This window comes from Pezoporus occidentalis, unplaced genomic scaffold (assembly GCF_034315485.1).
Source record: "Pezoporus occidentalis ecotype Australia unplaced genomic scaffold, CSIRO_AGI_Poc_V1 ctg402, whole genome shotgun sequence".
NCBI lineage: Eukaryota > Metazoa > Chordata > Aves > Psittaciformes > Psittacidae > Pezoporus > Pezoporus occidentalis.
The window spans coordinates 1-137,200 of NW_026915728.1; the positions used below are offsets into that span (position 1 = coordinate 1).

The 137,200-nt window shown below is 62.6% G+C and overlaps 7 protein-coding genes and 1 long non-coding RNA gene across 11 annotated transcripts in view; 4 read left to right on the forward strand and 4 right to left on the reverse strand.

Annotated features, from left to right (window-relative positions):
* The first annotated feature begins 1,066 nt into the window (after positions 1-1,066).
* Positions 1,067-9,643, forward strand: TEX261 (testis expressed 261). The gene is made up of 6 exons (XM_062633773.1): positions 1,067-1,228; positions 2,451-2,530; positions 3,627-3,780; positions 7,080-7,147; positions 8,089-8,191; positions 9,255-9,643. Exons 1-6 carry the CDS (start codon positions 1,159-1,161, stop codon positions 9,368-9,370), a joined length of 591 nt encoding a protein of 196 aa, XP_062489757.1. The 5' UTR covers positions 1,067-1,158; the 3' UTR covers positions 9,371-9,643.
* Positions 9,644-12,621: 2,978 nt separating this feature from the next.
* LOC134171501 (shootin-1-like) lies at positions 12,622-24,329 on the forward strand. 2 transcript variants are annotated; one of them, XM_062633774.1, is made up of 17 exons: positions 12,622-12,746; positions 14,313-14,383; positions 15,625-15,685; positions 15,834-15,928; positions 16,472-16,598; positions 17,396-17,493; positions 17,679-17,760; positions 17,886-17,980; positions 18,507-18,653; positions 20,494-20,647; positions 21,553-21,673; positions 21,894-21,943; positions 22,245-22,354; positions 22,473-22,532; positions 22,624-22,783; positions 23,205-23,362; positions 24,308-24,329. In XM_062633774.1, exons 1-16 carry the CDS (start codon positions 12,710-12,712, stop codon positions 23,324-23,326), a joined length of 1,590 nt encoding a protein of 529 aa, XP_062489758.1. In that variant the 5' UTR covers positions 12,622-12,709; the 3' UTR covers positions 23,327-23,362; positions 24,308-24,329. The 2 variants fall into 2 exon arrangements, with proteins under 2 accessions (XP_062489758.1, XP_062489759.1); XM_062633775.1 differs by having other exon boundaries at positions 24,311-24,329.
* A 1,108-nt stretch (positions 24,330-25,437) lies between these two features.
* Positions 25,438-43,805, reverse strand: ATP6V1B1 (ATPase H+ transporting V1 subunit B1). The gene is made up of 14 exons (XM_062633776.1): positions 43,643-43,805; positions 35,865-35,920; positions 34,781-34,879; positions 33,278-33,371; positions 31,702-31,779; positions 31,459-31,598; positions 30,972-31,073; positions 30,743-30,840; positions 29,701-29,824; positions 27,373-27,523; positions 26,914-26,996; positions 26,648-26,752; positions 25,869-25,998; positions 25,438-25,780 (listed from the first exon to the last, which is right to left on the reverse strand). Exons 1-14 carry the CDS (start codon positions 43,731-43,733, stop codon positions 25,614-25,616), a joined length of 1,518 nt encoding a protein of 505 aa, XP_062489760.1. The 5' UTR covers positions 43,734-43,805; the 3' UTR covers positions 25,438-25,613.
* Positions 43,806-47,104: 3,299 nt separating this feature from the next.
* On the forward strand, positions 47,105-47,801 carry LOC134171497 (uncharacterized). 2 transcript variants are annotated; one of them, XR_009967655.1, is made up of 4 exons: positions 47,105-47,400; positions 47,459-47,487; positions 47,573-47,617; positions 47,674-47,801. It is a non-coding gene; the product is annotated as an uncharacterized LOC134171497 (long non-coding RNA). The 2 variants fall into 2 exon arrangements; XR_009967654.1 differs by having other exon boundaries at positions 47,105-47,487.
* Positions 47,802-51,249: 3,448 nt separating this feature from the next.
* VAX2 (ventral anterior homeobox 2) lies at positions 51,250-69,442 on the reverse strand. The gene is made up of 4 exons (XM_062633772.1): positions 69,280-69,442; positions 68,610-68,864; positions 64,239-64,426; positions 51,250-51,747 (listed from the first exon to the last, which is right to left on the reverse strand). The coding sequence occupies exons 2-4, from the start codon at positions 68,860-68,862 to the stop codon at positions 51,250-51,252; spliced, it is 939 nt and encodes a 312-aa protein (XP_062489756.1). The 5' UTR covers positions 68,863-68,864; positions 69,280-69,442.
* A 9,881-nt stretch (positions 69,443-79,323) lies between these two features.
* SIGLEC1 (sialic acid binding Ig like lectin 1) lies at positions 79,324-98,563 on the reverse strand. Of its 2 annotated transcripts, none has more exons than XM_062633779.1 (21): positions 98,050-98,563; positions 97,268-97,624; positions 96,879-97,175; positions 96,002-96,265; positions 94,863-95,117; positions 94,125-94,424; positions 92,911-93,165; positions 92,032-92,334; positions 91,247-91,501; positions 89,450-89,746; positions 87,825-88,079; positions 86,443-86,745; positions 85,585-85,839; positions 84,846-85,151; positions 84,154-84,405; positions 83,566-83,865; positions 83,203-83,457; positions 81,624-81,920; positions 80,059-80,158; positions 79,696-79,768; positions 79,324-79,555 (listed from the first exon to the last, which is right to left on the reverse strand). In XM_062633779.1, exons 1-21 carry the CDS (start codon positions 98,096-98,098, stop codon positions 79,541-79,543), a joined length of 5,043 nt encoding a protein of 1,680 aa, XP_062489763.1. In that variant the 5' UTR covers positions 98,099-98,563; the 3' UTR covers positions 79,324-79,540. The 2 variants fall into 2 exon arrangements, with proteins under 2 accessions (XP_062489763.1, XP_062489762.1); XM_062633778.1 differs by having other exon boundaries at positions 79,324-79,470; positions 98,050-98,562.
* A 13,746-nt stretch (positions 98,564-112,309) lies between these two features.
* Positions 112,310-128,714, forward strand: HSPA12B (heat shock protein family A (Hsp70) member 12B). The gene is made up of 13 exons (XM_062633780.1): positions 112,310-112,413; positions 114,734-114,798; positions 116,970-117,070; positions 118,094-118,218; positions 118,441-118,627; positions 120,263-120,367; positions 120,459-120,575; positions 121,457-121,628; positions 122,788-122,874; positions 123,891-123,995; positions 125,963-126,221; positions 126,335-126,438; positions 128,062-128,714. The coding sequence occupies exons 1-13, from the start codon at positions 112,406-112,408 to the stop codon at positions 128,694-128,696; spliced, it is 2,070 nt and encodes a 689-aa protein (XP_062489764.1). The 5' UTR covers positions 112,310-112,405; the 3' UTR covers positions 128,697-128,714.
* A 2,347-nt stretch (positions 128,715-131,061) lies between these two features.
* ADISSP (adipose secreted signaling protein) overlaps positions 131,062-137,200 on the reverse strand; it is a 10,126-nt gene continuing 3,987 nt past the window's right edge. Inside the window, exons 3-5 of the mRNA XM_062633781.1 lie at positions 134,511-134,649; positions 132,796-132,918; positions 131,062-131,574 (exon numbers count right to left, since the gene is read on the reverse strand). Of these exons, the coding sequence (XP_062489765.1) occupies positions 131,474-131,574; positions 132,796-132,918; positions 134,511-134,649 (363 nt within the window). The 3' untranslated portion in view covers positions 131,062-131,473. The remainder of the gene's footprint in view (positions 131,575-132,795; positions 132,919-134,510; positions 134,650-137,200) is intronic.

The following is a 137,200-nucleotide window of genomic DNA, read 5'->3' on the forward strand; positions in this document are numbered from 1 at the left end:
CAGCGCAGTGCAGTGTATCCCAGTACAGCCCAGTGTACCCCAGTGCAGCCCAGTGTACCCCAGTGCAGCCCAGTGTACCCCAGTACAGTGCAGTGTATCCCAGTACAGCCCAGTGTACCCCAGTGTACCCCAGTGCAGCCCAGTGACACCCAGCGTCTCCCAGTCCCTAGGGAGCAGGGGATCCCTGCACGTGTACCATGTCTCCCTAGGGGCGCAGGGGTCCCCACACGGGTGCTGGGGTCCCCAGGGCCCCCCTGTGTCTCCTGAATCCCTGTAGGGGTTGTGGGGCCCTATAGGGGTAAAGGGGGTCTCTATAGGAGCCCAGGGGTCCCTTTACCGCCTCAGGGGGTGCACGGGTGCAGAAGGGGTCCCTATGGATGGGGGAGCTGCGTGGCTGGACAAAGGGATCCTATTGCGGCGCCGAGGACCCCATAGAGCTGTATGAGGTGTCCCCATACACATGGAGGGGTCCCTATATGGGTGCAGGGGGTCCCTACACGGGTTAGGGGGGGGTCATTACAGAGATTTGGGGGTCCCCGTAAGGTTTGGGCCGTCTTTTTATGGTTTTGGGTCCCTGAATAGTTTTGAGGTGTCCCTGTACGGTACGGGAGGGGGGTCCCTATGTAGTTGGGGTCCCTGTAAGGTTTGGGGGGGTGTGTGTCTTTGTATGGCTTCAGGGGCTCTCTGAACTGTTTCATCGGGGTCCCCATGTGTGTTTGGGGGTCGGTGTGCAGTCGGGGTGTCCCTGTGTGATTTGGGAGGTTCCTGTATGGCATTTGGGGGGGGTCCCCGCGCGGTTTGGGGGTCCGTGCGCCGTTTGCGGCTGTCCCATAACGTTTGTGGGTCCCATACGATTTCGGGGGTCCCACACTGCTCGCGGGTGTTTCCATCCCCCCCCATTCCAGGATCCCTCTGCCCTTTTAGGGGTCTCGGGGTCGGGTCCGTGCCCCCCCACTCCCCGCAGGATCCCTCCGCGCCAGCAGGGGGCGCTGTGGCGCCGTGCAGCGGCCGGGCCGCGCAGGCCCGGGTGATCTCGTTTGTTCCGGCGCCGCGTGGTCAGCGCCGGAGCGGGAGCAGGAGCGGGCCCGGAGCGGGAGCGGCGGCTCCGGTCCCGGCCGAGGCCCAGGCCCCGGCCCAGGCCCAGGCCCAGGCCCCGCCATGTGGTTCATGTACGCGCTGAGCTGGCTCTCCCTGCTCATACAGGTGGCCTTCGTCACCCTGGCTATCGGTGAGGCCGCAGCCTCCTCCCGCGGGTTATCGCGATATGACGGGGGGATGAGGGGGTCCCATGGGTGCCCCCGGGGCCTCAGAGAGGGCCTGAGGTTGGGGGTCTCGTGGTTGCCCCCCCCAGGCCTCAGCTCCTGACTTTGGGGTCCCCTGGGTGCCCCCAGCACCCTCTGGGTGCTCCGGGGGTTGGGGGGGGCTCTGGGTGCTCCGGGGGTTGGGGGGCCTCTGGGGGTTGTGGGGGCCTCTGGGTGCTCCGGGGTTGGGGGAGCCTCTGGGTGCTCCGGGGGTTGTGGGGGCCTCTGGGTGCTCCGGGGGTTCGGGGCGCCTCTGGGTGCTCAGGGGTTGGGGGCTCCGGGGGTTGGGGGGGCCTCTGGGTGCTCCGGGGGTTCGGGGCGCCCTGGGTGCTGGGGTTGCTCCTCCGGGGGTTTTGGGGGGGCCTCTGGGTGCTCCGGGGTTGGGGGGCCTCTGGGTGCTCCGGGGTTGGGGGGCCTCTGGGTGCTCCGGGGGGGGGCCTCTGGGTGCTGCTCCGGGGTGCTTGGGGGGGCCTCTGGGTGCTCCTCTGGGTGCTCCGGGGGTTGTGGGGGCCTCTGGGTGCTCCGGGGTTGGGGGAGCCTCTGGGTGCTCCGGGGGTGTTGGGGGGGCCTCTGGGTGCTCCGGGGGTTGGGGGGGCCTCTGGGTGCTCCGGGGGTTGGGGGGGCCTCTGGGTGCTCCGGGGGTTGGGGGAGCCTCTGGGTGCTCCGGGGGTTGGGAGGGCCTCTGGGGGTTGGGGGGGCCTCTGGGTGCTCCGGGGGTTGGGGGGGCCTCTGGGGGTTGGGGGGGCCTCTGGGTGCTCCGGGGTTGGGGGGCCTGTGGGTGCCCCCAGGAGCTCAGAGGGTGCCTGAGACTGGGGATCCCTTGGGTGGTTTGGAGGTTGGGGGTGCCCTGAAGGCCTCTGCCAGTGGGGGTCCTGTTGGTGCTGTTGATGTCCCGAGAGTGCCCCCGACATTGGGGTCCTCTGGGTGCCTCTGTTACCCCTTGGGGACCCCAGAAACTGGGGGCTCCTTGAGTGCCCCTGAGACCTCCGAGAGCCCCTGAGTTTGGGGGTCCCATCGGTGCCTCCGATGTCCTGCGGCTGCCCCAGAGATTGGGGTCCCCCCTGCCCTCAGGCTCTTACGGCTGAAGGCAGCAGCAGCGTGTGCCGCGCTCCCTCCTGTGTCCCCGCTCATCCCCACCTCCCTCCGCAGCGGCCGGGCTCTACTACCTGGCGGAGCTGATCGAGGAGTACACGGTTGTCACCAAGAGGATCATCAAGTACATGATCTGGGTAAGTCCCTGCGTGCACACACACACACACACGTGGTCACCGCCGTCACCCCGGGGAGCTGGCACAGCACCCACAGCATGGGGAGCACTCGGGAAGCGCTTCCCTGTCCCAGCGCGGCTCGGGGGTTCCATTCGGATCCTTCCCGAGGGGCTGGTGCTGAGCGGGAGGTGCATGGCTTGGTGTGGTGCTGTCAGCACTAAAGCCACCTTGACCATGGCAGGGTTCCTGCCTGTGCTGCTGCCTTCACCCTGTGGTCACCTCCGTGGTCACCCCCGTGGTCACCCCCATGTTCATCCTCATGTTCACCCCAGTGTTCACCCCTGTGTTCACTGTGTTCACCCCTGTGTTCACCCCCATGTTTACCCCTGTTCACCCCCATGTTCATCCTCATGGTCACCCCTATGTTCACCTCATGTTCACCCCATGTTCATCCTCATGTTCACCCCCATGTTCACTGTGTTCACCCCCGTGGTCCCCCCCGTGGTCCCCCCCGTGTTCACCCCCGTGTTCACCCCCGTGTTCACCCCCGTGTTCACCCCCGTGTTCACTGTGTTCACCCCTGTGTTCACCCCCATGTTTACCCCTGTTCACCCCCATGTTCATCCTCATGTTCACCCCCGTGGTTACCCCTATGTTCACCCCATGTTCATCCTCATGTTCACCCCTGTGTTCACTGTGTTCACCCCCGTGGTCCCCCCCGTGGTCCCCCCCGTGTTCACCCCCGTGTTCACCCCCGTGTTCACCCCTGTGTTCACTGTGTTCACCCCCATGTTCACCCCATGTTCCACCCCGGGTTCCCCCTCCCCCGGGTTCCCTTCCATGTTTACCCCCATGGTCACCCCCATGGTCACCCTATGTCCACCCCCATGTCCACCGATGTCCACCCCCATGGTCACCCTATGTTAACCCCTATGTTCACCCCATGTCCACCCATGTCCACCCCCATGTTAAGCCCCCAGTTCACCCCATGTTAATCCCCATGTTCACCCCATGTTAATCCCCCTGTTCACCCCATGTTAACCCCCCTGTTCACCCCATGTTAATCCCCATGTTCACCCCATGTTAACCCCCGTGTTTACCCCACTTTCTCCCCCAGTTCTCCTCGGCCGTGCTGGTGGGGCTCTACCTCTTCGAACAGTTCCCTGGCTTCATGGTTGGAGTGGGGCTCTTCACCAACCTCGTCTACTTTGGGCTGCTGCAGACCTTCCCCTTCATCGTGCTCACCTCCTCCAACTTCATCCTGTCCTGTGGTGAGTGGGGCTGTCACCTCCCCATGGCTGACACTGTCACCTCCCTGTGGGTGCCACTGTCATCTCCCCATGGGTGCCACTGTCATCTCCCCATGGCTGACACTGTCACCTCCCCATGGGTGCCACTGTCACCTCCCCATGGGTGCCACTGTCACCTCCCCGTGGCTGACACTGTCACCTCCCCGTGGGTGCCACTGTCACCTCCCCATGGCTGACACTGTCACCTTCCCATGGCTGACACTGTCATCTCCCCATGGCTGACACTGTCATCTCCCCATGGGTGCCACTGTCATCTCCCCATGGGTAGCACTGTCACCTCCCCATGGGTGCCACTGTCACCTCCCCATGGGTAGCACTGTCACCTCCCCATGGGTGCCACTGTCACTTCCCCATGGGTGCCACTGTCATCTCCCCATGGATGCCACTGTCATCTCCCCATGGGTGCCACTGTCACCTCCCCGTGGGTGCCACTGTCACCTCCCCGTGGGTGCCACTGTCACCTCCCCATGGCTGACACTGTCATCTCCCCATGGATGCCACTGTCATCTCCCCGTGGGTGCCACTGTCACCTCCCCGTGGGTGCCACTGTCACCTCCCCGTGGGTGCCACTGTCACCTCCCCATGGCTGACACTGTCACCTCCCCATGGATGACACTGTCACCTCCCCGTGGGTGCCACTGTCACCTCCCCATGGGTATCACTGTCACCTCCCCGTGGCTGACACTGTCACCTCCCCGTGGGTGCCACTGTCATCTCCCCATGGGTGCCACTGTCACCTCCCCATGGGTGACACTGTCACCTCCCCATGGATGACACTGTCACCTCCCCGTGGGTGCCACTGTCACCTCCCCATGGGTAGCACTGTCACCTCCCCATGGGTGCCACTGTCACCTCCCCATGGGTAGCACTGTCACCTCTCCATGGGTGCCACTGTCACCTCCCCATGGGTAGCACTGTCACCTCCCCATGGGTGCCACTGTCACCTCCCCATGGGTGCCACTGTCACCTCCCCATGGGTGCCACTGTCACCCCCCATGGGTGACCCTCACCTCCCCATGGGTGCCACTGTCACCTCCCCATGGGTAGCACTGTCATCTCCCTATGGGTGCCACTGTCACCCCCCCATGGGTGACCCTCACCTCCCCATGGGTGCCACTCTCACCTCCCCATGGGTGCCACTCTCACCCCCCCATGGGTGACCCTCACCTCCCCATGGGTGATCCTCACCTCCCCATGGGTGCCACTCTCACCTCCCCATGGGTGCCACTCTCACCTCCCCATGGGTGCCACTCTCACCTCCCCATGGGTGCCACTGTCACCTCCCCATGGGTGCCACTGTCACCTCCCCATGGGTGCCACTGTCACCTCCCCATGGGTGCCACTGTGACCCCATCCCCGGGTGGGCTCTGGGTGGCAGCACAGGTTTGCCTTTTGCTCCTGCAGCCTCCGTGCCTTCCCAAAGGACTTTGAGCTTTGTCCAGGGCTTTGTCCTTGCGGTTTATGGTGGGGCTGTGATAAGTGGGGCTGGGCGGGGGGGTGGAAACTGGAGTTTCCCAGCTCTGGTTGTGCTCCAGACTCCTGGAGCAGCGCTGTGGGAATGAGAGCCCCGTGTGCTCCCTGCAGAGCTGCTCTGGGTGCTCAGTGGCCAAAGGGCAGGAGAGGTTGGAGCCCCCCGAAAGTCCTTACCCGTGTTGTGAGCACAGGCTGGGGGCACGGAGGGCTGGGAGGGTTCTGCCGTCAGGGGGAGCTGCTGGTTGGAGCAGGAAAAGCTCTGACACAAAAGCCCATCATTCCTGAGGAAAATCGCTTTCTGACACGTCCATGGGTTCACGTGGGAGCCTCACGGAGCTCAGCCAGGCCAAGGGCAAGGTCCTGCCCCAGCACTAACCCAGGCTGGGGTGGAGCAGCCCTGAGGAGCCCTTAGAGCAGCTCCAGGGCCTAAAGGGGCTGCAGGAAAGCTGGAGAGGGGCTTGGGACAAGGGATGCAGGGATGGGATGAGGAGTTTGGGCTTCCAAATGGAAGAGGGAAGAGCTGGGTGGGATACAAGGAAGTTCTTCCCTATGAGGGCGGTGGGACATCGGAAGGGGTTGAAGCTGTGGCTGCCCCATCCCTGGCAGTATTCAAGGGCAGGTTGGACACAGGGGCTTGGAGCAAGCTGCTCCAGTGGAAGGGGTCCCCATGGCAGGGCTTGGGGCTGGAGGAGCTTTAAGGCCCCTTTGACACAAACCATTCCTTGGTTGCCTGCTGCGCTGAGCTGATGAGCAGGCAGAGCCGTGTCCCAGCCTCACCCCAAAGCAGATGTGGGCCGCAGCACCAGCAGCTCTGCCACTGAACCTGCTTTGGAGCTGCCCCTGCGAGCTGCGGAGCCTCCTGCGTGTTCTGTGCTGGGCATGGATGTGCCCTCAGCCCCTGCTCCGGGTGCTGGGCGGTGACACCTCAGGTGGCATCCAGGCAGTGACTCCCAAGAGCCCTAATGCAGGTTTCAGAGCGTGTCTGCGTGCAGCTCGAGCGCCTTTGCTGCTCAGAGCACTCGTGTAGGCAGGATCAGCATGGAGCCAGGGAATGGTTTGGGTTGGAAGGGAGCTTAATGCCCCTCCAAGGGAGGCAGGGACCCCTTCCACTAGAGCAGCTTGCTCCAAGCCCCTGTATCCCCCTGGACACTTTGTTCTCCCATGGGGTAGAGAGCAGGGCTGTGTTTTCTGGAGCCAGAGTGGGTCTGGATCTGGTGGGGGATGAAGAGAGGATAAATCCATGTGGGACACTGCCTCCTGCCTGCCCTGGGGCTCCTGGGCTGGAGCTGGGGTCTTCTTGGCTTGGCTGAAAGGCAAAAGCAGCTCCAGTCCCTGCCTCTTAAGAGCTCAGTGGTGTTTCCAGTGCTGGGGCCAGCGCTAACCCTCGTGTCCTGCCCGCGTTTCAGCTTCACTTGCTTTACACATGGCAGAGGCAGAGGAGCTGCTCCCTGCAGCAGCTGCTGGGCCCCCCCCCGGGGTGTGAGCGTGGGCTCTGTGCTTCTCTCAGCTCTGGGCAGCATTAGCAAGTGTGAGGCTGGGCTCCCCTGGGCCAGGGCGAGCAAAGCACCACGGGGACGAGGGATCTGGGGCTGAGCTGAGGGATGGGGCTCGTGCTGCTCACAGCCAGAGCTGTGAAAGTCTTTTAGCAGCAGCAGCAGCAGCAGGATGCGGGTGCGAGGGGCTGGGGAAGGGGCTGAACAGCACCGAGGGGCTGAGCTCCCAGCAGGAGCTGCTCCCTCCTCCTGCAGCACCTTTGGGCTGAGCTGTTTCTGCTCTCTCCTTTGCAGGGCTGGTTATATTCAATCACTACCTGGCCTTCCAGTACTTCGCTGAGGAGTATTACCTGTTCTCTGAGGTGAGAGGCCTTTGGGAAGGAGTCAGTCCCTGCTCTCCCTGCCCACGCGGAGCTGCTGGAGGCTGGGACATGCCCTTGTGCTCAGGATGCTTCTCACAGCCCTTCCCTCGGGGCTCCTGTGCCCTCAGCATGGGAGCTGCAGCTTCTGCTCCAGGATGGGGCTTGGGGCTTCCTCAGCCACTCAAAGGCATGAAAAGCACTGGGTGCAAAGCACAGACTGCGCTCTTCTGATGTGCTAAACCCCAGGCCAGCGGAAAACGAGATCATTTTAAATGTCCTGACCACAAATCCCTTCCCTTCTGGAATTGCCACTCGCTATTTTTATCTCCCTGATGCGCTAACTCTCTGTCACCATCTTCATGTGAAGGTCCAGGCTCACCAAAGGGGCTTGTCTGGCCCCAAAACAGCTGCCACTTAGTGCAGATTCTAAGAACCAAAGAGAAAATCTCCACCAAAGTGAGGAACCCCCCAGGTTTTTATGCAGTTTAACCAGCGTTTGGGGGCACAGAGAGGCTGATGCAGCAGCTCTGCTCTCCCCAAACCCCAGTGGCCCTTCCTGGGCCAGGAGGAGCAATCCCAGGTCTTGCCTCTTCCTTTTACCCCCTGGGAGCGTGAAGGGGATTTCCTGGCTCAGAGCAGCCCAACCAACATCCTGCTTCCTTCGTTCTCGTTGGGAATTGTTGGGAGCAGTGGAGGCTTCTCCTGCGTCCTTCCATGGATGCTCCTGGGTGCTGTTTCTCCCCGTCCCAGCTCCACTGTGGGACACTGTCTCAGCACCTCAGGCTTGGGAGAGGTTGAGCTGCAGTTCTGCCCCTTCAGAACCCTTTATCTCCTGGGGGGGGTTAGGGAGACACTTGGGGTACCCCATGGGCTGGGGCAGCAGCTGGGATGTGCTGCCTGCGCTGTGGCTCTGCTCTCACTGCCTGTGTCTCTGCCTGCAGGTTCTTGCCTACTTCACCTTCTGCCTCTGGTTAATCCCTTTTGCTTTCTTCGTCTCCTTGTCGGCTGGGGAGAACGTCCTGCCCTCCACAGTGCAGCCTGGAGGTGAGTGATGGCCTTCCTCAGGGCTCTGGGCTCAGCACAGCCCAGTGCACACCCCATTCCTGCAGTGTGGAGCAGGGGCAGGCTGCAGCAGGTGGGGTAAACCCTTCCAAAGCCAAGGCAGGGAAAAGGGTGAGGGCTGAGTGAGCAGAATGAGGGGTTCTTCCTGCTCCCCATCCTGCATCTCTCCTGTTGCTTTCTGTGGACTCTCCCTGCAGCTCAAAACAGGGAGCTCAGGATTTGGGCTCCCTGTCAGTGGCGTATGGGAGCATCAGGTAGGGTAGGTGGAGGCAAACCAACAACTTCCATGCTTTAAATGCAGCCAGATGGCAGCAAACCAGCAACTTCCATGCTTTAAATGCAGCTAGATGGGATCAAACCAGCAACTTCCATGCTTTAAATGCAGCTAGATGGGACCAAACCAGCAACTTCCATGCTTTAAGGCAGCCAAATGGGATCAAACCAGTAACTTCCATACTTTAAGGGCAGCCAAATGGGATCAAACCAGTAACTTCCATGCTTTAAGGCAGCCAAATGGGATCAAACCGGTAACTTCCATGCTTTAAGGCAGCCAAATGGGATCAAACCAGTAACTTCCATGATTTAAGGCAGCCAAATGGGATCAAACCAGTAACTTCCATGCTTTAAGGCAGCCAAATGGGATCAAACCAGTAACTTCCATGCTTTAAGGCAGCCAAATGGGATCAAACCAGTAACTTCCATGCTTTAAGGCAGCCAAATGGGATCAAACCAGTAACTTCCATGCTTTAAGGGCAGCCAAATGGGATCAAACCAGTAACTTCCATGCTTTAAGGGCAGCCAAATGGGATCAAACCAGTAACTTCCATGCTTTAAGGGCAGCTGGATGGGAACAAACCAGTAACTTGCATGCTTTAAGGCAGCCAAATGGGATCAAACCAGTAACTTCCATGCTTTAAGGCAGCCAAATGGGATCAAAGGAGCAGCTCCCGTACTTCGAAGGCAGATCATGCATTTCAGGCCCTGAAACCACCCCCATCCCAGGGTGCTGTTCGGTGGTTGATTTTGCTCCCCTTTGTCTCCACAGACGACGTGGTCTCCAACTACTTCACCAAGGGGAAGAGGGGGAAGCGCTCTGGGATCCTCCTCATCTTCTCTTTCATCAAGGAGGCCATCCTGCCCAGCCGACAGAAGATCTACTGAGCAGGGATGCTGCCCTGAGGGAGCGGGGCAGCCCCAGACTGTGCAGGGGGCTGTGGGGCAGCAGCACTGACCCCAGGCCTCTCACTCCATCCCTCCTTAATGTATCCCAGCGGGATTTTCCTGGGAAGTGCTGCTGGGAACGCTGGCACTGGGCACTGACTGCAGGGACCGGATGCAGAGGGAGGGTTCCATCCAGCTCCAGGACTGCGTGCAAGGAGGATGCTTGGTTCCAGCTGAGCACAAGGAGGGTCCAAGCTCCCCTCCCTGGCACTGCCCACCTCCCAGGGCTCTACAAGCAGGAGCTGGCACGTGGGGTGGTTTGGCAGCAGGACGTGCTCGCCGTTGAACTGAGGTTTACACAGAGCCATTCATTAAAGAGAGAATAAAGCGAGCCAAGTGTCCAGCTCCCCACGGATTCCCATTGGGAATGAGGATGCTGGTGTGTCCTGTCCCCCCCAGAGCTCTGTGGCTGTGGGGGGGTGACCTGAAGCTCTCAACCTGGTGCCTTGGGTGATTGTGGTGCTGGAAACGGCCGCTTCTCTCCTCTCTCTGGCCCTGGGAGTGTGTTTCATGGAGGGTGATGCTCTCCATGGGGAGCAAGACACGGAGTGAGTTCCTGCAGCTTCCCGTGGGTGTCATCCCTTGGCATTCCCGGTGCTGCTGCACATCCCAGGCCTCCCCCTTTCCAAAAGGGGGGAAGATCCGGATGATCACAGTGAGAAGGAGGTGAAGCTTTGCTCTTTGTTCCCATGGTTTCACCTCCAGGCTGTGCCAGGCTTGATGTCCCCGTGGTACCCAGCAGGCAGGGCTCGGTGCTGCTCCTCTTTCATGGCTTGGGAAGGCTTCTTGGGGAATTCCTTAGGACCACGGCTCATTGTGGCCAGTTTTGGCTGATGGCAAAGGTGAGGCAGAGCCCCCCTGCCCCCGGCTGGGTGTGCTCATGGTGAGCTGAGAGGATGGGGTTTGTTTGAGAGCTGCTCCTCTAATAACGGCTACGGCTGAAGTTCTTCCCAGCGGCTGCTGCGGCAGCATCCCTGCAGCTCACAGGGGCTGGGCTCCATCACACAAGGACATCACCCTCTGCATTCATTCCTCCTGGGGTTTATGGGGTTAGAGAACCCCAGAGAGGAGAGGAGAGGTGTTGAGGGGTGCCCCTGGGGGATGCAGGCGGGCGGGATGCAGGTAGCTTCCCCACAGAGCTCTTGTTGTTGGGGGCTCAGAGAAGGGAAGGCAGAAGCACTGGAAGCAAAGCAGAGCTGAGGAGCAGCTCCTGGGCCAGCTGCTCCCAGCGCTGGGGCTGTACTTTTGCTCCCAGGGCACACATGGGGGATGCAGGGAATGTTCCCTGCCCCGGCTCCCCGCTGCCTGGGCCAGCAGTGGGGTGAGCCCGATGCTTTTGTCCCTTCCCTGGGGGACAGGGTTGAGCGTTCCTCGATCTTGGGGGTGCCTTTCCTGCAAGGGTGCTGAGGTTGGGAATGCTCCATCCCTGGCAGTGCTCAAGGCCAGGTTGGACACGGGCTTGGAGCAAGCTGCTCCAGTGGAAGGGGTCCCTGCCCGTGGCAGGGGTTGGGGCTGGAGGAGCTTTAAGGTCCCTTCCTTATCCATGCCCTGATTCCCGGATCCTATTGAAGCTGTAAGGTGATGTTTCCAGGCCGGAGGAGGGGATGGCTGCAGGGATGCTCCTGGCTGTGTGTTCACAGCTCCCCTCCAAGCTGCGCTTCACAGTTTCCATCGCCTCGGGCGCAGGCAGATGGAGCAGGGCTGGGGAGAGCCCAGAGCCACTGCTGGGAGCGGAGGAGGAGCCTTGGGCTGGGGATGAAGCTTGGTTCCTGCTCCGAGCATCCTGCAGGAGCGATGGCAAACTCCGGGAGCAGGGCGCTTCCTGCGGGATGCAGAGCTCCAGGGCTGCTCAGGCAGTGCTGAGCATGCACGGGGGGGGGAAGATGAGCGGCTTTAACGCCCCTCTGATGGAGTCTCTTTGATCCCTGTTGCCACGGCCTTAGCCAGCACGGCTCGCTGTGCTTTTCCAGCTGCCAAATCCCGTTTTCCATGGCTGCGGCTTGTGGCCACGGGGTGTGGGAGCTGTTACGGACACCCGTTTCCTGGAGCGGAGCCGCATCCAGGTAAATCCCGTTCCCTGCGTGATGGGAGGGAAACCCAAGGGACAGCTGAAGCTGGAACCCTGTGAGTATTCAAAGGAGGGGATGAGGAAAGCCCCCGCTGTGGTTGCAGGGGGAGAAGGTGAGGCCGTGAGGACCATGCTCGTCTCCTGCCTTAAGATGGGAGGTTTGGGGCTGGATTTGCTCAAAGCACCCCATTCCCCACCCTAAACCCCGGGAATCCCGGGAGATGTGGTGGATAACATTGAAATCTCTCGTTATTCCCAGGGCTGGGCCAAGGATGCTCCAGAGCCCGCCTGCGAAGGGTGTGCGAGGAGCTCTGCCTTATACAGGAGCTGGGATTACTCCTTTGATGGAGCGCTTACAAGGTGAGCGTTAATGCAGAGCTGCCCCCCAAGCATCTCTGCCTGCAGAGGCTCCGGAGCAGCCTCATCCCCATCCCACGGGAACGGAGCCCATTGATTTTCCTGGGTGTTTGGAGGCTGCAGCCCCATGAGTGACAGAGCTGGGGGGTGACATTTCCAATGGCGCCAGGCGGGGCTGTGGAATCATGGAATGGGTTGGGTTAAAGGGACCTTAAATCCCATCCAGCCCCAACCCCTGCCACGGGCAGGGACCCCTTCCACTGGAGCAGCTTGCTCCAAGCCCCTGTGTCCAACCTGGCCTTGAGCACTGCCAGGGATGGGGCAGCCACAGCTTCAACCCCTTCCCATGTCCCACCACCCTCATAGGGGAGAACTTCCTTGTATCCCATCCAGCTCTTCCCTCTTCCACTTGGAAGCCCAAACTCCTCATCCCATCCCTGCATCCCTTGTCCCAAGCCCCTCTCCAGCTTTCCTGCAGCCCCTTCAGGCACTGGAGCTGCTCTCAGGTCTCCCCTTCAGGAGCCTTCTCTTGTCCAGGCTGCCCCAGCCCAGCTCTCTCAGCCTGGCTCAGAGCAGAGCTGCTCCAGCCCTCGCAGCAGCTCCTCCAACCCCAGCTCTCGTCGATGGTGACCGGGGGGGTGCTTGCTGCTGAGTTCCTGCAGCAGCAGCCTCAGCATCCTCATGCTCAAAGCAGCTCATAGCTGGAGCACGAGGGGTTTCACTTCCCCCTGAGCCTGCCTTGCGGCTGGAGCTGGGTGCTCAGCCCCCATCGTCACTGGTGACATCGGGGTTTCACTTCCCTGCCCCAGGTCCCAGCTGAGCTCCAGGGTGCTGGCTCCCACCGGCCCCACGCCATGGCCTGGGCTGCAGAAGGCACGGGGCAGCTCACAGGTGAGGTCCCTTCCCTGCGCTGAAGGATGCGATGGGCTCACGCACGGGTCGGGCAGCCCATGGTGGGGTGGTTCTGGCTGCGACCATCACCGTGGCCTCTGGGCTCACAGATCCTTTGCAAGGGGTGAAACCAGCCCCGAACTGGGCTTGGGGGAAGGGGGGGGGGGGGGTGTTCCTCTGCTCAGCTCCATTGCAGGGGGGTGAAGGACCAGGGGGGTGTATTTAGGTGGACTGGCAGCTCCCATGTGTGATGTGCCTTTGTCCATCCCCTCATGCATGTATCCATCCCGCCATCCATCCCTCCATCCACCCCTCCATCCCCCCATCCATCCCTCCATCCACCCATCTATCCATCCATCCATGCATGCATCCATCCATCCATCCATCCATCCATCCATCCATCCATCCATCCATCCCGCCATCCATCCCTCCATCCATCCCTCCATCCACCCATCTATCCATCCATCCATCCATCCATCCATCCATCCCTCCATCCACCCATCTATCCATCCATCCATCCATCCATCCATCCATCCATCCATCCATCCATCCATCCATCCATCCATCCATCCATCCATCCATCCATCCCTCCCTCCCTCCCACCCTCCCTCCCTCCCTCCATCCCTCCATCCACCCATCTGTCCATCATGCATCCATCCCTCCATCCATCCATCCATCCATCCATCCCTCCATCCATCCCTCCATCCACCCATCTATCCATCCCTCCATCCATGCATCCATTCATCCATCCCTCCATCCATGCATGCATCCCTCCATCCCTCCCTGTGCTGCTCAGTGCCCATCCCAGCTCCTCTTTAGGGTGTTTCCATGCCCAAACAACTTCATCTCACAAGAGCCAAGGCCCTGGGGAGCAGCGTTTGCACATCCGAGCCCCACAGTTGGCACTGGGGTCCCTGTGCAGCTCCCAGTGGGGGCTCCTGGTGCCCGGTGGGTGCCATGGGGACCCCCAGGCCATGCCAGCATTGCAAGGTCCCAGCAGCCGGTGCCTGGGTTACAAACTGGGGGGGGGATTTAGATTCCAGAGGGAATTCCCTGCCAGATTCCAGCTGTTATGGGAAGGGTCGGTGGCAGGGGCTGGATTCCTGCCTCACCAAGGGGGATGCCGGAGCACTAGGGGACAAGGGACCCCCATGCAGCCATGGAGCATCCCAGTCCCCACCCCTGGGCACCACCCAGCGATGGTCCCATGGGGATGTGCTCCTCAGTGGGGTCTCCCCCCCCCCAAACCATTCACCCCAGTGCCATGGGGCTGCTTCAGTGAGGGGAAGCTCGGTGATGCTGGGGGCTGTCCCAGTGTCCCCCCGTGTCCCCCATCAGCCAAGCCCATCCAGGCGCCTCTTGGCCTCACCAGCAGCAGGATGCTCAGGGATGGCTTTCCCAGCACCTGGCAGGGATGTTGGCAGCGGGGGCATCACCAGCTCATGGTGCAGGGGGGGCTCAGCCCCTCTGCTCATAGAGCAGGGTGAGGAGAGCAAAGGGCTCAGGCACCTCCCGGGGTTCCTCCTATGCTGGGGACCTCCTGGTGCACCTCTGGTTCCTCTGCAGCCATCCTGGAGTCGGGCAGCAGCGAGGAGGAGGAGGAAGAGGAGGAGGAGGAAGAGGCAGCCGTGGTGCAGGTACCGCTCCCAGCTCCCCATAGGGACACAGTGGGGGTCCAGCCCCGGCTCTGTGCCGGGCACCGGTGCCGTCACCGGTGTCGCGGTCCCAGCGGTGCCAGCGCGGCAGCATCCGGTGGCTCAGGGCTGGGTGAGAGCCGGGAGCCCGGAGCCAATGGAATGCCAGGGGGACGCTGTGCCAGTGCAGTGCCAAGGCGATGCGGTGCTAATGGGATGCCAGTGCAATGCCATGCTAATGGGATGCCATGCTAATGGGATGCCATGCTAATGGGATGCCAGTGCAATGCCATGCTAACACAATGCCATGCTAATGGCATGCCATGCTAATGGGATGCCATCCCAGCGGAATGCCAACACAACACCAATGCAACACCCCACCAACACAGTGCTCTGCTAATGCAATTCCATGCCAAAGCAATTCCACACCAAGACAATGCTGTGCCAAAGCAATGCCAGGCCGACATAATGCCATGCCATTGGAATACCATCCCAAGCCAATGCCATGCAACAGGATGTTGGCCCAACCCAATGCCATCCCAACACAGTGCTGTGCCAATGCAATGCCATGCCAATGGAATGCTGAGCCAATGCAATGCCATGCCAATGGAATGCCTTCCACAGTGCTGTGCCAATGCAATGCCATGGCAATGGAATGCTGAGCCAATGCAATGCCATGGCAATGGAATGCCATCCACAATGCCATGCCAATGCAATGCCATGCCAATGGAATGCCATCCCAGCACAGTGCTGTGCCAATGCAATGCCATGGCAATGGAATGCTGAGCCAATGCAATGCCATGCCAATGGAATGCCATCCCAGCACAGTGCTGTGCCAATGCAGTGCCATCCCAAGCTGGTGCTGTTCCACTGCAATGCCAGTGCAATGCCATCCCAACACAAAGCCGTGCCAAGGCAGTGCCATGCCAATGGATTACTGAGCCAATGCAATGCCATGCCAATGGAATGCCATCCCAGCACAATGCTGTGCCAATGCAATGCCATGCCAATGGAATGCCATCCCAGCACAATGCTGTGCCAATGCAATGCTGTGCCAATGGATTACTGAGCCAATGCAATGCCATGCCAATGGAATGCCATCCCAGCACAGTGCTGTGCCAATGCAATGCCATCCCAAGCTGGTGCTGTTCCACTGCAATGCCAGTGCAATGCCATCCCAACACAAAGCCATGCCAAGGCAGTGCCATGCCAATGGAATTCCAGGTGTGTTTTCCCCCCCTCAGCATCCCCGCCATGGCCAGGAGCTGGGTGAAGCTGAGCAGCGCCTGGCTGAGCTGGAGCGAGGTGAGCCCCGTGCCATCAGCGCCGCATCCTGCCCCGGTCCTGTGCCTGGGGGCGACCTCAGCCCTCCCTGGAGCCGGTGCTGATGGAGCCGGTGGGAGGTGCAGTGGGGAGCTGAGCCGGTGCCTGCACCCATCCCGCGCCCCTGCAGCATCCCAGGCGCTGCTGGCCGAGCTCTCGGCGCTGGAGACCGGGTTTGGGATCGAGCGGACGTGCCGGGAGCGAGCCGAGGCGTACGCGGCGCAGGTGGGGCTGGGCTCCAGCACCCTGCCAGGGTCACCCTGCAGCAGCCTGGGGGTGCGAGGCTGCGGCTGCATCCCCACAGCACCCAGGGCAGCACCCACCTGGATGCTGCTGCGAGGGCTGGAGCAGCTCTGCTCTGGAGCCAGGCTGAGAGAGCTGGGCTGGGGCAGCCTGGACAAGAGAAGGCTCCTGAAGGGGAGACCTGAGAGCAGCTCCAGTGCCTGAAGGGGCTGCAGGAAAGCTGGAGAGGGGCTTGGGACAAGGGGATGCAGGGATGGGATGAGGAGTTTGGGCTTCCAAGTGGAAGAGGGAAGAGCTGGGTGGGATACAGGGAAGTTCTCCCCTATGAGGGCGGTGGGACATGGGAAGTGGTTGAAGCTGTGGCCGCCCCATCCCTGGCAGTGCTCAAGGCCAGGTTGGACACAGGGGCTTGGAGCAAGCTGCTCCAGTGGAAGGGGTCCCTGCCCGTGGCAGGGGTTGGAGCTGGATGGGATTTAAGGCCCCTTCCAACCCAAAGCCTTCCATGGCTCCATGATCCCACCCCAGGTGAAGCAGGAGAACAAGCAGCTGAAGAGGCTCAGCCTGGCCCAAGCAGCCCCTGAAGTTCTGCTCGAGGAGGGGCCCCCTGAGGAGGACCCTGACCCTGCCCATTCCTATGAGCAGCAGCTTGAGGGTGAGCCAGGGTGATCCCATCCCACCCCATCCCCATCCCATCCCCATCCCATCCCCATCCCATCCCCATCCCATCCCCATCCCACCCCATCCCCAGCCCCATCCCATCCCCATCCCCATCCCATCCCCATCCCCATCCCATCCCCATCCCATCCCCATCCCCCCCATCGCCCCCATCCCCCCATCCCCATCCCATATCCCCATCCCCATCCCATCCCCATGTCCTTGTGCCATCATCCCCCCATCCCCATCCCCATCCCCATCCCATCCCCATCCCATCCCATCCCATCCCCACCTAGAAGCAGCACAGCACCAGCCCCATCCCGGGGTTGCCTAAGCTCTGCTCAGCCTGGCCCTGGCGTTTGGGTTGTTCCTGGTCCTTGTTCCGGATAAACAGGAGAAAGTGAATGTGAAGCCAGAGGGAAAAGCTGAACTGAAAGTGCTGCTGCCCAGCTTCCCTCTTTCCCATCCTGGTTTCCCACCCTGCTTCCCTCTTCTGCCTGGGTTTGTGTCCGCACCTGGAGATGCGCCCTCAGGGACCCCCCTTCCAGCCAAACCCTCCCTTGGGATCATCCAAGCTCTTTTCCCATGGGTTGAGGATGCTCAGGGCAGCTTTGGGCAGGAGAAGGGTGCTGAGCACAGCCCCGGTGCCCTGGGCTTGCTCTTCCCCCCCATTGTCCCCGCCTCAGCTCCCAGCAGGATGGGGGTGAGCTGGGGAGGTCCCTGTGGCATCCCAGCGCCAGGGATGGGCTCTGCGCTCCCCATTCCCACCCCGCATTCCCTGCGCTCTGCTCCCAGCCCTGCAGAACAAGGTCTCGTGGCTGCTGGAGCAGCGCAAGGACCTCAGCAGCCAGATCCAGGAGCTGCAGCGGCAGAAGCAGGACCTGCAGGACCAGGTACCCAAAGGGACCCCCCCAGTGGCACCTCCCAGCCCTTCCCCTCCATCCTCACCCCCTGCTCATCCCCGCAGCTCCTCACTGAGCTCAGGGGTTGGATCCAACCCTTCATCACCTCCCTGATGTCCCGGGGGTGATCCCATGGGGGGACCCCCTGGGTGATCCCGGCTCCTGTCCCGCTGCAGCTGGAGCTGGAGCAGGAGGAGCAGCAGCGCCTGCGGGCGGCCCTGGGCACCAGCCAGCGGGCGCTGAGGTCCTTCAAGAGAGGTGAGATGGGTGCTGGGTGCCCCAGTGCCACCCAGTGCGGGGGAGCCGGTGATGGCCTGGGTGTCCCCACATGGTGCCGAGGTGCTGGGGTGCCGCGGACCCCCTGAGACCTCGCTGTCCTGCAGTGTCCCACATCATCACCCAGGACTACTGCGAGGCCGTGCAGCAGCTCGAGCTGGAGCAGGACCTGCGCCTGCACGCCGAAGCCTTCGCCCATGAGGTGCAGGCAGGGCCCGGGGCACCCTGGCCATGGGTGCTGGGGGGCGGAAAGGCACCCATGAGGTGGGAGAGCAGCGGGGTGCTGCTGCTGCCGGCGTCCCTCAATGAGAGCTGGAGATGGATATTGGGAAGCTCTTCCCTGGGAGGGTGCTGAGGCGCTGGCACAGGGTGCCCAGAGAAGCTGTGGCTGCCCCATCCCTGGCAGTGCTCAAGGCCAGGTTGGACACAGGGGCTTGGAGCAAGCTGCTCCAGTGGAAGGGGTCCCTGCCCGTGGCAGGGGTTGGGGGTGGATGGGATTTAAGGTCCCTTCACCCCAAACCTCTCTGATTCAATGATGGAGACACCCCGATATTCCGGCACCAAGGGGATGGGGATGGGGATGCTCGGGGTCACCCATCGCAGCTCCCTGTGCTGGGATCCCATGGGGTTCACTCCCAGCCTCCGGGGCAAGGGCAGCGAAGCCCATTGCCCACGGCAAAGGGAGCTCCTCCTGCTCCGGGCCCGCTGAGCCCCCGTCCCCATGGCAGATGCTGGTGCAGAAGAAGGAGGCGAAGCGGCAGAGCTCCATCCTGCTGCAGGGCACGGGGCCCAGCGCCCAGCTGCTGGCGGCACTGCAGGACGTGGGGAGCCTCACCCGGGAGCTGGAGGAGGCCAGGAGGGAGCAGCGCCAGAGGGTCAGGGCTGTCCCCAAGGGGTGACAATGGCGGGGACACGGGGGTGGCAATGGGGGTGACAATGGGGGTGACAATGGGGGTTACATGGGGGTTACACATAGGGGTGGCAATGGGGGTGACATAGGGGTGACAATGGGGGTTACACATAGGGGTGACAATGGGGGTGACACGGGGTGACATAAGGCTGGCAATGGGGGTGACACAGGGGGTTACATAGGGGTGACAAAGGGGGTGACATAGGGGTGGCAATGGGGGTGAGAGTGGGGGTGGCAATGGGGGTGAGAGTGGGAGTGGCAATGAGGGTGACATAGGGGTGACAATGGGGGTGACACAGGGGGTTACACAGGGGGTTACATAGGGTTGACAATGGGTGTGACACAAGGGTGACATAGGGGTGGCAATGGGGGTGACAATGGGGGTGACCCGGGGGGTTGCACAGGGGTGACAATGGGGGTGACATAGGGGTGGCAATGGGGATGACATGGAGGTGACACAGGGGGTTACATAAGGGTGACATGGGGGTGACACAAGGGTGACATAGGGGTGGCAATGGGGATGACATGGGGGTGACACAGGGGGTTACATAAGGGTGACATGGGGGTGACATAGGGGTTATACAGGGGTGACACAGGGATGACACAGAGGGTGACATAGGGATGGGTCACAGCACCGCTCTGGTGCTGGTGGAGGTTCCTGTGGGTGCAGGAACTGAATGTGACCAGGATCAGCCCCCCCACATCATGCCCATCCCACTCTGGTGCCCAACATGGGGAGGTTCTTCCAGACCCCCATCACCCTCCCCGTGCCCATCCCATGCTGGTACCCAACCGTGAGGGGTTGTTCTCCAGACCCCCATCACCCCCTCCGTGCCCATCCCATGCTGGTACCCAGCCATGAGGGGTTGTTCTCCAGACCCCCATCACCATCTCCATGCCCATCCCATGCTGGTACCCAACCATGAGGGGTTGTTCTCCAGACCCCCATCACCCCCTCCGTGCCCATCCCATGCTGGTACCCAGCCATGAGGGGTTGTTCTCCAGACCCTTCCATAACCCTCTCCATGCCCATCCCATGCTGGTACCCAGCCATGAGGGGTTGTTCTCCAGACCCCCATCACCCTCTCCATGCCCATCCCATGCTGGTACCCAGCCATGAGGGGTTGTTCTCCAGACCCCCATCACCCTCTCCGTGCCCATCCCATGCTGGTACCCAACCGTGAGGGGTTGTTCTCCTGACCCCTCCATCACCAATCCATGCCCATCCCATGCTGGTACCCAGCCATGAGGGGTTGTTCTCCAGACCCTTCCATAACCCTCTCCATGCCCATCCCATGCTGGTACCCAACCATGAGGGGTTGTTCTCCAGACCCCCATCACCCCCTCCGTGCCCATCCCATGCTGGTACCCAACCATGAGGGGTTGTTCTCCAGACCCCCATCACCCCCTCCGTGCCCATCCCATGCTGGTACCCAGCCATGAGGGGTTGTTCTCCAGACCCTTCCATAACCCTCTCCATGCCCATCCCATGCTGGTACCCAGCCATGAGGGGTTGTTCTCCAGACCCCCATCACCCTCTCCGTGCCCATCCCATGCCTGGTTCCCAAACAGGCCGTTCTTCCATGGGTTTCCACCAGCACTGTCGGGTCCCATGGCTGGGGTACCACACAGTGGGGGTAGCCCCCACCCTGGGTTAGCACCCCCCAAGCTGCCACCACCCAGCCCACAGTCGCCCTCACCATAGCTTGAAGCTCCTTGCAAGTGGCCAATGTGGGTCGTGGAGCCCCCACGGCCCCAACAGGGCCAGCACCGTGGTCCCAGCTCCAGCACCCCCATTCCCGTAGGTGCAGGAGCTGGAGGAGGAGCTGGGGAAGCGCCCGGGCCCGGAGGAGCTGGATGAGGCCCGGGCAGCCCTGGCTGCGGCTGAGGAGGAGAAGCTGCAGCTGAGGATGCGGCTGCAGGAGGCTGAGCAGCGCCTGCGGGAGCTCCAGGAGGAAGGTGGGAGCAGGAGCCCCAGGGATGCCCATAGGGATCCCCATGGGGTGCCCATAGGGACATCTATAGGGATACCCATAGGGGTGCCCAGAGGGATGCCCAGAGGGATGTCCAAGGGATGCCCATAGGGATCCCCATGGGGTGCCATAGGGACATCTATAGGGATATCCATAGGGGTGCCCAGAGGGATGCCCAGAGGGATGTCCAAGGGATGCCCATAGGGATCCTCATGGGGTGCCATAGGGACATCTATAGGGATACCCAGAGGGGTGCCCAGAGGGATGTCCATAGGAGTGCCCATAGGGACATCTATAGGGGTACCCATAGGGGTGCCCAGAGGGATGTCCATCAGGATGTCCAAGGGATGCCCATAGGGATGCCCATAGGAGTGCCCATAGGGATACCCATAGGAATGTCCATCAGGATGCCCATAGGGATGTCCAAGGGATGCCCATAGGGATACCCATAGGAATGTCCATCAGGATGCCCATGGGGCTGTCCAAGGGAAGCCCATAGGGGTGCCCATAGGGATACCCATAGGAATGTGCATCAGGATGCCCATAGGGATGTCCAAGGGATGCCCATAGGGATGCCCATAGGAGTGCCCATAGGGATACCCATAGGAATGTCCATCAGGATGCCCATAGGGATGTCCAAGGGATGCCCGTAGGGATGCTCATAGGGATGTCCATAGGGGTGTCCATAGGGATGTCCAAGTGATGCCCACAGGGGTGTCCATAGGGATGTTCAAGGGGTGCCCCTAGGGGTGTCCATAGGGGTGTCCATAGGGATGTCCAAGGGCTGCCCATAGGGGTGCCCATAGAGCTGCCCATAGAGCTGCCCATAGGGATGCCCAAGGGGTGTCTCAGTCTCCGAGGGGCAGCAGCCCTCACTTCACCCCATTGCAGTGGGGCTGCTGCAGGAGAAGCTGGCCCAGGACCCACTGGTGCAGAGCCAGGCCCCAGCGATGGCTGCGCCACCACCACCACCACCACCGCTGCCACCACCTGCACCCACTGTGCCTGTGGAGTAAGTGACCCCAAAGGACACCCCATGGGTGCCGTGGGGCTTCCGGGCTGTCCCTGCCATAGCAGATGAGTTGGGCCGGGAAACCTTCACCCCACGGCGCTGGGAATTGTCCCTGGGCATTGTCCCCATGGGATACAGATGGGGGTCACTGGGCACCGTGTCTGGTGTTGGGGGTCCTGGTGCAGCTCGGATGGGCTCTGACCTCCCCTCTCCCTTCCAGCCCGCTCGTGGCCATCAGACAGAGGAAGGGGCTGGTGAAGCTGCAGCGCTGTAAGTCCCCACCATGGGCCCCATTGCATCCGTACTGGGGGGTCCTGGTGCCATTGAAGGGACACCCTGTGAGCCCCTCATTCCCTAAAGGAAGGTGCTCAGGAGGCAGCACCCCCGCTCCTGCCCAGTGCGTGATGGGGATGAGCAGGGTGCTACCAGCCCCGGGTCATGGTTGGGGTTGGCAGCAAGGGATGGACCCCGGGCATGGGGACACCGCAGGGAGGTGCCATCTCCTGACCCGCAGCAGGGACTGAGCCTTGCCACGGGCGTGCAGGGTCTCAGTGTGGTGCTCCCTGCCCAGGCAAGCCAGGAGCTGAGGATGCCAAAGCTCGAGCCGTGCAGGAGATGATGGAGCGGATAAAGAACGGCGTGGTCCTGAGGCCCGCAAAGGACCGGGCCCCCCTGGGACGGGTAGGGAGGGACCACGGGCTCCCCATCCCATGCGGTGATGTTCTCGGGGAGGACCCAAGGGCTTGGGATGGGTTTGGGCAGCACCAGCAGCAGGATGAGGCCGCATCTCCTCCCGCAGGGTGCATCGGTGACGGGCAGCAAGCGGAGGAGCGCGGCGCTGGAGCTGCAGAGCATCCTGGTGAGCATCCAGCCCCTGTCCCTTGTCATCCCTGTGTCCCAGTGCCGGGATGCTGCCCCTCAGCACCCCCGCTGTGTGCCCTGGTCCCCAGGGTGCCATGAGGAGGGCGAGCAGGAGGGCTGGAGCGCGGCAGAGCAGCCTCAAGGGCAGGGACCAGCAGCTTGAGACCATCCTGCAGCGCCGGCGCCGCGCCCTGGATGCGGCCCCGGAGGAGCACAGCGATGCTGAGGCTGAGGAATGGCCGGATCCTGGTACGGAGAAGGGCTTGGGAGGGGGATAATGGGGCTGGATGAGCTCCGCATGGAGGGAGCATCCCAAGGGAGCGGGGTCGGTCTGTGGGGTCAGCGCTGTGAGCGTGGTGGGACATGGGAAGGGGTTGAATGGAGGAGGTGGGGCTGCCCCATCGCTGGCAGTGTTCAAGGCCAGGTTGGACACAGGGGCTTGGAGCAAGCTGCTCCGGTGGAAGGGGTCCCTGCCCGTGGCAGGGCTTGGAGCCTCAAGGTCCCTTCCACCCAACCCATCCCATGGTTCCATGACTGCAGAGGTGACAGCACCCCCGTCCCTCGCTGTCCCCTTACCCCACCTGATGCTCTGTGGTCCCTGCTGGTGACAAGCACCGGGTCCCCATGGGCTCTGCCTTTGCCCTCACCCACATCTCCCATCTCTCCGCAGGGGACGAGGGCCTCGGGGCGGCTCCATCCGGGTGCTCCCCCTTCAGGCCCCGGCTTTCCAGCGGCCTCCCCAGGACCCGGCCGCTCGCCCGCCCGGCCAGGGGCAGCGGGGAGCCAGGGTAGGGGAGGTGGCATCACCCTGACTGGAGCCAGGGCTGGGTGAGGAGGAGGTGGGTGAGGAGGTGATGGGTGATGGGTGAGGAGGAGATGGGTGAGGAGGTGATGGGTGATGGGTGAGGAGGTGATGGGTGAGGAGGAGGTGGGTGAGGAGGTGATGGGTGAGGAGGTGATGGGTGAGGAGGTGATGGGTGAGGAGGAGATGGGTGAGGAGGAGATGGGTGAGGAGGAGATGGGTGAGGAGGAGATGGGTGAGGAGGAGATGGGTGAGGAGGTGATGGGTGAGGAGGTGATGGGTGAGGAGGTGATGGGTGAGGAGGAGATGGGTGAGGAGGTGATGGGTGATGGTGAGGAGGTGATGGGTGATGGGTGAGGAGGTGATGGGTGAGGAGGAGATGGGTGAGGAGGAGATGGGTGAGGAGGAGATGGGTGAGGAGGTGATGGGTGAGGAGGTGATGGGTGAGGAGGAGATGGGTGAGGAGGTGATGGGTGAGGAGGAGATGGGTGAGGAGGTGATGGGTGAGGAGGTGATGGGTGAGGAGGTGATGGGTGAGGAGGAGATGGGTGAGGAGGAGATGGGTGAGGAGGAGATGGGTGAGGAGGAGATGGGTGAGGAGGAGATGGGTGAGGTGAGATGGGTGAGGAGGAGATGGGTGAGGAGGAGGTGGGTGAGGAGGAGATGGGTGAGGAGGTGATGGGTGAGGAGGAGATGGGTGAGGAGGAGATGGGTGATGGGTGAGGAGGAGATGGGTGAGGAGGTGATGGGTGAGGAGGAGATGGGTGAGGAGGAGATTGGTGAGGAGGTGATGGGTGATGGGTGAGGAGGAGATGGGTGAGGAGGTGATGGGTGAGGAGGAGATGGGTGAGGAGGAGATTGGTGAGGAGGTGATGGGTGATGGGTGAGGAGGAGATGGGTGAGGAGGAGGTGGGTGATGGGTGAGGAGGAGATGGGTGAGGAGGTGATGGGCTCCCATCCTTCTCTTCCAGCAGCTTCCATCCTCCTGGGCTTCACCAGGTCCCACGTGTGTCTACTGAGGGGACACGGGCAGGGGTGGGACTGGAGCTGCTGCAGATGGGGTTTGGCACTAGACCCTATGGGACCGGAGCGGGCAGCCGCGCTCTGCCACCCCAGGGTGCCTGCTGGCTGTTGTGCTCCCCTTTGCAGACTCAAATCTCCCTATTTAAGGAGGTAAATGGCACCCGGACCCCCAAATAAAGGGACTTGGATCACATCGGAGCTGTGATGTCCCATGTCCCCTCCGTGTCGCCAGCCTGGTCCCACTGTGCATGGGTACCCATCCACAGCACGGGCAGCCCCTGCACACGGCCGGTGCTGGATGGGGATGTGATCTTCCTCTTGGTGCCCACGGGAGCTGAGCCCCAGCTGGGGGCACGAAGGGCCTGGGATGCAGATGGGGACCCCCACAGTGACCCTGTTCTTGTGGGGGACCCTTGGGAGCGAGACCTGAGCTCCTGCTTCAACCCCAAAGTCCTGGGGTTCCCTTTGGGGGTCCAGGGGAGGGCGAGGGGGGGATCCTGCCCCTCTGCAGTGCTCTGGGGTGACCCCACTGCAGCCCTGATCCAGGCACAAGAGGGATGTGGGAGCTGATGGAGCGAGGCCAGAGGAGGCCATGGAGATGCTGCGAGGGCTGGAGCAGCTCTGCTCTGGAGCCAGGCTGAGAGAGCTGGGCTGGGGCAGCCTGGAGAAGAGAAGGCTCCTGAAGGGGAGACCTGAGAGCAGCTCCAGTGCCTGAAGGGGCTGCAGGAAAGCTGGAGAGGGGCTTGGGACAAGGGATGCAGGGATGGGATGAGGAGTTTGGGCTTCCAAGTGGAAGAGGGAAGAGCTGGATGGGATACAAGGAAGTTCTTCCCTATGAGGGTGGTGGGACATGGGAAGGGGTTGAAGCTGTGGCTGCCCCATCCCTGGCAGTGCTCAAGGCCAGGTTGGACACAGGGGCTTGGAGCAAGCTGCTCCAGTGGAAGGGGTCCCTGCCCGTGGCAGGGCTTGGAGCTGGAGGAGCTTTAAGGTCCCTCCAACCCAAACCACTCTGGAATTCTATGACCAGAAGCACCCAAGAATGGGGAGGAAATGGCCCCAATGGGAAGCACAAATGGGGTTGGCGACCACACTGGTTTCATTAAGCAAGAGATGAAGTTCCTCCCCACAGTGCGATGCCACTGCCAAGAACCCACCCTCCCGGTACCCAACCCCGTCGGCAGCCCCACCACAGGGACCTTTGGCAGGTCCGGGTGGGTTTTGGGGTACATGAGGCTGCTCCCCGGGAGGGGGGGGTCACAGGGCCGTGGTGGCCGGGTCCTGCGCCGGTGCTTTGGTGTCCCGGGGGTAGTACTCAGCCAGGATGCTCTCGGGGATGCGCTTCAGGAGCTGCCTGGGGAAGATGCGCAGGAGCTGCCAGCCGATGTCCAGGGACTCGAAGATGCTCCGGTTCTCATAGGGGCCTGGATGGAGGAGGAGGCAAAGGGGACGGGGAGATGCTACGGGGGTGCCCCTGCGGAGCCGATCCCCGGCTCGGGCGCCGTGCCCTACCCTGGCTGATGAAGTGCTTCTCGAACTTGTGCAGGAACTCCAGGTAGAGCAGGTCATCGGGAGACAGCGCTTCCTCCCCCACCACCGCCTTCATGGCCTGCACGTCCTTCCCGATGGCGTAGCAGGCGTACTGCAGGAGAGCCACGGGTGCAGCGAGGAGGGAGCAGGGGGTGGCTTGGGTTAACGGGAGCTTAAATCCATCCAGCTGCAAGCCCTGCCACGGGCAGGGACCCCTTCCACTGGAGCAGCTTGCTCCAAGCCCCTGTGTCCAACCTGGCCTTGAGCACTGCCAGGGATGGGGCAGCCACAGCTTCAACCCCTTCCCATGTCCCACTGCCCTCACAGGGGAGAACTTCCTTGTATCCCACCCAGCTCTTCCCTCTTCCACTTGGAAGCCCAAACTCCTCATCCCATCCCTGCATCCCTTGTCCCAAGCCCCTCTCCAGCTTTCCTGCAGCCCCTTCAGGCACTGGAGCTGCTCTCAGGTCTCCCCTTCAGGAGCCTTCTCTTGTCCAGGCTGCCCCAGCCCAGCTCTCTCAGCCTGGCTCCAGAGCAGAGCTGCTCCAGCCCTCGCAGCAGCTCTATGGCCTCCTCTGGCCTCGCTCCATCAGCTCCAGGTCCCTCTTGTGCTGCTGCCCCAGAGCTGGACCTTCCATCTCTCCCCAGAGCTCCCCTTCAAGCCATGGAGGTGCCAAAAGCAAATGCTTGAAGCCACCAGGCCCAAGAGCACCGAGATCCCATCCCCATGCAGGGGCTCGTTGATCCCGGCCACCCCTTACCAGCTGGTTGGAGACATCCCCATGGTCCTTCCTGGTCATTCCCTCCCCAATGGCCGACTTCATCAGCCGGGACAGGGAGGGCAGCACGTTGATGGGGGGGTAGATCTGCAGGGCGAGAGGACCCCAACACATCCTCCTGCTGCTCCCCCATGCAGGCACGGGCTCCGCTGCCCCACGTTGGGCTCCAGATGCCCTCAGCATCCCCATCCCGGTGCTCTCGGGTGATTCCCGGCCCCACGTGAGCCGGGAACGGGTTGGGAACGAACCTGCCTGTTGTGGAGCTGCCGGTCCACGTAGATCTGCCCCTCGGTGATGAAGCCCGTCAGGTCGGGGATGGGGTGGGTGATGTCTGGGGGACGATGAGGAGGGGGTGAGCCCCCAAACCGGGTCTGGCTGCATGGGCAGGCATGGGACACGGCCGTGCCCCGTGCTGGGGGTCACCAGAGCAGCGTGGCCATGGGGAATGGGCACTGCCCTGAGGCTGAGCAGGAGGCAGCTCCCCCATCACCGGGCTGAACAACACTGCCTGGTTTAGGCTTCCATGGGCACCCCAAACCCAGGTCTGCACCCCCCAGTGACTGCCCCAATGCATCCTTTAGGTGAACCCCAGCGCTCTGCTCCAGCTGGGACCAGAGGGATGATTTGGGGGGGGGGAATAACCCTAAAGCATCCCAGCGAGCTTTGTTCTCCCAGTGGCTGCCCCCAGCTCCCCGGGCGCCGCTGACCGTCGTTGGGCATGGTGAGGATGGGGATCTGGGTGATGGAGCCGCTCCTGCCCTCCACGCGCCCGGCCCGCTCGTAGATGGTGGCCAGGTCCGTGTACATGTAACCGGGAAAGCCGCGGCGGCCCGGAACCTCCTCCCGGGCGGCCGATACCTGCGGGATGCGGCTGGAGCGAGGGCTGCACCACAGAGCATATCCCCCCCCCTCCCCAGCATCACAAAGCACCCCGAGCACCCACGGCATCCGGGCACCCCAAGCATCCCAAGCACCCTGAGCCACCCCGGGTACCTCAAACACCCTAAGCATCCCCGGTACCCCAGGTGCCTCAGGCACCCCAGCCATCCCAAGCACCCTGAGCACCCCAAGTATCCTTGGTACTCCAAGCGCCCCAAGCACCATGGGCACCCCGAACATCCCAAGCATCCCCAGTACCCCAGGCGCCTCAGGCACCCCAGCCATCCCAAGCACCCTGAGCACCCCAAGGCACCCCAAGTATCCTTGGTACTCCAAGTGCCCCAAGCACCATGGGCACCCCGAACATCCCAAGCATCCCCGGTACCCCAGGCACCTCGGGCACCCCAGCCATCCCAAGCACCCTGAGCACCCCAAGTATCCTTGGTACTCTAAGCACCCCCAGCACCATAGGCACCCCAGGTACCTCAAACACCCCAAGCACCCCCAGTACCCCAGGCACCTTGGGCACCCCGGGCATCCCAAGCACCCTGAGCACCCCAAGTGCTCCATGTATCCTGGGCACCCTGAGTACCCCAAGCACCCCCAGTGCTCGCAGCACCCTGAGCATCCCAATGCGCCAGGTATCCTGCGCACCCCGAGCACCCCAATAACCCCCAGCACCCTGGGCACCCCTAGCATCCCAAGCACCCCAGGTACCCCAAGCACCCTAAGTGCCCCAAGTGCTCGCAGCACCCTGGGCACCCCAAGGACCCTGGGAATCACGAGCACCCCAAGCACTCCTCAAGCACCCTGAACACCCCAAGTGCCCCAAGTATCCTGGGAGCCCCTGGCACCCCCAGCACCGTGGGCACCTCAACATCCCAAATGCCCCAGTTCATAGGGGAAACATAGAATGATTTGGGTTGGAAGGGACCTTAAAGCTCATGCAGTTCTTCTGGGCATCCCAAGCATCCTGGGTACCCCAGGTAACCTGGGCATCCCAAGCACCCCAAGTATTCTGGGAACCCCAAAACACCCCAGACACCCTGAGTATCCCAGGCACCCCAAGTATCCTGGGCACCCCAAGCACCCACAGCATCATGGGCACCCCAGGTACCTTGAGCACCCCACATACCCTGGGAGACCCGGGGTCCTGGGTACTCCAAGCACCCCAAGTACCCCAAGTGCTTACAGCACCCTGAGCACCCCAAGCACCCTGTGAACCCTAAGCACCCTAAGCACCCCAAGTGCTCCAAGGATTCCAGGCACCCCAAGCACCCCCAGCACCCAGAGCATCCTGGGAATCCCAGGCATCCTGGGCACCCCGAGCACCCCAAGCACCCTGAGCATCCCAGGCATCCCAAATGCCCCAGGTATCCTCAGCACCCCAGGAACCCCAGACACCCCAAGGACCATGGGAACCCCAGGGTTATTGGAGGCCCCAAGCATCCCAAGTGCCCCAAATACCCTGGGCACCCCGAGCACCCCAAGCACCCTGAGCATCCCAGGCATCCCAAATGCCCCAGGTATCCTCAGCACCCCAGGAACCCCAGACACCCCAAGGACCATGGGAACCCCAGTGTTATTGGAGGCCCCAAGCATCCCAAGTGCCCCAAACGCCCTGGGCACCCCGAGCACCCCAAGCACCCTGAGCATCCCAGGCATCCCAAATGCCCCAGGTATCCTCAGCACCCCAGGAATCCCAGACACCCCAAGGACCATGGGAACCCCAGGGTTATTGGAGGCCCCAAGCATCCCAAGTGCCCCAAATACCCTGGGCACCCCGAGCACCCCAAGCACCCTGAGCATCCCAGGCATCCCAAATGCCCCAGGTATCCTCAGCACCCCAGGAACCCCAGACACGCCAAGGACCATGGGAACCCCAGTGTTATTGGAGGACCCAAGCATCCCTAGTGCCCCAAATACCCTGGGCACCCTGAGCACCCCAAGCACCTTGAGCATCCCAGGCATCCCAAATGCCCCAGGTATCCTCAGCACCCCAGGAACCCCAGACACCCCAAGGACCATGGGAACCCCAGTGTTATTGGAGGCCCCAAGCATCCCAAGTGCCCCAAACGCCCTGGGCACCCCGAGCACCCGCAGGCGCACAGGGAGGACCCAGAGGACGCGGATGGGTGGCGGGGGCAGGCCCGGACCTCCCGCAGCGCCTCGGCGTAGGAGCTCATGTCGGTCAGGATGACCAGGACGTGCTTCTCGCACTGGTAGGCCAGGAACTCGGCGGTGGTGAGGGCCAGGCGGGGGGTGATGATCCGCTCGATGCTGCCGTGGGTGGGACACGGTGAGAATCCCGCATCCCCGCTCCCCTTCCCGAGCCCCCCCCCCAGGGCACCCATGGGCACCTCCTGGGGTCCCTGAGGTGGGACTGGGTGATGGCTCGCCCGGGGCTCCCAGTGCTGCAGGATGGGATGGGGACCCACAAGGTGTGGGGCTGGGGGATGAGTCCCCTGCTGGTCACTGCCAACAGGCCCAGGGGGTCCTTCAGTGAGGAGGAGGAGGACACGATGATGAGGAGGATAAGGAGGAAGAAGGAAGGAGGGAGGAAGGAAGAAGGAGGAGGAGAAGGAGGAGGAAGGAAGGAGGAAGGAAGGAAGAAGGAGGAGGAGAAGGAGGAAGGAAGAAGAAGGAGGAGGAGAAGGAGGAGGAGAAGGAGGAGGAAAGAAGGAGAAGGAGGAGGAGAAGGAGGAAGGAAGAAGGAGGAGGAGAAGGAGGAGGAAGGAAGGAAGGAAGAAGGAGGAGGAGAAGGAGGAAGGAAGAAGGAGGGGGAAAGAAGGAGAAGGAGGAGGAGAAGGAGGAAGGAAGAAGGAGGAGGAGAAGGAGGAGGAAGGAAGGAGGAAGGAAGGAAGAAGGAGGAGGAGAAGGACGAGGAAGGAAGGAGGAAGGAAGGAAGAAGGAGGAGGAGAAGGAGGAAGGAAGAAGGAGGAGGAAAGAAGGAGAAGGAGGAGGAGAAGGAGGAAGGAAGAAGAAGGAGGAGGAAAGAAGGAGGAGGAGAAGGAGGAGGAGAAGGAGGAGGAAAGAAGGAGAAGGAGGAGGAGAAGGAGGAAGGAGGAGGAGGAGGAGGAAGGAAGGAGGAAGGAAGGAGGAGGAGGAGGAGAAGGAGGAGGAAAGAAGGAGAAGGAGGAGGAGAAGGAGGAAGGAGGAGGAGGAGCAGCAGGTGCTGGAGCCGCGGCACTGGCTCACGTGGGGTCATTGGCCAGGTTGAGGAACAGGCACACGTTCTCCATGGAGCCGTTCTCCTCGAAGTCGGACTTGAAGAAGCGAGCGGTCTCCATGTTCACCTGCCCGGGGGGGGACCCGTGGTCAGCAGGAGCGGGCTGGCGCCGGGGGCAGGCAGGGACGAGGCGATGCAGGGAGCGCGGCTGCCCGCGCATCCCATAGGGGCACTGGGGGCTGCCCTGCCCCAGCTCACCCCCATGGCCGCGAAGACGATGGCGAAGTTGTCCTCATGGAAATCCATCACGTCCTTGGACTTCTTGACCAGCCCGGCCTGGCGGCAGATCTGTGCTGCGATCTGCAGGGCATGGGACAGCACATGGACCCCCCCCCCGATGGCTCACAGCACCCCCGGGACCAGGATCCGGCCCCCCCGAGGGCAGGGGATGGAGATGGGGGGAACCAGTGGAAGAGAGCCAGGGTGGGCTTTGCTTTATCCCTTGCTGTGATGGGGAAACTGAGGCACGGGGTAGCGATGCCCCAGCCCATCACACTGCATGGATGGGGGACCACAGCAGTGTGGGTCTGGCCCATCATGGTGAGCAGAGCTGAGCATGGAGCCAAAGCACAGCAGGGAGGGGAGGGATGCAGAAGAGTCTCCAACCGCCCCAAATGCTTCCTCTTCCACCCTCATCCTCCTCTTCTGCCTCGTACTGGGGGCTCAGCACCCCACGGGGACCCACCTCGTTGTGGGGGAGACCAGCAGCGGAGAAGATGGGGATCTTCTGCCCGCGGGCGATGCTGTTCATCACATCGATGGGCGAGATCCCGGTCTGGATCATCTCCTCGGGGTAGATGCGGCCGTGGGGGTTGATGGGCTGGCCTGGAGCAGCACAGGGAAATGAGGCATCCAGGGCACCCCAATGGGGAGGGGTTGGACTCCCCTATGGGGCTGGGTCCCCTCCCACAGCACCCAGGGCCATCACCATTGATGTCCAGGAAGTCCTCAGCCATCACCGGGGGACCGCTGTCGATGGGCTTTGCAGAGCCGTTGAAGACCCGACCTGCAAGGAGAGAGCTGCTGGTCCCTGGGAACACCCTGCCCATGATGTGGGGTTCCCATCCTGCTCCTATGGGTGACACCACAGCCCCTGGAGCAGGAAGATGCCAGCACATGGGGCCAAGTACCCAGAGACCCCCCTAAGCCACCGTCCATCACCTCCCCTCGGGTTCCACAGCTCCTGTACAGGTGGGGTGATACCAAGACCCCCCCCCAAAAGCGGTGCTCAGGAGGGGTACAATGCTCCCAGAGAGCATCTGCATCCCTATTCCTGCTCAGCCACATCGACCGGCTCCGAGCCGTGGGATCGATGCCGATCACGCTGCATCCCGCAGCATCCCACCCGCTGCCCCATGGGACCTTCCTCTGGTCCCCAGCCGAGCAGGAGCCATCGTCCTTGTCAGAGCAGATCAGGCTGATGCAGGGCTGGAGCACGCAGCATGAAAGGTCAATGGCGCTGGTGCTCAACGGCACGAAGAGACAAAGCTCTGGGGGACCCCAGCGCGGGGGCAAAAAGAGGGGGAGCCCCGCTTTGATACGGGGCAGGGAGGATCGGGATGGCTCCCATCCCATCCTGGGCACTCACAGCCGGAGCCTGCTCAGGGGTAGGGAGGGATCTGCTTGGGAAAGGAGCGGGCGGGGGGGGGCATGGACCTGTCTGCGCATCACCGCACGCAGGCAGCCTGCCCTTTGCGCTGCCCTTTGCAGCGGGGCCCTGCCCGCTCCCCGCTGCCGGCACCGGGGGAAGGAGGCGGCCGGAGATGCTCAAGGAGCGAGGCCGAGTGGCAGCCGGGTCCCTGCGCCGGGGACCGCAGCGACCGGAGCGACCCCTGCGAGCCCCGGCGCTGCTCCGGGGCTGCTGCGCCCTCTGATGGGGCTGCGGAAGGGAGGGGGGGGCTTTAACAGCCCTAGGGGGGGCTCCAGCACCCGGCTCTGCCCGGGCGGGGGGGGGGTCCCATGGGGATGGGGGAGCAGCCCCCTTTGGTGCTTATGCTTGCCCGCACCTCGGGGCTCAGCGGGGATGGGGAGGATCGTAGCATCATGGAATGCATTGGGTTGAAGGGAACTTAAAGCTCCTCCAGCTCCAACCCCTGCCACGGACAGGGACCCCTTCCACTGGAGCAGCTTGCTCCAAGCCCCTGTGTCCAACCCGGCCTTGAGCACTGCCAGGGATGGGGCAGCCACAGCTTCTCTGGGCACCCTGTGCCAGCGCCTCAGCACCCTCACTGCCCTCACCCAAAAACCTTCTCCCAGTCCAGCCCAAGACATTCCTCCAGGGATAACAGGGCAGAGAGCACCCCGGGGGATGCTTCCATCCCGTATGAAGGCGACCATCACCATCTCACCGTGCTGCGTGTGCCCCTCCATCCCTCTCACTCACCGGACGGGACTGGAGAGCATCCCCAGGGATGTGCTCACCGCCCCCCATACTACTTGTGCTATGTCCCCCCAGTGTGGCTGTGCCTGGGGTGTCCCCCCCCCTCAGCACCCCGCAGGCTCACCCAGCATGTCCTCGGACACCGGGGTGCGCAGGATGTCCCCGGTGAACTCGCAGGAGGTTTTCTTGGCATCGATTCCAGATGTTCCCTCAAACACCTGCGGAGACCCCGGGGGCAGGGGCCCGGCGGGGGGCAATTACAGGGGATTAGAGAATGGGGGGGGGGGGGTCCATCCATCGGGATGGGACGGGATCCGCTCACCCGAAAACCCATCGGGAAGAGGTGAGAAAAGAGCGGGGAGCCCCTGGGGTTAAGAAAACCCCCTTCTGAGGGGGGCTCCCCGGTGGGGGGAGCAGGGGAAGGGGGGGAGCACGCTCAATGCATCGAGGCCAGGGGCCTCGGCCCTGGTGCGTTAACCCAGAGCGGTTTGATCCGTATAATATTTGACACCATTTATGTGAATTAACCTCCAGATCGCTGCTTTAATTAGAGCTGTGCTGCTCCCGGGATAAAGGGCAGCTTGGGAATGCCGGGAGCATCCCAGGAATGCCGGAGGCACGAGGGCTGGTGAGGGGCGCAGCACTGACATGGGTGCAGGTCCCTGCAGGTCACCCCCCCATGAAGATGCTGCTGCAAAAAACACCTTTTTTTCCCCCCTTTATTCGTTTTTTTTCCCCCCCCCTTTTTCCCCCTTTTATCCCTATTTTTCCCCTCCCGAGGCTGATTCCCTAATAGGATTAAAAGGGCACTGCAGATGACCGGGTGGCATTAGAGGAGCAAGGTTTGGTGCTCACTCACCGCGTTGGCCATGCAGACACCGCGATGGGTGGCTGATGAAGGGACATCCAGGCAGGAGAGGACCTGGATAATGGCTCTCTCCATGCTCCTGGATAACGGAGCATGACATGCCCCGAACCAGCCCTAGTGAAACCCCGCTGCTGGGCTGCCCCAGTTTGGGGTACCCCAGGAACACACTGCCCACCCTGGTCCTGTCCCCATAGAGTGCTAGGGGTTGGGGGGGGATGGCAGGAGGGTCTGAGGTTTTCCTGCTGGGATGGAGCAGGAGGCAGCTTCGGGAGGTCCTAAGCAGGGATATGGGGCCCCAAGGAGGTGGCAGCATCACCCGGATGGGCTCTTCCCATTGGGGATAGTGGGTGGGCAGCCTCGGTGGTGGATGGGGGGCAACAGGATGGGAGGACAGCAGGATGGGGACCAGCAGGATGGGGTCATGCCCACACCTGCTCCCCGCATCCTGCTGATGCTGGGCAGATGTCATCGTTTCGATTTGGTACCCAGATGCTCCTGCTCGGAGCAGGCACCAGCTCCATCCCTACCGGTGCCCCACCACCAGCCCCGGCACAGCTCCCGAAGGGCCATGGACCAGCCAGGAATCACACTGCCTATCCCAGGACACAGCCTGGAATAGCTGGGACAGCAGCAACCGCTGGAGGGGGACAGAGCCCCAGGACGGAGCCCAGGACATGCAGTGCCCTGTGTCCGCATCCCACCTCGTCCCCATGCCACCCCGCCTCCCGTCCCATCGTGTCCCCATCACCCTAAACTCACCTGGACGATGGCTTTGGAGCCCATCACCTCCAGGACCTGCCCGCTGCGGCTGGTGCCATTGGGCAGCACGAAGTTCACGATCTCAGCATACTGGGCAAACTGGAGGGACAGGGGCAGGGTGAGATGAAGTGGGGGGGGGGCTTTACTTCCCCCCCCCCCCCCGACCACCCCTTGCAGCCGCTGCCCACCCGGGCAGGAGGAGGCATCGAGGGGAGGATGCTGCCTGCGCCGTGCCTCAGTTTCCCCATCGCTGCAGGTGCTCCCCTTGCCCCACGGGTGCTCTCGGACCCACCAGGACCTGAGCACTCACAAGTTCACCCCCTTTCCCCCCCACACACACACACCCCAGAAGCGGACAGACCCATCGCACTGCCACCATCGGCCGGAGGGCACCCAGCACCCATGGGTACCAGGGGTACCGGCTGATCCCCCCCGGTCCCCAACCCAGCCGGGACCCCCGGGGTGGATGCAGGGGACTTCTCTGCAGCCCCTTGGCTCAGGGGTAGCATCCATGAGCCAGCCCTGTGCTGTTTGCCACCTCCATCTCCTCCGCCTCACCCCCGGGCTCCGGAGCCGGCTCGGGCCCTGTGAACTCTGGACTTTAATTCCCCCCTAAAGACCTTTCCATAAAGGACAAGGGAGGGAAGGAAACCCCCGCCAGGGCCCGGCTCTTCCATGGAGCTGCTTCATTTCCATCCCGCCCGCTCGGCCTGAAAGGGGCCATAGAAACAGCCCCGGGGCAACGCAGCCCCTCGAGGGTCCCGCTGGGCGCCCAGAGCCCACTCGGTCCGGCAGCAAGGACAGGAGGGTGACACCCAGTGCTGGGGGCATGGGACAGCGTGGGGACCAGGGTCAGTGATGGGGCTGGAGACAGGGCAGGAGCTTGGACAGGAGCATAGGGAACAGGGGCTGGGGCTTGGGTAGTGGCACAAGGGACAAGGGCTGGAGCTGGGGCAGGGACCCAGGGGCTGCTGCGTGCCCATAGGAGGGAGCTGGATGAGACCCCAAGAAGACAGGGCACAGGCTGGCAGCCGGGACCACAACAAGGGGTCCCCCCATCACCCTCCTGCAGCCGAGGTCCTACCTTCACGTTGTCCAGCACCACCAAGGGCCCGTTGACACCACAAACAGTCTTGTAGGCTGAGGGGAAAGGACACAGTGTGGGGCCAGGGGGGCTCCCACCATCATCACCCCCAGTTGTTGGGTGCTGGGGCAGGATCCATCCCCCCCAGCACCATCCAGTGCTGCTATCACAGAACCATGGCATGGGGTGCGTTGGAAGGGACCTTAAAGCTCCTCCAGCTCCAACCCCAACCCCTTCCACTGGAGCAGCTTGCTCCAAGCCCCTGTGTCCAACCTGGCCTTGAGCACTGCCAGGGATGGGGCAGCCACAGCTTCTCTGGGCACCCTGTGCCAGCGCCTCAGCACCCTCACAGGGTGAGGTGTGCTCCAGAGCTGCTCCATCCGCTATCCCCCAGCCTGGGTTTGTGCTGGGGATGCCCGTACCCAGGGGCAGAACCTTGCCCTTGGCCTTGATGCACCCATGAGCTTCACATGGTCCCATCTCCCCAGCTAATTTGCCAATGAGCCTTCCCTCTGGTACCCAGTTATTCCCGGCTCCTGCTGGTCACCATTCAGCAGCCTGGAGCTCTCTCTGCTGCCAGCCTCCCTCCTTTTGTCTCCTTTATTCCCCAAGTGTCCGTTCCCCTTCCACTTCCCCTCCAGCTCCATCACAAACAGAGTTTTGTTGGGCTCTTTTCTTCTCTGCCTGTGTCTCCTCCGAGCCCCAGCTCTTGGGCAGCCACCCACATGGGATATTGTTCCACGGCCATAGGGACTGGGCCTTGTCCCTGAGCACAGGGATCTGCAGCCCAGCCCTGATGGCTGACAGATCCATCGGGATCTTCCCGGCTTTCCTTCTGGTGCCCTGGGCTGTCTCATCCCATGGAGGACACCTGACCCTCTGGCAGCACTGCTTGGTGCTGTATGGCTGTGGCACTGGGTCATCCCTTCCATCCATCCCTCCCTCCCATTCCTCTGTCCTTCCACCCTTCCCTCCTACCCATCCATCCATGGACGGGAGGGGGAGCCAGGCAAGGCCGGTGCCAATACTGGTACCAGAGCCACCGCGGCCGGTTGTGTGGTTCCAACACCCTCATCTCCGTGGTTGAATCGGTTCTATCGTGATAGGGAAGGAGATCACAACAGCGAGCCCGAGCGAGAGCCGCCAGAGAGGCTCAGGGCTGGGGGGGGACCAAGGAGGAGGAGAAAAAGGAGGAGAAAGGAGAGGAGGAGGAGGAGGAGGAGGAGGAGGGCTGGGATGGGGGGGGGGGGAGCCCCTGCCACCGGAAAGCGCTAATTCCGCTAATGAAGCCGCTGAGCTGTGATGCCCGAGAGGGGGGCGATGGAGAAGCAGCATCGGGGTGGGTGGGCTGCGGCGGCCGCTCATGGCCGGGGAGGGGGCACTGCGATGGGGCGGCCGGAGGACGGGGGGGGGGGGGGAGAAGCGGGCTGCAGGGGCCAGAGCAAAGGCGAAGGCTTTCACCGTGGCCTTTCCACACCCCCGGCCCCAACTTCACAGCTCCTGTCACTTGCGATCTCCGTTAGCGCTGACGCTCACGCACCGGTAACCGCCGCCGCGGCCCCGGTGACAAAGGGGACCCGACCCGGCTACACCCGCCGCTAATTGCTCCCAGTGAGTGCCGGCGGCCGTCACCGCGCCACACGCCTTAGGGCTCTGCTCCAAAGAGCTCCCGGAGCCCCGTTTGCCGCAGGGAAGGGATGGAGGGGAGCCCGGCTCCGGGTCTCCGAGCGCTCCCGAGGGAACCGCCCGCCCCATGGAGGGGGTGCAGGATGGGCTGGGGTGAATTTGCCCTGTAAGGAGTTGCTCCCACCTGCACAGGGGTGGGCAGCTTGGCCTTTAGGACTGGGTGAGCAGGGAGGGATGCTCATCCTCATGCACCGACCAAGGCGCTTTGCACAGGCCCTGGCGCAAATTACGGTCTCCTATCCTGAATTACAGACCCCTACCCCAAACTACCGACCCCTACCCTGAATCACAGATCCTTATCCCAAACTACAGACCCCTATCCCAAACTACAGACCCCTATCCCTAGTCACAGACTCCTATCCCCAGCTACAGACCCCTATCCCAAACTACAGACCCCTATCCCAAACTACAGACCCCTATCCCAAACTACAGACCCCTATCCCGAGTCACAGACCCCTATCCCCAGCTACAGACCCCTATCCCAAACTACAGACCCCTATCCCAAACTACAGACCCCTATCCCGAGTCACAGACCCCAATCCCCAATTACAGACCCCTATCCCAAACAACAGACCAGGGGGTTGCATACAACCGTCAGTACCTCCAACCCCTCTCCCACCACGTGTGCTGAAGCCCATGGGGTGGGCAGAAGGGGCACTGAGCTGCAGCAAAGATGAGGAATGGGGCTGATAAATACCCCGTAAACCCCCCAAAAAAGGGATGAGGAGGTGCCTCAGCAGGTCCAGAGCCACCCTGGGGCACCAGGATGAGTCTCTGGTGTCCCTCAGAGACCTGCATGGAGCACTTGCACCCATGGGGTAGGGCAGCCATGGGATGCTCTGGATGCATCCCGCATCCCCCTTGGGTGCTGCTCACCAAGTGCCAAGCTTACCCCACCCCTACATCCCGTCCCGTGCCAGGCTGGTGCCGCAGGTGCAACCCCTTCAACCCCCAACCCTTCTGCCTGCCAGCACCATCCATCGGGACGCACCCGAGAGCCGGGCGGCCTCATCCTGCCCCTCCAAGCCCCTGCCCGCCGCAGCGCCGGGGCTGCCCTGGGACTTTTCCGACAGTCCCTAAGTGACCGCGCTCCCCCTCCCCAACCTGCCCATTGTGCCGTGGGTCACTTTGTGCCGCGCTGTCAAACCCACGGCCTGCCCCAGCGCGGCAGAGCCGCTGAAAAGCCCGGCGGGGGGTCACACTCTATGCCACTAATTAGGGCCCCGGCGGCCGAGGGTTCCCATACACACCTGCACGTCACGGGAGGGGAGGCAAAGAAAGGCAGGAGCAGCCAAGCGTGAAGGCAACGAGGGGGCGCGAGGAAGAAAGAGCCCCCCCCCCCCCAAACACCTCGTTTGTGGGGCTGGCGCTGGTCTATGGGCCGCAGACAAAACAGGGCTGGTGGGGGAAGGAGCGCGGCCGGGATGCTGACGGGTGATGGAGGCACCAGATGGGTTAAGGGAAGGGTGGCCCCAGGAGGAAAGTGATGGAGAAGTGGTGGAGAGGGGAGGTGTGGGGCCTGGGGAGTGAGGCATGCTGTGGGGCAGAGCATTCGCCCCATAGAGGGGGGTGGGGATGATGCCATGGGGGTGGGAGGATAATGGCACAACCCCAGCCGGGCAGCACTGGGATATGGACATGCAATGGCTGCAGCCCCAGGAGCACATCAGCCCCCCGACCCCACGGCAGGGGACAGGACAGCAGGCCAGCTCTGCTTGCCGGGGGTCTGGAGGGCAATGGGATCCCAGCCTCTTCTCAGGGTTAGCCATGACTGGCAGTGCAGGGATGCTGCAGCGGCAGTGCTGGGGAGTGAGTGGGGTGCTGGTGAGGTGGGAAAAGGGCCACGGGAGCAGCAAGTCCATGTCTCTATTGCCAGCATCCCACATCTCCATCACCAGCAACCCACATCTCCATCACCAGCAACCCACATCTCCATCACCAGCAACCCACGTCTCCATCACCAGCAACCCACATCTCCATCACCAGCAACCCACATCCCCATCACCAGCAACCCACATCTCCATCATCACCAGCAACCCACATCCCCATCACCAGCAACCCACATCCCCAGCACCAGCAACCCACATCCCCAGCACCAGCAACCCACATCCCCAGCACCAGCAACCCACATCCCCATCACCAGCAACCCACATCCCCATCACCAGCAACCCACATCCCCAGCACCAGCAACCCACATCCCCAGCACCAGCAACCCACATCCCCAGCACCAGCAACCCACATCCCCAGCACCAGCAACCCACATCCCCAGCACCAGCAACCCACATCCCCATCACCAGCAGCCCATATCTCCATCACCAGCAACCCACATCCCCAGCACCAGCAACCCACATCCCCAGCACCAGCAACCCACATCCCCATCACCAGCAACCCACATCCCCATCACCAGCAACCCACATCCCCATCACCAGCAACCCACATCTCCATCACCAGCAACCCACATCCCCAGCACCAGCAACCCACATCCCCAGCACCAGCAACCCACATCCCCATCACCAGCAACCCACGTCTCCATCCCCATCACCAGCAATCCACATCTCCATCACCATCACCCCACGTCTCCATCACCATCACCCCATATGTCCATCACCATCACCCCACATCTCCATCACCATCACCCCATGTCTCCATCACCATCACCCCATGTCTCCATCACCATCACCCCACATCTCCATCACCATCACCCCACGTCTCCATCACCATCACCCCACATCTCCATCACCATCACCCCATGTCTCCATCACCAGCAGCCTCAATGAGCCCCACAATCCCCTCATTCCCCCTCAATCACCCCATGGCTCCTGCGTGGAGCCTGGAAGGACCTGGACTTGGGGGCACAGCCTCCCAAGCTCAGCACACAGCCCCTGCCCAGCACAGCCCCAAGCAGGGATGTGTCAGGGTGCCCAGGGCTTGGGGATCTCCCTGATACTTCCTCTCCTGCTTCCCATGTCGCCATTGGGCAATGCCACATCCCAAACCCCATCAGACACAGCTCCCAAAGGCACCATCCCCGGCCTGGGGCTGCCATCATGCCCAGACCCAGTGCAGAGTCCTGGCAGGAGATGAGCATCACAGGTAACAGGGCTGGCTGGGACACGGCAGAGAAGCCAAGTGTCCCACCAAACTGCCCTTATCAGGCTGGGATTGCACAGCACAGCCGTTGTGCCACTGCGCTGCTGCCCTTGACCTCCTGTTTCATCCTTCCTTCCATCCATCCATCCATCCATCCATCCATCCATCCATCCATCCATCCTTCCATCCACACACCCATCCATCCATCCATCCATCCATCCATCCATCCATCCACCCATCCATCCATCCATCCATCCACCCATCCATCCATCCATCCATTCCCTCCATCCACCCATCCACCCATCCATCCCTCCCTCCCTCCCTCCCTCCATCCCCCCATCCTCCCTCCCTCCCTCCACCCATCCATCCATCCATCCATCCATCCATCCCTCCATCCACTCATCCATCCACCCATCCCTCCATCCATCCATCCATCCATCCCTCCATCCACTCATCCATCCATCCCTGCCTCCCTCCATCCCTCCATCCATGCCTACACTCATCCACCCATCCCTCCACCCATCCCTCCATCCATCCATCACTCCACCCATTCTTCCATCCATCCTCCCATCCATCCTCCCCCTGCCCCCAAGTTGCTCCCAGGCTGCAGTTACTGAGTTTAAAGCATTCCGCAGAGCAGGGCATGGGGCAGGCCGTGGGGCAGACCATGGGGCAGGCCGTGGGGCACCCCATGTGCCAGCAGCCCCGAGCCCCTCTGCAGGCAGTGGCATTGCTGGCTGGGATGTTTCCCATGCAGCTGGAACAAGGTAGAGGCCAGGAGGTGGGAAGTGCTTCTTCCACTCGCTGTGCTAACGGCTCCGCTGGGAAGCGGCTGCGGATCCCGGTCCTGCCTCTCGGGAGAGCTCTGCCTGCTCCTGCCCCTGCTCCTGCTCCTGCCCCTGCTCCTGCTCCTGCCCCTGCCCCTGCTCCTGCCCCTGCTCCTGCTCCTGCTCCTGCCCCTGCTCCTGCTCCTGCTCCTGCTCCTGCTCCTGCTCCTGCTCCTGCTCCTGCCCCTGCTCCTGCCCCTGCTCCTGCCCCTGCTCCTGCCCCTGCTCCTGCCCCTGCTCCTGTCCCTGCTCCTGCTCCTGCTCCTGCCCCTGCTCCTGCCCCTGCTCCTGCTCCTGCTCCTGCTCCTGCTCCTGCTCCTGCTCCTGCCCCTGCTCCTGCCCCTGCCCCTGCCCCTGCTCCTGCTCCTGCTCCTGCCCCTGCCCCTGCTCCTGCCCCTGCCCCTGCCCCTGCTCCTGCTCCTGCCCCTGCTCCTGCTCCTGCTCCTGCCCCTGCTCCTGCTCCTGCCCCTGCCCCTGCTCCTGCCCCTGCTCCTGCCCCTGCTCCTGCCCCTGCTCCTGCTCCTGCCCCTGCTCCTGCTCCTGCTCCTGCTCCTGCCCCTGCCCCTGCTCCTGCTCCTGCCCCTGCCCCTGCTCCTGCCCCTGCTCCTGCTCCTGCCCCTGCTCCTGCTCCTGCTCCTGCTCCTGCTCCTGCCCCTGCTCCTGCTCCTGCCCCTGCTCCTGCCCCTGCTCCTGCCCCTGCCCCTGCCCCTGCCCCTGCCCCTGCCCCTGCCCCTGCTCCTGCTCCTGCTCCTGCCCCTGCCCCTGCCCCTGCTCCTGCTCCTGCCCCTGCTCCTGCCCCTGCTCCTGCCCCTGCCCCCTCCTGCCCCTGCTGCCCCTGCTCCTGCTCCTGCCCCTGCTCCTGCTCCTGCCCCTGCTCCTGCTCCTGCCCCTGCTCCTGCCCCTGCTCCTGCCCCTGCTCCTGCCCCAGCTCCTGCTCCTGCCCCTGCTCCTGCTCCTGCTCCTGCTCCTGCCCCTGCTCCTCCTCCTGCTCCTGCTCCTGCTCCTGCTCCTGCTCCTGCTCCTGCTCCTGCTCCTGCTCCTGCCCCTGCTCCTGCCCCTGCTCCTGCCCCTGCTCCTGCCCCTGCCCCTGCTCCTGCTCCTGCCCCTGCTCCTGCCCCTGCTCCTGCTCCTGCCCCTGCCCCTGCTCCTGCTCCTGCCCCACCGCCCTGCTCACCCCCTGCTGCCCATGGGTCCGGGCACGGGGCTGCATGAGGACCGTGTGACTGCTGCTGTGCCCAGTGCCAGGCCGGGACCCTGTGCCGGGACCCCACACGGGGACCCCACACTGCTGGGACCCCAGGCCGCTGGGAGCCCTTCTTGGGACCCCAGGCTGCCAGGATCTCATAGCGGGCCCTCACTCCGGGCCCCCATGCTGGGACCCCTCCATGCCACGCCGGGACCCCATGGGAGCTGCCATGACCCCTCACCCATGGGTGCTGGCTGGCGCACCCCAGGCCTGGCCCCGTGCCCTGCCGAGGGAAGGAGTCACCCATGGGTGCCTCCCTGCTGCCGGCAGCCCCGGCGGGAGCCGGGCAGAGCCGGTTGAGCTCCGGGCGGAGCCGGTTCGGGAGGGGACAGCGGACAGGGAAGGTCACAGGGAGCGTCCTTGGCGGCTCCGAGCCTGGGGACGGGGCGCTGGGGGGGCGGGCAGAGCTCCCAGCACCCATGGGTGCTGCACAGGGAGACCCGCGCAGCGCCTGGCCCGGGGTACGGGCACGGGGAGATCGCGGTAACGCCGCATTCCACCAGCGGCTCCCCACCCAGCCCCATTGGGAGCAGCACAAGGGGGGGTCCCCAGCTCCCCACATGGATGATGACCCCCAGGACACCCTGGCGGGACCCATGGCACCACCACATCCCGCTGGAGTCCACATTGGGACCGTGGAGTCCCGGAGCACCAAGAGGGGTTTGCGTGTGTCCCCCCACGCCAAGGGGGTCACTACGGGCTCCACCACCCCAAGCGGCACCCATAGCTCCCACAGCCCTTGGGGGGCAGCGATACCCTCCCCACCTTCCCCAGCGCCAAGCGGGGGGGTGACAGCCCCACAGCAGCCCCCGTCACCCCGCTGTGCACCCTCCCAAGCGTCCCCGCCGTTGCCAAATGGGGGTCCCCAGGGCTCAGCGCCCACCCGCCCCCATAGCACCCATGGGGAGCGCAGCTCGGGGGGCACTCACTGAGCCGGGGGCTGCGGCTGTAGTCGCGGGTGGCGGCCAGAGCGTGCTCGCGGGCTGCGGGCACCGGCGCTCGGGTGGCGGCTGTGGCCATGGTCCCGGTCCCGGTGCGGGTCCCGGTGCCGGGATTTGTACCCCTCGCCCCGGGCGCAGCCGGTCCCGGCCCGTTGGTGCCGCCGGCCCCGTGTTGGCTGTAAACAGAGGGAGGGAGCGGCCGCAGCGGCCCAGCCCCATAGGGAGGGAGCGGGGGGGGGGACGGTGAGGGTGGTGGGAGGGTGGGGATAGGGGTAGGGGTCGGAGCTGGGATAGGGATGGGGATGGGGAGAGGTGTATGGGTAGGGGTAGGGATGGGGATGGGGAGAGGTGTATGGATAGGGGTAGGGATGGGGATGGGGATGGGGAGAGGTGTATGGATAGGGGTAGGGATGGGGATGGGGAGAGGTGTATGGATAGGGATGGGGATGGGGATGGGGAGAGGTGTATGGATAGAGGGGAGGGATGGGGATGGGGGGGAGAGTTGTATGGATAGGGGTAGGGATGGGGATGGGGACAGGTGTATGGATAGGGGTAGGGATGGGGATGGGGAGAGGTGTATGGATAGGGGTAGGGATGGGGATGGGGATGGGGAGAGGTGTATGGATAGGGGTAGGGATGGGGATGGGGAGAGGTGTATGGATAGGGGTAGGGATGGGGATGGGGATGGGGAGAGGTGTATGGATAGGGGTAGGGATGGGGATGGGGAGAGGTGTATGGAGAGGGGTAGGGATGGGGATGGGGAGAGGTGTATGGAGAGGGGTAGGGTTGGGGATGGGGAGAGGTGTATGGATAGGGGTAGGGATGGGGATGGGGATGGGGAGAGGTGTATGGATAGGGGTAGGGATGGGGATAGAGATAGGTGTATGGAGAGGGATGGGGTAAAGACTGGGGTAGGGATAGGGATGGGGATAGGTGTATGTATAGGGATGGTATGTATGTATGTATGGGGTAGGGATAGGCATACGCATAGGGGTAGGGATAGAGATAGGTGTGGGGGTAGGCATTGCGTTAGGGATAGAGATAGGAATTGGGGCAGGAATAGGTCTGGGGATAGGGACAGAGACAGAGCTAGGGATAAGGATAAGGATAGGGACTAGGATTGGGGCAAGGATAGGTATGGGGATAGGCATTTGCATAGGGATAGGGATGGGGATGGTGATAGGGATAGGCATATGGATAGGGATAGAAGTAGGTGTGGGGGTGTGGATAGAAGTAAGTGAAGGGATTGCAATAGGGATAGGAATTGGAGTAGGAATAGGTGTGGGGATAGGGATAGGGATAAGGATAGGCATTGGGATGGGCAGGATAGGTATGGGGATAGGCATGCACAGGGATAGGGGTAGGGATGGGGATAAGCATAGGGATAGGGACAGAAATAGGTATGTGGGTGGGGATAGAAGTAGGGATAGGGATAGGGAAAGAAATATGGAAAGGGATAGGGATAGGCATAGGCATAGGGATAGGGATACAGACGGGGATGGGAATAGGGATGGGGATGAGGGTAGGGATGGGGTCAGGGATGGGGATACAGATGAATGGGGATGGGGATAGGGTGGGGGTACAGATGGGGCAGGGATGGATGGGATTGGGGAAGGGACAAGGCTGGGGTAGGTGTGGGGACAGGACTGGGGCAAAGGCAGAGGTTGGGGCCGCATTAGGGGTGGGGATGGGGGCAGTTTGGGGCCGAGGCCGGGGTACTGGTGGGGGTGAGGGGTCTGCAACCCCCAAGCCCCCCTCAGGCTGTGGGTGCCCATGGGGAGCTCACATCGGGGTGATGGTGGTGGGACAGCAGAGCCTGTGCATGGGGCAGCTGGGGAGGGGGAGATGGACTGGGGGGGCTATGAGGGGGTGCTGGAGGCATCCTCTGGGGGGCCACCAATGCCCCGGGGTCGGGGAGAGCAGGAAACAATGGGGGGGGATCCAAGATGCTAAAGGTCTCTGGCACTGGGAGAGCCACAGAGGGAAGGTGATGGAGGAGGAGAAGGAGGCAGGACGTGACTTCATTAACCATTAAACCCATAAGAAGCCACGTTATTCCTTCAAGTTTTGCATCCAGGACTTCTGTTTTCCCTTTATTTCCCCTTTTTCCCTCAGGTGTACCAGTCAGGAGGAGCTGGGGGGGGGGGGGGGAGCAGAGCCAGCATCCCCATGGGAACCCCCCTTCCTTCCATCCCTTGGGACAGCTTCATTGGGCTATGGGAGAAGCAGCTTTGGAGCAGCAGCAGCTTCGGAGCAGGTTTGGGGTCTTTGGGAAAGCAGCATTTGGGGCTAAATCCATGGGAAGGACTTCCATGGCCTCCCTTCCCACCTTCCCTTTGGGTGCTGAGCAGTGGGAGGAGGATGCAGGAGCTCCACGAGGATGCTCCGAGATGGGAAAACACACTTGGACAGCCCAGAATTCCCAGGGTTTGGGGGCTCCTTCAACAATAAAACTGGACCTGCCCTGGAGGTGCCCCCAAACCTCCTCCATCCGTGAAGGCAAAGGGGTCCCTTCTCCATCCGACCAGACCTTTCCCTCCCAGTGAGGCCAAGATGGGAGGAACTGGGAATAAACCGGGAAATTCGGCAGCTCCAGGGGGAAAAATAAGGAAAAGCCAAGGGATTCGGAAGGGGGGGCAGGATTCTCCCACCTCCCCTTGCTGCCTTGCCACGCTTGCAGAGCAGGGAGGGATAAGAACAGTGACACAAGCATGAATGAAGCGATGAGGGGAAGGGAAAAGGTCCTTGTCCTGCCTAAATCCCAACCCTCATCCAAATATGCCATTGGGAAGTTGAGGGCTGAGCATCCCGGGAGGATCAAATCCCACATTCCAGGAACGGGGAATGACCCCTGGCCACGGGAACAAGGAGGAACCAAACTTTCCCGAGGCTTTCCATAAAATCCTTTATTTTAAATATCTCCCTGCGCAATCCTGGGCACACGCAGGATGTGTCCCCCCCATAGGGACAGGGCGGGGGGGGGGGGGGCTGCCCCCCTGGGCCAGGCTGGGGGTCAGTCCGTGGTGATTGTGGTTACGTGACATCAAACTGCAGCGGGGGGATGCAGGAGCCCCTTGGGGTGGGGTCTGGGGGGGATGAGCCCCAAGGCAGCTCCTGGGTGTTGGGGGGGGGGGGGGGGGGGCTCAGGGCATCCCCCTGCTCCTGTCACAGCAGTGTCATGAGTGGGTGTCACACCGGGGTTGTGCCATGGAGCATCCCAAAAGGTGGTGCCACCGCAGAGCATCCTGCCATGGTGGTGCCAACACAGAGCATCCTGACATGGTGATGCCAACACAGAGCATCCTGCCACGGTGATGCCAACACAGAGCATCCTGCCATGGTGGTGCCACCGCAGAGCATCCTGCCATGGTGGTGCCACTGCAGAGCATCCTGCCATGGTGGTGCCACCGCAGAGCATCCTGCCACGGTGATGCCAACACAGAGCATCCTGCCATGGTGGTGCCACTGCAGGGTACTCCACCAAGGTGATGCCACCACAGAGCATCCTGCCATGGTGGTGCCACCACAGAGCATCCTGCCATGGTGCTGCCAACACAGAGCATCCTGCCATGGTGGTGCCACCGCAGAGCATCCTGCCATGGTGCTGCCAACACAGAGCATCCTGCCATGGTGGTGCCACCGCAGAGCATCCTGCCATGGTGCTGCCAACACAGAGCATCCTGCCATGGCGGTGCCACCGCAGAGCATCCTGCCACGGTGATGCCACCACAGAGCATCCTGCCATGGTGGTGCCACCAAAGGGTACCCTGCTATGGCAACGCCACTGCAGGGTACCCCACCAAGGTGATGCCACCACAGAGCATCCTGCCATGGTGATGCCACTGCAGGGTACCCACCAAGGTGATGCCACCACAGAGCATCCTGCCATGGCAATGCCACTGCAGGGTACCCATCAAGGTGATGCCACCACAGAGCATCCTGCCATGGTGATGCCACTGCAGGGTACCCACCAAGGTGATGCCACCACAAAGCATCCTGCCATGGTGGTGCCACGGCAGGGTACCCACCAAGGTGATGCCACCACAAAGCATCCTGCCATGGCGATGCCACCACAGCTCCAAGCCCGCCATCAGCCCTATAGAGCTCTTTCCCCTCACAACATCCCCAATCCTGAGAGCAGCCCCAGCATCGCACAGCCAAGGCTGAATCCTGCCCCATCCTCACCCTCTGGGGTCAGGGTGCTGAGGTGGGAGCAGCGGCTGAGGGTGCCCCAGGGCTCTGCTGGGTGATGGGAGCAAGGGGACGGGGTTGTGCTCAGGTTGGGGCCCACTGCAGTGACTGCACTGAGCACCCAGCACCCCAGGATGGGGCGGGGGGGGGGGGGCTTTGGGTACCAGCTGATGGCAAAGAGCCCCCTTGGTCTGATCCAGAGTGTCACAAATGCCCACACCACATCTCCCTTGCTGGGGAGTCAGGGGCTCCTCAGCATCCCTGGGGCTTTGCTATGGTGGGACAGCACCAAACCGGGATGGTTTAGCTCAGGACAAGCCTGGGGATGTCTCATGAGCCAGGGTGGTCACTGGGACACCACCAGCACCATTGTGTCATCATCCCGGCCCCCCCCAGAGGACAAGCATCCCATGGGAGCAGTGCAGGGAGACCTGGACCAGCCACTGGGATGCTCCAAGTCATCAGCACAAAGCCCTTTGCACGGGGGGAAACTGAGGCCCAAGGATGCAATGGCCAGGCAGGGACAGAGCCCAGAGCCCAGCGCTTTGGGGGTGCCCCCCTCCTGCTCCCCGGGGCTTCAGCAGCGAGCCCAGCACCGGCTGACAGCCCAGAGGGCCCCATCCGTAAGAGGCACTGAATGACCACGGCCGTGTCAGCACCCCCCCAATGCCCCCCTGGAGCTGCTCCTCTCCCACCCTGCACAGCCCAGACCACAGCATCGCCTTCCAGACCCCCGACGGGCCGTGCCCTGGCCGATCCATGGGGTGAGGGGTGCAGGATGGGGCAGCACCGGGGACACGCAGGGACCGCGCCGGACGTGACCAGGTCCAGGCTCAGCACTGGGGTGAGGGGCTTCGGGGGGCTGGAACGGTGTGGGTGGGGCGGGCACACTCACACACACGTGTGCACACTCATACATGTATGCACACTCACATGTATGCAGTCACATGTATGCACACACACACGTGTGCACACTCATACGTGTATGCACACTCACATGTATGCAGTCACATGTATGCACACACACACGTGTGCACACTCATACGTGTATGCACACTCACATGTATGCAGTCACATACATGTATGCACACACATACATGTATGCACAGTCACATATATGTGCACACTCATACGTGCACACTCACGTGTGCATGCTCACACACATGTGCACACGTGCACACTCACATACATGTATGCACACTCGCATACATGTACACACACATGTATGCACACTCACACACATGTATGAACTCATGTATGCATACTCACACACATGTATGAACTCACAGACATGCACACTCACACGTCCAGTCACACACATGTATGAGCTCACACATGCGCACACTCGTACATGTGTGCACACTCACATGTGCACACTCACACACATGTATGCACACTCACACGTGCACACTCACACAACACACGTGCGCACTCACGCATGTATGCACTCACTCACACACACATGTGCACACTCACAAACACACATGTGCACACAAACACAGGTATGCACTCACACACACATGTGCACACTCATACACACATATATGTCCTCACACACACATGTACACACTCACACACAGGTATGCACTCACTCACACATGTGCACACTCACATACATGTATGCACACTCGCATACATGTACACACACATGTATGCACACTCACACACATGTATGAACTCACAGACGTGCACACTCACATGTCCACAGTCACACACATGTATGAGCTCACACATGCGCACACTCATACATGTGTGCACACTCACATGTGCACACTCACACGTCCAGTCACACACATGTATGAGCTCACACATGCACACTCGTACATGTGTGCACACTCACATGCGCACACTCACACACATGTATGCACACTCACACGTGCACACTCACACAACACACGTGCGCACTCACGCATGTATGCACTCACTCACACACATGTGCACACTCACAAACACACATGTGCACACAAACACAGGTATGCACTCACACACACATGTGCACACTCATACACACATGTATGTCCTCACACACACATGTACACGCACACACATGTACACACACACAGAGGTATGCACTCACTCACACATGTGCACACGCTCACACACACATGTATGCCATCACACACACATGTGCACACTCATACACACACGTGCACACACACACAGGTATGCACTCACTCACACGTGTGCACACTCACACACAGGTATGCCCTCACTCACACACACATGTGCACACACACACACATACACATGCGCACTCACACACACAGGTATGCCCTCACTCACACACACTCACTCACACACATGTGCGCACACACACTCACACGTGTGCACACACACACACGTGCACACACACTCCCACGTGTGCACACTCACACACACATGTGCACACTCACTCACACACAGGTATGCCCTCACTCACTCACATGTGCACACTCACACACACACATGTGTGCACACACACAGGTATGCCCTCACTCACTCACACGTGTGCACACACACACGTGCACACTCACACACACACATGTTCACACACACTCACACACACACGTGCACACTCACACACACAGGTATGCCCTCACTCACTCACACGTGTGCACACTCACACACACAGGTATGCCCTCACTCACTCACACGTGTGCACACTCACACACACATGTGCACACACACTCACACAGGTATGCCACACTCACACACACATGTGCACACTCACACACTCACATGCACACACACACAGAGGTATGCACTTAGACACACTCTCACACGTGTGCACACTCACACACACACGTGCACACTTACACACACAGGTATGCCCTCACACACACACACACGTGCACACACACTCACACGTGTGCACACTCACACACACACGTGCACACACACACTCACACGTGTGCACACTCACACACATGTGCACACACACACGTGCACACACACACTCACACGTGTGCACACTCACACACACATGTGCACACTCACTCACACAGGTATGCCCTCACTCACTCACACATGTGCACACTCACACACTCACATGCACACACACACAGAGGTATGCCCTTACACACTCACTCACACGTGTGCACACTCACACACACACACACATGTGCACACACACTCACACGTGTGCACACTCACACACACAGGTATGCCCTCACTCACACACATGTGCACACTCACACACACACGTGCACACACACACACACAGAGGTATGCCCTTACACACTCACTCACACACGTGTGCACACTCACACACACACACACACGTGCACACACACTCACACACATGTGCACACTCACACTCCCCCCTCCCCGGACGGGTGCTCCCCGGCTCCCCCCATCCCCGGCTCCCCCCATGGCGGGTGCGGGCTGCGGGGCGCAGGGCAGGGGGTGCCGTGGGGCTGCCGTGCTCAGGGGCTCTGCTCCGCGCTGCCCCTGCAATTGTCCTTCCTCTCCAGGCGCGTGTAGGGCTCGAACGCGGACGGGCCCAGTCCGTACGCGCCGGGGAGCTCGGGGAGGCCGCCCCGCAGCGGCGCCCCGAAGCCGAGCGCGGAGCCCGGCAGCCGGGGCGAGGGCGAGGGCGAGGACGAGGAGGAGGAGGAGGCGAGAGACGGGAGCTGCAGGCTGAAGGCTCCCGGCGCGGGGGGGCTGCTCGGGGCGCCGAGACCCGGGGACGCGGTTCCCGGCGTGGCCAGCCCGGCTCCGTTGCCCGTGGGGCTGGCGATGGGGTGGGAGGTGGGAGAGAGGAGGCTGGGGGGGGCCGGCACGGGCAGGAGCCGGCCCTGCTCCAGCAGGCGCAGGATGTTGCAGGTAGCGAAGGACTCGGAGGTGGGTGCGGAGCGTTTCTCGGAGTCCCGGCTCTGGTCTTTCTTCTGCTTCGTGCGGCGGTTCTGGAACCAGACCTTCACCTGCGGATGTGCGGGGTGGGGGGGACGGGATGGGAGGGATTGGGAAGGGGAGGGGGACACAGAGAGGCACGGATGGAAAGAGAGCGCGGGGGGGCCGGGAGAGAGGCGAGAACCGGGAGAGAGAGTGAGAGATAGGAGAGAAAGACGTGTTAAAACAAACAGCCCGGCGAGATCCACCCCCCGAGACAGGGACTGCGGGGACTGCTGCCCACAGGGAATGGGCACACTGGGATGGGAGCCCAGGGACGGGAGCACAGGGTAGGACCCAAGGGATGGGAGCTCAGGGGTCAGACCCTGGGGATGGGACCCTGGGAATGGGAGCTTGGGGATGGGACTCTGCACACAGGACCCCAGGAATGGGAGCTTGGAGATGGGAGCCTCGGGATGGAAGACCAGGGATAGGACCTGGCAATGGGAGCCTCAGGATGGGAGCCTGGGGATAGGAGCCTGGGAGTGGGACCCTGGGTATGGAAACCGAGGGACGGCAGCTCTGGAATGGGACCACTGGGGATGGGAGCCCAGGGATGGGAGCCCACGGTAGGAGCCCAGAGGCAGGAGCCTGGGGCTGAGCCGCTGCCCTGTGCCGGCTCTTCCAGGGATGCTGAGCTATGGGATGTGCTGGATTCTCTGCTGTGGTGATCACCAACCCCAGATCTGTGTCCCCATCTGCAAACCCTTCCCTCACCAGGTCAAGACAGGGGGCAGAGGGTCCCTGGCCTTGCCAAGGTGCAGGGGAACACGTTAGGGAACAGGGTGGTTCCTGCTGGCCTGATGCAGGGCACAGACCCGCTTCTGCGCCCCAATCCAGCTGGGGCCATCCTCAACCTGCCTCTGGCTGCAGCGAGGAGCCCATAGGCCCCCTCTGACCCACACGGATGGGGCATGGACCCGGTCCTCAGCCCGTGGCTCCCGGCCCCCTGCAACTGCCCCCTGCTTGTGTCCCTCCCTGGCGGAGCAGAGGGGTAGGAGAGGCAGAGACAGACAGAGAGAAGCGTGAGGGACAGACGGACGGAGATGGAGGTGAGGGGAGGACACGGATGGGAAGAGACTCGGGTTAGAGCCTGGCGGATGGTGGGAGGCGGTGGCGCGTGTGGGGATGGGTCGGGTGCTGCAGGGACCCCCTCCCCGGGTAGCCCCAGCCATGGCGCAGGCTTGGTTCCCTCTGCCCTGGAGCAGCAGGGCTGGAACTCATCCATCGGGAGCTCCGTGGGGCAGGAAAGTCACCGGTGACAGAGCCCTTGTGCACCCCCAGCACCACGGACCCCCCAGTGCAGAGCTACTGGAGAGGGGGCAGGTCCCAGGCCCCCAGCCCCTTGCCAGGGGTGTAAGAGTGTGGGGGAAGCCAAAGGAGGGCAGGGATGCTCCAGGAGGAGCAGTAGAAAGTGCTTCCAGGGATGGGGGACACCAGGATCATGGGAATGAGCCAAAACCTCCTGGGACCATGGGTCTTTGCCAGCCCGTGTCCTACTTCCCCTTATCCACACAGTCCCGCATGGAAGCTCCTGAGGACATTCCCATGTCCCAGGGCATGGAGACCCAATACAGAATGAGCAGATTTTTGGTGGGGACCTCCTAGAGCTGCGGAATTCCAGGGACCGCAGAGCCCCAGAGCACAGGACTTGTAGAGCTCCACAACCCCATGAGTGTACATTGGTCCACAGAGAAAGGCACAGCCCCAGCGCCCTCCACCCAGAGCATCCCCAAACCCAGCTCTGGAAGAGCAAGAGCTCAACCGCCCCCATCAGCACCATTATATCCTTGAGGATGGGCATGAAGTGCCCAGGAGCTGCCCCATGCCGTGCACAGCAGAGGTGGCACCAGCACCACCCTTCCCATAGGCAACACCCTGACCCATGGGGCAAGCTCAGCATCCCCCAGTGCTTCCCGGTCCCAGCCTCACCTTGCTGTGGATGGATATTGAGGGATGTGTTGGAGCACATCCTCTGGGATGAGGATCATCTCCATCCCTGAGCCCCAAACCAAGGTGCTCCAGCACCTCATGGCCACGCACACAACCCAATGCAACCCAACACAACCCAACACAACCCAACACAACCCATCACAACTCAACACAACCCAACACAACCCATCACAACTCAACACAACCCAAGCCAACTCAACACAACACAACCCAACACAACACAACACAACACAACACAACCCAACACAAGAAAACCCAACTCAACACAACCAAACACAACCCAACCCAACCAATCCAACCCAATCCAACCCAATCCAACCCTGCTTCCTTCAGCCCAGCTCCAGGGCTCGGAAGCCCCCACCAGCTTCCCTCCCCCTGCCCCGGGTGTCTGTGTGCATCCCCTCCAAGTACCCTGAGGTACTGATGGGTCTCAGGGACCCACTGAGGCTGTGCAGGGGTCTCCAGAAACATTTAGCTTGGAAAAAGACCTTTAAGGTCGTTGAGTCCAACCATGGACCCAACACTAAACCATGGTTCAGTGCAAAGGGAAACTGAGGCACGCACAGCCCCCTCACTGCAAAGTGCCCCGAATCACAGCTTCTAACACGAGGGGAGCCCGCAGGGCAGGATCATGGAATCCCAGAGTGGTTTGTGCCGGAAGGGACCTCAAAGCTCACCCAGTTCCAGCCCCCTGCCAGCGATGGGCTATCAATGCAGCCCAGAGCAGAAGAGGACCCGCTGGGTTCCTCCTGACCCTCCCCATCTCACCCCTGTGCTTCCCCTCTGCGTGCTGCTCTAAAGCAGGGTCTGCTCGGGCCTCACAGGCTGACGGGAGCTTTGCGGTGCCGCATGCGAGGGCAGGGTCACCGCTGCCTGCACGGCTGAAGTTCCTACTCAGCTCGTCAGTAATTAGTAGGCCCATGTCCTTTTCATCCCCCATTACGATCAAGCTCCTCTCGGTGGAGATGGAAATAGGCTCAGCCAGGCGCAGCCCTGGACAAATCCATGAGTAATTCCCCCCTCCCACCCCCCGCAGCCCTGATCCTTCTCCCAGCAGCATCCTCCACGGCTCCCCTCGGTCACTTCCTCCTCCCAACCCCAAGTTCTCTGCTCGCTTTCTGCTCAAGGGGTGAAACTCATCCAGAGCGAGCGCTTGCCAACCCCATGGCACCGCTCCACGTCCTTCCTCTCCTCCTCATCCCGGTCACCGCCGTGAACCGGGATGTGCACTGACACCCTCCCCGGCCCGGCCCGGAGGAAGGGCAGGGAGGACCATGCTGGTGGGTACCACATCTCAGCATCTATGGAGGAGGCAGCGTAGCCCTGTGGGCAACGCTTTGTCCCTCAGTTAACATCTGGTTGGTAACTGAAGGGCTGCGGGATGGAGCCAGGCACCTCCAGCTCCCTGCAGCGCTGGGGGTGGAGGAGAAAGGGGGAACAAGAGCATCCGTTCCCTGGGAATGGAGAGAAAGGGCAGTTCCCAGATGGATCACTCAGAGGGAGAAGCCTCCCTCTGCTCTGTAAGAGTCCCAGGGAGAACCCACAGCTCCTGGCGGCTGCAAATCCCTTGCTTGGGGCTGTGGGACTCAGGACCACACGTGTCAGACCCATCAGGTCAAGGCTGGATGCAGACAAAGAGACAAGAAGATGCATCTGGATGCGATGGAGGAGCAGGACATGGGAGGTCATGCGTTCACCAGCACGGAGGGAGCTCCCAGAGGACAGAGGGTAAGAGGATAGAGGAGATGACTGTGACAGCCCCAGGAGATGCAGCACGCAAGGAGCAGCCTGATGCTGGAGGTATGAGGATAACCGTGAGCTGCAGGTTGGTAAAGCTGCAGCAACATGTGGAGGAGTCCTGGCACCGGGTGTCTGACCCGGTGCTGCCACCACATCTAATGGCACCCTTTCCGTGAGGGGAGTGAGCTGTGGGAGGGATCTCAGGATGAATCCCCTCCTGTTTCTGGATCTGGAGATGCTGCTTTGGGCTCTGCAGCAGGAGACTGATAAGAGCAAGGGACTCCTCATCAGGGTGGGCAGAGATAGCACATTATAGGTACACGTCTGGTGTGAGGTGTCCATGTATGTAGCAGGGGGGTGGAACTGGGTGATCTTGAGGTCCTTTCCAACCCAAACCAGTCTGGGATTCTGTGATGCCACGTCATAGGCACAAAACAAGGTCCAAAGGCTGGGACACAGGCATGGAATTCCTGACTCTGACACCAACCACACTGGATGCTCACCCCTATTCTGCCCAGCCCTGCAGGGAAAGGCGCTGCTCAGGGACAGCAACACTTCTGCTTCGGGGTCTGGGTACTGAGCATGGGGGACTTGGATGTCTTATAAGAGCAAGTAGGGCCAGGCCAAGGGGAATGGCTTTAAGCTGCCAGAGGGGAGACTGAGATGAGCTCTTAGGCAGAAGCTCTTCCCTGGGAGGGTGCTGAGGCGCTGGCACAGGGTGCCCAGAGAAGCTGTGGCTGCCCCATCCCTGGCAGTGCTCAAGGCCAGGTTGGACACAGGGGCTTGGAGCAAGCTGCTCCAGTGGAAGGGGTCCCTGGAGCTGGATTGGAGATGGAGGAGCTTTAAGGTCCCTTCCAACCCAAACCATCCTGTGGCTCTGCAGCAACTCTATGGCTGGTCCCCACCTCCCCGAGGACCTTTAGGTGCTATAGAACAGGACCTGCAGTACCAGCAGAGCATGAAGGAGACAACAGTGCCATAACAGGTCTGTCCCGGACAGGCAGAGTCACCCAAAGCCTTCAGGACTCATCCCAACAGCCCTCAGCATGCAATAAAACACCGCCAGCATCTCCCTGACCCACCACAGCTGCAGGTCCCACGTACAAGGTTGTGTTTCCACCCCTTCTTTTCACCACATCTGAAGCTGAAGATACCTATTCTTGGTGCAAGGTCAATCCTCTCCTTGCTGATGCAGAGGCTGGACATGGTGTCCGTCTAGCCACGACCAAGGGAATGAAGCCTCAGCTGCACAGCGGGTGGAAGAGCCATTGGAAGTTTGGAAGCTGCTGCTTAGTCATCGGAGGAGCTGATTCCTTGTGTATGGTGTGAAACCCAACTGGTTTCACCCACGGCACCACGGAGCTTCCCACCCCGTCACCCTCTCATCCCCTCCTCACAAGCCCTGCTGTCACCAGCAGCACAGGAGAGGGCTCAGCCCCTCCAGGAGCTGGGGCTGAAGTTCACCCTTTGCTACGTGCCTCCCATCACATTCCCAGTCACAGGGAGCGAGGGAAAGAGAATTCACAGCAAACCCATCCCAAAGCGGCCGGGAGGAGGGCTCCAGCGGGGCTGGTCGCAGCCCGGTGCCGCAGCTCTGGAGCAGGGATGCAAAGCTTGACTATATATATCTATAAGGTACATATATATTGTGTATATATATCAAATACATCTCTAATACGTATATATCATTATATAAATGCGGATATTTTCCCTTCTTCCCCCCCAGCACAGCCCCAAAGCCCTAACACTGAGCAAGGAGAGGGACAAGGGGATGCATTGATGGCCACCGGCAAAGCAGCGCCTCTATTCCCTGTGCTCCCAACAGCTCCTCCCGCAGCCAGAGCGTCCCCAGGGCCGGCGGCCGCTTGGAAAACACGAGCCTGGGAGTGGGAAGAGCCCTGGGAGAGCCGGGACAGAGATCCCGCATCCCCTCGGCTGTGCCGCCGCAGCAGCCTCTATCTGAGCTGCGTGGGGGCAATTCATTTACTCGGTTTGATTGGATTTTGCTGTGTTTATTATCTTATTTTAATTTTGTTTTATTAATTCCATTCTCCTTCCCTTTCCTTCCCTTCTTTTTCCTTTTCCTTTTCCCGTTCCTTTTTTCCTCTTTTCTCCTTTCCTTCCCTTTCATTTCCTGCCCTTTCATTTCCTTCCCTTCTTTTTCCTTTTCCCATTCCTTTTTCCCTCTTTTCTCCTTTCCTCCCCTTTTTTTCCTTCCCTTCTTTTTCCTTTTCCCTTTCCTTTTTTCCTCTTTTCTCCTTTCCTTTCCCTTCCTTTCCTTTCCTTTCCTCCCCTTTCTTTTCCTCCTTTTCCTTTCCTTCCCTTCCCTTCTTCTTCCTTTTCCCTTTCCTTTTTCCCTCTTTTCTTCTTTCCTTTCCTTTTCATTATATCCTATTCCGGTTTTCTAGTCCATTCTATTAATTCTATTCCATCCCTTCAATTCTATTCCTTCTATTCCATTCTATTAATTACATTCTAGCCTATCCAGTCCTGGGGTTAATTCTGTTTTCTGCTCTTTTCTACTCTGTTAATTCCATTTCCATTTCCCCCCTTGGTTTTCAACGCTATTTTCCACCCTTTGATTGTCCTTTAAACGCACGCACACGGACCCAGAGCCCCTGCCATGGCCCGACCGAGCTGCCGGCCCTCCAGGTACCTCCCCTCAGCCCCCCACCACCCTCCGGGGCTCTCCCTGCAGGAAGGAGCTGCTCCAGGAGCCCTCGGGACGCTCCTTGCTGCTGCCGCCCGCTCTCTCCCATCGCTGCCCGGCGCAGGGGGGGTGCAGGCAGGAATGCGATGGGAAATGTCAGCGAGCATCTGGGCTTCTCGGGGCGCTCGGCAGAGGCAGCGGGACGGGCGCCCGGACAGAGCCCACCCCTCTGGAGCGCTCAGCACCAATCCTGCACCGCATCACAACGGCTGCGAGCGCGCATGGAGCCATCCACACACGCGTGCAGGGAGGGAGCACCCGCACAGACCCCACACACACAGACACAGACACAGACACAGACACAGACACAGACTCACACCGCAGCATCTGCACCGGTCACGGCTCCGGGCACGGGAAGGAACCGGGGCCGCGGGATGCCGGCACGGAGCCGGTGGCTCGCAGCCATGGCACAGCGGGAGCTCCGGCACGGCGCGGGGCTGGGTGCAACCGGAGCCGGGCACCGAGCACCAGGAGGTGGCCGGAGCCAAGCTGGGAGCTCCCGAGCCCCTTCTCCGGAGCCGCGATGCTGCCCCGATCGCTGCCCGGCATCCAACAGCTCGCAGCCGCAGAACGAGTCCTTGCCAAGCAGTTAATCCCAAAGGAGACCCCGCACGGGCAGGCTGAGCTCGCTGGGTACTCCAGGGATGGACAGGTCCACCACCATCACCCTCCCCTCTCTTGATCACATTATGTGGCTTCAAGCCAACGCGTTTTACCAGTCTGTGGCTGAGCAGCAGCGGGATATCGCTCCTGAGGGATCACAGTTTGGCAACAGGAAGCCAAAGCCCCCGTCCCTGACCACCCTGCACACACCAGCACCTCCCAAAACCCCTCAGCATCCTAGTGCTCGGCAGCCAAACAGCATGGAAGGATCCTCATCCAACTCTGGACCCCAATGAGCATGGTCCTGGATCCCGACGCCGACCCCAAACAGCATGGGGTGGTCCTCACTGTCCCCTGGGACCCCCACGAGCATTACCCCAGACGCCAGCACCCGCACGGGGAGCCCTGGGGAACGCGTTATGGCTTTTCCATGGTGTTTACTCCCTGGCAGGCCTGCCCTGGTGCTGGCCCCAGCGCCAGCACGCCCCACGTCCCACGCCGGAGCACCGTCCATCCGGGACTGTTCCCATCTGCCGGCCGAGGCCATTTTCCTCACCGGGATTAGCTCCCGCCGCCATCAGCTGCTGCCCGCTGCGACACAGGGGAAGGTGGGACCCAGCTGATGCACCGGCATCTCCCCATGGCACCCTGCATACCCTTCCTCCTCCTCTTCCTCCTCCCTCCATCCCAAACGGGTCCGTGGGCTCGCGGAGGCTCAGGCCCCAGCATTGCATAAGGCATCGGCTCAGCACCCAAAGCTGCCTCACACACAGGTTTCATAACGCTGCAGGACCCGGCTGCCTCTTCCCATCACAGCAGGAACAGGGATGCAACCAGCCCTCAGCATCTCCTCCAGCCCCCTCTGCACCCCAACAGCACCAGAGGCCACCCCATCTGCACCACACACCCCAAACCCTCTGCCATAGCCCAGGGCAAGCATGGCTGGGGCCGTGCTTCCAGCCACAACGAGCTCCAAACCATGTGCTGGGGATGTCCAAGGTGGGAACTGACCCCGACCCACCGGTAGCCCAAACCCAGAGCATCCTCTTGATCCCAAACTCCAGCCAGAAGCGTGCTCTCGCCCTGCTTTTGCTCCGGAATTAAGGATATTTGTTCCACAGCAGGGGAACCTCCTGGGTGCGCTTTGCAGATGGAAGTGAGAGGAAGGAGCAGGGAGAGACAGGGATGGACCGGTGGGGGTGAAGTGTTCTCCGCCATCCAGGCTGGTGGCCCTGGAGCAAGGTGTTCCCAAGGGAGCATCCTCCAACACACGGAATGGGGTAGAGACAGCTCCGGTCTCCTTGGAAGCACCACCAAAGGCTGATGGGGGATTTCCCCCCATTCCCAGGAAGTGCTGCCTGGGATGGATGGGACATGGCACCCATCGCTGGCCATCCCACCCAGTGGCCAGCACTGAGCTAGAGGGTGGGAAGGCAGAGCCTCGGGTTTGGGGATCCTGCCCCAGCATTGGAGAGCTGTCACCAAACCCAATTCCATCAAAACTGTCGTTTTAGGAAAGAATTCCTCTTAAATCATATCCAATGGGAGTGTGCTGAGAAAAACTGGGAATGGCTCTGGGAAAACCCAGCCCTCCCGCAACGTTTAGAGATGAAGTCTTCATAGAATGGTTTGGGTTGGAAAGGACCTTAAAGCTCATCTAGTTCCAGGATGGCTGGAGGGATGAAGGGATGGAGGCAGGGAGGGATGGAGGCAAGGATGGAGGGATGGAATCCTCCCCAGGACACCCCCATTTTCTGCATGGTCTAGCAAAGGGGCTTCCAACAAAGCTTTGGGAATCCAGCTTTCCCCGAGCTCTGCAGAGACTCCAAGATTCAGGAGCAAGCAGAGCAGCATTAGGGTCCTACCTGCCTCTTGTGCCTTGGGGAACCCCAGCCCACATCTCCCACCACCAGGCTCTATGATGCTCTCCCCATGAGGGGACAACCTGGGTTGGTGCAACCACCGCTGCACTGTTCTGCTGCTGCAGGACCGGTGGTTGACAACAACTCAAGGTGTGATTAATCTTTAATAGCATCATCTTAATTGCTGGGCTATAAATAGAGCTTCCCACCCCTCCTCTGCCTCAGCTGCTGCCTCGCATGTGCTTTGGGGGATCACAGACCTGTGAGTACGGGATGCTCGGGGCTATGGGACGCCAGCAGTGATGGAGCCATAGGAGCCTCTGCCAAGGATGGCCCAAGAGTGCCTCTATGGAGGTCTGTGAGACCCGCTGTGATGGAGCTCATCGTGCCGGGAGCATCCCATGGGATTTCCAGCAGCCAGGCAAGCAAGGATCATGGAATGGTTGTGTTGAAAGGGACCTTAAAGCTCTTATAACAAAGCCCTTGCTTTGCTCTTGCCCTTACAAAGAAGCAGGGTGCTCAGACCTCGCTCCACTCCGTACCCCGCCATCCCTCTGCAAATGCTGCACAGGAGCCCCAGAGCTCGGCGGGATGTTCCAGGAGGTGCATGGATCCGAGAGCAGCGCTCCTTGGTCGAGGACACCGCTGTATCCCAAGCTCCTGCCTTTGGGAACGGGTGAACCACCCCCTGGCAGAGGGACAAGGCTCGGAGCTGGGTGCAGCCAAGCGCCTGGGTAGCCAGACCTCCAAAGGAGCCCTTGGTTGCTGCGTCAGGTCTCTGCCCTGGCAGGAATGAGGGCAGGAAGAGCTGGCACAGACACAAGGTCACTTGAACCTGAGCCCGGCACTGAACTCCTGCCCCAGGGAGCAAATCCCCTCATCCTGCCCATCCCGCCTGCATCCTGCCGGGGGATTGGGGGGAATTATCCTCCCTCCATGGTCCCTCTGCCTCCAGCTCCTCTCTGCCTTCCACCTTCCATGGCACTGAGGAGGGGAACTTCATCCCCATTGGGATGCATCGCCCAGAGAAAGCCAGTTCTGGGCGCACGGGGTTGAGGATGGATTGTGCTGATCCAGGGCTCACCCAGGCTGTGTCCGTCTCCTGGGTGAGACATCTTGCCTTCATTAACTTGGCAAGTTAATGAAAGCACATTCCATGGGCTAATTGAATCCGTTTACCACTAACCACATCCATGGCTCAATGGCTTTGGGCTGGGTCTGGAGCAGCTTCCAGTGATGCAGAACAGGCACAGGGATCCCTGGAGGGAGGAGGCGAATTCCCAGGGCTGGAAGCACCCTCCTCATCCTCACCTGAGTGACTCCAAAACTTCCCCATGTCCTGTGCCCCGTGTCCTACGTCCCTGTGTCCCATATCCCACATCCCAAACCCCAACCCCGTGTCTCTATCAGCACATGAGGCAATCGCCTCCTGCCTCCAAGCCTGCCAGAAAGCAGGATGTGATGCCAGGAGAGCAGCACGAGAGGCTCAAAGGGGCTCTTGAGGTGGTTCGTGCTCCGGTTGGGTTTCCTGGTGAGAGGACCCACTCACAGGGATGCTGGGCTGCAGCTCTCCAGCCGCAATGCCATCGTGTCTGCTCCTATCTCGTCACCCTGCTCTCACACAGGAGCAGGGATGAATCATCCTCCCTCCGCTGAGCATCCAAAACCCCTCTGCAGCAGCCCCTTTCCTCTCCACCCACGGTGACATGCGGTGGGCTCCCATCGCATCCAACAAAGAGCAAAGTCAGGAGGAGCTGGCAGGGAGAAGGTTCCTAACCTGGAAACCATGACACAACCCAGTGAGGGGATGGGGAGGATCCATCCCACCACCCCAGCCATGGGCACAAGGCAAATAACAGGAAAGAGCCATGCTGCTGCTGGTTGGGAATCCACCAACGATGAGGTGGAGCAGGTCCCACATGTCCTAGGAGATGCTCCTGGATAACGCTGGGAAGGAAACCCCCAAAACATCCAAAATTGCTGTAAATGCCCATCCGAACTGATGACCAAGGAGGAACCTGGTGGGACAGGAGTGGCTGGTGGTGATCATCCCATCTCCAGGCCACATCCACACTGGCCATCACCCGTGGAGTCACACAGTGTCACAGCCCGTAAAGCCCTGTGGTCAGCCAGCAATGACCAAGGAACCCCCTGGATGGTGAAGGACCAGGGTGATACCTGAGTGTGCAAAGAGCCTGAAACCGTGGTCCAAGGGGACCTGCACCCGTTAATGAGAGGGAGAAACTGATCCCAGGCATGGTGGTGGCTGGGAAGCGACAGGGATCCAGGACGGCACAACTGGGAATTTGCTGCAGGGAAGGAAAAGCTGTGAAGGGCAGGGAGGGGATTAAATAAGACAGAGGTGAAGGAGAGAGGTGGGAAAACAGAGGATGCAGGAGGAGGGGGGAAGAGGAGAGGAGGCAGACGTGGTCCATGGGTGTGAATTTGCTCACTGAGCGATGAAGGCAGTGAGTAAGCAGGAAACAAGTGGACATTAGTCCCTATGGAGAGGGGTTAGTGCGACCATTCCCGCTCCATGGAGGTGACACTGGGAGCAGGGCTTTGGCTGGGACACCAGGAGGAGGGACCCGCATCCAGCTCACCACGGTGCTTTATTCCTTATCCCAGCACCTCCTTGCATCTCCCCCACCAAGTAAGGCCTCTCCTGACCAAACCCCATCCACTCTGCTCCCAAGAGGAATTCTGTTCCATGCTCCCCATCGCAGGACCACGCACGGTGAGTGCCAAAGCACCACGGAGTAACAGGGGCTCCCCAAAAGCAGCTCCTTGGCACAGGAGGGAGGCTGGAGCCAGGGCAGGTCTGGGAATCCTGGATTTGCTTCCTATCTGAACCCATGGATCCATGCAGCTGCCTCCAAAGGAGCCTCAGTGGCCAAGGAGGGGCAGACTGGGCTGGCTGGGTTATTCCATCATTCCCACTTGGTTTGCACTGCAGCCTCTATTACAGACATCAACATTCCATCCTCTCCCAGGCTCATATCCCTCCACACAGGCCAAGAATCCCTGGAGCAGAACCAGGAAAACCTCTCCCCACAGAGCCGGGAATGTTGGGAAGGGGAAGAGGTGCCCACCCCAGCTCAGGGTCCACAGGGATAGTCCCCATGGCACACCCAGGGATGGAGCATCCGTCTGGGAGCAGGAGAGTAAAGCCACAGGGACAGGGGAGCGACAGGGATGCAGGATCCAGGTGAGATCCATCCAGCTCATACGCAGCCGAACACCCAATCCCGACAGCACCCATGCCATGTCCAACCCCACTCACCCACCCTGCTCTGTGGGTGCTCCATAAGGACCGCAGATCCCTGTGGAAACCCTCCGGCACCCTACAAGCCTCCCAGAGGCTCCCAGTGGAGCCAGGGGATGCTTCCCATTGGGAAGCTGTGCAGGGTCCCCCACTGAGGGCTGCCCTGAGCCCCCCTAAGCCCTAAACTCCACCTCAAGAGAAAGGGATGGATGGAGAGCAACGCAGCACCACGCACGCTTCCCACTGCAAAGCAAGCACCGAGCCCCATCCATCCGTATGGACGTGGGATGCTCAACCCACCCCAGCCCCATTTCTGCTCCTTCCTTCCCTCCCCACGCCGGTCCCCCCCCCAATGGAGCCCCATGGGGCTGGTCCCACCGCAGCCCTCACCTGGGTCTCGGAGAGGTTGAGCTGCCGCGCCAGCTCCGTGCGCTCCCGGCCCACCACGTACTGGCAGCGCTGGAATTCCAGCTCCAGGCGGTAGAGCTGCTCGGCGGTGAAGGACGTCCGCGTCCGCTTGGGCCGGTCCAGGTCCAGGCCCTTGGGAAGCACGATCTCCCGGATCGTCCCTTTGGCATCTGCCAAGGGAAGAGGGGAAAAGGATCAGGAAAACGTCTCCCAGGAGGAAAACTGCTGGGATGGGGAGGAAAGGGACGGGGAAAACGGTCCCCAAATGGTGCTTGCTGGGTGCTGAGCTCGCTGCGAGAGTGACTCCCAACATCCCGCAAACTGGAGCTGAAGGAGGTGACTCCATAATTCAGGATCCCCCCCCCCCCGGCCCCAAAAGCTGTGAGTTTATAACCTCCAGGGAAAGGGAAAAAGTGGGAATAATGTGGGGGGTTTAAGGGGATAAATCGAAACCAGAAAGGTTTCTAAGGAAAGAAAACGTTTAATCCCAGGAATAACCATTCCTGAGAGCCAGAAAGCAAAGAAAACGGTAAATACCAAGGAACCGTTGGAATTAGAGCTTTTTTTAACAAAAAAAAAAACGTATTTTAATTCATATTGCTGCCCTTTCTTGGGAATACTGGGAAAAATCTCGGTCACCACTCCCTTCTTTCCAGAATCATTCCCGCTGAAGGGATAATTCCTTCGAGAGCAGCCCCTGTTCAACGAGGGGCCACGGACACCGCAGGGTTTAGCTCTGCCATCAGCCCACACCATGGGATGCTTCCCATGGACCTTCCAAAAGAGCTCTGACAAAGGATGAGCTCCCCAGGGTGCTGGGAATCCCATCCCTGCTCCACGGGTTGGGATGTGTCCAGATGGGCTCGGATGTGGCACCAGGGATTAAAATGAGCCTTGGGTATTGCCCGCCGCGTTCCCATCACCCCCAAACCCCTCATCCTCCTCATCCCTTGCGCCAGCTTTCCTTAAGTAACTCCAATGCTGGAGAAGAGCCTGGATTTGGGAAGCTGCGGAGCTCCCCATTTCTTCCCAGTGGCTTTCCAGCCACAGACGCCACTGTGGGCTCCATGCTCAGCTTCCAGGGCTGCCGGTTCCCAATCCCAAAGGAAGCCAAGCTCCCTGGCAGCCCTGGATGGAGGCAAGTTGCTTTCTCTCCTTTGGGCTGACTCAGCCATGGAGGGATTATGGAATTGCTGGGGCAGGAAGGGGGACAATAGCGAGGAGCAGCCTGGGAAGGGGTGATGGAGACGGTGTGGGGATGGTGGGGACAGCGGGGGGCCGGTGGGAGTGGGGAGCAAGCACAGACATGGGCTAAGGACCCCAATCCCAGAGCCAGTTCCCACCCTACGTCATGGTACCCTTGGGCTCCGATCCGCACCCCCAAAGCCCACGGATGAGCGCGGAGCTGTCGCAAAGGAAAGGGCTTCTTGGGGCATTGGAGATATCTTGGGTCGGGAGATCCCTGGTGGGATCAGGGAACCATTTTGCAAGGGAAGAGCGCTCGCAGAGATGATGCCTGGACCACATCCGTGCCCGCGCCGCTTCCCCAGCGCGGCAGCAGCCAGGGCCGATGGAGACGCGCCGGCTGCAGGATTCGGCCCCTCCATGATGCGGGCATTATCATGGGTATTATTTATTGTTCTTTCCACCCTTCCCAGCAGCTGGACGCAGCTCGGAGGGAGGGGAAGCGATGGGAAGGGATGGGGGGACAGCCTGTGGTGCCAGCCCGGAAGAGAAGAGGCAAAACCCTCACCGCAGCCCCTATTGCGTGGCGCAGACCTTCCCTGCTGCCCATCCATGTGGATCTGGGGAGCTCAGAGCCATCCCCTCCTGCCAGCAAGGCCACAACACCGCCATCCCTGAGGCACCCCATCTTGAGAGCCTTCCCCCATCCGGGATCCTACTGGATCCCAGTGGATCCCAGACCCACAATTCCCACCCAGGGGTTTCCAACAGGCCTTAAGCGGGACCTTAGGGACACATTCAGACCCTGGGGATCAGGCTGCACCCAATGGCACCCAGGACAAGCTTTGGGAATGACCCCCCAGAAGCAACCTGGTGCCACGGGGATCCAGCTCTCCTCCGCCACAGCGCTGAACACAAGGCAGGATGGGCAGGGGCGAGTTTTGGGGTACAGCCCCCCCCGGGGCTGGGGAGCAGCGATTTCAGAGCCCGCACTGCAGCGCGCCCGGAGGGACTCATCCTGCACATCAACACGTGCAGCAGAGCCCCGTACCCGCAGGAACTGCAGGGAGGGAGCACAGGACCCCACAGCACCCCCAAAAAGCACCGTAGGCCCTCGGCCTCAGCACCGGAAGGTGCAGGGGGGGCAGCCCGGGATCTGAACCCCCTTTTCCAGCCGCCCCTGGGGCTGCAACGGGACTGAAGCGGCTCTTTCGGCCAGCCCAAGTCCCGTTGATCCCCTTTAAGGACCGATCCGGTGCTGATCCGCACCCTCCGGCCGTACCCGTGTACAGCGGCCCTGCCGCCTCGACGAGACGGGGATGGCCGAGCAGCCATGGCCGCCCCACGGCGGAGGCTGAAGGCTCCGTTCCACCCTCTCCAGTGCCCGGTACGATCCCATACGGAGCCTGGGGGAGCACCGGGGACCCCCTCGGTGATGCCAGGGCATGAAGGATCCCACCGCTTCCTTCAACAGGGCCCTGGTGAAGGCGGAGGCTGCTCCGAGAGCCCCGGTACCCACCAAAGCCATGGCGGGCGAGCACCGGGAATGGGCTGGAGAGGGAGGGAGACGGCTCGGGATCAGCCCTGGCTCGGAAAACATGTTATATATAATATATAATACATAGTATATAATGTATAATATATCATATATGTACTCTGCATCTTATAGATGTATGAAAATAATAAAATCACCTCGCAGAACATGAACCTGGAGACGCATCCCCGGCACCGACCCGTTCCCGAGAGCAGCACCCAGTGGGCCCCGTGGGTCCCTGTGCCCCCCGGACCGGGTGTCCCCGCCGCATCCCCCCGCTGGCTCCCGGCCCCGCGCCCGTTCCTTGGCTTCGTTCCTTGCCCGCCACCATTTTGTCGGCGCCGTGGCGGCTGCAGTAAGATGGTGAGAGCCGCCGGGCCCGGGGCCGGGGGGTGCGGGCACCCCGCGCCGGGCTCCGGGAGGGACCCCCCGGGCAGGACCCGTCGGGGCGGCCCCGGTGGGGACGGGGCTGGAGGAGAAGGGGCCTGACCCCAGCCTGACCCCGCTGGGGATGCGGCAACCGGCTGGGCCTCGGCGACCACCGGGACCCCGGGGATACCCCGGGGACATCCCGGGACACCGGGGGGGGGGGGATCCCCAGAGCCGCCCGCACCCCTGCTGAGGTGCCCAGGGAGGGCTCGGGCTGCACCAACGGCGCTGTCGGCGACAGGCGCCTATCGCGACAGCCGGGAGAGAGGCTTCGGTGAGCGGCGGTGCTGTTTGCAACGCCGGGATGCCCGAGCCGAGCCGTGCCAGGCCGAAAACGGACCCGGCTCAGGCTCTGCCGGCCCCGGGCACGGAGAACGGATACGGCCGAGCCCGGGCCGCGGCTCCGGTCCCTGCCCGAGTGCGGGGCTCGGCGGCGGAGCAAAGGCCGGGCGGCCTCGGCGCTGGTCACCGAGCGGCCGCGGAGCTTCCTCGGGCCCCGGCTGGGAAACGGAGGCAGAAGAGGGGGGACCGGACCCCCGAGCATCGCCGGACGGAGCCGTGCTGCAGCCCCGAACCGGGGAGCGCTCGGCACCCGCCGCGGACCCCCAGCTTCGGGGGGTCACCACAAACCCAGCGAGCCCCGGGCCGGTGGAGGGTGATCGAGGGCGGAATGCACCGGCCCCGGGTCCCGGCGTACCGGGCACGTTGGGTCCCTCATGCCCGGGCGAGCGAATGGTGTTATAAAGGGAAAAATAACATAAATGTATATATGTGTATGTATATAACCCTCTCTCGCCGCCGCTCCATGACGCTTTTCTCCTGCGACAACGGTTTAAAAGCGGAGCCGAGCGCTCGCACCCCTCTCCCGCTGCCCGCGCATCCCCCCGGGGGTCCCCGGCCCCGTGCCCCGATCCCCGCTCGGCCCCGGAGCCGCACGGCGGAGCGGGCTGCGGACAGGGCCCGCTGCACGGAGCGGAGCCGGCGGGAGCCGCGGTGGCGGCGGGGCCGGGAGGCCGGGGCTCGGAGCCGGCCAGCGCCCGGGAGCGGCCGGGGATGCGCTGGAAGCGGGGCCGGGGATGGCGGGGGCCGGGTTCCCCATCCCGCTGTCAGGCGCGGCGGGGAGCGGGGACCCGGGACGCGGCGGCGAGCGCAGGAGGGGGGTGCCCCGGTGTGGGAAGCGGGGCCCGGGGCCGCTGCCCCCGTACCTCGCACCAGGATGCGGCGGCAGTAATCCGCCTCGCCGGGTCCCGCCGGGCTCTCGCTGTCCGGGGCGCGCTCCTTGGAGGAGCCGGGGCTGACCGACGACGTTCCCGGGATGTCCTTGAAGCCGCCGCCGCCGCCGCGCAGGGCGCTCTCCAGCTCCGCCCGGGTCGGTGCCTTCTCCCGGGCCCGCCCGGTAGCGGAGGGCTCGGCCCGCAGGACGGGGCTCCCGCCGGGCTCGGCCCCTCCATCGCTCATCCCTGCGGGCGCCGCGGCGGGATCGAAGATCGGGAGGGAGAGAAGGAGACAGAGGGAAAGGGAGAGAGGAGGCGAGGCTGGGCGGGGGGGGCGGGGGGGGGGGCCCCCCCCCCCAGACCCCTTCCCCTCCCCGCCCCTCTCGGCCCCCCTCCCCGGGGCTCACCCCCATAGCCGGAGACCCCCGGGGCCGTCGCTCTCTCGCCTCTCGGCGGCGGAACCGGCTCTCTCCCACCCGAGGCGGGGGGGGGGGGGGCTGGCATTTAAAGCTCACCCCCCCTTCCCCGTTCCACCACCGAGGAGGGGGGGGCACGGTCCCCGTCGGACAGTCCCGAGGGGGGTAAAAAGGAGTTTAAAACTTTGACAACCGGTTAAAGCCCCCCTGGAAGCCCCCTCCCCAGCTCCGCCTCCCGCCCGCACCTCGCTCCGGGCGAACTTCAGGCGCTCCGGTCTCCACCGCTGCCCTTCCATGGGGCACCGGTGCCGGTGCCGGCGGGGAGAAGCCGCCTGTGCTCGGTCTCGCCGCGCTGCGCTGGGATTCGTGTGCGGGGAAACCGATACCGGGAGGTGGGGAGAGGAGGAGCGGGGGGGTATTTTAGGGGGAGGAGAGAGCTGCGGAGGAAGCGGCCGGGGGTGGGACCGGGGAAGCGACGGGTCCTTATTCCACCGGCCCGTTCCCCCCCTCTCTGCCCGCTCTCCGCTGCTCATCCCCGGCCCCGGGAGCGGGCGGCCGAGCCCCGCCGCGAAGGGAGAGGCTCGGGGGCAGCCGAGGGGCGACTTTACCTTCACGGCCCTCACAGACGCAATTTCCTGCACTCCCGGTCCCCGGCACCGGTTGGCAAACAAAGAGCCCCGGCCCCGGGGGTACCCCCTTGTCGGGGCGGTCACCGCGGGGAGCACCGGAAGGTTCAGCCCCGGTGGAAACGAATAAAGCCATAACCGGGTACCGGCTCTGCCCGCGCCCCTCGGAGAGCCGGGTGGGGGGGGGATCCTGTCCCTCTTCCCACCGTGTGCCCCCGCAGCCCCGTAGGCCGAGGGTCCCCGTTGCTACCGGAGTTACCCCATCGCCTCCCCGGGATCGGGCAGCGGGGGAGCCCCGAACCCCCTCTCTGCTCTCGGCAGCTGCATCCCCTATGCCCCGAGCAGCCTCCGGTAGCAGCACCGGGACCTGGAGCTGGGTGAGCGGCTCCCCGTGCCCAGCTGGAACGGACGCGGCCCCGGGCACCGTCTCAGGCCGGGGCTCCCCGTTTCCAAGGGCAAAACGGTGCAAAACCGGCTGCTTGGGGGGGGGAACGGGACCCTGGGGACACCCCTCTTGGCCTCACCCCGACCCCTCAAATGGAAGCGGTTGTGATTGACGGGGAATTGAAATCATCAATTGGCCGTTGATGCAGCTGCAGCACCCCCAGAGCTCAATCCCCAGCGCACTGGGGTCCGACACCCCCGGCACCGGGGCCGGAGCGGCGCGTACCGGAGGGGGCTCGGGCCGGGCCGGTTTCACCAGGGAAGAGCTCGGCGGAGCCAGGGTCGGGCTTCGGGCAACGCCGGAGGGTTCAAGGCCTCCAAATGTGCCCTTGGGCCGGGGTGGGCCCGAGTGTCCGTGCCTGCGGCGGCCTTTGCCCGTCCTGGAATAACGGGAACAGAGCGGAGAGGGTGAAAATAGAGGAAAGGAAGAGACAAAATAAAAGGAGGGGAATGAGATAAAAGAGAGAACGGAAAATAAAGGGGTGGGGGAGAAGGTGAAAAAAAAAGAGAAAATTAAACGGGGGAAAGGGAAAACGAAACGGGAAAATAAAAAGGGGAATGGAAAATTAAAGGGGGAAAGAAAATAAAGGGGGAAACAGGAAAAATAAAGAGGAGGAATAAAAGGGGATAAAGGGAAATAAAGATGGGCGAATCAGATGAAAAGGGAGGAAAAGAAAATAAAACAAACGGAAAAGGCAGAGTGGGGAACAGCGGGAGGAAGGGCCGAGGGTGAGCGGGATGGAGCAGCAGGTTTCGGGTAGGGACTGCCGGCTGCAACCGGCTCCCTGCTCCCGGTTCCCCGCTCCTGGTTCCCTGTTCCCCCTCCTCGGTTCCCGGTTCCTCGCTCCCGGTTCCCCACTCCCGGAGCTGCAGCCAGGCCCGGGCTCCGCTCCCAGCGGTGGCTCCTGTGCCTTTGGGCAAACGATTCCTAACGAAAACCGGGATCAGCCCCCCCGCCCGCAGCACCCCCTCTCCCAAAGTCCGTCCGCAGGGCCCAGGCACCGCTTTAACGCTTGGGGACGGCTCCGGGCCGGTCTCCAGTGAGGAACCGGGGGGGGAGCCGCCTCGTAACGAAATCTCCTCCCTCCGCCGAGCCCGAGCACCGGCCTCGCAGCGCCGGTGGGCCCCGGCCCCGCCGCCCCGGCCCGGTTCTCCCGTGATGGGCGTTAACGGTAAAGGGGAAAGGGATTTGTTCTGCGTGGGTGTGAGATCTCAGGGGGCAGCGGAAGGGAAAAGCGGGATCCTAAATCCCGCAGTGGTAATTGTTATTAATAATAACAACAAATTATACTGCTCCTCCGTCAGCGTTCGCGTTGTTGATCTTGGATTTGCGTTGTTATTATCCTCCTCCTCCTTCTTGTTTTCTTCTTCCTCTTTGTCCTTCCTCTTCTCCTCGTTTTCCTTCTTCTTTATTACCATCAATATTATCATTATAATTGTTATAATGATTATTATCGTTGCCATTATTGTTATCATCATTATTATCTTTATTGCTCCTATTTTCTCTCTCCCTCCCGGGCCGTACAGAGCAGGGCCGACTCCGTGAAGCCCATCACGGAGGGAGCAGCCCCGGTTTCATCCCCGGTTCAATCCCCTGCTTCAGCAGCCGTTCCAGCCCCTCGCCGCCTCCTGACACCGGCACCAGCCGCTGCCGGCTCCCCCCGCTCCGGGGCCGTGAAGGGCCGAAAACAAAAATCCCCGTATTCCCTCGTTTTCCCGTTTTCCGCCCTGGAGAAAGGCCCCGGAGCTCGCAGGCCCGGCACCCCCGGCTCGCTGGAACCGAAGGTAACGGAAGGCCGGGCCGGTGCGACCGCGTTTCCCCGGGCCCACGGCCCACACCGGCGGCCTGCGAGCCCCGGGACCGGGCGATGGGGATGGAAACGTTCACGGGGAACGGAGCCGCCAAGCTCGGGGAGCCCTCCTCATCCTCACGGTGAAGAACCCGGGCCCAGCCCGGCGGCCCCCGGTGCGACCGAGGATTCCCGGTGTTACCGAGGGTCCCTAAGGGATGTTGAGGGTCCCCGGAGCCGCGGTAGCACGGCCAGGGCCGGGGACCGGGGGGGAAATGGAACGGGAACGGGGGAACGGGAACGGGGGCTGTGCATGAACATAGGGGAACGGGTACAGACAAGGGACACGAGGGAACGGGAACGGACGGGGTGGAACGGGTACGGGATGTGTCCATGGACACGGGGAGACTGCGTAAGGACACGGGGGGAAACGGAGCGGGCACCGGGACCAGTGTGAAAACGGGCAGGGACACGGGGTAACGTTGATGGGCACGGGAGGGACTGTGCAGGGACCCGGGGGGCTGCTCATGGGCAGGGAGGAGCCACGTGAAAACACGTGCGGGTTGTGCGGGGCTACCGGGAAAAGATGCGGGGCAAACGGACATGGACACGGTGTAAGTGTGCATAGATACAGTTAAGTGTGTACGGACACAGTGTAAGTGTGCACAGATACGGTGTAAGTGTGCACAGATACAGTTAAGTGTGCATGGACACGGTGTAAGTGTGCACAGATACAGTGTAAGTGTGCACGGACACGGTGTAAGTGTGCGCGGGCAAGGTGTAAGTGTGCGCGGGCAAGGTGTAAGTGTGCACAGAAAATGTGCACTGCCACAGTGTAAGTGTGCACAAACACAGTGTAAGTGTGCGCAAACACAGTGTAAGTGTGCACGGATACAGTGTAAGTGTGCACGGACACGGTGTAAGTGTGCACAGATACAGTGTAAGTGTGCATTGCCACGGTGTAAGTGTGCGCGGGCAAGGTGTAAGTGTGCACGGGCAAGGTGTAAGTGTGCACAGATACAGTGTAAGTGTGCACGGACACGGTGTAAGTGTGCACAGATACAGTGTAAGTGTGCACTGCCACGGTGTAAGTGTGCACGGACACGGTGTAAGTGTGCACAAACACAGTGTAAGTGTGTACGGATACAGTGTAAGTGTGCACTGCCACGGTGTAAGCGTGCACAGTGTAAGTGTGCACAAACACAGTGTAAGTGTGCACAGATACAGTGTAAGTGTGCACTGCCACGGTGTAAGCGTGCACAGTGTAAGTGTGCTCGGACACAGTGTAAGTGTGCACAAACGCAGTGTAAGTGTGCTCGGACACGGTGTTGTGTCCACAGGCAGTGTAAGTGTGCACAGTGTAAGTGTGCATGGACTTGGTGTAAGGGCACGGACAGTGTAAGTGTGCACAAACAGTGTAAGTGTGCACAGACACAGTGTAAGTGTGCACAAACACAGCCTAAGGGTGCACGGACAGTGTAAATGTGCGCCGGTGTAGTGTAGCTGTGCTCGGACCGTCTGAGTGTGCACAGACACGGTGCAGATGTGCACGGACACGGTGTGGATGTGCACAGACACGGTGTAAGTGTGCACGGCTCCGATGTAAGTGTGCTCGAGCACACGGACACGGGGCAGCCCCGTGTGAGCTCCGTGTAACCGCGCACCGCTCCGCTCCCGTGGGGCGGTTGTTGTTGGGGGGGGGGTGTCTTTGTTTGCTTGATTAATTGATTAGTTAATTAATTGCTTGCTTTAAAGCACCCAGAGGAGCTGCACCCACAGCGTGTCCGGTTTCCCGGGACAGCCGTGCACGGACACCCCATAACGGTGCACGGACACCCTATAACAGTGCACGGACACGAGGGAGTGTGCATGGACACCCCATAACAGTGCACGGACATCCCATGACGATGCATGGATACGGGTAAGTGTGCATGGACACTTAATAACGGTGCACGAGCACCCCATAACAGTGCACGAGCACCCTATAACAGTGCACGAACACCCTATAACAGTGCACGAACACCCTATAACAGTGCACGAGCACCCTATAACGGTGCACGAGCACCCTATAACGGTGCACGAGCACCCTATAACGGTGCACGGCCACCCGTGGTTGTGCACGGACATCAGCGATGGACCCGTGCAGGACAGGCGGGCACCGGGCGGCTTCGACGCCTCCCCACCGATGCTGGGGGTTCCCAGGGGCACCCCTCGTTGCGGACCCTCCTGGGGGTGCCCAGCCCTTCGCGTCCCCCTCGTCCTGGCTCCCATTGCGCTGATTTCGTTAACGTTCCCCCGCGGAACCCCAGGGAGCCCCGGGAGCGGGCGGGTTGGGGACACCCCAAGGTGGGGACACCCCCCCCCCCGGGGCTGCAGGCACCCACACGCCCCACCGGGCTCCCCCCGCCCCTGGGTGCGCTGCCGCGGGCCCGGCCCCCCTCGGATCAAACGAAATGGAACGAACCCAAAGGAAATGAAACGAAATCAGCGCGGGCCGGGGCCGCAGCATCCCCCCGGCACCGCTGCTCCGGCACCCGGCACCGGGGGAACCCGCCCGCACCGGGGATCCTGGTCCAGCTCCCCCCCACGGCGCTGCCTCTTCCCCCGGGGCTCCGCACCCCAAACGAGTTGGTGGCGGCGGAGCCACCCCAATGCGGGGAGAAGCGGGGCCGGAGCCTCCACATCCCTCCGTGGGATCCCATCCATCCCTGGGACCCCGCTCCCGGGTTCCCGTCCTCCAGCATCCCGGTTGCTGGGATCCCCCATCCCACCCGTCTCTGGTATCCCGGCTCCCGGTGATGTCACACATAGCCCCCCCATTCTGGGTGGACCCCAGACCATGGCTTAGGGGATGGGGGTGTCCCCCAGCACCCCCAGCTTCATCACACCGGGTTATCGGTGCCTCAGTTTACCCTCTGAGGGGTGCACAGCACCGGGGGGGGGGGGGGGGGAATTGATGCAGCCGCAGCCCTCCCTGATTTCACTTCTGGGGACCTTGGCATGGCCGGGGCCACCCCACAGCCAAGGCTGGGGGGACACGGGTGTCCCCAGCCCAGTGTCTTCACTGGAAGCATCCACAGCAGAGCCCAGAGCAGTGAGGGATGCGGAGCCACGAGCTGGGATGAGCCGGAGGGCACTGGGATGGCATCCAACATGGAAGGCGAGAAGAAGGAAGGCGATGAGCGGGTCCCCCCAGTCACTGTGTCCCCCCATCCAGCTGCTTCCCAGGGTGCGGAATCAGCTCCCAAGCCCATTTCCTGCCCTGGGCACCCATCACTTCTCACACAGGCAATTCCAGTTAATGAGCATCAAATTAACATCACTGGGGGCCTTGTCACACCTCCTGCGTGGGGTGGGGGCTCTTGTGATGGCTCTGGCTGAGCTGATGCTCCCAGCAGACAAGGGGGGGGGGCAAAGGACCCCAATAAAGCTCTGCAGGAGGATCCTGATGGTGCATAGGCAGCTCTGGGGCTCTGCAATGGGGCTGGGGATGCTCCAGCAGCCTCCATGGGGCAGAACCCCCACTGAGACCTCATTTCTGGGGGGCTTGGCAGGACCCTCATGGCCATGGGAGGGCAGAGACCAGCCCTTTGCCCTGGTTTCCACAGCACATGGGGGTTTGGTGTGGGTGAAGGGGGCTGCAAGAGGTTGGGATGTCCCATTACAGCCCTCAAGCCTTGCTGCCACCAGCCTGCATCGATGGTGATGGTGAGGAAGAAGAGGGGTGGATTTAGGAGACAGTACAGAGGGCACTGAGCCTCCGGGAAGCCGCAGTGATGGGATGGAGGGGGGGTGGCCCTGCCTGGGGAGGATGCCCCGTTGGAATGGGGTGTTTGGCTGGCAGCAGTTTGGGATTAGGGGCAATTCCCGGGAAGCACAAAGGCACGGTGCTGCCCCACCTCTCCCACCCTGCCAGCCCCCTCAGCCCCCCACCACCACCGAGCTGCCGTTCAGCGCTGATCCCATCACAGAGCCCGAGGCCTGAGGCTGGGGTGAGGGCCACATCTGCACAGGGCCATCGCACCACTGCTCCCCCAAGCTCATCTCCTGACCTCTGAGCCTCCAGAGCAGCACCAGCCACCGCCGAGAGGCATCAGCGGCGTTGTTGTGACAGCTCTGCCCGTGCAGGGCCGGGGCACTGGGCCGGGATTGCTGCACCGCAAAGCAAGGCGCACGCTGATGGATGCAAGGGGAAGTGCCCAGCGCGGTCCTGAGCGCTCCTCCTGCCCTGTGGCACAGCCCTGGCCTCCAGTTCACCTCCTGACCTGCCCTTATTCCCTTCCTCTGCCTTCCGACCATGTGACGGGAGGATTTGGCTTAACGTGTGTGGCTCCACAAGGGAGGAGAAGGAGCTCAGAGGGCCCGGAGGTAATCGCTGCTGCGGCGCTCCTGCAGCCCTGCGGCTGGATTAAGGCCCCTGCGCATCCCGGTCCTGTCCCTGCTGCTGCTCCCCGCACCTCCGACCCCATCCATGCGGGTCAGGGGGGTGGTTTCATAGGATCCCAGCCTGGTTTGGGTGGAAGGGACCCTAAAGCTCCTCCAGCTCCTGCCCCTGCCACGGGCAGGGACCCCTTCCACTGGAGCAGCTTGCTCCAAGCCCCTGTGTCCAACCTGGCCTTGAACACTGCCAGGGATGGGGCAGCCACAGCTTCTCCATTCAACCCCTTCCAATGTCCCCCCACCTTCCTTGTATCCCCTCGGGCAGGTTCAAGCCATTCCCCTTGGCCTGTCCCTACATCCCTTGTCCCAAGCCCCTCTCCAGCTTTCCTGCAGCCCCTTCAGGCACTGGAGCTGCTCTCAGGTCTCCCCTTGAGGAGCCTTCTCTTGTCCAGGCTGCCCCAGCCCAGCTCTCTCAGCCTGGCTCCAGAGCAGAGCTGCTCCAGCCCTCACAGCAGCTCCATGGCCTCCTCTGGCCTCTCCGAGCAGCTCCACGTCCCTCTTGTGCTGTGTCTTTTCACGCCCAGAGCAACCCCTCAGCTCCCCTCGGTGTTCCCGCTCTGCCCCATCCTGCCCAGAGCCCTCGCTCCAGGTCGGATGTGGGTTCTGTAACCGGTGGAACAATCCCCGTACCCTCTCTCTGTCCCAGCCCCAGTCTGCACCAGTTGCGCTGCTGGGAAGAGCCATCATCTGTCACAGGAAGCCATCGGCAGCTCACGGGGCCCAACGTGTGCGCTCCAGCTGCCAACATCTGCCCTGTCCCCCCCCAGCACAGCGAGAGGAGGCACCAGCTGGAGCAGCCTGGCCACCATGGGGGGGGGTCAGGCAGGATCCATCAGCTCCAGGGTGAGGGGATGCGGGAGGGAGGGAACTGATGCACATGGGGGCCAGGGGTGAGGAGGAGGAGGAGGAGGATGCGGGTGGGATGAGGCTCTGCCATGGAGGGACCTTGGAAAGGTGATTTCCAGCCGGAGGGATGGACCTGCCCGGGTCAGCCCAGCTCCATGAACTCCTCTCTCTGGTTTAACCTCGCTGCTGCCAGATGCTCCCAAGGGAGCTCAGCGAGGAGGTAGTGGCTGCTGCAATGGGATAAGGATGCCGGCTTGTCACCCTGCCTGTCACCCATGGGCTCAGTGCTGCTCCCATCCCACCCCATCCCATCCATCCCACCCTATTCCATCCCACCCCATCCCATCCATCCCATCCCACCCTATCCCACCCCATCCCATCCATCCCACCCCATCCCATCCCACCCTATTCCATCCCATCCCACCCATTCATCCCATCATATCCCATCCCATCCCACCCCATTCCAGAGACAGAGCAGAGGCCCTTGCAGGGTGCTCAGGGGAGTGCACCCAGGGGTCACTCTATGGGTAACACCCCCAAACCGGTGTCTCCATCATCTCCCAGTGCTGCAGGAGCCCCTGGCTGATGGGAACCGATGTTCCACACCTGGAGGTACCTGCCAGCAGGAATTGCTTTTGGAAAGCTTGTGCCAAATGCTTCCAAACGGCTGCTCCAGAGCCAGGGGACCTGCTCACGCACCGCAGCCCCAGTCAACCACCACATCCCTGCTCACCCATCCCAGCCCCAGTCACGCACTGGGTCCCCAGCGTCATCCTCCTCAGCCAGGATGGAGTCTCCAGCCTGGACCAGTCCCCACGGACACCGCACACCGGTCCTGCTGCCCCCCCGCTGCCATTGCCCCCCATCACTTCCATGGCTCCGGGGTGGTTTTGGCTGCCTGGACGTGGGGATCACCCCGAGTCCCGTCTGCAGCCGGCGCGGGCGCTGGCAGCAGCAGCGCGATGCTGCGGTGCGGGGGAACAGGAGGATAACGGGGATTAAGCACCCACGGGAGCACCGTGTGTGTCCCCCCCCACAACCCCTCGGCTCCAGCTCCGTGCTCCGAGCACCGGCCGCAGAGTGACCTCTAACGGCGGCGGGAGCGGAGGGACCCGGCCGCGCTGCCCCCGGTGCGGGCAGAGCCCGGGACAGGGCTGCTCCCCGTGCTCTGCCTTGCCCCGGGCACCGAGGGGACGCTGTGGGCTCGGGACAAAGGGCTCAGCAGGAACACGGGGTGCAGTGAGCGTGGGCTGCCCCCGAGCATGGAGTGAGCCATGGAACCATGGAACGGGTTGGGTTAAAGGGAGCTTAAAGTTCCTCCAGTCCCACGGGCAGGGACCCCTTCCACTGGAGCAGCTTGCTCCAAGCCCCTGTGTCCAACCTGGCCTTGAACACTGCCAGGGATGGGGCAGCCACAGCTTCTCTGGGCACCCTGTGCCAGCGCCTCAGCACCCTCCCAGGGAAGAGCTTCTGCCCAAGAGCTCAGGCTCAGTCTCCCCTCGGGCAGGTTCAAGCCATTCCCCTTGGCCTGTCCCTACATCCCTTGTCCCAAGCCCCTCTCCAGCTTTCCTGCAGCCCCTTCAGGCACTGGAGCTGCTCTCAGGTCTCCCCTCCAGGAGCCTTCTCTCCTCCGGGCTGCCCCAGCCCAGCTCTCTCAGCCTGGCTCCGGAGCTCAAAGCCATCGTGTCCCCGGTGCCCTGAGCCCAAACCATTGCTCCACAGTGGCCCCAGACCAGCACGGGGGCTGGGGGGGGGGGGGGAGATGACAGCGGGAAAGGGATCACACACAGGGGTGAACCAGCCCTGTTCCCCCGGGCTCTGCCCCCTTCCCAGTGCAGCCCAACGACCCCTTTCCTACCACATCGCATCCCATCCCATCCCATCCCATCCCATCCCATCCCATCCCATCCCAACCCATCCCATCCCACTCCAGCTGCGCCTTGCTCCCAGTTTTATTTCCAGGCACAGGAATGGGGGCAGCAGCACCGGGGGCGGTGGCTCCGGCCTGGGGGGCACAGGAGGGTGCTGGGGATGGAGAGCATCCGCCAGGCTCGAAGCACCCCCGGAGGTCGGTTTCTGCCCTGGGTTCCTGCCGCTGGAGAGCGGCTCGGTGCCGTCACAGCACGAACTGTGCCTGGTGCCAGAGGGATGAGGGGTCGGGATGACGGGAGAGGGGATGGAGACGGCGCTGGGCTGCTCCCAGAGCCGGCCCGGGGCTGCGCGCTTCCAGCACCAGCGGCTCCGCTGGCTCCTGGGTTAAAGAGCCACCGGTTCATGAAGCTCCATCCACCTGGGAACGGTTTGGGATGCGTTGGGAAAGCTCTGCCCGTGGTGGAGCCCGAGGAGCATCCCCAGAAGGATCAGCCCCGCGTGTGCTGGGATGAGTTGTAAGGGATAACCCTGGTCCTTATGGGGTTCTGCTCCTCCTGCCCTTTCCCTGGTGCCATGGGCACGGCCCCATGGACACCCCAGGGCGGGTGCTCAGGGTTGGGTGTCCTCAGAGCAGGTCCCTAACCTGCACCTGCTCCTGTTGGCTGCTCAGCTCGAAGGTGTCCTCAGCACTGGGCCAGCCCCAGAACTTCCTTATCCTGGAAGGGAGGAATGGAACTTTCCACCCCTTGAGCGTCCCCATGGACCAGCTCAGCCCGGGGTCCCTGTTCCCACATCCCATCCCATCCCACCCCATCATATCCCCTCCCATCCCACCCCATCACATCTGACCCCACCCCATTCCATCCCATCCCACCCCACTCCATTTCATCCCACCCCATCCCATCCCACCCCATCTCATCCCACCCTATCTCATCCCATCCCACCCCATCCCACTCTATCCCACCCATCGAATCCCACCCCACCCCACCCCATGCAGGGCCATTACCTGGGCCACATCCTCAGAGCCAGCAACGCCAGGGCAGCCACGCAGATCAGAGCCAGGAGCAGCCCCGAGAGGACGGTGAAGGCCAGGAGGTAGCTGAGGGCTGTGGGCAGAGGGGAGCCAGGGCAGAGCCCTCCAGCTATGGGGGTGACCCCCCCCATGCTCCTCCCCTCATGGCTGTCCCCACGGGTCTATGGGACCCCCCCAAGGCTTTGGGGAGCCCAAAGAGGGTTGGAGGGGTCCGTGGGGGGTGGCTGTGGCAGCCAGACCCCCCCCCCCTTGGCCCCAGTGCCAGGCCCCCAGGCTGGGGGCAGCCTTTGGTGGGTAAGGGCACACCATGGGGGGGTCACAGCACCACATTGGGACCCCATTGGGACCCCATGGGATGCTCCCTGCTCCTGCTTCCCCCTGCCCATGTCCCCGTGGCAGGGTGGGGGGAGCGCACCCAGCACCCCAGCAAGGACCAGCACCCTGGTTTCTATTGGACCCAAACCAGCTCCTGCTCGCTTATTGGTGGTCCTGCAGGGTCCCATCCCCACTCACAGCACCCTGGGGTCTCATCCCCATAGCAGAGCAACCTCTGGGTCCCACCCCCCCCCTCACAGCCCCTTGTGGGTCCCATCCCCACTCACACCACCCAGGGGTCCCATCCCCATAGCAGAGCATCCTATAGGTCCCATCCCCATTCACAGCCCCTTATGGGTGGGTCCCATCCCCACTCACAGCCCCCTGTGGGTCCTATCCCCATTCACAGCCCCCTATGGGTCCCCTCCGCACTCACAGCACCGCATGGGTCCCATCCCCATAGCAGAGCCCCGTATGGGTCCCGTCCCCATTCACACCACCCAGGGGCCCCATCCCCATAGCAGAGCATCCTATGGTTCCCATCCCCACTCACAGCCCCCTCTGGTTCCCATCCCCACTCACAGCCCCCTCTGGTTCCCATCCCCACTCACAGCCCCCTCTGGTTCCCATCCCCACTCACAGCCCCCTATGGGTCCCATCCCCACTCACAGCCCCCTCTGGTTCCCATCCCCACTCACAGCCCCCTATGGGTCCCATCCCCACTCACAGCCCCCTGTGGTTCCCATCCCCACTCACAGCCCCCTCTGGCTCCCATCCCCACTCACAGCCCCCTCTGGCTCCCATCCCCACTCACAGCCCCCTCTGGCTCCCATCCCCACTCACAGCCCCCTCTGGTTCCCATCCCCACTCACAGTCCCCTATGGGTCCCATCCCCACTCACAGCCCCCTGTGGGTCCCATCCTCGTTCACACCACCCAGGGGTCCCATCCCCATAGCAGAGCATCCTATGGCTCCCATCCCCACTCACAGCCCCCTATGGGTCCCACCCCACTCACAGCCCCCTCTGGTTCCCATCCCCACTCACAGCCCCCTCTGGTTCCCATCCCCATTCACAGCCCCCTGTGGTTCCCATCCCCATTCACAGCCCCCTGTGGTTCCCATCCCCACTCACAGCCCCCTGTGGTTCCCATCCCCATAGCAGAGCCCCTGTGGCTCCCATCCCCATAGCAGAGCCCCTGCGGCTCCCCCGCTCCCTCACTCACTGTTCACGTCGAAGCTCGCCGCGGCCGTGGCGTTGCCCAGCGCGTTGCTGGCCACACACACGTACTCCCCGGCCGCCTCCAGCCCCGGCTCGCTGAGCAGCAGGCGGAGGGCGTTGTGCGAGGCCAGGGCCCGGAGCCCCGGCGCGGCGGGCGCGGTGCCGCTGGCGGCCAGGAGCTGCCCCCGGCGGTACAGGGCCATGGAGGCGGGCGGGTGGCTCTCGGCCGTGCACTGCACCAGCCCCAGCCGCCCGCTGCGGTTCTCCAGCAGGGTGCTGATGGAGACGTCCCGGGGCGGGTCTGTGCGGGGCGGGGAGGGAGATGGGGCTGGGGGTGAGCCCAGCGCTGGGCTCGGTCCGTAACGCATCCCTCCTGCGGGCTGCAGGAGCCGCAGCCTGGCATCCGCACCCTCCCCAGCCCTTCTTTCCCGTTCCAATGGGAGATTCCCGCCTGGATCAGAGCGTGTTGGCTCCAAATCCAGCTTTTGAGGGGTATCTGCGGTCAGCACCGGATGAAACCCCAACATCCCCTTCCCCGGGTCCAGAGGGAGAGGAGCAGGGCAGGGAGAGGAGGAGGAGACACCAGCATGGGTGGGATGGTGACACAGCACACGGTGCCCAGAGAAGCTGTGGCTGCCCCATCCCTGGCAGTGCTCAAGGCCAGGTTGGACACAGGGGCTTGGAGCAAGCTGCTCCAGTGGAAGGGGTCCCTGCCCGTGGCAGGGGTTGGAACTGGAGGAGCTTTAAGGAGAGAAAAGGGGAAAAGGGAAGAGAAAGGGGATGGGAGAGGGGAAGAGAAAGGGGGGGAGGAAAGGGAAAGGGGAAAGGGAAAGGGGAAAATGGGAGGGAAAAGGGAAAAGGCAAAGGGGAGAGAAAAAGGGAAAAGGGAAGAGAAAGGGGAAACGGGAAAGGGGAAAAGGGAAAGGGGAGAGAAAAGGGGAGAGGGAAAGAGAAAGAAAAGGGGAAAAGGGAAGAGAAAGAAAAGGGGAAAAGGGAAAGGGGAGAGGGGAAGAGAAAGGGCAAGGGGAAAGGGAAAGGAGAGAGAAAAGGGGAAAAGGAAGGAGAAGGAAAAGGGGAAAAGGGAAAGGGGAGAGAAAAGGCGAGAGGGGAAGAGAAACGGGGAGGGAAAGGGGAAAAGGGAAAGGGGAGTGAAAAGGGGAGAGGGGAAGAGAAAAGGGGAGGGGAAAGGGAATAGAAAGGGTAAGGAAAAGGAAAAAAGGGGAAGGAAAAGGAGAAGGGAAAGGGGAAGGGAAAGAGAAAGGGAAAAAGAGAAGGGAAAGGGAAAAGGAAAACAGGAAAAGGAAAAGGCAGGGGAGGAAGAAGAGACACCATAATGGTGAGGGTGCTGAGGCGCTGGCACAGGGTGCCCAGAGAAGCTGTGGCTGCCCCATCCCTGGCAGTGCTCAAGGCCGGGTTGGACACGGGGGCTTGGAGCAAGCTGCTCCAGTGGAAGGGGTCCCTGCCCGTGGCAGGGGTTGGCGCTGGAGGAGCTTTAAGGTCCCTTCAACCCAACCCATTGCATGGCTCTATAAGAGGAGGAAGCCCCTCCGTGCGGATGGGATGCACCCCATGGGGACACTCACAGAGGACGCTGAAGCTGAGCGGGGCCGAGGCGCCGCTGCCCCGTGCCCCGCTCGCCCGGCAGTGGTAGGAGCCGGTGTCAGCGCTGGTGACGCGGGTGAGGACGAGGGCACCGGACGGGCCCTCCAGCAGCCAGCGGCTGTTCCGGTACCACGTGTAGTTGGCTTCGTCCCCCAGCCAGGGGGTGGCCGAGCACGTCAGGGTGGCCGTGGAGCCTTCGGGCACTTCTGGAGAGGGCTCCACAGTGACCGTGACCCCTGCGGAGGAGCAGGGACAGAGCCCAGGCCTTGGGACCGGCGTCATCCCAGAGCCACCCATGGGGGACCCCAGCGGGACCCCGCTCTGGGGCTCAGGACCCCCCTCACCTCCCACATCCAGGCGCAGGGATGAGGATGCGGCGCCGAAGCTGTTGTTGGCTGAGCAGACGTAGACCCCCACGTCCCCCGGCTCCAGAGCCCCCATCCTCACACGCAGGGAGTTGGGGGTCGCCTCGACGGTGACACGGGGGTCGGACAGGCCCCACGTGGAGGCCAGGGCTGCGTGGCCATCCCCGCGGTGCAGGGCGATGTCGGAGGGGGGGACGCTGTCGACGGTGCAGAGCAGGACCGTGCGCTGCCCGCCCCGGGGGTCCACCAAGGAGGTGAAGGACGGGTCTCGGGGGGCATCTGCAATGACAAGGACGGTGTTTCCCCCCTCCCCAAATGACAAACGGGGCTGGGGGGGGTCTCTGGATTCGCTGCTGGATGAAGTGGGGAGGACAAGGGAGGGATGCGATACGCGGGAGCACCCAGGGACACCCCCCCCCCCCCCCCCAGTGCCAGGGTCCGGTGTGTCCATGCACATCCCTATCGCGACATGTCACCAGGTGGCGACATAGACCATGGTCCCGACGGCCTCCCCTCGACAGCGCCATCCCCGTGCTGCCCCCCCCCCTTTCGAGCCCCCTCACTCACAGAGCACCCGGAGGGCGGCGGGGGGGGAGCGGCGGCCCCGCAGCCCCGGCCCCGCTTCGCAGCCGTAGGAGCCCGCATCCGAGCGGCGGGCGGCGGGCAGCAGGAGCCGCGCACCGGGGCCCCCCGGCACCCACCGGCCGTCCTTGTACCACGAGTAGCCGGTCCCCGGGCCAGCGCCCGCGGCCCGGCAGGTCAGAGCCACGGCCGTGCCCTCCAGCACCTCGGCCGAGGGATGGATGCTCACCCTGATGGCTGCGGGGAAGGAACCGTGGGATGGGTTGGGCTGGAAAGGGCTTGGAGATCACCCGCTTCCAACCCCTGCCCTCCTCTGCTTGCGCGGCTCCAGAGCCGCCACCCACCGTTCACAGGGCTGTGGGGACAAGGTGGGCGGCCAGCCCCATAGCCAGCAGCCTCTCCCTGTCCTTCCACCAGCCCCACGTTATCCTGACCCCTCGGGTGCTCTGCTTGCCCAATGGCAACGTTTATTTGGGCTATAACCCTTTGATGCCCACACCAACCCCATTGCTTGGTCCCTACCTCTCGATGCCCACAGCACCCTCTTATTTGGGCCGTACCCCCAGATCCCACACCACCTTCTTATAAGGGTTACATCCCTCCCTGCCCACAATGATCCGCTTGGGGGTCTCCAGCCTCCTGTCCCCCTGCCCAACCCATGGCAACGCCGGACTCACCCTGCACACGGAGGGGCAGGGACCCATGGGTGCTGCCGAGGGGGCTGCGTGCCCGGCACTCGTACTCGCCCTCATCCTGCTCGGATGCTTCCCGGAGCTCCAGCCTCAGCGTGTTGGGAGAAGGGGAGACACGGCTGCTCTGCCAGGGGAGGTCCCCCCCCATGGCCGGGCTGGAGGCCACCACCCGGCCCTCCTTGAGCAGGGTGATCTCGGACAGGGGGTTGCTCTCCACGGTGCAGAGGAGAATGACTGCGGTCCCCTCCTCGCTCTCCTCAAAGGCCTTCACCTGCAGGTTCCTGGGGGGGTCTGAAGGAAGGAAAGAGGAGGAGCTGTAGGCAAGCAGCATCTCAGCGAGTCAGAGCAGCCCCAGGTGCTGGGCTGGGAGCTGGGGAGGGGATGCTCCACTGCCTGCAGCGCAGCATCCGCGGTCCCATAGCAAACCTGACACTCAAAACCATAGATCTTAGGCAGAAGAACGGAACTGGAGGAGCTTTAAGGTCCCTTCCAACACAAAGCATTCCATAATTCCATGATTCTATGCTGTGGAGCTGCATGGCCAGGTCTGCTTACCAGGGTCTAACAGCTAAGCCAAGCCTGCAAGCCTCCCACCCCTCCACACCACGTCCCAAGGAGGGTTCCCAGCCAAGAGGACCCGCCAATGGACACCCCATGGGTTCTCCCTGCCCTTGGTGGGTGCTGGGGACCCCTCTCCACGCCATGAAGCTCCCTGGGGACTCACAGAGGACGCTGAGGGTGATGGGTGCAGAGCTGTGGGTCCGCGCCGAGGTCCGCACGCTGCAGTGGTACGAGGCAGCATCGGGGACAGTGATGTTGGGGAAGGAGAGAACCGGGGAGGAGCCGCTGCTGACCCAGACCTCGTTCTTGTACCAGCTGTAGCGCAGCACCTGCACACCGCTGCTCTCCACCACACAGGTCAGGTTGACAGCATCGCCTTCCCGGACATCCGGGGACGGGGAGATCCGGACCCTGGTGCCTGCAATAGGAGGGGAAGGAGGTGATGCTCGGGGTGGGATGGAGGCGAGGGAGGGCAGTGGGGTGCTTGGTGGGAGGGCTGGTCCTGTGCAGGGCTTTGCTTGGGGCTCTGGCACAGGGTGCCCAGAGGAGCTGTGGCTGCCCCATCCCTGGCAGTGCTCAAGGCCGGGTTGGACACAGGGGCTTGGAGCAAGCTGCTCCAGTGTGAGGTGTCCCTGCAGGGGCTGGGACTGGGTGATCCATTCTATGATCCTGTGGTCCAGCCAGTCCTTTACATCCTCTCCAAGAGGAGCTGCACCTCCTTCACCGTGTGTGGGGGGATGCACTCAGCTCTGGCACATCCATAGATCACCATCCCCACACACACGCGTCTCCCTCCACTTCCCCTCCTTTTCTGTGCTCTCCATCCCATTCCAGCTGCCCTTTGTGTGGCACTGAGCTATCACCGGGGTCCAAACCACAGCACCCTCCCTCCCCGCTGAGCATCCTCCAGCACTGCTTTGCCTTCCCCTCTCCACCACAACCCCCTGCACCCATCTCTCCCCCCCGCTCCCGCAGCTCCGTGCCCCCCCCCCCCAAGCCCGGTACCACCCCCAGCACTCACTGCCGGCGCTGAGGTTGGCCGTGGCGCTGGCGTTGCCATAGGCGTTGCTGGCAGCGCACAGGTACTGCCCCTCGTCCTCCAGCAGCACGGGGCGGATGCTGACCCGCAGCGTGTTGGAGGCCGAGCTGATGCTGAGCCGTGGCCGGGCGCTGGGCTGGGGCAGCGCCGTGGAGGCCACCAGCGCCTGGTCCTTGAAGAGAGCGAGCTCTGCCTGCGGGCTGCTGTCCACCGAGCACTGCAGCACCGCCCGCTGCGCCGGGGGGGGCTCCAGCAGCAGCGCCAGCACCGGCACCCGCGGCGGATCTGCACGGGCGTTGCAGAGGGTGAAGCAGCCCCCACTTAGAGAACAGGAACTATTCCCTCTGCAGCACCATCCCGTGCCCTGCACCCTCCTGCTGCATCCCATCTCATCCTGTCCCACCCCATCCCATCCCATCCCTGGCACCATCCCGCCCCAACCCACCCTGTCCCATCCCACCCCTGGCACCATCCCGCCCAACCCACCCTGTCCCATCCCATCCCATCCCATCCCATCCCATCCCATCCCATCCCATCCCTGACACCATCCCACCACAGCACCATCCCACCCTGTCCCATCTGACCTCTAGCACCGTCTCATCCTCATCCCATCCCATGCCCTGCACCATCCTACTGCATCCCATCTCATCCTGTCCCATCCCAACCCTGGTACCGTTCAACCCTGTCACATCCCCTCCCTGGCACCATCCCATCCCCAGTGCCATCCCATCCCTGGCACCATCCCACCACAGCACCGTCCCACCCTGTCCCATCCCGTCCTATCCCGTCCCATCCCGTCCTATCCCATCCCATCCCTGGCACCATCCCACCACAGCACCATCCCACCCTGTCCCATATGACCTCTAGCACCATCTCATCCTTATCCCATCTCATCCCTGGCACCATCCCACCCTGTCTCATCCCACCCCATCCCATCCCATCCCTGGCACCATCCCACCCTGTCCCATCTGACCTCTAGCACCATCTCATCCTTATCCCATCCCATCTCTGGCACCATCCCACCGTGGCACCATCCCATCCTATCCCTGGCACCATCCCACTGCGTCACCATCCCACCACAGCACCACCCCACCCCGTCCCATCTGACTTCTATCACCATCTGATCCTCATCCCATCCCCTCCTTGCCACCATCCCACCCCATCCCATCCCACCCTGTCCCGTCTCATCCCTGGCAAAAGGGAAAGGAAAAAGGTTTGGGGCAAGGAAAAGGGGAAGGGCAGGAAGATGAAGAGACACCATAACGGGTAAGGGGGGTGAGTCCCACCCCACGCCATCCCGTGGAGGCACATCCCGCCCCACCGCAGCGCACTCTCCCCCCCCAGCCCCGGGAGGCTGCACTCACAGGACACGCTCAGGGCGATGGCCGGGGCCACGCTGGTGCCCGTGGGGCTGCGGGCTCTGCAGTGGTAGGAGCCAGCGGCAGCGCTGGTGACGTGGGGCAGCGCAAGGACGTTGTCGGGGGTCTCCTGGAGCCGCTCGCTGTTCTTGTACCAGGAGTAGACGGTGTCGTCCTGCGGCTCGGCGGCCGTCTGGCACGTCAGGGACACGTCGTCCCCTTCCAGCACCTCCGAGGACGGGGAGATGAGGACGCGGGCAGCTGGAGCACGGGGAGATGCCACTTCCATGACGCGCGCCAGCAGGGCGCAGCGTGTTCTGGTGCTCTCAGAATCATAACCAGGGTGGAAAAGACCTCACGCTCATCAGCTCCATCACCCCAGCATGGCCAAGGCCACCCCTAATCCATGGCACTGAGCACCTCACCCACATGGGTTTTCTCTTCTGAGCAGAGAGGCCTGGGCAGTGCTGGGGCTGGCCCTTTGCGTGCTCCTTTTGGCCAGGGTGCTGGGCCAGATCATGCAGTCTGGGTCATGCTTTGCTTAGAAAGGTTGGACCAGATGACCCTTGAGGTCCCTTCCAACCTGGGATTCTATGATTCTAAGACCTAGGCTTAAGGTGCTGCTCCCTGTCCCCGTTAGCTCATTGCCCCACAGATCCATCACTTATGGTGCCCAGGGATGGGGCTGAGGTGTTTTGGTGCCTGGTACGGGGATGAGTCAGTGCCTCCAGAGCACCACCCAAAGCCTGGGTGGGATCCAGCAGGACTGGGAGGGAGCACAGAAACCAGCTCCCATGTGGACACCTCCACGGAAGCACCATTGGATCTATCACTGCAAGGGCCAGATCCCAACCCAAAAGGTGAATTCAGTTCCCTCTGGGTCACTGGGGAGCTGGACATCACAGCTCAGGTTCTCATCAGCAGTGATGTTTCTCTGTCACCACTGACAGCATTGGAGTTTGTGCCCATTCTGTCCCATCCCATCCCACCCTATCCCATTCTGTCCCACCCCTTTCCATCCCATCCCATTCCATCCCATCCCACCCTGTCCCACCCATCCCATCCCTTCCCGCCTCTTTTCATCCCATCCCACCCCTTTCCATCCAGTCCCACCCCATCCCATCCCACCCTGTTCCATCCCATCCCACCCCATCCCACCCCATCCCATCCCCATCCCATCCCATCCCATCCCATCCTGTCCCACCCCATCCCATCCCATCCTGTCCCACCACATCCCATCCCATCCCACTCCATCCCATCCCACCCCACTCCATCCCATCCCACCCCATCCCATCCCATCCTGTCCCACCCCATCCCACCCCATCCCATCCCACCCCACCTCATCCTGTCCCACCCCTTTCCATCTCATCCAATCTCACCCCATCGCATCCCATCCCACCCCATCGCATCCCATCCCGCCCCGTCCCACCCCATCCCATCCCATCCTGTCCCACCTCTTTCCATCCCACTCCATCCCATCCCACCCCGTCCCACCCCATCCCATCCCATCCCACCCCATCCCACCCCGTCCCACCCTTTCCACCGCCCCCCCCGCCCCACCCCATCTCTCCGACAGCAGCGGGACCCACAAGGGAGCGTTCCCGTCGCTGCCGCCGTGGCGATGCCCTCACCCTGCACTCGGAGGTCGAGGCTCTGCTCCGCGGTGCCGTGCCCGTTGCCGGCCCTGCAGCGGTACCTGCCCTCGTCCGCCGCCGTCACCTCCCGCATCTCCACCTCCAGCGCGTTGGGGGCGGCCGAGACGCGGAGCCGGGGGCTGGGGCCGCCGCCGCCGCTGGACGCGAGCAGGACCGGGCCGCGCAGCAGCTCCAGGCGGGCCGCGGGGCTGCTCCGCACCGAGCACCGGAACACGGCCACGCGGCCGCGCTGAGCCTCCAGCAGCGCCGTCAGCACCAGGGCCCGAGGGGGGTCTGCGCGGGGAGAGGCGGCGCTGAGAGGGGGATGCCCCGGGTGGGGGGAAAGGCTTTAATGGGAGGGGATGGGGAAGGGGAAGGGGAAAGGGGAGAGAAAAGGGGAAAAGGGAAAGGGGAGAGGGGAGAGAAAGGGGGAGAGGAAAGGGAAAGGGGAAAAGGGAAAGGGGAGAGAAAAGGGGAAAAGGGAAAGGGGAGAGGGGAGAGAAAGGGGAGAGGAAAGGGGAAAGGGGAAAAGGGAAAAGGGGAGAGGGAAAGGGGAAAGGGGAGAGAAAAGGGGAAAAGGGAAAGGGGAGAGGGGAGAGAAAGGGGGAGAGGAAAGGGAAAGGGGAAAAGGGAAAGGGGAGAGAAAAGGGGAAAAGGGAAAGGGGAGAGGGGAGAGAAAGGGGGAGAGGAAAGGGGAAAGGGGAAAAGGGAAAAGGGGAGAGGGAAAGGGGAAAGGGGAGAGAAAAGGGGAAAAGGGAAAGGGGAGAGGGGAGAGAAAGGGGGAGAGGAAAGGGGAAAGGGGAAAGGGGAAAAGGGGAGAGGGAAAGGGGAAAGGGGAGAGAAAAGGGGAAAAGGGAAAGGGGAGAGGGGAGAGAAAGGGGGAGAGGAAAGGGAAAGGGGGAGAGGAAAGGGAAAGGGGAAAAGGGAAAGGGGAGAGAAAAGGGGAAAAGGGAAAGGGGAGAGGGGAGAGAAAGGGGGAGAGGAAAGGGGAAAGGGGAAAAGGGAAAAGGGGAGAGGGAAAGGGGAAAGGGGAGAGAAAAGGGGAAAAGGGAAGAGAAAGGGGAAAAGGGAAAGGGGAGAGGGGAAGGGAAAAGGGAAAGGGGAAAGGGGAAAGGGGAAAAGGGAGAGGTAAAGGGGAGAGGGGAAGAGAAAAGGGGAGGGAAAAGGGAAAGGGGAGAGAAAAGGGGAGAGGGAAAGAGAAAGAAAAGGGGAAAAGGGAAGAGAAAGAAAAGGGGAAAAGGGAAAGGGGAGAGGGGAAGAGAAAGGGGAAGGGGAAGGGGAAAGGGAAAGGAGAGAGAAAAGGGGGAAAGGGAAGAGAAGGAAAAAGGGAAAAGGGAAAGGGGAGAGAAAAGGGGAGAGGGGAAGAGAAAAGGGGAGGTGAAGGAATAGAAAGGGTAAGGAAAAGGAAAAAAGGGGAAGGAAAAGAAGGGAAAGGGAAAGGGGGAAGGGGAAGGGAAAGAGAAAAGGAAAAGGAAAGGGAAAAAGAAAAGGGAAAGGGGAAAGGGAAAAGGGAAACAGGAAAAGGAAAAGGCAGGGGAGGAAGAAGAGACACCATAATGGGTGAGGGTGCTGAGGCGCTGGCACAGGGTGCCCAGGGAAGCTGTGGCTGCCCCATCCCTGGCAGTGTTCAAGGCCAGGTTGGACGGGGCTTGGAGCAAGCTGCTCCAGTGGAAGGGGTCCCTGCCCATGGCAGGGGTTGGAACTGGAGGAGCTTTAAGGTCCCTTCCAACCCAACCCTTCCATGGTTCTATGGTGACGCAAGCCACACATCCGATATTACAACCCTGTACGTACACAGCACCTCCAGGGTCACGCTGGGGGAGCTGCGGCTGCTGCTGTTGGTGGTGGCTCGGCACTGGTAGAGCCCCGCATCCTCGCTGGCCACGTGCTGCAGCACCAGGGATGGAGCCGAGCCCTCGGTGAGCTGCTGCCCGTTGCGGTACCAGGTGAAGGTGGGCAGAGCCGTGGAGCTGGTGCTGAGCTGGCACGTCAGGTTGGCAGCATCACCCTCCAGCACGGTCCTGGATGGAGCCACAACAATGCTGGCACCTGCGGGCAGGGCATGGAGGCAGCGTTAGGGTGAGCAGCCCCTCCCGAGGCTGTTCAGCCACCAAAGGGACTGTGCCAAGTGCATCCTTAATCCTGTGATGTCATGATGGGGATGGCTGTGAGCTGGACCGGCACCTTGCAGGAGTCTGCGCTGGGTACCAGCACCCAGACCTCACCAGCCCAGGGATCATGACCTGTGGGAACTCCTCTCAGCTGAAACCCTCGCTATGGCCATGGTGAAGACCTCAGACCCATCAGGAGAAGCTGGAGGGGCTCTAATATCTCCATCTTTTAGCAGCCCCCCTTTAACTTCACTCTGCCCTCCCGCCGTGACTTGTGCACAGCATCTCGTTCAAGAGATGCTCTTTGATGCCTGGTTTGCGTGGCCATGTCCCCGTTTCTGCTCCATCTCTCCCTCTGCCACCATCACCATGAGCTTGTTTCCTTGCCCGGCATTCCCTTCCCACCCTGCCCTTTCCAAGGCACTGCACACAGGACCTGGATCCATCCTGCCCCTTCGCCACACTCACTCTCAGCTCGGAAGTCCATGCTCGCGCTGGCGTTGCCCTCCGTGTTCCCAGCCCAGCACACGTAGGTCCCCTCGTCCTCCAACACCACATCCCGGATCTCCACCTTCAGGCTGTTGTAGGATGAGGTGGCCTGGACCCTGGGGCTGGGGGCTATGGGGCAGCCCCATGTGCAGGCTATCACTTCGTCTCCTCTCCAGAGGGTCAGGTTGGCCTCTGGCTCGCTCTCAGCAGTGCACTGGATGATGCCCATGCGCCCGCCCTGGGTCTCCAGGAAGGAGCTCATCGCCGGTTGCCTCGGTGGGACTGCGGGGTTAAAACAGCTCTGGGTGAGAACAGGGGGGATCCCGGAGGTTGGGAGAAGCCCAAGATCCCAAGGGATTGATTGCTGCTTTCCAATGAATGCATCCCATGACCCTCCAGGCACTGAGGTCCTGGGGCTCTCTAAAACTCCACAGGACATCCTAAACCCCTGGTTCTTGGGAACTGGGGGATTCTCCAGATTCCCCCCCCCCCCCCAATCCAGATTCAGCTGGAAAAGGGGAATTCTCCACATGTTTATATCCAACAGCTCCTTGGTGATGGTGGAGACCCCGTGGGGGGAGCAGCAGAACCCCCCACCCCAGAACCCCCCACCCCAGCCCCAGGATCCCTCTTGCTGGCAGCATTGCCCAGGATCTGCAGCAGAGCCCCAGGACCCTCAGCATCACCCCAGGACCCTCAGCATCACCCCAGAACCCACAGCATCACCCCAGGACCTCAGCATCACCCCAGAACCCTCGGCATCACCCCAGGACCTCAGCATCACCCCAGGACCCGCAGCATCGCCCCAGGACCCGCAGCATCACCCCAGGACCCGCGGAAGCGCCCAGCAGCACGCACAGAGCACACGGAGCGGGGCTGCCTCGGACTCGTCGCTGCCGTTGCGGCTCCGGAGCCGGCACTGGAAGGCGCCGGCGTCCTCGGCGCGGACGGAGCGGAACCGCAGCGCCGGGGCCGAGCTCTCCCGCAGCCGTTTGCCGTTGCGGAACCAGGCGTAGAGCGCGTCCTCCGCAGCACCCCAGGGCCCCGCGCACGTCAGGGTCACCGCGGCCCCTTCCCGCACCTCCGCCGAGGGCTGGATCAGGACCTCTGTGCCTGAGGGACGGAGGGGAGAGGAGAATCGCGGAGGGACCTCTGGGATCCAGTCCGACCCTTCCCTGCGCTGCCAAGGCCGCCGCTGACCCATGGCACCGAGGGCCTTGTGTACGCGGTGTGTGACCACCTGCAGGGATGGTGAGTCCTGGGAATCGCCACTTTCCTGGGGTGGATTCTCTTCCCGGATGGAAGGGAATCCTCTCCTGCACCCTCCACCCCTCCCCTGGCTCCATCCACTCAGCCTCCCCCTAAGGCAGGAGCCGGGCAGCGCCATCCCTTGCAGGCGCTCTCGGTGCCAATGGCTGCATCTTTGGTACGCGATGTTCCCTGGGGATGCGGGACATCACCTGGGATGCCTCCACTGGAGCTGCTCACCCCAGCTCTGTGCCAACAGCCTTTCCTGAGCCTTTACCCAAGTGAGATGCTCCCAGGGCAGGCTCAGTCCCCTGTGTCTGAAACGGAACCCCAACCAGCCACTGCAGCACCCAAACTCTCTGGAGCTGGACCCTGAAGTCTGCTTTGGTTTCTTTCGGCATCCTAAGGGCTGTTCCTCTTGGACATGGCTCTGTGGGACTATTCCCTCCTCCTTTTCCTTGGCTGCTGCCTCTGTCACCCCCAAACCATCAATGCTGGGGGAGCCCTGGGGTGCAGAGTGTTGAGGGCTGGAGCAGGAGGAGCCCCGATGTGCACCCCTGGGTGCTTGTGGGGACAGAGCCGACACAGCTTGGACAAACTCTGCTATAGGTATTGAAACCTATGGGAGCACCTTTAGCTCTGCAGACAGCTTTGAGCCCCCGAGGTGGAGAAGGGCTGCACAAAGGGCACTGCCACCACACGGTCCCCAAGACACCCGCGTCCCTGTGCCACACGGGTCCCTCCAACAGCCCCAGCAGCCCCAGCCCCATGACCCACGGCCAGGAGCTCGGAGGTGCCCTCCCACCCCCAGCAAGGGGACTCACCACGGGCGATGAAGACCTTGGTGGCACTGGCGTTGCCGTGGGCATTGCTGGCGGTGCAGCGGTATTCCCCGCTGTCCCGGGGCCCTGCTCCACGGATCTCCAGCCTCAGGGCGTTGCGGGAGCTGGTGACAGCGAACTGCTGCTGTGGGGCCGCCTGCGACCCGCTGGTTGCCACCAAGGTGCCGTCGCGGTACACGGCCACGGCGGCCGGGGGGTAGCTGTCCACGGCGCAGTGGATGATGGCCAAGCGGCCTCCGTGGGCCTCCTGGAAGAGCGTGATGGTGGGGGTCCGGGGGGGGTCTGTGGGGGGAGAGGGGGGCATTAAAGCTCACCCGGTTCCAACCCACAAGGTCCCTTTAGGTCGCATCCACCCTTGGCTTCTCCTCCGAGCGCTTTCTCCCTTATGTAAAGTGCCTGCGTCAAAGCTAACCCCAGCGCTGTTTGATCCCCCCCCGACCCCCAGAAGCTCCCGAGCTGTTATCACCGCAGCTGGTCCTCACTCAGCGGCCTCCCTGCGGCTCCCGGTGTGCACGGAGGAGCAGGAGATGCGGCGAGGAGCAGGCAGCCCCATGGCGCAGCAGCCACCGCTCAATGGTACCCCCAAGCACACCTCGTGACCGGGAGTCGCTGCCTTCGGGGGAAGGACTGACACCCACCTCCAGCCGGACACCCGGTGGTCGGGTTTGGCTTCTTGCACCACCCGCGGCCCAGAGGGACCCTCACTGCGGGAGCACTCACAGGTCACGCTCAAGCTGACGGCTGGGGAGGTGTCGCTGCCCCGGTCGTTGGCCACCTTGCAGCAGTAGTAGCCGGCGTCGGCGGCGGTGACGTGGTGGAAGAGCAGGGTGTGAGCGGAGCCCTCCTTGAGCCAGGCGCCGTTCTTGTACCAGGCGTAGTGGAGGTCCTGGCCCTGGTGCCCGGGGACGTCGCAGGACAGGGTGGTGGCCGTGCCCTCCAGCACCTCGGCCGCGGGGCTCACCGAGACGGCTGCGGCTGAGGGAGGTGGGAGCGTGGTCGGGGTGGGGCTCAGGGGCAGGAGAGCAGCTTCAGACACTCCCAAGGTGTGGGGCAGAGCCCGGGCACGGGAGGGAGCTCCTCTGAGCCCCCGCTTGTTCCCGGCCACCACTGGTGCCTTGGGCATCAGTTCCGGTTCTGGCTTTATCATGGAATGGGATGGGTTGGAAGGGACCTTAAAGCTCCTCCAGCCCCAACCCCTGCCACGGGCAGGGACCCCTTCCACTGGAGCAGCTTGCTCCAAGCCCCTGTGTCCAACCTGGCCTTGAGCACTGCCAGGGATGGGGCAGCCACAGCTTCTCTGGGCACCCTGTGCCAGCGCCTCAGCACCCTCCCAGGGAAGAGCTTCTGCCCGAGAGCTCAGCTCAGCCTCCCCTCTGCTGTTAAAGCCAGTTTGCCGCAGGGACGAAGCTCATGGCAGTGCCCTTCACCTCTCCCAGTCTGCCCTGGGGGAGCTCTATGGGGAGCAGAGCAGCCCCAGCATCTCCAGACTGGTGAAGATGGACCCCGATGTGGGATGGCTCCTGGGCAATGCAGTGGTCTGGGGCTTGTCTCTGCTGATGGAAGGCCCTGGCTCTGAGCCCCCACGAGCTCTGACAACCCAATTCCCACTCAGCAGTGGGAAATCCCTCCCCGTCCTGCCTTTGGGGCTCACCAAAACCCCGTGCCAAGAAGGCCGTGTTATGATGGACTCATTGCAGTCCACCATGGGCTCCTCGGCTCCTGGTTCATCAGCCAGCACCAACCACCTTGGTGCCAGCCCCAGCCCCACAGCAGTCTGGACTCGTTGGCTGGACTCCCTGCTGCCCCCGTGGCCCTGCTCCATCCCCGCCCCGTCCTTGGACAAGCTCTTTGGCACTTACAGAAGATGTAGAGCATCACAGCAGGCGCCACAGCAGCCCCGAGGGCGTTCTCAGCCTCGCAGTGGTACTGCCCGTAGTCCTCCCGGCGCACCCCTCGCAGGGTCAGGATCTGCTTGGTGCCCATGGGCACCCCATCCTTGTACCAGCGGTACAGCGAGACCGGGGGGTGGCTGCTGCCCACCGTGCAGGTGAAGGACACGGTGTCACCCACGCGGATGTTCTGCCCGGAGGGGTTCACCGACACTTGGGTGTCCTTAGGGGTGTCTGCAGGGGGACAGACGGACACGGTGGGCACCATGGGTGCACTATGGGATCCAGCCATAGCCCGTCCTGCTGCCTGTATGCAATGGGCTGGGATGGGGGGCAAAGCTGCCACGCTGGCCACAAAGAGGATGCACCACCACGGAGCAGGGAGTTGGAACTGGATGATCTTCAGGTCTTTTCCAACCCAAACCATTCTGGGATTCTATGGACAGAGCATGGAGAGCCGTGGGGGTATGGGATAAGGTGGAGGGATCATAGAATCGTGGAATAGTTAGGGCTGGAAAGGACATTAAGAGCATCCAGTTCCAACCCCCCTGCCATGGGCAGGGACACCTCACACTAAACCACGGCACCCAAGGCTCTGTCCAACCTGGCCTTGAACACTGCCAGGGATGGAGCATTCACAGCCTCCCTGGGCAACCCATCCCAGTGCCTCAGCACCCTCACAGGAAAGAATTCCCTCCTTATCTCCAATCTAAAGCCTTGGTCCTGCTCTTTGAAGGGCCCCGGGAAGGGATGAGGAGGCACAACGGGTGGCCGGAGGGGGCCCGGGGCGGTGCGGCCATGGCAGGGCTGTCCCCATCCCAGCGCCCCGCTCAGCATCCCCACGTACGTCTCACCCGCAGGACAACCTCCCTGGCCGCCTTCCTGGAGCCGTAGGAGACCTCGCAGAGCAGCTTCCTGGAGTGGTCCCTCCACGAGAAGGACGTGGTGAGGGTCAGGTAGTGCCCGACCCCACTCGTGTCCATCTGCACGCGGCCGGACACCACCGAGACCTGTGGGTCGTGGCCCTCCCAGCGCAGGGCGATGTCTCCCAGCGGGCACGCGTAGGGTGCGGAGCACTCCAAGGTGGACGTTTGCCCCTCGCTTTGCTCCTCGCTGCCGGCAATGCTGGGCTTCTCGAGGTCCTCTGGGGACGGAGAGCACAGCGAGGGGGGGGTTCCCCATGGGGCGGGCAGGAGGGGAGATGGGGGGGAAGACCGGGCTTGCCGCTGCACCCACCCGACACGCTGAGCACCGCGTCCTGCGCCGCCGACCACCGGTCTCCGTTGACGATCTCAAAGCGGAACCGATAGGGCCCGCTGTCCCCCACCGTCACCCCCTGCAGCTGCAGGGTGCAGTTCCGAGCCGAGGGGTCCCCCAGGAGCTGGGCCCTGCCCTGAAAGTGAGCGTCCACCTCCCGGGCCGCCGAGTGGAACACGAGCGTCTTCTGCTCGGTGTAGTCCTTGTACCAAATGGCCACCAAGCCGTCGTCGGTGGCCACCTCCTCCGGGAAGCTCAGCGAGCAGGGAATCACCACGCAGGAGCCGCTGATGCCCCGCAGGGATCGGGGGTAGGAGACACCCCAAGAGCCGAGGGCTGTGTGGGACGAGGGCAGAGGGATGCGGGGCTGTGCCGTGTGGTCCATGGCACCCCGCTCCCCTCCTGGGACATTCCCGGGCCAGACTGAGCTCCCGAGATGCTGGAATAGGCAAAGAGGGGCTTGGGATGGGGAGAGGTGGGAGAGGAGGATGGGGGAGTGGGATCGGGGGGGGTGATGGGGAAAAGGTGGATCTGGGGCAGCACAAGGCACGGGTGGATTGGAAAAGCAAAGGCCTCAATAAGCAGTGGAAAGGGCAAGTTTGCAATCCTGGCTCCTCAAAAGCTTATTTCTATCTCCTGCCCCTGTTCTCTGTGTCCTCGTCCTTTCTCTGCTGCCTTGGCTGTCCCCATGATGCCCACCCCATCCCTGGACAGCGGTGGGGCAGGAGGCAACGGGTCTCTTGGTGGCACCAGCACTGTACCTGGTGGGATGAGGCTGGCCAGGAGGATGAGCCATGGGCACAGGAGCATGGCAGCACCCCGGGCTCTGGTGGGGGTCCTGGGGGGCAGAGGCAGGGCAGGAGCAGGCAGTGATGGTGGGAGCGAGGTGGGGGTCTCCAATGTCAGCTTTGGGCAGAGGGGACCCTGCCAACAAGAAGAGGTGGCCAAAGGCCTTGGGAATGTCGAAGTGCCATGGAATCAAGGAATGGGGTGGGTTGAAGGGACCCTAAAGCTCCTCCAGCTCCAACCACGGGCAGGGACCCCTTCCACTGGAGCAGCTTGCTCCAAGCCCCTGTGTCCAACCTGGCCTTGAGCACTGCCAGGGATGGGGCAGCCAATGGATTGAGTCCAGCTCAGATCCTGGCAACCTCCCCCTATGGCACCCGGCTGCTCCTGACTCCTCTTCCTCCATCAGGGATGCGCCAACGCCTTCCATTCCCAACACCTGCTTTGTATTTGTGCTGCTCGCTCGGTCTGGGGAGGCTCCGAAGCTCTCAGAGCAAAGTGCAGCAGCAGGAGCACACGGGATGGCCCCTGGGTGACCATCGGGGGGGTGAAAGGCCAGAAATAGCCCTGGGCAGGGAGCAGGCGGAAGGAAACGCTGGCTCAGCACCAGGTCCTGCTCCTGCCGGAGCCGGGTTTCATTTCTGCCCCCTTCCTCCCGGTTTCGGTTTCTGGCCTCGAGGGGACCTTTGGGGCAGGATGGACCCCGGCCCCCATAGCAGAGGCTGTGGTTGGGGCCCTGCCCCTCAATCAACAGCATGAAGGCATTAGGTGGGGTTTCTCAACACCCGTTTTGCAATGGGGGTGATGGGGGGACGCATGCTGAGGGCAGCGGGGACCCGGGGCAGGCACCGGGAGCACCCGGAGCAGGATGCGCTGTGCACTGACACCTGGGGTGGCCCGGGCAAGGGAACCCGGGATAGAGGGGAAAGAGGAGGTTACACAGGGAAGGAGCCCGTTAGGGTCCCCTCTGCCTCACAGCCAGGCTGAGCAGGAGCTGCCATCAACCAGCAAAGTCCACACAAGGATCCCGTGCGTGGCAGCGAGGGAGGGCTCTGACTTGGGATCAGGGACTCATGGAATGGGTTGGGTTGGAAGGGACCTTAGAGCTCCTCCAGCCCCAACCCCTGCCACGGGCAGGGACCCCTTCCACGAGAGCAGCTTGCTCCAAGCCCCTGTGTCCAACCTGGCCTTGAGCACTGCCAGCGATGGGGCAGCCACAGCTTCTCCATTCAACCCCTTCCAATGTCCCTCCACCCTCCTTGTATCCCCTCGGGCAGGTTAAAGCCATTCCCCTTGGCCTGGCCCTACATCCCTTGTCCCAAGCCCCTCTCCAGCTTTCCTGCAGCCCCTTCAGGCACTGGAGCTGCTCTCAGGTCTCCCCTTCAGGAGCCTTCTCTTGTCCAGGCTGCCCCAGCCCAGCTCTCTCAGCCTGGCTCCAGAGCAGAGCTGCTCCAGCTCTCGCAGCATCCCCGTGGCCTCCTCTGACAGCTTTGAGCAGGTCACCACCTCCTCACCCCCCATTGCCATAGGAGTGGGGCCAAAGCGGGGCTGAGCGTGAAGAAGGGAAGCCTCAGGTGCTGGTCCCTCCAGCCTCCACCGTCTCCCATTGCAAAGATGCACCCAGCCCTGCCCCACCGCTGCTCCGGCACCACTCCTGTCCGGTCCCAAAGGCCATCGCTGCATCCTCCACACGTGCTGGAAGCGCCTCAGTCCCAAACCACCCTCCCGCTGCTGCCATCGAGGCTTTCCCCCAGGGTCATGCTCCGAGGGGTGCAGGTCGGCTGCATCCCACGCTCCAGAGGCATCCCCGAGCCTGGACCACAACCTGGAGCTCTGTGCGGCTTCCCCATCCCCAGAAGCAAGGGATGAGGCTCAGCCCCTTGAAGATGCTCCCACCACCGCCGCATCCCCTCCAGCACCATGCACCCCATGAGGAACCAGTGCCACCCTCATACCCACCACAGCCCCACAGCACGAGCCCCATGGGCAGTCTGTCCCGTGGCCCCATCCCAGGCATTACCTGGCAGCGCCGGTGCTGGGTCCCAAGCCGTGGCATTGGGAATGGTGACCGTCCTTCCCCACCCCGGGATGGGTTATGTGTGTGTGTGGGGGTGAGGAGCCCAAACCCACACCACTTCCCTGTTCAGGGCTTTGTCCCTGCCACTGCTTTTGGGAAGTGGCTGCAGCCTCAGCTGGTTCTTGCCTTGTGCTGATCCGGGCGGGTTCGGGGACCCACAGAGGGGCTGGCAGCACCCATTGACAAGGCTTAGGGGTGCCTTGGCAGAGCACCCTCCACCCTGTGGATGGGGCAGAGCCAGAGCAGGGCGATGCCCAGCCCCGGGGCATCCCCACAGCACCCCAAGAGGGTCTTGGGTTCTGCTGGGACGCCCTGAGCCCCCAGTGCGGGTGCCCGTGGGGATGGGGATGCTGGTGCAGCCCTCACCTGGGGCAACCAATCACCAAGAGGCTTTATCCTTGTTAATTCATGGATCCCTGGAATCCCAGCCTGGTTTGGGGTGGAAGGGACCTTAAAGCTCCTCCGGCTCCGACCCCTTCCACTGGAGCAGCTTGCTCCAAGCCCCTGCATCCATCCTGGCCTTGCTGTGCCTGCTGATGGTCCCCATGGATGTGACACTGTGGGGAACAGTCACAGCCCGGCACATCCCACCGGGCTCCCTGCAGGAAGGGCTCCATGCAAGCAAGGAAGGGGTGTTCAGGGCTGCTCTTTAGCTTAAAGAAGGGATTTTCCAACAGGACGAGTCCCCCTCAATTCCTACTGGGAGGTTTCAGCACAAGCAGCTCCATTTGCTTGCCGTGAGCAGGGAGCTCGCTGAGTGCTGTGGATTCCAGGCGCTGGGATGGAGTTATCCTTTGGGACTTCCCTAGCAGGGCTGGGCTTTGGCCTCGGGGGGAGCAATGCTGACAGCAGGCTCATGGCCCCGTTGTTGCTCCCTGTTTGCCCTAGGTCCCCATGAGCACCAGGGGCACGAAGCAGGGGACAAGGAGGCTACAGCCATCAGCAGAACCTGCGACCCCATGGGGTAAGAACTGCTCACGTATGGAGGTGGAGAAGGAACCCGAGGAGGTGTCGGAAGACCCCAGCCCAAAATCCACCCTTGGGTTAACAGGCACAAAGGGGGTGGGTGCGTAAATGATACGGATGGAATTGCCCATGGATTTACCTGCTGGGGCCCTCTCTGGAGTCACCCGGAGCTGCCCCTATTGCTGTACACCCCATTTGTTACATCCTTTCATCCTAATTCCCCTTTGCTTTAGATCCAGGCATCAGTCTGGATGTGGACCTTGCCCCAGAGCATCCTCAGATCAGCTACGCTGATCTGAGGATGCTCTGGGGCAGGGTCCACATCCGAGCTCCCCATGGACCCTCTGGAGCCTCCTGCAGCAGCTGGAGCAGATGGTGCCCATGTCCCGGTGTGTGAAACCAGAAACCCCTCTGGGAGGGCTGGGTTGGGAATGCTGTGATGAAAACCCACAGATACCCATGGAAACCCATCAATAGGGGAGGCTGAGCTGAGCTCTTAGGCAGAAGCTCTTCCCTGGGAGGGTGCTGAGGCGCTGGCACAGGGTGCCCAGAGAAGCTGGGGCTTTAAGCTCCCTTCATCCCAACCCGTTCCATGCTTCCATGATCAAGGTGCTGCAAGTGCTCCCGTGCCCACTCAGCTCCCCCAGCACCCCACATCCCTCATGGGTCCAGCCAAGCCAAAGCACCCACATCACTGCCCCACGCAGGGCAGAGCTCCCTGATGTGCTGGATCAGGCGACCGCAGGGTGCTGGGCACGCAGGGGTTGCCTGATGCTCATCCCTCTGCCCACAGCTCATGAGGGCAGAGCCCATGCAGTTCCTGTTCCCCATCCTGAGGGTGGTGCCCATCTGCAAAGGGGAACCTGATGGGGAAGCCAAAACAAGTGAAGAGGTCAGGAAATGGGTGAAAAGGCAGCGTGCCAACAGCCCCATGGCCTGGTCCCGGGGAGGGAGGGGGAGAGGGAGGGGTGACCGTGATGCAGGATGGGGATGAGCATCCTCCTGGGGACCAGCATTCTCTGAGGACCTGCATCCTCCTGAGGACCTGCATCCTCTGAGGACCTGCATCCTCCTGGGGACCAGCATCCTCCTGAGGACCAGCATCCTCCTGGGGACCTGCATCCTCCTGGGGACCTGCATCCTCCTGAGGACCAGCATCCTCCTGGGGACCTGCATCCTCTGAGGACCTGCATCCTCCTGGGGACCTGCATCCTCCTGAGGACCAGCATCCTCTTGGGGACCAGCATCCTCCTGAGGACCTGCATCCTCTGAGGACCAGCATCCTCCTGGGGACCTGCATCCTCCTGAGGACCAGCATCCTCTTGGGGACCTGCATCCTCCTGAGGACCTGCATCCTCCTGGGGACCAGCATCCTCCTGGGGACCAGCATCCTCCTGGGGACCTGCGTCCTCCTGTGGATGAGCATCCTCCTGGGGACCTGCATCCTCCTGGGGACCAGCATCCTCCTGGGGACCTGCATCCTCTGAGGACCTGCATCCTCCTGGGGACCTGCATCCTCCTGGGGACCTGCATCCTCCTGGGGACCTGCATCCTCCTGGGGACCTGCGTCCTCCTGGGGACCTGCATCCTCTGAGGACCTGCATCCTCCTGGGGACCTGCATCCTCCTGGGGACCTGCATCCTCCTGGGGACCTGCGTCCTCCTGAGGACCTGCATCCTCCTGAGGACCTGCATCCTCCTGGGGACCAGCATCCTCCTGGGGACCTGCATCCTCCTGGGGACCTGCGTCCTCCTGTGGATGAGCATCCTCCAAGGGGTAAAGCTCTCCCAGCCTTGCTCCGTGGGGTTACCCGTGGTGTGTGCTGCCGTGCGCTGCTCTGTGCCGGTGTGGCGGTGTCCCAGTGCCGGTGGAGCCGGCTCCCAAGGGCAGCAGTGGGAGGCAGATCCTCGGCGCAGGAATGTGGGCCGGCCGCATACCGCAGGGATCGGGAGCTGCCCGGGGGCATCCCAGGAATCCGAGGTGTGGCTGCGGGAGGGAGAGGAAAACATCCCTGGGGAGAGGGGCCACAGAGCAGGGCTGGGCCGGGGGGCTCCGCAGTGCCCCGGGCCCGGCCCCACACAGGGAACGGGGGCGGATCCCTGCTCCCCCCCTGCAGAACCGGCCCGTGGGTTCCCCGGGACGGATGCTTCTGGAGGCAGTGGGGTGTGAGGAGGGGGCTCAATCCCCCGGGATCCCCCCACCGAGGGGAGGGGAGGGGCTGGAAGGGAAGGAGCTGCTCCCTTGGGATAAGGGCTGGAAAAGCCAAGCCCAGCTCAGCGCGGGCACCTGAGTCAACACCCGCTGGTTTGCTTTGGGGGGGGACACGTGGGAAGCAGCGCCCCAACGGGGGCTCCTGGGGGCTGGAGGGACAGGGGCTGCTCCATGGGGAAGCTCCGGAATCCCATTCCCTCTGCTTGGAGCTGGGTGGAGGTGGGGGACCCACATTGCACCCATCACTGGTGGGGCACTGGGGTCACTGTGTGCTGCCCCCCCATCCCCATCACTGGGGGGGCACTGGGGGTCACTGTGTGCTGCCCCCCCATCCCCATCACTGGGGGGGCACTGGGGTCACTGAGTGCTGCCCCCTCCATCCCCATCACTGGGGGGCACTGGGGTCACTGTGTCCCCCCCATCCCCATCACTGGGGGGCACTGGGGTCACTGTGTGCTGCCCCCCCATCCCCATCACTGGGGGGCACTGGGGTCACTGTGTCCCCCCCATCCCCATCACTGGGGGGCACTGGGGTCACTGTGTGCTGCCTCCCCATCCCCATCACTGGGGGGCACTGGGGTCACCCAGCCCTGGGCTCCGGTTGCTCCTGCTCTGGGTCAATGTTGGCTGTGGCAGTGGGGCCGGTGCGAGGCCCTGGTGAGACTGGGGGGGCCCAGCTCCCCCCAGGTCCTCCTGGCCCGGTGCTGGGCTCTGCAGGGCTGGGGGGGTCCGGGGGGCGGGTGCTGGTAAAGGGGGTCCCATCGGTGCCCCCCACGGCTGGGGGGGCTTTTGCTGAGCTCAGCAGGGAGGGGAGAGAGGAGGGGACATGGGGGGATGAGCCCTAGGGCAGGGAGTGGGGTGGGGGCCTTGGGGTGGGGTACGGGATGGGATGGGATGGGACAGGGTAGGATGGGATAGAATAGGATAGGATAGGATAGGATAGGGTAGGATGGGATGGGATGGGATGGGATGGGATGGGATGGGATAGGATAGGATAGGATAGGATAGGATAGGATAGGATAGGGTAGGATGGGATGGGATGGGATGGGATAGGATAGGATAGGATAGGATAGGATAGGATAGGATAGGATAGGATGGGATAGGGTAAGATAGGATGGGATAGGGTAAGATAGGATGGGATAGGGTAAGATAGGATGGGATAGGAAGTAGTATGGGATAGGATGGGATGGGATAAGATGGGATAGGATAGGATAGGATAGCATAGCATAGGATAGCATAGGATGGGATGGGATTGGATAGGATAGGATGGGATGGGATAGAATAAGATAGGATGGGATTGGATGGGATGAGATAGAACAAGATGGGATGGGATAGCATAGGATGAGATGGGGATAGGACAGGATAGGATGGGATGGAATAGAATAGGATAGGATGCGATGGGACAGAGTGGGATAGGATAGGATAGGATAGGATAGGATAGGATAGGATAGGATAGGATAGGATAGGATGGGATGGGATGGGATGGGATGGGATAGGATGGGACAGGACAGGATAGGATGGGATGGGATGGGATGGGATGGGGATGTCACAGGCACTGGTGCGGTGCAGTTCTGGGGTCAATGCTCGGCAGGGTTCAGGCAGGGGCAGGAGCCGGGGCAGGGGGGGCTCAGCACAGGCAGGGCAGGGGAGCCCCACAGGACAAGGGGAGGCTGCGGTGCTGAGCACCGGGATGGACCCCCAGGATCGATCCTGCGCCCACAGCAGAGCATCGCCTGCCCCGGCACAGCCAGGGGGGTGCCCGGGGGGACCCCAGTGCCTGGGGGGAGCAGGGCTCCAGGCCCAGCTGCGGCCTCACCGACCCCATCCTGGGCTGGAATCACATCTCCGGGACACCTGAACACGAGCACAGGGAGCATCCGAGCGCAAACCCGCTCTCAGCTGCACAGCCCCGACCCGGGCGGGGGACGTTGGAATGTTTCGAGTCACTGATCCCAGACGCTTCATTAGCTCCGGAGCGAGACCGGGGCTTCCGCTGGGAAAACGCCTTAAATTATTCCTGCGCCGCGGCGAGCAGCGATGTCCAACGGAATGGGATGTGACACGGCAGCGCCGTGGGGTGGGCACGGCGGGACAGGGGCTGCTGCAGCCCCAGGGGCTGGAGAGGGATGCGCCGGGGACCCGCAGCATCGCTGCCTCCCCTCCGGTCACTGCTGCGGCACAGCAGAGCGGGTCCGGGCACGAGCAGAGCCTGAGGGCAGCTCAGCCTAAAGCCAAGGTTTGCTCTGTCCAAGCGTGCTCCCCTCTTCCCAAGGGAATGAGGACCCCAGACCTGAAGCTGGGACAGCCCCGTCCTGGCTTAAGGTGATGCTCCATGGAGTCATGGAATGGTTCTGGTTGGAAGGGACCTTAAAGCTCCTCCAACCCCAACCCCAACCCCTTCCACTGGAGCAGCTTGCTCCAAGCCCTGTGTCCAACCTGGACTTGAACACTGCCAGGGATGGGGCAGCCACAGCTTCTCTGGGCACCCTGTGCTAACAGCGCTTGGTGCATGGGCAGAGCAGGCACCCGGGCTGCTCCCAGGGCATCCTGATCCGTGTTCCTACAGACACACTGGGTCCCATCAGCCCCACATGTTTAGAGGAGCCTCTGAACATCCCACGCTGTGCAGCAAAGGGACTTGGGCAGAGGCCTTCACTGGGGGTGGAGCCGGAGGAGCTTTAAGGCCCCTTCAACCCAAACCATTCCACGCTTCCATGATTCCAACACCCCAGGGCTGCCACCCCCGGCGAAACGGGGACCCCCCCATCCAAACACCTTTCCCCCCCACAACATCCAGCCCCACTGCTGGAAGCCAAACCAGGGGCACCCCCCTTGGCCGCTGTGTGGGTACAGCCCCCCCCGGCCCCGCTCCGCCACCAGGCTCGGAGCAGGACACGGAGCCGCGGCCGCTGTCAAACCGATGTCCCCGGCACGGCTCTCACCCGCACCGCGTCCCCAAGAGCTCCCCCCCCGGGGGCCGGGAGGGGGATGCGGAGCCCCCGGCTCCGCTCCCTGCTCCCAGCCGCCGACAACGCCGCTACAGCGCTTTGCCATTTGGCTCATCCCCGTTTCCCTGCTCCTGGATACCGGGACCTGACACATGAACCCCCCGGGAGCGCCCCCGTTCCCACTGCACTGATGGATCCGTGCGAGCAGGACAAGGCTGGAGGGGGGGCTCATGGGGGAAAAGCCGTTTTCATCTCAAACCCTCCCGTTCCCCTCGGCGAGGGACGGCTGCGGATGCATCCCCCGTCCCAGCAGCCGGCCGGGGCGCGGGGTGCGCTGGGATCCTGGAGGAATTCCAAGCAGCCCAAATCCCTCCGGGCGTGTGGGGCGCCCTGGGGCACCCAGGCCTGCCCTGTCCCAGGCACTGAGCGGGAGAGGCTGAAGCGCACCCACGGGTGCTGCAGGGAGAGGCCAGCTCCGGGCTGAGCAGTGATTTAGGGCCACTTAAACGGGGCCTGTGGCTGGAGAGGGATGGAGGAGGGACCGCCCCCGCCGGTGCCCCCGCTCCGGGGCTGTTCCCCTTCCCCGGAGCACTTCCGCTGATGCCGCTCTCGGAGCTCCCCTGCCGGGATAATGGGATCCACTATCCCGCCGGGATAACGGGATCCAGACCCGCGAGCGGCGGCTGCGGATCGGGGCCGGGGCAGAGCCCGAGCTCCCAGCGCGGCTGCAGGGATGGAGCGAGCTCAGAGCGGCTCCAGTGCCTGAAGGGGCTGCAGGGAACCTGGAGAGGGGCTTGGGACAAGGGCCTGTAGGGGCAGAACAAGGGGAATGGCTTTAAGCTGCCAGAGGGGAGACTGAGATGAGCTCTTAGGCAGAAGCTCTTCCCTGTGAGGGTGCTGAGGCGCTGGCACAGGGTGCCCAGAGAAGCTGTGGCTGCCCCATCCCTGGCAGTGCCCAAGGCCAGGTTGGACACAGGGGCTTGGAGCAAGCTGCTCCCGTGGAAGGGGTCCCTGCCCGTGGCAGGGGTTGGAGCTGGATGGGATTTAAGCTCCCTTCCAACCCAAACCATCCCGTGTTTCTGTGGCCCCACGGCTGGGCTGAGGACCCGGGCGCCCGTTTGGGTTGGCAGGACCCCCATGGGGTGTTTGTGTGCGGGCAGGGGAAGGGAGAGGCCGGGAAGGAAGCTTGGCACGGCCACAGGCCAGGGGACTTGGGAGAGGAAGGCTCTGGTGAGCACCGCAGGGGAAGCCAGGACACGTGTGCACATACGTGTGCGAGTGCACATGCGTGTGCAGGGCGTGCTTGGCAGGAAAGGGTGGTGGCTGTGCGGGGCTGTGTACGGCTGTGGTCACTGTGTGTGTGTGTGCAAAGTGCCCGTGGGGCTCCCCACATCAGTCAGGCCCGAGAGATGAATGGATCATGGAAGCATGGAATGGTTTGGGTGGGAAGGGACCTTAAAGCTCACCCAGTTCCAGCCCCCTGCCGTGGGCATCATGGCTGAGCAGTGTGGGTCATGCTGGGGGGGTCACAGCTCCACATCATCTCCTGGAGGCCGAGCACCCGGAGTCTGGGGTGTCCTGGTGGGGGAGCGGATGGGATCAGCCCCATGGCGAGGGTTCGTTGGCTGGCGTCACCCGGGGAGATACCGGAGCTGCAGCAGCTCATCCCCACCAGCATCCCAAGGCATGGAGGGCAGGATGGGGTGCATGGGGGAGCCGCATGCAGCTTGGGGGGATGCAGGAAGTAAGAACTGAATCTCTGCACCCCCCTGCCCTGCACAGCAGTTTCTATGGGGAAACTGAGGCACAGGCAGTGGTTTGCTGACAGCCTGACCCAAACCATGTCCAAAACCACCACAGACGCTCCCTGAGCTCCAGTGCTTCCCATCCCTCTGCTTCCCATGGGAAACAACTGGAGCAGGAGCCACCAACCCAAACCCCTCCTCAGCAGGGAACAAGAACACTGAGATGGGGGCAGCACCACAGAGGGACCAAAACCATCCCAAATGAGCTGTGGCTCCACTGGGAACAGCGGGGAACAGTGGGATAGGCAACAATGGATGGGAAACTGGGAATGTGGCCGGAGCCGTCCCCCTGGCCGCAGGCACGGGCTGTGCTGTGTGGAGGAAGCGACCGGCCCTTCCCAGCCTGGGTGTGCTCCCTCCTGCTCCCGGTGTGCCAGCACCCCCTTTCCCATGGGATCCATTGGCAGCGAGGTCGCAAAGACCTCGGTTGAGTGGTGGCACCTTCCCTCAGCCCTGTTTGCCCCGGTCCCATCCCGCTTCTCCAGCCCTCCCCTGGGATGCCTGGCGATGGGAGGTGGTGGTGAGGGTGGTGATGAAGGGGGGGATTGCAGGCCCCGGCACAGGGGAACCGGCTCCCTGCTCATCCCAGGGGATGCTGCCTTTGGAGGGGCAAACGGGGTGAAGTGGGCAGGAGGGATTGCTCTGCCCGGTGGTGACTGCCCCATTCCCGGCCACGGGAACACCCCTGCCCCATTCCCAGCCACGGGAGCACCCCTGCCACATTCCCAGCCACGGGAACACCCCTGCCCCATTCCCAGCCACGGGAACACCCCTGCCCCATTCCCAGCCACGGGAACACCCCTGCCCCATTCCCAGCCACGGGAGTACCCCTGCCCCATTCCCAGCCACGGGAACACCCCTGCCCCATTCCCAGCCACGGGAGCACCCCTGCCCCATTCCCAGCCACGGGAACACCCCTGCCCCATTCCCAGCCATGGGAACACCCCTGCCCCATTCCCGGCCACGGGAGCACCCCTGCCCCATTCCCAGCCACGGGAACACCGCTGCTGGCCCCATTCCCAGCCCCGGGCACCACCGCTGGGCACCCACCAGCCCCGGGTGGGTTTTGCCCCGCGGGCCGGGCTCGGGCTCGGGCTCCCGCTCCGCTCCCCCGTTTCCCGTCGCCCGGAGGCATTTCCCTGGGCCTTACCTCAATTCCCGGAAAGCGCTACCTCATCCTTGTCCGGGAGCCAGGGAAGCAAACACAGGCGGAGCCCCGGCCTCCCTCCCCTCCTCCTCCCGCTCCTGCTCTGCCTCCAGAAGCTTCCCCGGCTCCGGGGCTGAGGCCTCCCGGCGCCTGCCCCACACCTCGATCCCACCGGTGCTGCCCCAGTCCAGCCTCAGCACGGCCCCAGTGCAGACCCAATACAAGCCCAGAGCTGCCCCAGGACGGCTCTGGTACAGCCCCACTAAAGCCCCAGTGCAGACTCAATACAAGCCCAGTACTGCCCCAGTACAGCTCTGGTACAGCCCCACTAAAGCCCCAGTACAGACCCAATACAAGCCCAGTACTGCCCCAGTACAGCTCTGGTACAGCCCCACTAAAGCCCCAGTGCAGACCCAATACAACCCCAGTACTGCCCCAGGACGGCTCTGGTACAGCCCCACTAAAGCCCCAGTGCAGACTCAATACAAGCCCAGAGCTGCCCCAGTACAGCTCTGGTACAGCCCCACTAAAGCCCCAGTGCAGACCCAATACAAGCCCAGAGCTGCCCCAGGACGACTCTGGTACAGCCCCACTAAAGCCCCAGTACAGACCCAATACAAGCCCAGTACTGCCCCAGGACGGCTCTGGTACAGCCCCACTAAAGCCCCAGTACAGACCCAATACAACCCCAATGCTGCCCCAGTACAGCTCTGGTACAGCCCCACTAAAGCCCCAGTACAGACCCAATACAAGCCCAGAGCTGCCCCAGTACAACTCTGGTACAGCCCCACTAAAGCCCCAGTACAGACCCAATACAAGCCCAGGACTGCCCCAGTACAGCTCTGGTACAGCCCCACTAAAGCCCCAGTACAGACCCAGGATAACCCCAGTACTGCCCCAGTACAACCCCAGTACATCCCCGGTACGCCCTTGTACAGACCCAGTACTGCCCCAATACAGACCCTGGTACAGACCCAGTACTGCCCCAGTTCAGCCCAGGTACAGCCCTGGTACAGTCCCAGTACTGCCCCAGTACAGACCCAGTATAACCCTGGTACTGCCCCAGTACATCCCCAGTACAGCCCTGATACATCCCTGGTACAGATCCAGCACTGCCCCAGCACAGACCCTGGTACAGACCCAGTAAAACCCCAGTACAGGCCCAGGTAAAGCCACGGTATTGCCACAGTATAGCCCCTATACAGCTCCAGCACAGCCCTGGTAAAGTCCCAGTCCAGTGCCAGCAAAACCCCAGTTCAGCCCAGTGCTGCCCCAGTACAGCTCTGGTACAGCCCCACTAAAGCCATGGTACTCCCACACTATAGCCCCTGTACAGCTCCAGTAAAGCCCCAGTCCAGCTCCAGTCCAGCCCTGGTGAAGTCCCAGTCCAGCACCATTAAAACCCCACTACAACCCCAGTTCAGCCCAGTACAGTCAAAGTAAAACCCCACTGCAACCCCAATACAACCCCAGTACAGTTCCAGTACAACTGGGCACTTGCAGCCCTGCCTGCCCGGACCTGTTCTGTCCAGCCGGCCCAGGGTGCAGCATGCACACGCATGTGTGTGTGCATGCCATGGCCATGCATGATCACGCGTGTATGTGTGCACACAGAGCTACTGAGGAGCCCACAGCGACCACCCCCAGCCCCATCCCTCCTGCCTGGCCTGCCTGCAGGGAGCCCAGCACACATCCAGGCTCTTCCCAGTCCCAAACTGGGATCAGGGACCCAGGACATGGCAGGAGGAGGAAGGAGCAGGCAGTAAGAGGGCAGGTAAGCGTGTGTGCACCCACAGGAGGGATGCAGTGAGCAGGACAGGCACTTGTGTGGTCCATAGGTGTGATCCCAATGGTCTCAATGACCACCCCACTGATCTCAACGATTATCCCAATGGTTTTGGGGATCTTGATGATCCCAACAACCTTCAGGATCCCACTCATTTCAGTGATACAAATGATGCTAGTAATCTCAATGATCCCAATGATCTCAATGACCCAAATGCCCTCAATGACCCAACTGATCTCAGTGATCCCAACTGATCTCAAGGATCCCAATGATCTCAATGACCCAAATGCCCTCAATGACCCAAATGCCCTCAATGACCCAAATGCCCTCAATGATCCCAATGCTCTCAATGACCCAAATGCCCTCAATGACCCAAATGCCCTCAATGATCCCAACTGATCTCAATGACCCAACTGATCCCAATGACCCAAATGCTCTCAATGACCCAAATGCCCTCAATGATCCCAACTGATCTCAATGACCCAACTGATCCCAATGACCCAAATGCTCTCAATGACCCAAATGCCCTCAATGATCCCAACTGATCTCAATGACCCAACTGATCTCAAAGACCCAAATGCTCTCAAAGACCCAAATGCTCTCAATGACCCAAATGCTCTCAATGATCCCAATGCTCTCAATGACCCAAATGCTCTCAATGACCCAAATGCCCTCAATGATCCCAACTGATCCCAATGATCCCAATGATCTCAATGACCCAAATGCCCTCAATGACCCAACTGATCTCAATGATCCCAATGATCTCAATGATCCCAACTGATCTCAATGACCCAAATGCCCTCAATGACCCAAATGCTCTCAATGATCCCAACTGATCTCAATGATCTCAATGACCCAAATGCTCTCAATGACCCAAATGCTCTCAATGATCCCAACTGATCTTGTCGATCCAAATAGCCCCAACAATCTCAATGATCTCATTGATCTCTTTGTGATTTTGAGCCCCTCCCTGGAAGGTTTCTTCTTGGCCTGGGGCCCTTTGGGAGCCGCAGAGAGGAGCCCCCCCCCCCGCTTGCCTCCAGCCCCTGCTTCCGTGGCGCATCCAGAGCCAGCCCTGGGAGGAATGGGGGCACAAACAGAAGCGGATGGGGTGGGAGGACGTGGACGGAGGCGCCGCTGCTCCCGCGCACCGCGGCCGGGATGCCGGGGGTCCCTTTCCCCCCGCGGGGCTCGGGTTTCGCGGCTCCTCCCGCTCGCACATCTGCAGCAGCTGCAATCGCGATCCGCGGCAGGAAGGCGCGGGGGAAGCGGAGGGAGGCGGGAGCGGGGGCGCTGCGGGCGGCGGCGGCAGCGGGAGCGGAGCCGTTCGGCACCACCGGCACCCGCGGGCATCGCCGGAGCGCGGAGGGGGCCCCGACCCGTCCCGTCCCATGCAGAGGTGAGCGGGGAGCAGCGCCCGAGGAGCGGGGCCAGCGGGGACCGGCTCCCCCCTGGCACCCCGCAGTGTGGAGAGCGGGCGGGGGGGTGCCAGGGCGCTGGTGCGGGCGTTGGGACCCCCCTGAGCTCCGGAGGGCCCCGCGTCCCCACGCTGGGGTCCCGGCGGGGATACCTCAATGAGGCACAGGGGTAGCGCCAGCACCGCGCAGGGGCTGCGGCTGAGGCGCACCAGGGACATCCCAGCGGCCCCACATCCCAGCGGAGCCGCGCGATGGGGTGAATCCCACAAAGGATCCCATGCTCGACATCAACACCGAGCCCCCGGCGCCTCTCCCTTGCCTGGCTCTGCCTCCCTGAGTCCAACCCAAACTTGTTTCCTCTCCCTGTTTCCGCGAGCCCCTGCAGAGGCAGAAATGGTGGAAAGTCCTCGAAAACGCTGCCGGAGTGAGCACCGGGATCCTTCCCCAGAGCTGGAAGCTGTGGGGCAGGCAGCCCCATGTGCAGGCAGCGCGGTCACCGCCCGGGGATGGGGCTGGAGGACACCAGGGTTCCACTGATGCAGCTTATGGGAACTGAGGGACCCACTCGCTTCCTCCAGCAGGGGTTATGGGATGCCAGGCTCATGGGGTGCCCCCAGACCTCAGGAGTGCCCTGGCATTGGGTGCAGGGGCTGGGTCTCCGGAGGGGGGCAGGAATCCCCTTTGTGGGGCTGGAGGACACCTCGGTCCCTTGGTCTGCTGCCACCACCACCAGAGTGGGCTGAGGCTGCTCATACTCCTCATAGGAGCCCAGGCAGGGGCTGGGCAGCTCGGGGATGGAGGCAGCCAAGAGCCAACCCCACAATGAGACCTGGATCCTGGTGGGCCTCTGGAATGCCTGTCCGGACCTCCCCGAGGCCTTGGAGGGGCAGGAACGAAGCCATTGGGTCACCACAGCCCGAGGTCTTGCTTCGCCCTCCCACTCCCCGACAGCTCCCGCAGTAGCGGGATGCAGGAAGGCTCCGCTGGGAGCTCAGCCCCCAGGGTGGGGATACAAAAGACGTCCCTGCATAGCCCCGTTGGGCTGGGGGGGCAGAACTGGGGTTATCCCCCCCACCCCAGCCCTGGGGCCGCACAAGGGGTGTGCGGGACAAAGGGACACCAGGAATGCAAGCTCAGCGCTGGGCAGGGCTCCCGTTGGAGGAGACCCAAATTCCCAGCGCTGGAGGGGGGAGAACCCCTCGCAGGACCCTCAGAACCCCTTGGGAAGCCCGGTTTGGGCCACGGGATCACAGCGTCCTTTAGGCAGCAGAAGCCCATCCATAGCACACCGGGGAGGCACCGAGGGCAGGACCCAGGCTCAGCGCCGGCAGCGGGCGCTGGGTTTGGCTTGGGGAGGAGCGGGGCCGCTCCCGATGAGCTCAGCGTGGTCCTGAGCCCGTGGCTCCGCAGGATGGGAGCAGCCGGAGCGGGGCGGTGACCTCTGCATTGACGGGGGGGCTGTAAAGGGTCTCCTGCTGTAAAGGGTCAGGCCTCTGGGGCCAGGCTGAGAGAGCTCGGCTGGGGCAGCCTGGACAAGAGAAGGCTCCTGAAGGGGAGACCTGAGAGCAGCTCCAGTGCCTAAAGGGGCTGCAGGAAAGCTGGAGAGGGGCTTGGGACAAGGGATGTAGGGCCAGGCCAAGGGGAATGGCTTGAACCTGCCAGGGGGGAGACTGAGATGAGCTCTTAGGCAGAAGCTCTTCCCTGTGAGGGTGCTGAGGCGCTGGCACAGGGTGCCCAGAGAAGCTGTGGCTGCCCCATCCCTGGCAGTCCTCAAGGCCAGGTTGGACACAGGGGCTTGGAGCAAGCTGCTCCAGTGGAAGGGGTCCCTGCCCGTGGCAGGGCTTGGAGCTGGAGGAGCTTTGAGGTCCCTTTACCCAGGTGTCCACGGGGTCTCCTCACCCCTCAGAGCATCCCGGTCTCCCCTCTGTTGCGTTAAAGCCATTCCCTGGGTCCTGTCCCCAGTCCCTGATGGAATCCCACCATCCCTCACCCCATCATCCCTCACCCCATCATCCCTCACCCCGTCATCCCTCACCCCACCATCCCTCACCCCATCATCCCTCACCCCACCATCCCTCACCCCACCATCCCTCACCCCATCATCCCTCACCCCATCATCCCTCACCCCGTCATCCCTCACCCCGTCATCCCTCACCCCGTCATCCCTCATCCCTCACCCCATCATCCCTCACCCCATCATCCCTCACCCCACCATCCCTCACCCCATCATCCCTCATCCCTCACCCCACCATCCCTCACCCCACCATCCCTCACCCCACCATCCCTCCCTTTCCCTTGCAGCCACCAGGAAGAGGACCCCACCATGGCCACGCTCCTGGAGCCCGGGATGCAGAACCTGCACTTGGGTAAGGCTGGGCCCAGGGAGCTGGGGGGGGGGGGGTCCCTGTCCCCATCACCCCCCATTGTCCGTGTGACACCCGGGGCCCTCTCCCTTCTCCTCCCCACCGCAGTCACCATCCCATGGGGAGCCCCCAGTGCTGCTCCTGCACGGGGGTAACCAGCACCATGTGCATTGAGGAGCCCTGGCCCTGCCGGCGCCAGCCTGAGCATGGAGGTGACGGCAAGGACGGGCTCCATGGGGGTCCCCCAAATCACTGCTGCTCCAGAGCCCACGCGCTGGGGCTGGCTCCGGACCCATGGAAGGATGCTCTGCTCCGGATGGGTCTCCGGAGCCCCACGCTCCAAGCCCGGCTCATCCCCCTGCCTGACCTGAGGGATGCTTCCCCTCTCCCCCCACAACGGGGGGGCTCCGGCCTCCCCCCGCTGCTGGCACACAGAGACATCCCGAGGGACATCCCTGTTTGTCAGGGATCAAATATTCATGGCACGGACACGGATACAGCAAAAGGCACTTACGGAGCATGGAGGGACCGGAGGCGCATCCTGGTGGGGAGCAGCCGGGAGCGGGAGGGGGGGGGCACGGGACAAAGCAGGATCCTGGCACCGGGACGTGCCAAGGGATGCAGCCCTGGCCGGGCAAGGAGAGGAAGCGCTGGGGGGAGCTGGGACCGCAGCACCAGGATGGGGGGGGGGGGGGTCCAGTCCAGCCCCAGCCCCACAGCTGCTGCTGTTGGGGGTCCCAGAGCATCCCCAGGGCTGGCTCTGGGGCTCCCGTGCTGCCAGAGGGATTTAGGGAGCTAACAAGGGACGCCCCGGGATGCTCCCTCGGCGCACAGTGGTTGCCCTGGGAGCGGGGGTGGATGCGTGGGTCCATGATAGCCATGGGGCGGTTGGATACCCCCGTGCCACTGCCTGGCCCCCACATCCCATTCCCAGGGTGTCCATAACCTCTGGGAAAGGCGGCCCCGCTCCCCCAGCCCCCCCGGAGCAGCTGGAGCCCGTCCATGGTGATTAATCCCCCTGTGCTAATGGGAACCATGTGGCAGGAGGAGCGGAGGCGGCTCCGTGGGGCCGGCACACCGGGAATAGCCGGGAATAACCAGGAACCCAGGGCAGGGTCGCGGAGGAGGCAGGGGGGTGGTTGGGGTCCGAGGGGGAGGAAGAGGAGGAGGGGATGGACACTTGCCCTGCCTCAGTGCCCCCCAGCACCTCTCATCCCAAGTTTTCCCCCCATTCCCATTGGATACAAGCTGTTTGCCGCTGGCACCCATCGCAGCCCTTGCCAAGCCCCTGACTGATGGGAGGAGGCAGCTCTGGAGAGCCCCCGTGTCCCTCACTGCTGAGGCCCATCACGGGCTTCCAGGCCCCACTTCCATTGTCAGCTCCAAGGATTCAGCCCCGGCTGCTCCCTTCCCCGGTCCCGTTCCGAGGCACGGGGCAGGATCCGTCCATTCCGCAGGGGAAGCGTCCCCATCCGCAGGGACATCGGGGGGGCCCAGGGGCAATGGGGACACGGGGCTGGCAGGTCCTTGGCTCCCTGTGCTGCTTCCCCTCTGGTGATGGAGGGGGCGTTGAGCCCGTGTCTCCTCACCAGATCCTGCCCACGCCGCTGCGTGGAACCCCCCCGAAACCACAGCCAGGCCACCCCGACCATGGAATGGTTTGGAGGGGACCTCAGAGCTCCTCCAGCCCCAGCCCCTGCCACGGGCAGGGACCCCTTCCACTGGAGCAGCTTGCTCCAAGCCCTGTGTCCAACCTGGCCTTGAGCACTGCCAGGGATGGGGCATATTCCCATTGGGCAAGCGCTGATGTCCCCAGGCCACAGAGGAGGAGGAGATCCCTCATTCCTGGAGCCCTTCTCCACCCCTTATCCCCCCCCATAGGCAGCGAGAGGGATGCCCATGAGCTCCCCAGTGCTAACACCAAGTGTAACTGGTTCCTGCACCTCCTGACACCTCCAAGGGCTTCCTCTCTTGCTATTTAACCAGCGCTGGCGAGCTCCTGGTTGAACCCCAGACCTGCCCTCTATGGATCCCACCGGGATCAGCGGCCATGACCCATTGGGATGTCTCCATCGCAGCGAGAGGATGCCGTGTGCTGCCCTCCCCTAAGGGAAGGGTCTCAAGGAGGATCCAGGTCCTGCTCCATCCCCATCCCTGTTCCCCCGTATCCACAGGTGCCAGTGGTGAGCGCTGCCCCACGCCGTCCCCCCCCGGCTCCCCGGAGACCCCCCACGACAGCTGCAGCATCGCCCCATTGACGCCCTCCCAGTCACCGGTAAGGAACGGGGGGGTCCCTCGGTCTGTTCTCGTGGCATTGGCCCCGTTTTGGCCTTCCCGTGGTCAGTGGTGACCCCCCCATTGCCTCCCATCCCGGTTTCCATCCCCAACAGCAGCCCAAGGGTGGGTCAGCGTGACCCCAGGGCATCCTTTAGGCATGGGACTGATGGGATGGAGGAGGCAGGAGAGGAGCCGGAGGAGCGCCAGCATCCGTTCCAGTTTAAGTCACTGCGAGGCTCCGGGCTCAGCTCGCTCCCGTGGGCATCCCGGAGGATGGAGGGCGGCAGGGAACGTGCCGGAGCAGGGACACGTCGGAGACAAGCTCCTGAGGCGTGTTCCTGCCGGCGCTCTTCACGGCCGGCTGCCTCCTGCGCCCCGCAAAGCGGGACGTGTTAAAAGTTAATGAGGGCTTTTAGCTTCCCGTGTCTGCCCCGCACGCCTGGGAGCCTCCGGCATGGATACAGGGATCACCGTGACTTCACGGTCCCCTTGGCACCGCCAGCCGCAAGACAAGGGATGGGGAGCAACAGGGGGGCCAGGAAAGCATCAGAGAACCCGCCAGGGGCATTCGGGTCAGGAAGGGTTTGGGTTGGGCGGTCCATGGGGTGGGATGAGGCTCCTGGAACAGAGATGGGGAGCAGCTGACTGCAGTCATGGAATCATGGACTGGTTTGGGTTGAAGGGACCTTAAAGCTCCTCCAGCCCCAACCCCTGCCTCGGGCAGGGACCCCTTCCACTGGAGCACCTCGCTCCAAGCCCCATCCAAACCCTTTGTCCCACGGAGCTTTAGGAGCGATCACAGCATCCCCATGGAGCCTGGTGCCCGCCGAGCCTTTGCTCCATGGTCCGGAGCTGTGCAAGAGGAGGAATCGCCCCTTGCTGCCGGCACCAGAGCAAAGCACAGCATCAGCGCATCCCTTGCCCTGGTCCATGGGGGTTAAACCCCTTACCCAGTTTTCGGGCAGCATCCAGCCCTGTTTGGGCACAGAGCCCATCCCGAAGGGCTTCCCTCGCGTTCCAGAGGAGCGAGGCTCGCTCGCAGCAAACCGCGTCCTTCGCCGTGGTGGTGGCCATCGACTTCGGCACCACGTCCAGCGGGTACGCCTTCAGCTTCCGCAGCGACCCCGAGGCCATCCACATGATGAGGTGAGGGGCAGCGCGGCCGCCTTGAGGGAGGCAGCGGGACCCCGCCGTGGGGCGGAGGGAGCCCGGGAGATGCTCTCTGCTTCACCCGTGGGCAGCTCCCCATCCCTCGGCAGGGACCTCGCCCCGTTCTGCGTCCCTTGGGGCGCTGCCATGGGGTGAACGCAGCGGGGCCGGGGCCGGGGCCGTCCCCCGGCCTTGAGCTTCACAGGCTCCTGTTCGCAGGAAATGGGAAGGAGGGGACCCGGGGGTGGCCAACCAGAAGAGCCCGACCAGCCTCCTGCTCACGCCCGACGGCGCCTTCCACAGCTTCGGCTACACGGCCAGGGACTATTACCATGACCTGGACCCCGAGGAGGCCCGCGAGTGGCTCTACTTCGAGAAGTTCAAGATGAAGATCCACAGCACGAGCGTAAGGCACGGGGCATGGGGCATGGGGCATGGAGCATGGGGCACGGAGCATGGGGCACGGAGCATGGGGCATGGGGCATGGAGCACAGGGCATGGAACATGGGGCACGGAGCATGGGGCACGGAGCATGGGGCATGGGGCATGGGGCATGGGGCATGGGGCACGGGGCACGGAGCATGGGGCATGGGGCATGGGGCATGGGGCACGGGGCATGGGGCACGGAGCATGGGGCATGGGGCATGGAGCATGGGGCATGGGGCACGGAGCATGGGGCACGGAGCATGGGGCATGGGGCATGGAGCACGGGGCATGGAACATGGGGCACGGAGCATGGGGCACGGAGCATGGGGCATGGAACATGGGGCACGGGGCATGGGGCACGGAGCATGGGGCATGGAACATGGGGCACGGAGCATGGGGCACGGGGCATGGGGCATGGAGCACGGGGCATGGGGCACAGGGCATGGGGCATGGGGCATGGAACACGGGGCATGGGGCACGGGGCACGGGGCACGGGGCATGGGGCACGGGGCATGGGGCACGGAGCATGGGGCTCGGAATGGGTTGGGTGGAAGGCTTGGAGCGTGGGGCTCCGGAGACACATCTGGACCAGAGCATCCTTCCATGGGTCCATGAATATTTGATCCCTGACAAACAGGGATGTCCCTCGGGATGTCTCTGTGTGCCAGCAGCGGGGGGAGGCCGGAGCCCCCCCGTTGTGGGGGGAGAGGGGAAGCATCCCCCAGGTCAGGCAGGGGGATGAGCCGGGCTTGGAGCGTGGGGCTCCGGAGACCCATCCGGAACAGAGCATCCTTCCATGGGTCCGGAGCCACCCCCAGCGCGTGGGCTCTGGAGCAGCAGTGATTTGGGGGACCCCCATGGAGCCCGTCCTTGCCATCACCTCCATGCTCAGGCTGGCGCCGGCAGGGCCAGGGCTCCTCAATGCACATGGTGCTGGTTACCCCCGTGCAGGAGCAGCACTGGGGGCTCCCCATGGGATGGTGACTGCGGTGGGGAGGAGAAGGGAGAGGGCCCCGGGTGTCACACGGACAATGGGGGGTGATGGGGACAGGGACCCCCCCAGCTCCCTGAGCCCAGCCTTACCCAAGCGCAGGTTCTGCATCCCGGGCTCCAGGAGCGTGGCCATGGTGGGGTCCTCTTCCTGGTGGCTGCAAGGGAAAGGGAGGGATGGTGGGGTGAGGGATGGTGGGGTGAGGGATGGTGGGGTGAGGGATGATGGGGTGAGGGATGGTGGGGTGAGGGATGGTGGGGTGAGGGATGAGGGATGATGGGGTGAGGGATGGTGGGGTGAGAGATGATGGGGTGAGGGATGATGGGGTGAAGGATGGTGGGATTCCATCAGGGACTGGGGACAGGACCCGGGGAATGGCTTTAACCCAACAGAGGGGAGACTGGGATGCTCTGAGGGGTGAGGAGACCCCATGGACACCTGCGTAAAGGGACCTCAAAGCTCCTCCAGCTCCAACCCCTGCCCCGGGCAGGGACCCCTTCCACTGGAGCAGCTTGCTCCAAGCCCCTGTGTCCAACCTGGCCTTGAGCACTGCCAGGGATGGGGCAGCCACAGCCTCTCCGGGAGCCCAGGCCACCCCATTTGCTGCCGCTGCCCTTCCCGCAGGACCTCACCATGAGCACGGAGCTGGAAGCCGTCAACGGGAAGAAGCTGCAGGCGCTGGAGGTGTTCGCCCACGCGCTCCGCTTCTTCAAGCAGCACGCGGTGCAGGTAGGGCCGCGGCCCCCTCTTCCCTCCTCTGCCGGGGCGCTGCTCCCCACCTCCCATCCTGGGGCTCCATCCCTGGCTTCCTGCCCGCCAGGAGCTGAAGGAGCAGTGCCCGGCGCTGCCCGACCGCCAGGCCATCCGCTGGGTCATCACCGTGCCCGCCATCTGGAAGCAGCCGGCCAAGCAGTTCATGAGGGAGGCTGCCTACAGGGTGAGGGTGGGATGGGGTGGGGTGGGATGGGATGGGAGGGGATGGGATGGGATGGGACGGGATGGGATGGGATGGGATGGGATGGGATGGGATGGGATGGGATGGGATGGGATGGGATGGGCAGGGACGGGATGGAATGAGATGCTCAGGGATGGGATGCTCAGGGATGGGTTGCTCAGGGATGGGATGCTCAGGGATGGGATGCTCAGGGATGGGATGCTCAGGGATGGGATGCTCAGGGATGGGTTGCTCAGGGATGAGATGCTCAGGGATGGGATGCTCAGGGATGGGATGTTCAGGGATGGGATGCTCAGGGATGGGATGTTCAGGGATGGGATGCTCAGGGATGGGATGCTCAGGGATGGGATGCTCAGGGATGGGATGTTCAGGGATGGGATGCTCAGGGATGGGATGCTCAGGGATGGGATGGGATGAGATGCTCATGGATGGGATGTTCAGGGATGGGTTGCTCAGGGATGGGATGTTCAGGGATGGGATGCTCAGGGGTGGGATGTTCAGGGATGGGATGTTCAGGGATGGGATGTTCAGGGATGGGATGTTCAGGGATGGGTTGCTCAGGGATGGGATGCTCAGGGATGGGATGTTCAGGGATGGGATGTTCAGGGATGGGATGCTCAGGGATGGGATGCTCAGGGATGGGATGCTCAGGGATGGGATGTTCAGGGATGGGTTGCTCAGGGATGGGATGCTCAGGGATGGGATGTTCAGGGATGGGATGTTCAGGGATGGGATGTTCAGGGATGGGATGCTCAGGGATGGGTTGTTCAGGGATGGGTTGTTCAGGGATGGGATGTTCAGGGATGGGATGCTCAGGGATGGGATGTTCCCCTCTCCATCCCCATGTCCCGTTATCCCTCCAGGCCGGGCTGGTGTCCCCGGAGAGCCCGGAGCAGCTCCTGATCGCGCTGGAGCCCGAGGCCGCCTCCATCTACTGCAGGAAGCTCCGGCTCCATCAACTGATCGACCTGAGCTGCAAGGCCGCGGGCACGGGGCTGGCTCCGGAGCATCCCATTGACTCCAGCTTCCGGCAGGGTGAGCGGCGCCGGCATCACCCCAGGCTGGGAATGCAGGGACCCGGCTGGGCCCGCAGCCCAAGGGCAGGGTCCTGCTCTTCCATCCAGAGGGGGCATTCCCACAGGGATGAGCATCCCGGGGAGCTCCCAGGGCAGGGAGCTGGTCTCAGTCATGGACCTCCCGCTCGGCATCAGCGACGGAGCAGAGCCGCAGCTGGGGAAGCAGCGATGGCTCCCTCCCCGCTCCCCCGCTCCCGGCCCTTTTCCACCCTCCCATCCCCTTCCCTGCGGTTTTCCTTGCTCTGGCACTTCATCCAACGCGGCTGAGCCAAGGGAAGCGCAGGGACAGGGAAGAGCTGGGTCCGGGACCCGCCGCATCCCCAGCTGACGGCGAAACCGAGGCAGGGCTGAGGGGGCCTTGTGCCAAGGGGGGAAATGAGACCCCATGCACTCTGCTTCCCCCTTTTCCCCCCTATCCCCCCGTTCCAAGCCCACCCGAGCCGTGCACCCCCCACGGGCTTAGCCCCTGCCATCAGCCCGACCTGTCCTCGCCGCCTCCCCCCTTCCCTTTCCCGGCATTCCCGTTCCTGCTGCCTCAGCTGGAATGTCGCTGGATCCCTCCCAGCGGCTCCCCTTGGCCCTGACCACCCCAGCGCCCCCATAGGGGCCGAGGCCTCGGGCTTCCCGATCCCATAGCGACCTCCCTGCATGGGGAGAGGATCCTCCCCCGCCCCACGGAGCTCCCCCCATGTGTGGTCTGGAGCTGGGATCATCCGGTGCCTCCTGCCTTTGTCTTGGCCGGGGCCGCATCCGGATGCATGGAGCTGCATCCCGGAGGCTGAGGGTGATGGACCTGGTGCTCCATGTGCATCCCGGCGTGCCTAAAACAGGGATAACCCCACATTCCCAAAGAGCTCCTGCCCTTCCGGGTGCTTTGGTGATGGGGGGAAGCAGAGGAAACCCCACCCGGGAAGAGGGAAAAGGGCACTGGATGCGGTGAGCTGGGGTCCCATAGGATCCTATGGGATAATGGGAAGAGCAGAAGGGATGGCTGCGTCACATCGGGTTGGGAGGGAGCGGAAAACCAGCGCTCCCAGTGCATCCCACCGTGGCATTCCCAATGCACATGGGCTGCTCCCCTCCGATCCTGATGCTGACCCTGCCGTTGCATCCCGCAGCTCGGGAACAGCTCCGGAGATCCCGTCACAGCCGCACGTTCCTGGTGGAATCGGGAATGGGGGAGCTCTGGTCGGAAATGCAGGCAGGTAGGAGAAGGGATGGCTCCATGGAAGGGCCCGATTGGGATCACGCTGGGATGGGAAGAGGGGCTGGAGGGGTCACCAAGGGTCCTTGCATGGGGGTGATGCGCTTGGAGCAGTGGGATGCATCCCCTGGGGTACCCACCCCATGGGCTTGGAGCAACGGGCTGTGCCCGTTGCTCCAAGCCCATGGGGTGGGTACCCCAGGGGGAGCAGGCCTGATGCAGGGTGATGGGCTATGGGGTGGGGAGCACCCAGGACCATGGGGTGGGTATCCCAGAGGGTCAGGCCTGATGCAGGGTGATGGGCTATGGGGTGGGGAGCACCCAGGACCATGGGGTGGGTATCCCATGGGGAGCAGGCCTGATGCAGGGTGATGGGCTATGGGGTGGGTAGCACACAGGAGCATGGGGTGGGTATCCCATGGGGAGCAGGCCTGATGCAGGGTGATGGGCTATGGGGTGGGGGGGGCAGCCAGGACCATGGGGTGGGTATCCCATGGGGAGCAGGCCTGATGCAGGGTGATGGGCTATGGGGTGGGGAGCACACAGGAGCATGGGGTGGGTATCCCAGAGGGTCAGGCCTGATGCAGGGTGATGGGCTATGGGGTGGGGGGGCAGCCCGGACCATGGGGTGGGTATCCCATGGGGAGCAGGCCTGATGCAGGGTGATGGGCTATGGGGTGGGGGGGCAGCCAGGACCATGGGGTGGGTATCCCAGAGGGTCAGGCCTGATGCAGGGTGATGGGCTATAGGGTGGGGAGCACCCAGGACCATGGGGTGGGTATCCCAGAGGGTCAGGCCTGATGCAGGGTGATGGGCTGTGGGGTGGGGAGCACACAGGAGCATGGGGTGGGTATCCCAGAGGGTCAGGCCTGATGCAGGGTGATGGGCTATGGGGTGGGGGGGCAGCCAGGACCATGGGGTGGGTATCCCAGAGGGTCAGGCCTGATGCAGGGTGATGGGCTATGGGGTGGGGGGCACCCAGGACTACCCCCCCTCAGCCCCTGGCACTGCCCATAGGTGACAGGTACATCGTGGCTGACTGCGGGGGGGGCACCGTGGACCTCACCGTGCATCAGATCGAGAAGCCCCAGGGGACGCTGAAGGAGCTCTACAAAGCCTCAGGTGAGGGGGACACCCCAAAAGGGGGGACCCCATCATAAGGGGTTTGGGGTCCCCTCGGTGGCAGCAGTGGGGTCGTGGCGCCATCTGGTGACAGCGAGGAGAAGGGCAGGGAGGGGGGACAGGGATGCTGGATGCGGGGACAAGGGGGGAGATGTTGGGATGGGGGTGACAGTGGGACATGGGTGTTGGGTTATGGGGGTACAAGGTGGGACAGGGGTGCTGGGATGGGGGTGACAGTGGGACATGGGTGATGGGTTATGGGGGTACAAGGTGGGACAGGGATGCTGGGATGGGGGTAACAGTGGGATATGGGTGACGGGTTATTGGGGTACAAGGTAGGACAGGGGTGCTGGGATGGGGGTGACAGTGGGATATGGGTGATGGGTTATGGGGGTACAAGGTGGGACAGGGGTGCTGGGATGGGGGTAACAGTGGGATATGGGTGATGGGTTATGGGGGTACCAGGTGGGACAGGGATGTTGGGATGGGGGTGACAGTGGGATATGGGTGATGGGTTATGGGGGTACAAGGTGGGACAGGGATGTTGGGATGGGGGTGACAGTGGGATATGGGTGATGGGTTATGGGGGTACAAGGTGGGACAGGGATGTTGGGATGGGGGTGACAGTGGGATATGGGTGATGGGTTATGGGGGTACAAGGTGGGACAGGGATGTTGGGATGGGGGTGACAGTGGGATATGGGTGATGGGTTATGGGGGTACAAGGTGGGACAAGGATGTTGGGATGGGGGTGACAGTGGGACATGGGTGATGGGTTTGGGGGTACAAGGTGGGACGGGGTGCTGGGATGGGGGTGCTGGGATGAGGGTGACAGTGGGACATGGGTGTTGGGATATGGGGGTACAAATTGGGACAGGGGTGCTGAGTGGGAGGGTCAGATGGTGCAGGGATTCAGGTGGGACAGGGATGCTGCATTGAGGGGTGACGGAGGGACAGGGGTGCTGGGATGGGGGTAACAGTGGGATATGGGTGATGGGTTATGGGGGTACAAGGTGGGACATGGGTGTTGGGATATGGGGGTACAAGGTGGGACAGGGGTGCTGAGTGGGGGGGTCAGATGGTGCAGGGATTCAGGTGGGACAGGGATGCTGCATTGAGGGGTGACGGAGGGACAGGGGTGCTGGGCTGGGGCAGGCAGGGACAGGGGTGCTGCGGGGCGGGACAAGGCCAGAAGCTGAGGCCCAGAGCACCCAACCTGGGGCCACGGACCCACCGGTGTCCCCATGTGCCAGCCGGGGCAGCACCGGGTGATGCTGGGCTGTGGGACATGAGGATGGGGGCCATGGGGATGGAGGACATGGGGATGGGGGCCATGGGGATGGAGGACATGGGGATGGGGGCCATGGGGGTGGAGGACATGGGGATGGGGGCCATGGGGATGGAGAACATAGGGATGCGGACATGGGGATGGAGTAATGGGGATGGGGGACATGGGGATGGGGGCCATGGGGATGGAGAACATAGGGATGGGGGCCATGGGGATGGAGAACATAGGGATGGGGGACATGGGGATGGAGGACATAGGGATGGGGGACATGGGGATGGGGGACATGGGGATGGGGGCCATGGGGATGGAGAACATGGGGATGGGGGACATGGGGATGGAGGACATGGGGATGGAGAACATAGGGATGGGGGCCATGGGGATGGAGAACATAGGGATGGGGGACATGGGGATGGAGGACATAGGGATGGGGGCCATGGGGATGGAGAACATAGGGATGGGGGACATGGGGATGGAGGACATAGGGATGGGGGACATGGGGATGGGGGACATGGGGATGGGGGCCATGGGGATGGAGAACATGGGGACGGGGGACATGGGGACTGGGGACATGGGGATGTGGGACATGGGGATGGGGACATGGGGATGGGGGTTACGGGGATGGGGCACATGGGGATGGGGGACATGGGGACAGTGCTCGATCCACCCCTCTGGCTCCGCAGGGGGTCCCTATGGGGCCGTGGGGGTGGACCTGGCCTTCGAGCAGCTCCTGTGCCACATCTTCGGGGCGGATTTCATCTCCACGTTCAAGGCCAAGCGCCCGGCGGCCTGGGTGGACCTCACCATCGCCTTCGAGGCGCGGAAGCGAGCGGCGGCCCCGGCCCGCGCCAGCGCCCTCAACATCTCCCTGCCCTTCTCCTTCATCGACTTCTACCGCAAGCACCGCGGGCAGAACGTGGAGACGGCGCTGAAGAGGAGCAAGTGAGGGCCTGGGGGGGGGAATGGGGCTTGGGGTGCTCTAAACTGGGGTGCTCTGCTCCTGGGAGGGGGGAGCCACTGGTGAGGGCAGGCCTGGATCTTCTCTCCTTCCCCAGTGTTAACTTGGTGAAGTGGTCGTCCCAAGGGATGCTGCGGATGTCCCCCGAGGCCATGAGCGAGCTCTTCCAGCCCACCATCAGCCAGATCATCAAACACATCGGTAGGGCTTCATGGAGTCAGGGAATGGGCTGGCTTGGAAAGGAGCAATCATGGAATCACAGCGTGGTTTGGGTTGGAAGGGACCTCAAAGCTCCTCCAGCTCCAACCCCTGCCCCGGGCAGGGACCCCTTCCACTGGAGCAGCTTGCTCCAAGCCCCTGTGTCCAACCTGGCCTTGAGCACTGCCAGGGATGGGGCTCTTCTTGTTGAGCATCTTCTTGTACCTGCTACTGATCCGGTAGCCATGGGCAGGGCCTCCTCACACTGGGTGTGTTGGAGGGTGGGAACAGGCATTGCAAAGGGGGTCCCCTTGTGCCTTGGGATCCTGACACCCTCCTGCCATCACTGGGGTAGGGGCAAAGGTTGGACTTGATGACAACAATGGTTGGACTTGATCTTAATGGGGGGACTTGATCTGAATGGTTGGACTTGATGATCTCAATGGTTGGACGTAATGGTTGGACTCTATCTCAGTGGTTGGACTTGGTGATCTCAATGATTGGGCTTGATCTTAATGGTTGGACTCGATTGTAATGGTTGGACTTGATCTCAATGGTTGGACTTGATCTTAATGGCTGGACTTAATCATGGTTGATCTCAGTGGTTGGACTTGATAATGGTTGGAATTGACGATGGTTGGACTTGATGATCTCAATGGTTGGTCTTAGGACTCTCAGTTGTTGGACTTGATGATCTCAATGGCTGGACTTGGTCTTAATGGACTCTATCTCAGTGGCTGGACTTGATCTTCTCAATGGTTGAACTTGGTGATAATGGACTTCTTGATCTCAGTGGTTGGACTTGATGTCCTCAATGGTTAGATTTGATCTCAATGGCTGGACTTGACAACGGTTGGACTTGATGATCTCAATGGTTGGACTTGTTGATCTCAGAGGTTGGACTTGATAATGGTTGGACTTAATGGTTGGACTTGGTGACCTCGGTGGTTGGACTTGACCTTAATGGTTGGACTTGATCTCAATGGTTGGGCTTGATCTCAACGGTTGGACTTAATGGTTGGACTTGATGATCTCAGTGGTTGGACTTGTTGATCTCAGTGGTAATTTAATGGTTGGACTTGACCTTAGTGGTTGGACTTGATCTGAATGGTTGGGCTTGACCTTAGTGGTTGGACTTGATCTCAATGGTTGGGCATGATCTCAATGGTTGGACTTGATGATCTCAATGGTTGGACTTGACCTGAATGGTTGGACTTGATGATATCAATGGTTGGACTTGATCTCAACGGTTGGACTTAATGGTTGGACTTGATGATCTCAGTGGTTGGGCTTGACCTTAATGGTTGGACTTGATCTCAATGGTTGGACTTAATGGTTGGACTTGATGATCTCAGTGGTTGGACTTGACCTGAAGGTTGGGCTTGATCTCAATGGTTGGGCTTGATCTCAATGGTTGGACTTGATGATCTCAACGGTTGGGCTTGACCTTAGTGGTTGGACTTGATCTCAACGGTTGGGTTTGATTTCAACCGTTGGACTCGATGACCTCAGTGGTTGGACTCGATGACCTTCATGGTCTTTCCCACCCCGCTTTGCCTCGGTGACTCCGCAGCCGCCCCCACAGCCCCAACTCCCCCCCCCTTTCTCCCCCTTTCCCCTCCCCAGACGATCTCCTCAAGAAGCCGGAGGTCCAAGGCATCAAGTTCCTGTTCCTGGTGGGGGGCTTCGCCGAGTCGCCCATGCTGCAGGGCGCGGTGCAGGCGGCGTTGGGCGCGGCGTGCCGGGTGCTGGTGCCGCAGGACGTGGGGCTCACCATCCTCAAGGGCGCCGTGCTCTTCGGCCTCGACCCCACCGTGGTGCGCGTGCGCCGCTCGCCCCTCTCCTACGGCGTGGGCGTGCTCAACAAGTTCGTGGAGGGGAAGCACCCCCGCGAGAAGCTGCTGCTGAAGGGCGGCCGGGCCTGGTGCACCGACGTCTTCGAGCGCTTCGTGGCCGTGGACCAGTCGGTGGCGTTGGGAGAGGTGGTGCAGCGCCGGTACTGCCCGGCGCGGCCGGGCCAGCGCAGGACCGTCATCAACGTCTACTGCAGCGCCTCCGACGAGGCGCAGTACATCACCGACCCCGGCGTGCGCAAGTGCGGCACCGTCAGCCTGGAGCTGGAGCAGCTGGGCCGCGGCGCGGGCGCGCGCAGGGAGATCCGCGCCTCCATGCAGTTCGGAGACACCGAGATCAAGGTGACCGCCGTGGACGTCAGCACCGCCAAGACCGTGCGGGCCACCATCGACTTCCTCGGCAACTGAGCCCCGCGGGCACCCGCGCCGGGGGCGATGCGGCACCCATGGGTGCTGTGGGACATCCTATGGGTGCTGTGGGACATTCTATGGGTGCTCTGGGATATCCCATGGGTGCTCTGGGACATCCTATGGGTGCTGTGGGACATCCTATGGGTGTTCTGGGGCACCCATGGGTGCTCTGGGACATCCTATGGGTGCTGTGGGATATCCCATGGGTGCTGTGGGATATCCCGTGGGTGCTCTGGGACATCTCATGGGTGCTCTGGGACATCCCGTGGGTGCTCTGGGACATCCCATGGGTGCTGTGGGACATCCCGTGGGTGCTCTGGGACATCCCATGGGTGCTGTGGGACATCCCGTGGGTGCTGTGGGACATCCTATGGGTGCTGTGGGACATCCCTGGGTGCTGTGGGATATCCCATGGGTGCTGTGGGACATCCGTAGTTGCTGTGGAACATCCCGTGGGTGCTGTGGGACATCCCATGGGTGCTCTGGGACATCCCGTGGGTGCTGTGGGACATCCGTAGTTGCTGTGGAACATCCCATGGGTGCTGTGGGACACCCATGGGTGCTGTGGGACATCCCATGGGTGCTCTGGGACGCCCATGGGTGCTGTGGGACGCCCGTGGGTGCTCTGGGACACCTCATGAGTGCTCTGCGGCACCCATGGGTGCTGTGGGACACCCCACAGGTCCTTTGGGACACCCATGGGTGCTTTAGGACACCCCATTGGTCCTTTGGGACACCTCATGGGTGCTTTGGGACACCCCACAGAGCCTTTGGGACACCCCATGGGTGCTCTGGGGCACCCATGGGTTCTCTGTAACACCCAACGGGTGCTCTGGGACACCCCATGGATGCTTTGGGACACCACATTGGTCCTTTGGGACACCCATGGATGCTTTAGGACACCCCACAGGTCCTTTGGGACACCCCATGGATGCTTTGGGACACCCATGGGTGATCTGGAACACACCATGAGTGTTCTGGGGCACCCATGGGTGCTTTGGGATATGTCATTGGTCCTTTGGGACACCCCATGGGTGCTTTGGGACACCCCATTAGTGCTCTGGGACATCCCATGGGTGCTTTGGGACACCCATTAGTGCTTTGGAACACCCCGTTGGTCCTTTAGGACACCCCATGAATGCTTTCGGGGACACCCATGGGTGCTTTGGGACACCCTAGAGATCCTTTGGAACACCCCATTAGTGCTTTGGGACACCCCTGGGTGCTCTGGGACACCCCCTTGTTTTAGGACACCCATTCGTATTTTGGGACACCCACAGACGCTTTGGGCCACCCACGGGCGCTTTGGGGATGCTCATCAGTGTTTTGAGGCACCCATTTGTGTTTCGGACCCCCCCAGGTACTTTAGGGCACTTCTGGGTGCTCCGAGACACCCCATGAGTGCTCTGGGACACCCATGGGTGCAAGGACGCAGGCAGACACCGAGCTGCCACCGGGCCCCTCTTGCAGGCCCTCGACTCAAGGGACACCCCAAAGCTGCTGCACCTCCCATAGGAATGGGTCGGGATTTGACTGTTAGGAAACGGCCGCCCCCCAAGTGTGGGTCGCGGCCACCACCAAGCCCCAGAGCACCCCTGAGGCCCCAGCCCCACATCCTGCACCCACAGAGATGGATTTTGTCACACACCCCCCATGCAGCCCAGTGAGGATGGGGACAGGGACACAGCGGGGGGGCCCAGACCCCCTTGCAATGGGACTGTGCAGCACGAAGCCCCTCACCCCATCCCCATCCCCACACAGGGATAGGCTCCTGCAGCCCCTTGTACCCTTACGGGGTGCCCCTTCTCCGTCCCCCCCGTGTCCTCCATAGGGTTTAATGGGGTTGCAGCACCAGCCCCAGTGCTCCCAGGGGGTTCAATGGGGGTGAATTGGGCTCCATCCCCCCCCCCAGCTCCAGTTTACTCTTTACCTCTATAGGTTTGTACTTAACCCCCACTCATACATGTATATGTATATATATATCTCTGTATTTATAGCTATATATATAGGCACATGAAGCCTCCTGTTGCTGTCAGAACTGAGCCACTGCTCCTGGTCTGTGTACCATGGGGCTCCCTGGGGGGGGACAAGGAAAGGGGGGAACGAGGAAAGGGGGGAAAGGGAACTGGAGGGGAAAGGGGAACTGGAGGGGAAAGGGGAAAGTGGAACGGAAAAGGGAAAGTGGAAGGGAAAAGGGAAAGTGGAAGGGAAAAGGGAAAGTGGAAGGGAAAAGAGAAAGTGGAAGGGAAAAGGGAAAGTGGAAGGGAAAAGGGAAACTGGAGGGGAAAGGGAAACTGGAGGGGAAAAGGGAAAGTGGAAGGGAAAAGGGAAAGTGGAAGGGAAAAGGGAAACTGGAGGGGAAAAGGGAAACTGGAAGGGAACAGGAAACTGGAGGGGAAAGGGTAACAGGACTAAGACCAAGGCGATGGCTGCAACACGAGGACACGGACAGGCTCTGTCCCAAGGGCAGCCCTGGGGACCTGACCCCTTCCACTGCCGGACCCTGCCCTGGTCCAGCTCTGCTCTGCACCCCAAGAGGCAAAACCTCACCCTGAGGGGCTCCAGCACCCCCAAACGTCCCTTTCCTGGGGGGCTCCGGGGAGGAAAGCGGGGGGAAAGCAGCAAGAGAGCCAGAGGCAGCGAGGGGGTCCCTTCCCCAGGGCTCCGGCACTGGGGGACCCCCAGCTCCTGGTGACCCCATTGACACGGGGGGGGGGGGGGGGGGATTTGTCCCTGATTCCATATGGGCTCCATCCTCACGGGGGGGTCAGGGTCTAGTCGAAGCCGTGCCAGTCGCTCTGCTCCGAGTCGTACTCCAGCTCGGCGCCGATGCAGCGCACCCCATCCAGCAGCATCGGGGTGCCGTGGTGCCGGTCTGCGGGAGGGAGGGACAGGGACACAGCTGGAGGACAGCCACAGCACCCCCATGCTGGCCTATGGGGCCTTCTGGGGTGTTTTGAGGCCCACAGGTGGTTGTCCCCCCTCCCACCATCACCACACAAGGGATGCTGGTACCCAAGGGGTGCTGGTACCCAAGGGGATGATGGTACCCAAGGGATGCTGGTACCCAAGGAGATGCTGGTACCCAAGGAAATGCTGGTACCCAAGGAAATGCTGGTACCCAAGGGGTGCTGGTAGCCAAGAGGATGCTGGTACCCAAGGGGATGCTGGTGCCCAAGGCATTCTGGTAGCCAAGAGGATGCTGGTACCCAAGGGATGCTGGTACCCAAGGGGATGCTGGTACCCAAGGGGATGCTGGTAGCCAAGGGGATGCTGGTACCCAAGGGATGCTGGTACCCAAGGGGATGCTGGTACCCAAGGGATTCTGGTAGCCAAGGGGATGCTGGTACCCAAGCAGATGCTGGTACCCAAGGGGATGCTGGTACCCAAGGGGATGGGGATGCAGGGATGCTGCACACTGTGGCTGCAAGGGGATGATGCTCAGCCCCGGTGTGACAAGGTGCTGGGGGCACAATGAGTGAACCCCCATCCCTACCCAGCAGGGGGACCCCAAACCCAGCCCCACTGAAGATGCCGGTGGAAGCAGCCACGGTGTCACCCAGTGCAGGGGGGCAGAGCTGTGAAACGTGGCTCTGATGAACCAAGCATCAGGCAGCAAAGGGCGGGGGAGAAGGAAAATCATTAATGACTCTGCTGCCTAATGAGCAGCTGTGGGTGGATGGGGAGGGACCCCAGTGGGGATGGGGTGAGGATGGGGGGGACAAGGGATGCCCCCAAGCCACCCGCTGCAGCCCTGCTCCATGTGCCCCTTCACCAGGGAGACTCCACAGCCTCAGCCCTTGGGATGGGGATTCTGGGGGTGAAACCCCCCGGGATGGGGATTTGGGGGTGAAACCATCCAGTTTCGGCAGCTCCTCAGGTGGGAAGTGGCTGCGGGGGCTGGACTGGGGGAACTGGTGGGAGCTGGGTTGGGAAGGAGGGAGCACGGGGCAGGCTCATGGGATGCAGGGAGCATCCCCAGCTCGCCAGCACTGCAGAAGGCAGCAGGTCTCTGGCCAAGCCCATGAGCAACCCCCAGTCCCAGCTGCTCCAGGGAGGAATTGCCACCCCACACCCGGCCCCAGCAGCCCCTTACCCATGACACGGGCTTGGACCACGACCCTGATGGTGGCTCCTTCGCCGGCCTCGCTGGCCAGGACCATCTCCTCCTTCAGCACCCCCTCCTTGTGCGCCGTGTACTCGCACTTCACGCTGTACCCTGGGGCACAGGCAGGGGGCTCAGAGCTGCCCGCATCTTCCCCGCATCCCTTCCCCTGCCCGGCTCCATCCCCATCCCCGTGCCTCAGTTTCCCCCCACCACGAGGCAGGCACAAGGATGCTGACACATGCCGAAGCACCACAGAGATGCAGGGGGGGTGCCGGGGATGCCAGGCCGAGGGTACCACTGAGCATCCCCCAAGCCAATGGCACCCCCGAGACCCCCCTGTCCCCATCACCAGGACCCTGAGGACAGGCACCACAGGGCACCAGATCCCACTGGAGCTGCTCCTGGCTCCCAAAGGGCTCCTTTCCCTGCAGCTTTCCTGGCTCCAAGCCCGGCCGAGGTGGGAAGCTCCAACCAAAGGGAGCTGTGAGTGCTTTGCTGGGCTGGAGCCAGCGGGATGGACACGGCCCCATGGGGACAGGGATGCGGGAAGCAGCTCCCATGGGATGCATCAACGGGAGCTGCCGGCACGGTGTTCCCAGAGCGGATCCGTGTCCCAGCACGGCTGCCACGGAGCCCAGGGGGATGCTTGGGTGTCCCAAGTGCTCCATGGGGGCCACCGGGCACATCCCTGCTCCTGTGGGGATGCTGGTGAGGAGGGGACCCCAACCCAGAGCCAGGCTGGGGTCTCCTGGAGCAAACCCTGTCCTCGTCCCCATCCGCTCGTGGGCTCTGCGCCACCAACCCCCATCCGCTGCTCCCCTCCCACATCCCAAACGGATCCAAACCCACACCAAGCCGCAGGTGATTGACGCCTATCTGGGGTAAAAGAGCTTCCAGCCTCCCAGCTGCAGGGGATGAGTAATGGTGAGACGTGGGGCTGCAGGGGATGGAGCAACAGCGGCGGGGAGGGGATGGGGTGGGATGGAGTGAGGGAGCCGGGATGGGAATGAGGAAGGATGGGGAGGAAGGAGGAGGCGGAGGAACAGGTTGGACACAGGGGCTTGGAGCGAGCTGCTCCAGAGGAAGGGGTCCCTGGGGCTGGAGGAGCTTTAAGGTCCCTTCCATCCCAACCCATTCCATGGCTCCCGCAGCAGCCCCTTGGAGCAGGAGCTAAAAGTGCCCCCGTGTCCGGGCTCTGCTCCTGCACTCGGATGCCACAAAAGCTGCTCCTGAAGCACGCGGGGAGGGGAGGGAGCATCCTGGGATGCGCAATGGAAACAACGTGGATCTGGGGTAAAGCTGCAGGGATGGGCACTGGGAAAAGCACCCGGGGCAGGATGAGGCTGGGATTGGGAAGTGCTCACCCATGGAGTTGGAGCCATGGAATGGGGTGGGATGAAGGGAGCTTAAATCCACCCAGCTCCAACCCCTGCCACGGGCAGGGACCCCTTCCACTGGAGCAGCTTGCTCCAAGCCCCTGTGTCCAACCTGGCCTTGAACACTGCCAGGGATGGGGCAGCCCCAGCTCCTCCATTCAACCCCTTCCCATGCCCCCCCCCCTTCCCTGTACCCCATCCATCTCCCCTCTGGCAGGTTCAAGCCATTCCCCTTGCCCTGTCCCTGCATCCCCCATCCCAAGCCCCTCTCCAGGTTTCCCCCAGGGCAGGAGGAGGACAATGGGGGGGGGGGGGTCCAGGCTTTACCTTCAGGCAGGGGGGTGATGCCGGTGAGGCGCAGGTTGAGGCTGGGCAGGGGCACAGGGCACAGCTCCCCCCCCGCGCCCCGCAGCGGCGGCAGCACGAAGGTGATCTCGTACTTGTGCAGGATCTTCAGGAACCCCACCTGGAACGGGGGCAGGCGGTGGGGCCGGGCCATGGTCCTGCCTTAGCCCCTTCCCTTCCGCATCGCACCCGCCCCACACCCATGGGAAGCGGGGGGGGCCCGCTCCTGGCTAACTGGGATAACAGCACATGATCCATGAGCTCAGCCGCTGCTCCCGGTCCCTCAAAGCCAGGATGCTCCCAAGAGCACCCCCGGAGATGTCAGCCCGGGGCAGAGCCCTCCGCGCCGGGCCCCTCCCCGCCCAAAGCCATGTGGGGAAGGAAGGATCGGGCTCCCGAAGGGCCGCAGCGCCCCGGGTGCGCCCGCAACCCCCCCATCGCAAACGAGCCCATCCCGCAGGCGTGGGGCGCCCGCTGCACCAAGTCCTCCATCGGGAGCGCGACGGGGGGTGCATCCCAAACCTATCCATAGGGAAGAGCTGCAGCCCCCCCCCGCCCCACTGCCGGCACGTGCGGTGCCGGGTGCCGGTGCACGGCACAGGGGGAAGACAACAACATCCCACCCACGGCCCGGCGATTGCTAAGCAATTCCGTGCCGGATCGAGGGAGGGATCCCATCACCCACCGAGACCAGGCACTGACTCAGAGCTGGGGGAGCTCCGCACCCAGCGCGGAGCCGCCGGGGGCTCCGGGCCCGGAGGGAGGGGATGGTTTGGGTTGAAGGTCCCACGGGCAGGGACAGCTTCCGCTGGAGCAGGCTGCTCCAGCCTGGCCTTGGGCACCGCCGGGGATGGATGTGGTAAAGCAGCTCCAGGGGCCCATCACAGCCATTGCCACCAACGCCCCGAGGGGCTCCGGCCCCATTCCCTTGGGTCCAGCTCGCAGCGGGTGAGGAGCCGAGGGATGAGGAGCTGAGGATGTGGAGCCGAGGGATGAGGAGCTGAGGATGTGGAGCCGAGGGATGAGGAGCCGAGGGATGAGGAGCTGAGGGATGAGGAGCTCAGGGATGAGGAGCTCTGGGATGAGGAGCTCAGGGATGAGGAGCCGAGGGATGTGGAGCTGAGGGATGTGGAGCCGAGGATGAGGAGCCAAGGGATGAGGAGCTGAGGGATGAGGAGCTCAGGGATGAGGAGCTGAGGATGAGGAGCTCAGGGATGTGGAGCTGAGGGATGAGGAGCCGAGGATGAGGAGCCGAGGGATGAGGAGCCGAGGGATGAGGAACCGAGGGATGAGGAGCCGAGGGATGAGGAGCCGAGGGATGAGGAACCGAGGGATGAGGAACCGAGGGATGAGGAGCTGAGGGATGAGGAACCGAGGGATGAGGAACCGAGGGATGAGGAGCTGAGGGATGAGGAGCCGAGGGATGAGGAGCCGAGGGATGAGGAGCCGAGGGATGAGGAACCGAGGGATGTGGAGCTGAGGGATGAGGAGCCGAGGATGAGGAGCTGAGGATGAGGAGCCGAGGGATGAGGAGCAGAGGGATGAGGAGCTGAGGGATGAGGAACCGAGGGATGAGGAACCGAGGGATGAGGAGCTGAGGGATGAGGAGCCGAGGGATGAGGAGCTCAGGGATGAGGAGCCGAGGGATGAGGAGCTCAGGGATACAGAGCTGAGGATGAGGAGCCGAGGGATGAGGAGCTCAGGGATGTGGAGCCGAGGGATGAGGAGCTCAGGGATGAGGAGCTGAGGATGTGGAGCTGAGGGATGTGGAGCTCAGGGATGTGGAGCTCAGGGATGAGGAGCTCAGGGATGTGGAGCCGAGGGATGAGGAGCTCAGGGATGAGGAGCTGAGGATGTGGAGCTGAGGGATGTGGAGCTCAGGGATGTGGAGCTCAGGGATGTGGAGCTCAGGGATGAGGAGCTCAGGGATGTGGAGCTCAGGGATGAGGAGCTCAGGGATGTGGAGCTCAGGGATGAGGAGCTGAGGGATGAGGAGCTCAGGGATGAGGAGCTCAGGGATGAGGAGCCGAGGGATGAGGAGCTCAGGGATGAGGAGCTCAGGGATGAGGAGCTCAGGGATGAGGAGCCGAGGGATGAGGAGCTCAGGGATGAGGAGCTCAGGGATGAGGAGCCGAGGGATGAGGAGCCGAGGGATGAGGAGCTCAGGGATGAGGAGCTGAGGGATGAGGAGCTGAGGGATGGGGCTGGCAGCTCGTGTGTGCGTGGCTGTGAACCTGCCAGGCGCCAGGATGAATCCCTCGGTGTCGTTACGCGGTGCCTTGCTTGTCCCCGTTGTCAGCACCCGCCTGGGAGCCACCGCCAGCCCTGGGCCCACGATCAGTGCCCGTGGCAATGGGAGCAGTGAGCACCCACGGCTCAGCCCTGTCCCCCACAACAGGGCACAGGAGGTGGTGCCCCATCCCCACCCCCCGGGGGCAGCAGGACCAGGACCCCCCCCCCCAGTTTGTCCCATCAGGAATGGGGACCCTCCAAGCCTGCCCCATGCCTGGGGGAGTCAGAGGGGTGAACCCGGAGCACTGGGAGCAAGGAGCCGCCTGCAGGGAAGGATGGGGACGCTCCCTGGGTCAAGCAGGGATAACGGGGCCGTTTCCGTGATTGCAATGGGGCCAGAACCGTTCCCAAACTGCCCGGGGCTGGCGAGCGCGGCCCCC

Bases quoted from the DNA above. Each gene is read 5' to 3' on its own strand.
- HSPA12B (XM_062633780.1), top strand. The intron at 120,576-121,456 runs GTGAGGGTGGGA...TTATCCCTCCAG, and splicing joins TGAGGGAGGCTGCCTACAGG to GCCGGGCTGGTGTCCCCGGA. The intron at 126,222-126,334 runs GTGAGGGCCTGG...CTCCTTCCCCAG, and splicing joins ACGGCGCTGAAGAGGAGCAA to TGTTAACTTGGTGAAGTGGT.
- SIGLEC1 (XM_062633778.1), bottom strand. From the start codon at position 98,098: ATGCTCCTGTGCCCATGGCTCATCCTCCTGGCCAGCCTCATCCCACCA. The intron at 91,502-92,031 runs GTGAGTGTGGCG...CCCTGCCCGCAG, and splicing joins CATGGACTTCCGAGCTGAGA to GTGCCAGCATTGTTGTGGCT. The intron at 85,840-86,442 runs GTGAGTGCTGGG...CTCCTATTGCAG, and splicing joins GGCCAACCTCAGCGCCGGCA to GCACCAGGGTCCGGATCTCC.
- TEX261 (XM_062633773.1), top strand. From the start codon at position 1,159: ATGTGGTTCATGTACGCGCTGAGCTGGCTCTCCCTGCTCATACAGGTG. The intron at 1,229-2,450 runs GTGAGGCCGCAG...CTCCCTCCGCAG, and splicing joins CTTCGTCACCCTGGCTATCG to CGGCCGGGCTCTACTACCTG. The intron at 3,781-7,079 runs GTGAGTGGGGCT...TCTCCTTTGCAG, and splicing joins CAACTTCATCCTGTCCTGTG to GGCTGGTTATATTCAATCAC.
- LOC134171501 (XM_062633774.1), top strand. From the start codon at position 12,710: ATGGCCTGGGCTGCAGAAGGCACGGGGCAGCTCACAG. The intron at 12,747-14,312 runs GTGAGGTCCCTT...GTTCCTCTGCAG, and splicing joins AGGCACGGGGCAGCTCACAG to CCATCCTGGAGTCGGGCAGC. The intron at 17,981-18,506 runs GTGCAGGCAGGG...TCCCCATGGCAG, and splicing joins CCGAAGCCTTCGCCCATGAG to ATGCTGGTGCAGAAGAAGGA.
- ATP6V1B1 (XM_062633776.1), bottom strand. From the start codon at position 43,733: ATGGCCACAGCCGCCACCCGAGCGCCGGTGCCCGCAGCCCGCGAGCAC. The intron at 31,780-33,277 runs GTGAGCCTGCGG...CTCTCCTTGCAG, and splicing joins GGTGTCCGAGGACATGCTGG to GTCGGGTCTTCAACGGCTCT. The intron at 29,825-30,742 runs GTGAGCCAGTGC...CACCCACGGCAG, and splicing joins AACCTGGCCAATGACCCCAC to CATCGAGCGGATCATCACCC.
- VAX2 (XM_062633772.1), bottom strand. From the start codon at position 68,862: ATGAGCGATGGAGGGGCCGAGCCCGGCGGGAGCCCCGTCCTGCGGGCC. The intron at 64,427-68,609 runs GTACGGGGGCAG...TTCCCTTGGCAG, and splicing joins CCGCCGCATCCTGGTGCGAG to ATGCCAAAGGGACGATCCGG. The intron at 51,748-64,238 runs GTGAGGGCTGCG...GCACATCCGCAG, and splicing joins TCAACCTCTCCGAGACCCAG to GTGAAGGTCTGGTTCCAGAA.